This window comes from Hyaena hyaena, unplaced genomic scaffold, assembly GCF_003009895.1.
Source record: "Hyaena hyaena isolate Hyena2069 unplaced genomic scaffold, ASM300989v1 scaffold_17, whole genome shotgun sequence".
In the NCBI taxonomy this organism is placed as follows: Eukaryota; Metazoa; Chordata; class Mammalia; order Carnivora; family Hyaenidae; genus Hyaena; species Hyaena hyaena.
The window spans coordinates 5,475,470-5,619,648 of NW_024080648.1; the positions used below are offsets into that span (position 1 = coordinate 5,475,470).

Below are 144,179 nucleotides of genomic sequence, written 5' to 3' on the forward strand. Positions count from 1 at the left end.
CTGTGCTAAGCAGTATGCCTAAGGATAAGTAGCATTTATATGACATGGAATCAGGAAGCAGGAAGGTTAAAGTCTTAAGAGAATTCACAAATAGTTGCCTTTCTCTGTTAGGCATGCTTCTATTTAGGTAGTCACTTTTTAAGTTTATTTATTTATTTTGAGAGAGAGAGAGAGAGACAGAGTGACCAGGAGAAGGCCAGAGAGAGAAGGAGAGCGAGAATCCCAAGCAGGATCCATGCTGCCAGCACAGAACCTGACTTGGGGCTCGGTCTCATGAACCATGAGATCATGACCTGAGCTGAAATCAAGTGCTGGACACTTAACTGACTGAGCCACCCAGGTTCCCTTAGGTAGTCACTCTATACTCACACAGAAAGGAAATGGTAGGAGACAAACAGAATGACAACTAGACTACTTGGATTTTCTAAATATATTGTTCTGGAAACTTATATGAGACTATTATACCAATAATGATGGGAATCTTTAATTTCTTTAAAAAAAATATTTGGGGAGGGGATCACATGAGTGGGGGACAGGGGCAGAAGGAAAGAGGGACTCTTAAGCGAGTTTCACACTCAGCACAGAGCCTGACACGGAGCTCGATCCTATGACCCTGGGATCATGACCTGAGCTGGAATCAAGAGTCAGATGCTCAACCAACTGAGCCACCCAGGTGCTACGGGAATCTCTAATAATTTCGGTGCATTAAGTAGCCCACAGCATGGTTTCAAATATGTCTTTAGATTCGCACAGTACTGCTTTGTCATCATCAGAGCTGGTGCTGTTACCACCTGCTCCCATTTAAAGACAAGAAAACTGAAGCTCAAAGAACTTAGGTACATTGGGAATTCCTAGCAAGTGAGCTGCAGATCTGTGATTCAGATTTAAACCTTCTGACCTCTAGTCCAGTGTCCTTCACTTTCTGCCACATAAAAAAGCAGCCTTGATTTTGATTCTGCATCAGTAAAGTTCCTTTCTACTAGCTCATTGTTCTCCTCGGGCCTTGAGACGCTGCTGACCTCCAACAGAACAGTGGCCAACCCATCTCCCTGGACAAAGGTTTCGGGCAAGGAGCACACCACCCAATCACACATGCTTACTTGCCCAGAGAGGATCATATTACAGGGTCACCTCTGTTCCACTCCCCACTTCCATGTTCATTTATGTACACAGAGAAAACTGTGTTTGGGATTTGCAAAGTCTAGCAGAACTTTTCCCTATTTCATCACTGACAGTTTTTTTTTTTTTTTTAACCCATTGGTATGTCTGTTCTTTACAGCTTGAGTATAAAAGTGTAACTGTGAATGAGTATGAAAAATGTGAGGGTAGAGAACGGTCCAGGCTTGTGTTTCCAGTAGAGGAATATACCCTGATGATGTCACTATATCAGCTCCTTTGTTTATTGAGGAGGGTAGCTGTTTCAAAGAGGAAGAAAGCGAGAGATTGATTTGCATATGAAAGCACAATCTTGAGTTATTTATCTTTGTGTCTTGCCCCTGTTCTTACTCCAGCCCCCAGAAAGGTGCTTCCCCTAAAAGATACGCTATTGTCTGTGTAAATGACTAAGGACCCTAGTGACCACTTGCTCATCCCCTATGTTACTTGTTTCCATTCCTATTCATGGTTTAGGACTTTAAATAGCTTTGAAGAATCCCTCTAGTTTAAAATTAGATATGCCAAATATAGCCATGGAATGGGGTCTCCTCTGAATCTGCTCTGGGGGAGGTGTAAAATTAGTTATACTTAGAAACAGAGCTATTAATAGCTTTATTTGTGGGCCCCTGCGAGGCTCAGTCAGTTATGTTTCCAAATCTTGATTTCAGCTCAGATCATGATCTCACAGTTTGTGGGATCAAGCCCCACATTGGACTCTGTGCTGACAGCATGGAGCCTGCTTGGGATTCTCTGTCTCCCTCTCTCTCTCTGCCCCTACCCCTGCTTGCTCTCTTTCTCTCTCAAAAATAAATAAATAAACATTTTTCAAAAAGAGCCTCATTTTCTTGTAAGGCTCCTGTGCTCATAGAAAATAAAAGGTGTTAAATATTCTCAACCCCATGCCCCCTCTTAAGGGTTTTTGGCACCTTGTGCCTGATTTGGCCTGTGAAATGACAATGGCGGTTTACAGGTGTGGTGCTGCTAGAAGGGGCTCTGCAGTGTGGACAGAGGACACTAGTGTGCAGTGTGGACAGAAGACACTAGTGTGTAAGAAGCCAGAAAGCCAGCTGCCTGCATCCTTCCAGCCAACATTCATTCCAGTTTCCTGTGACTTTTCCAGAATCCTGACTCCTCCAGTGAGAAGGCCCCTGGAGCAGCGCTTCCCAAAGTATAATCTGCACTATGACAAAGGCTGCTCTTGAACTGTCAAGACTTCGGTTTTCTCACCCATAAAACATGGACAATGGGACTCAATAAGGTTAAGTGAGGATTAAATGAAATAACACCTGGGCTGTCCTCCTGGGAATATAGGTTCTCTTTGCCATCCCCTCTTGTCTTCTCAATGGCCAGAAGATACAACAAATCCCCGAGTCCCTGTAATATCTTTCTACCCTCTTTTCTACCTACGTGGCTTCTTGGCTTCAAAATCCCCTTCAAGACCCACCTCATCTGTGAAACTTCTCTGCAATGTCTGCCTACTCTTGTGAGCTTCTCAGGTTTCTTCCAGCAGAGTGGTCTTGATTGGGCCAACATTCAGAACAGGCATGTGGGCTCCTGCGTGTCCTTAGGTGAGTTGCTTTGCATGGGCAGAGAAGCAGAGGGGATCCTTGAGTAGAAAAATTTAGGTGCTATGACACCTTCGGGGACAAGAAAGAAATGGTGCCAATAGTGTATATATTGGTGGGGAGGGGCAGCCTAATACCTTTGGAAAGAGGCAGCATCCTCCCCATATCCATATTTCCACAGGGAACCAGGCTGACTCTAATATAGTGAAGGATGGAGGAATACAGCTCATATGGGCAGCGTTGGGAGGGCAGATTTGGGGACACAGGAACACAGGCTCTGGGCAGGCAGCCTTTCCCCAGCAAAGCCCAGTGAGAAAACAGCAAGCCCAGAACTGTTCATAGACATGAAAGATGTCCCCAGAGGGCTCTGAGAACTACCTGGGGAGATTTTGAGAGGATTTTTTATAGACAGAAGGAATGATGAGACAGTAGAATTTATGACTCACTCATACTCACCAGCTGATTATGCTTCTAGGTAATGCAGACCCTCCCACTGCATAATGTCAACTTCCCAGGTAGCGGAGTAGATCCTGCACAGCAATGTGGGTGCTTCCTGTTCAATATGGATTGCCTAATATAGCATTTAGTGTCTGGAACTCCTTTGCCTGCCAGACTTTGAGCTACTTAGAGTTGCTTGAGATTCAGAGTAAGAAGGAAGGAAGAGAACAACTTACTATTTATTGGGACTTCATCTTTATCAACAGATCCTGTTCAGCAATTCTATCCCCAAAGCCCAACCTCCATGGCCTAGGCCATGTTTTTTTATTTACTTCCTGAGATATTTAATGATCACAAAGGATTTCTGCAGAAATGAGTTGATTCATAATTGTGTTGAGAAACACCCTGAAATAATTTCATGGCTGTACTGCATTGAGGAGAGGGTGTTAACTTGTCTCAGCCTAACTAAACAGAACTGAAACTGTGATCAAGGATTATTCATTTTAGCCATATTTGCACTTGGCTCCTTTTTTAAAATAATGTATATATTTTAAAAATTATATATATATATATATATATATATATATATATATATATATATATATTGGGATAGCAATTCAGGGAAAGGGACAGAGAGGGAGGGAAAAGAGAAAGAGAGAGAATCTTAAGCAGGCTCCACACTCAGCTCAAAGCCCAACATGGGGCTTGATCCCATGACCCTGGGATCATGACATGAGCTGAAATCAAGAATCGGAGGATCAATGGACTGAGGCACCCAGGCGCCCCTGTACTTGGCTGTTTTCAGAATTAACAAAATCTTGGGGCATCTGGGTGGCTCATTTGGTTAAGTTTCTGACTTTGGCTCAGGTCATGATCTCATGTTCCGTGAGTTCCAGCCCCACATTGGGCCCTGTGCTGGCAGCTCAGAGCCTAGAGCCTGCTTCGGATTCTGTGTCTCCCTCTCTCTCTGCACCCCCCTCTTTTTCTCTCAAAAATAGATAAAACATTAAAAATAAAAATAAGTAAAAAAGAGAACTGACACGTTCTAGAGTTACTGAAACCATTACTGCTAACATAAGAGATAAAGGACCTTAATTCACAGAAATTCAGAATGATGCCTTGAATGTCTTTTTGTTTCTTTGTTTTGTTTTTTTCCATAGGATGCTCAAGGGCCAAGCCACCATTTTCTGAGTTAAGTCACTGAATTGTGGGTTATCCAGCTGCCTCTTTGAGGTCCTTGATGGCCAAGGGGTCAGCTGTGATAGCTGGTTGAGCCTTCGGCCTGGTGTCTGTCATTACACAGCCTTTGCCGATGGCTTGGAGAGCTTGCCTTTTGGCCATAAAGAGTGAGCAGTGTCTACTCCGCAGTGGCGGGATGTGCTCCCAGGATAGATGACTACCTGACAAGTGTCCACTCCAGTTCCCAAGCAAATGGCTGGCAATGCACTTCCTTCCTATTCAGCACAGGAGAGGCTGTCCCTTCCTTCTCTCTCCCAAGGTGATTACTATTGCTCCCCCTAACCCACAGCTTACCTAACTCTTCACCAAATCTTATAAATGCAAATGACAGGGACGATGATAAGGCCGTGGGGACAGTACTCATTGCCTGTAGTGTTGTCACCTTCTGTCACCCAGGTGCATGGCCTGGCTTTCATTCAATGCCCCATGTTCCTGGCACACGAAGAACCTCAGTGTGGTCTGGTGGGGTGTGCTGGCTTCCTGCTTGTGTCGGTGCTGTGCTGGCAAGATATTTCCACTGCCCGGGAGGCAGCCAATGCCTGCCAGCTGAGGCTTGAGATGCCCTTTTGTTTCTTACCACTTGGCCCTGGAAACAGTTGTCTTCTGACAGGCTTATCGTACAGTGTGTTTTCATCGCTCTGTACTTCTTGCCAGAGAAATAATAGTGACCTGTTCTTTCCTGGTCTTTCTGTTTGCAGGAGTGCCCATGAGAGGTTTGCAGGGGACAATCAATAAATATTTGTTGAGTGAATTGGATAAATGGAACAGCTTCTGGATCACTTACCCACTTATAAAAATTCTTCATGTGGCCATGAGTCTGACTTAAAGAAACACTACACTGAAAGTGAACTTCAATGCCTAGAAATCTTTCTTTATTTGTTGTTGCCCCAATGCAGTGGATGGATGACCGGATGGTTGCTCGGGATGGAGCCATGTGGCAGAGCACTTCTGGGTCAGGGGATGTGGAGGAAGTTGATAGGTAACATTTCTTTTCAACAGCTGCCATGTGCTAGGCACTGAACAAGGCACATTAAATGCCTTATTTCACTTTATCTTCACATCAGCCTCTTAAGGAGAAAATATTGTCTTGCTTCAGTGATAAGGAAACTGAAGCTCAGAAAGAGGAAGTCACCTGCTTGAGCACATAGGTAGTAAAGGACAGAACCAAAGTTAGGAGTTATGTCAACTCCTATACACTATAATCTCTGGGGTGCCTGGGTGATCAGTTGGTTAAGCATCTGACTCCTAATCCCAGCTCAGGTCATGATCTCTCAGTTCTTGAGATCAAGCCCCACATTGGGCTTTGTGCTTACAGAGCAGAGCCTGCTTGGGATTTTCTCTCTTCTCTCTCCTTTCTCTCTACTCTTCCCCTGCTTGCACACAAAGAGAGAGAGAATCTTAAGCAGGCTCCACACTCACTTTGGAGCCGGATGTAGGGCTTGATCCCACGACCGTGTGATCCCATGATTTGACCTGAACTCAAATCAAGAATCTGCTGTTCCCACTGTCCCACAGCTGGGTGGCTACCACATTCAGGGGGACATCAGGGCAAACCAGATTTTGGGATGCATCACTCTGGGCTCTTCAGAGAAAGATTCAAGTCACAATACACAGAAAGCCTCATATTTGCATAGCACTTGAACATTTAGAGGATGATTCTACATCCACTATTTCGTTTGCCTCTCACAGTAATTTAGTCTGTCATTAGCAACACGTCACCAATGAGAAAGAGAGATAGGAAGAGACAGAGAAAGTTTGATGTCACACTTAGGGTAACTGATTATGAATCTAGAACTCTTTTCATTGGGTTTCAGAGAAAACAAGCACTCTTATAAAATATAGTTCACCCTTGAACAAGACAGGTTTGAATTGTGTGGGTCCATTTCTATGCAGATTTTTAGAAGTAAATATATTGGGAAAATTTTTGGAGGTCTGAGATGATTTGAAAAAACTCAGATGAACTGCATAGCTTAGAAATACTGAAAAAATTAAGAGAAATTTAAGGTATTATTAGAAGAATATAGTATATTATACATATACAAAATTTGTGTTAATCAACTGTTTATGTCATCGGTAAGGCTTCTGGTCAACAGTAGGCTGTTATTACTACTTAAAGTTTTGGAGGAGTCGGAAGTTACACAGACACCTTCACCTGTGTGGAGGGTGGCTGCCCCTAATACCCCCGTTGTTCAAGGGTTGACTATATTGTGAAAAAAGTTCAAAACAGGCTTAATTTTACTTTTTTAAAGCTTTTTATTTTTTTTAAATTTATTTATGCATTTTATGTTTAGAGAGATAGAGCATGCAAGCAGGGGAGGGGGCAGAGGGAGAGAGAGAGTCCCAAGTAGGCGCCACCCTGTCAGCACAGAGCCTGAAGTAGGGGCTTGATCTCACAACCCTGGAATCAAGACCTGAGCTGAAATCAAGAGTCTGACACTCAACTGACTGGGCCACCCAGGTGCCCCCAGGTTTAATTTTAAGTACAAAATACTAGGCTAAAGCTTCTTAAGCCAGGAATTATATATGCTTTACCTCTGTGTCCCCAGCACCTAGCCTGGTGCGGGGCTTATTGCAGGTAATCAACACATACTGAACGAATCAAGGTCATTGGTAATTATGATGCATCTGTCTATGAAGCAATGAGCCTCACAGTCCTTGCTTCAGACTCATTCCTTTACCATAGCTGAGTGTCACCTTCATGTTCAGTGCAGCAGTTAGTAACTAGAGAAGTGGCTTTAAAATGTCTTAGTAGGGACGCCTGGGTGGCTCAGTTAGTTGAACATCCAACTTAAGCTCAGTTCATGATCTTGTGGTTAGTGATGTTCGAGCCCCATGTCAGGCTCTGTGCTCACAGCTCAGAGCCTGGAGCCTGCTTCAGATTCTGTGTCTCCCTCTCTTTCTGCCCTTCCTTGCTCATGCTCTGTCTCTCTCTGTCTCTCAATAATAAATAAGCATTAAAATTAAAAAATTGTCTTAGTGGTAGCACTCTCTTTTTCAAAGAAAATCTTAGGCAGAATCTTGACATGGTAAAAGGTTTTTAACAAATGGTATACTGGACAATTTATATCTTCAGCATTTGATGGAAAATCCTTCTGTGGGAAACTCCTGCAAGGTGTCTTTGTTCTCCTGGGTTTCCAAGGTGCACAGTCTGAAAATCTCTAAAAGAAATGAGTAGATTGACCAGGATACTGATCATTTCCTGACTGTGCCAAATATAAGTCCCTATGGGGGGAGAAGGATGAGGAACAGAACACCTTCTGAGGTGAGGGGAAAGCAGCAGGTGCCCTCCTTCCAGATTTCAGAGTCACATACATTGTGGATGGAAAGAGTTTGGGGAACACGCGGTCAGAACTCAGGGCTGAGTGACAGATATCCTGTATATTAGTTAGGACTCATAGATGCAAACAACAGAGTCCACCTGGGCTAGTTTAAGCACTGAGAGTTTTATTAAAGTGTATGCTTAGCTCATAGAATCATTGAGAGCTCTGCTGAAATCCTTTAGTGTAGGGAGCACTTCCGGGAACAACTCCCTAAACCACACTGCAGAACTGGACTGCCAAGAAGCCTGTTGCCTCCGCCCGGTGTGATGATGCTCATTCTAGAATTACATTGCCCTTGGTATGACTAGGGAGTCACCAAAACAGAAGCCAAATCCAAGGAGCATGCCTCTCTGTCCTGATGCACATCAGAAAAATTAAAGTCTTGTCCTCAGCCTTTCTTTCTACTTAATTCAATTTGCAAATGAAGATGAATACAAGTGCAATTTAATGGTCAAGCCTATATCACATGCAGAATCTTTACTACTAGGGCATCTGAGAAATCTAACAAGCACAGGAGGGTTGGGATGGATGTTGAGCGAATCCCCAGTAATGCTGCAGGCCACCACTCTGGTACTCAAGGTGCACACACATCTTCCCCTTTCTTCCATTTCCAAACAATGACAGCAACGACAGATGTTCCTGCCCAACCAAAGACATTAGGTTGGATCTAATGAAATTGCTTTTTGATTTTAATTTTTTGATCTAGAAATAGCAAACCCATGTGGTTTAATAATAACTAGATCAGGTACGATCAATCATGTACACATGTTTACCCTCTTCCCGAAAGTCTTCTTGGTCAGGGCATCCACCTCTGAGTAATACTTTTCTTCCCTTTAGTTCAGTCACAATCCAGTCACTGTCCTCTAGCCTATGCAATAACTTATAAAGTCATCACAACCCCACAGGAGAAGAAAAAGAGAGGGAGAAAAGAAATGAGAGAGAGGGACAGAGAGAGGGAGATGAGCAAAGGAGGCAGAAAGAGAAAGAGAAAAAAATGAAAGAAAATATGGGCAGCTATTACAATTCTCTTTTCTACAAGTAGCCAACCAAAGTTATAGTTGGTATTTATAATTTCCCTTCCTCTACTACCAATTCCTTAACAAAGCCAGTACTTCACAGGTCAAGATTCTTCACTGTAGGATGCCCCAAACTGTTATTCCTGGGGACAGTAGCCCATGATGATCTTGACTGTACAGGGTTGCTACAGACTTAATTCTTTGTTACCATAGGTATGACCATATTAGGAGGTGCCCCAGAGAATCCCTTGCATTCCAGACATATTCATCCCTGTCCCTAATGTGTAAAAATACACTTTTTTCCATCTTGATCACCAAGATCAGTCACCCTGGCTACAAAATGGTCACTTTTTAAATTTGTTTTGGCTTACTGTTTTGGTGGCACTGAGAACCCAAAGTAGCTAGATGGCAGTCTCAACTTCCACTTCAGTGGCACAATTATTGTGCCCTCTGGTAAATTATGAGCTCCAAAGCTGAAAAGCCCAAAGTCTGAGGAGCAGGAAGCAGATATTTCACAAATGGGTCATCAGATGTAGGAGTGAGAGATATTTTGCTGCTTAGTTCCTGTGGCCATGCACTCCGGCCATGGGAGAAACATCACCATTTATTTGTTGTTGATTTGGAACATATTTCATGTCCCAAAACCTTGCTAGCCATTGTTTCCAATCAGCACTTGTAACTGGGCCTTAGTGAGCCATTCCCCCATTCTATGAGGTCATCTCTTTTCTGGATGAAGGGCATACAGTAAGACCTGTGAATCCTGTGACCATGAGGATGGGGCCTTACTTCTTTTCCCATGAAATAACTTTCTTTCACAGAAGCAATACTGTGTGGGATACAACGAAGATGAATAAGGCATTGAGAAAGTCCATAGGGAATATTGAGTAAGCCCATAGGTTCAGAAGCATAGCAGACAGGGAAGACAAATTCATGTCTAGAACATGCATATATTACAGTGAGCACAAATTCTGTTTAACACTCCAACAAGTAAACTCCCCACATTATTTCTCTACTCCTAAATATGGAATGGAGAAGTTGCTGATTACAGCTACAGAAGCTCAAGGCAGCCTTGCATACACTTTATGATTGGGAGACACACTGTCTTAGTGGGGCCTCGAATAGATGGACTGATAATTCTGTTCTTGTCCTCAGCCAACCCTTCTTGTATTCCCTTATGATTTTTCTAACCATCACCACTTTCCCCAAACTCCCAACTAAGCCCTTTCCTTCTCATTCTCAGAAGATGACCTTTCTTCCTTCTTCAGGAAAGATGCTGAAACTCTTAGGCCAGAACTCCCACATGTCAAGTAGCCCTGGGCTGCTTGTCTTCAAGGTTCAGAGAAGTAGGAGGCTCAACATTCCACCCAAATTCTTAATTCCCTTGTCTTTCACATTCTTACTCCATCAACTATCCACTTTGGGATTGTCGCCCTTACCATGTCTCTAGGCTTCTGACTCCCATGTTGTCAATATGCTCAGATTTAACCCATCTTGAGCAAGAGCAATATTCAGGTGTGAAGGCTTCCTTCATATTACATGGCCCTCTAATTAACACCTGACTCCTTCCTTCTGGTTAAAACTTTTCACTTTTTTTTTCATTCCTCTGTCTATAGAATCACGTTTTTGATTCCCCTCTTCTCTGAAACTGCTTAGGCCACAAATTTCAGCCCCACAATGTAGTGGCCAAACTCAGTGGCCACTACCATCCTTACCTCATTTGCTCTCTCTGTGGTGGCTGACAGTATTGACTTTTCCCTTCTCTTTCCATCCGTCACTTCCCTGACTCCTTAGCTATCTGGTTTTCCTCTTGTTTCTTTCAATCCAAGTAGCTTTTCTTCTAATTACCCACCTCTTAAATGTGTTTGTGTTCCTCAGGATTGCCACTCTCAGCCCTTTTCTCTTCTTCCTCTTTGCAGTCCTGAAGCAATCTCCATTCACTCCAGAGTTGTTCTGTTGTTGTTGTTTTAACGGTCCCTTCATGTTAATGACTCTCAAGTCAATGCTTTTGGCACTGACTTCATTCATGAAGCTCAGATCACATATCTAATTCCCTATGAATCATCTCCATAGGCATCCCAACCTTAACAAGGCTCAAACTGAAATCGTCTCCCTTAAATCTGCTTCCTACCTGACTAATGACCAATAATGTTGTCAGAGGAAGCAAAGCACAGGCTGGAGGACACAGTCTAGGGGACATAGGCGTGAGGACACAGGACTGATAGAAGAATTTAAGACAAAGAACACTTCTAGACGAGCAGGAAGCCTAGGCCACAGCTGAGTGGTGAGAATCTGGGACAAAGGCAGAGACCTCAGGCCTACAGCATTGCTTGCTGATTTAATGGACCGAAGGGGCAGGAGCCAGTAGGTCATCTGGCAGAATGAGGTGTGGAGTGCCTGGGGAGGAGCTGGCACTGTGCAGTGCTCACATCAGTGCAGGATTAACTAGCCCCAAGCTTCTGATAAGATTCAATGGTGGAAACACCAACAACTCAGGATATTGGTCCCTCCTTACTGAAACTTTCTAAGAGGGACTAAGCCAATGGAAAGAGCTTTGAAACTCAGCAGGTGCTAGAGTTGTTTTCCGCATGAGAACCTTGAATCTTGCATTTCTTGCAAGATCCTTTAGCACTGAATATTGTGCCAGCCACACTGAAGGGCCTTGATAAATAATATCTGGAAGGAGCTGTGTGTGTTTCATCCTTAACACCTGCTTTCTATCATCTCTGTTCTTTTCACTGAGCCAATAACATTTGCCATCAGAACTGGGGAATGGGTGGGAGTGGGAACTTGGTAAGAAGGAGGAGAAAAGAAGAGAAAATATGCTATTACATGCTTGTGAATGTCTCTTCTGTAAACGTATTTGAAAGATACGGATTTTTATTGGAAAACAAAAATGGGAAAGCACACATGTTCTAGTGTTTTCTTTATAGTGCTAGTTCCGTACAACAGGCAAATTCATCATAGAAAGTTCCAGCACCTCCACCCAGAGTCAGGTTATCAGCCCATGATCCTGTGAATGGAGTCAGCCATACTCACAGGGAAGTTACTGCCTCTTGAATCACCTTGTCACCATTTGAATGGGGCATCTGCCTCCATGGAGCACAGATGGCATTTGCCCCTACATCGACAGCATGGAATTTCATCTCACTCATTCCCTATTACTTTGTTGGCTTTATTTTATCACAGCCCACTTTTGTCCTGCCCAAAGCAATCTGCATAATTCTGTCAAAGGTAAGATAGGTTTCTGATTTTTATCTCTAAATTGTGAAAGGAGAGTTGGCATTAAAGAGCTGTAAATCCTTCCTTTAAATGTGTGTTAAATGCACAGCAAGGAGAGAAGTGATTTCACCTTCTAAATTATGGGGCAATGGACTTAAACAATATGACTTATGGGAGAATGGTGTAAAGTGAGTTGCAAATTAATTGCATAGCTAAGAAATAACTTCTCTCTTATCTTCTCTGTAGTCTATTTCCTTCCTCCAAACCTTGCCCCTGGTGAGTGGTCTATGCTTCTGTCCCCATCCGTGATGGTGGCTGGGCTGCTTCCAGGGAATCGTGGTAATGGAGCTGATACCCTGTATAAATCATGTCATGGGCATCGTGTGTCTTGCCCCAAAACGTTTGGCTGCTCAGGGTCTTCATGACCCTCTACCACTCCTGGGATGGGGCAACCTTAAAGGGAACCCAAATGGAACCCTATGCCAGGAGAGCCACCTTGTGACACAATCTAAGCCTTAAGCCTGAAGAGAACAAGCCCTTCTGTGTAATTACCTTGCCTGGGCAGAGGTTAAGAAAAAATTGGGGGGAAGAAAAAAATCTTCCAGCCTTCTGAAGTCACACTATGTAATTCTAACCTAATTTACTCGGGTTTCTACCTGTGAAATCTCTTCAGTTAAGCAAGCATTTTTTTTTTTTTTTAAATCTCTACTATGTGCCAGACCATAGGCAAAGAGCTAGGGACACAAAGCCTCAGCGTTTTTAGGGAAAGAAAGCAGATTTGTAACTAAGAAATCATGACACTATTTACCGATTATCAGTATCATTGTAAGACCAGTAAACAAGAGAGAGGGCTAGTTTGGCAGGTACCAGAGAGGCAGTGGCATTTAAAGGATGAATGAATAAAATTCTTAAGCAAACAGTGGGGGCGGGGTGTCCTTTAAAGAAAGGCAATAACAGAACAAAGTATCTGTGCTCAAGGAGTTTGCCATCTGTAGTGGGACACATACACACACATATGTGTGCACATTCACAGAGACAAGTTATTATTCCAAAGAGCAGAAAATGGCCCTCAGCTAGGAGTAAACTTTGACAGAGGGCTGAGCAGTGGATGTAAATGATAAGTAGACTTCAGGGAGAAGGGAGAAGGATAGCCACTCTTCCATGCACGCTTGCCAGGAGCCCTGCATTCTCTTGGAGTCTGTCCCTTGTACTCCAGGTAGCACAGATCTGAACACCCCCTTACCATCAATAAGAGAGCCTATGCCAAGGGCAAAGGAAAGTCACACCAGGAAGGGTGCCCCACCCCCACAACAGCCCCCTTCTCTCCAACTTTCAGAGACCTGCCCTGCTCTCATACCTCCCTTGGCTTTTGCTGGCTGGCTGTGTTGCTCATGCTCATTAAATGTCTCCTTTGAAATGTCAAGAAGACACAAAATTCCAAATCATAAGCAGGGACTCTGGAGTAAAACTGACAAGTAATGCTGTCTGTGTATATACCAATGCAGTTTCCTAAGAGTAGGACTCTTTATTGAAAGCCTGAAGTAACTGTAAGAAAACTAAGGCAGCCCCTGGAGTTTATGGATTGGGATCAGACCAGTATTATCAACCATCAAATGTTTATTGTGCACCATGGGCATACAAGGGACAACTGTCTCTCTAGGAGATTGTAAGTAGGTTCAGGATGAAGATGTTAACTACATAAAAATGTAAATAGCAATATAAGTGTAAACTGATGCTGTAGATGAAATGTTTGTATCTCCTTCAAATTCACATGTTGCAATCTATTCCCTCAGTGTGATGGAATTTGCAGTGGGGCCTTTGGAAGATGATTCGTTCATGAGGGAAGAGCCCTACAGAATAGGATTCGTGTCCTTATTAGTGTCCCAGAGAGCTGCCTTGCCCTTCTCCATGTGAGGATATATGGAGAACATCACCATCTATGAACCAGGAAGTGGACGTTCACCAGACTCTGCATCTGCTGGTTTCTTTTAATCTTGGACTTAACCTCCAGAACTGTGAGAAATAAATTTCTGTCATTTGTAAGCCACCCAATCTAGGGTATTTTGTTATAGCAGCCCAAAGGAACCAAGACAGCTGAGATCTCCCAAGGTGATGTGTGATTAAGTATCGTATGAGTGGTAGATTCTCTGAAATGGAAGAAGGAAGCCTTGGATTACCCTGTTTTTAGATCCATCATTGTATGAATCTGACATAAGTGCTTTGAGGTCAGAATTTAATCATACAAACTGTTTTTTTTTCTTTCCCTCTGATTGCATTAACATCAGAAAGTAATTCAAAAGAGCAACAGTTATGTGGATTAGTTATCTGCAATAATAGCTATGTTATATTATATTGCATCTTATAAGGTGGGACACACGTTGAGGTTATTGACTAGTAAATTTATGGAATATATTGAATCTTCTTTACTTATAAACAGGTTATGTGCTCAAGATCATTTTTTAATCTTATTTTATTATGGTAAGAAAACTTAACACATTTTAAGTGTACAATGATGTACAGCAGATTTCTGTATTCATCTGTATTCATTTCCCTCAACTGAAACTTTGTGCCCCTTGATTAGGAATCTCCATTTCTCCTTCTGCAGCAGCCCCTGCAAACCACCAGTCCACTTTGACTTAAACGCATCCTTACATCTAGTTGTTTGCAAGGTCAGAGTGTCTCCAGATAAGAAACATTTTCTCACCATTCTTACCATTCTTCCTTCTATATTTGTTTCATTAGAGATTCTGTCTCGTCTTACTAGAACCTTCAACACTGGTAATATTTCTGGTTATGTCAGAAATGATAGGGTTTCTACTATTTGGAAAATCCCTAAAAAGCAGTAAGTCTTCCACTCTCCACTGACAGAGGTCAACAGGAGACTAAGTCTTAGAGCCACACTAGGCTTTCCCAAATGTCTGCAACTTTATATATGAGACTCAAAGGCACGAAGGGAAGACACAGCTCCAGGGCTTATTTGTAGGTATTGAAGATGCCTTCTGAGCTCAGGAATGAAGACCTTGTCTCCCTAGGGCTTCTATCCCAGCAATTTTGGGGCCTGGGGTACCCACTTGTCCTACGTTTTAATACTTGGATCTTTACCAGCAATACTTGCCTGGAGTTCAGTAGGACTAATGTCACTAAGGTGTCTCCTAGTTTACCCTAAGAAGCCCCAGCCTCCCAGGTCACCCCTATCTCCCATCCTCTAATCCCTATAGACTCTGTATACCCACTGTTCTATCCGCATCTCTTTCCCAGTCCTAATTCCTGAACATCTCCTGCTATGTTTCTGCCATTCCTGGTCCATCATCAGCAACATCCCACATATCTTAATCTCTTATCTTTGCCTGAATCTTCCCTGAGGATAATGCAGTCCCCCAAAGGGCGACTGTTATTCTCCACTGGGCCTGGAGGAGAGCTACACGTTCTCCATGAATTTTATTTCCCCACTTTCCTGAACCCAGATGCCACCTTAACAGATTATACCACTCAGTACGCTTCATTGTTGCTGCCATGTAGGAAGGGACACTCCCCATGGTTTCTTCAAGATCTTATCTCTTAATTTGCAATCACTCTCTCTCTCATTTCTCTCTTGTCTTAATGTTTAGTGACTTCAGGAGTCTCCTTAGGTGGTCTTTCCGATGCCCTAGCCTCTCAGTTCCTTGACCTCCTCTCCTCCAGTGCTTTTGTCCTCTGCTTACTTCTGTGACTCATTCCCCTATCATAAGCCACACCTGGTCATCACCAATAAACGTGAGTTCTCTGTGTTTTGGGTTCATGCATCTCAGTCTCAGGCCACCACCTTGTATCTGCCCAACTCAGTCTCTCTAGCAGCCCGATTCCAAGAGTTCACAGCCCCCTGGAACCTCTAATCACCTTATCTTACCATTTGTTCACTGCTCTGCACCTCCTTGGTGTCTTCTTTTCCTTGCTTATCCACTTATGTACCAAGGTTAATCATTACTAATCATGACCTTGCAAAAACCCTCCACTCCCTTGGCCTCTCTTACAAAGTACTGGTTTGAGAAAACCACAACCCTGAGCACACCTGCTCTTCACCTACCCCACATCTGCACCTGTGCAATCCAGCAGGGCTGGGGAAGCCCTCAGTCCCATTGGCCTCACATTAAAGTCATGACTACAGTCCTCAGGGTGGCCTTCAATGCTGTTGGGGAGATAGATTACAGTACACATCCATGTACTTTCCCAGGATCTTAGACAATTAGCTCATGATTTATCTTCTCTCCTCAACCCTCTTGTGTCATCCCCACTCAGCTGATGACCTTGCTTCTATTGCCTGAGAAAACTGTAGCAGTCAAAGAGATGACTACTGACTCCACCACCCCATCCAGCTTCTCCACATCTGCCCTTTGTCCCCTGTCTTCCCATTTTCACAGATGCTCCCATCTGAAGATGACCCCTTAGAGGGTGGACTAGCTCTTATGGCCCACTGAGGTCTCAAGATCATTATTCTAGAACTTTTCCCCTCTCTCTTTCACATCACCATTTCTCTCTCTTAAAAAACTAAAGTCTTCTTTTAACTACTTTGCAGCAGAATTCCTTGCAAGAAGTATCTATACTTACTGTAACCAATCTCTCCCTGGCCCATTCTCTAACTCTCTCTATATGGGCTTTCTTGCCCACAATTCATCAGAAGGGGCTCTCACTGAGGTCACATCACTGAGGCTGACAGTGGTCAGTGATGCTTCTCACCTCAGTGACGATCCACTGCATGGATGCAGCTGATCACACCCTCCTTCAGGGAGCAATCTCCTCAGTCAGCTTCTGGTACCCACACACTCTTGCCTTTCTTCCGAAGTCACCAGATGCTCCTTCTCACTCTCCTGTCCTTTCCAGGCTCCTCCTTTTCTTCCTGACACTGGTTCACTTCCTGTCCCTCTTTATCCACATTCCCTCCCTTGGTGATCTTACGAAGTATCCAAGTTTTAAATAGTATCTACATATCCAGAACTCCCAGTTTTGTAAACCTATCCCAAACCTTGTTCTGGGACTTCAAACTCAAAACAAAACAAAACAAAACAAAACAAAAAAACAACTGCCCCCTCTTAGCACCTCCACTTGGTACTTGAGCTCTTGATCTTTCTGTCAAGCCAGCTTTGTCCTATGCTCCCTAATTTCAGTTGGTAGCAATCCAATTTTTCTCCTTGCTCAGACCTCAAAACTTCAAGTTTTTACTCAAATTATGCCTTCCCACGGGACCTACCTTGATAATGTTTTTCAAAATTGTATGTCATTGACCCCTTGCTCATCCCACTGTTCTATTTTATTTCCATAGCCCTTAACTCCTTTAACATACTCTATAATTTAGATATTTATCATGTCAATTGTTTATTATCTGTCTCCCCACTCTCACCTCACTTCTGCCTAAATTATAACCCTCTTGAGGGCAGGGCTTTTTTTTTTTTTTTCCAGGCTGTTTATTGAAGTATCTTGTGCGTCTAGAATACTGCCTGGACTATACTGTGTGCCCAGTGCAGTGTTGTATTTGTTGAATGAATGAAAATGAGCAAATTAAGTCAGAATGGCCTAAGCCAATGGAAGAGAATAAAATAACCTCACATGATCACTGATGTTGTCTGTTGGTAGCACACAGAGTGACATGATGTTGTCAGGTATGACATTTTGTCCATGAAAGTTTGAATGCTGAAGCTTGCAAGTAGAGAAGCTTCTCTGATTCCTTCACTGATTCAGTGATAAGGGGAAGGCTTAGCTCTCTTACTTTACATTCATTGAAAATAATGGAGATGTGTTCTTGAGCCTTGCACCACTTACAGGCATTTATGAGACTATTACTGTACACTGAGTAGGGTGCTGAGCACTAGGCTATGGGTTTATTGCTCTACCACTAGCCCGGGGGCAATTGATGCTGGTTGCTACCACCCTCTCTGCCCTTCCCAGGTATAGAATCCATGGCTATTATGATAGTCTATGAGAAGTGGGCTAAAGATCTACCTCAACCTCATGGGTTAGTAAGGAAAGAACAAAGTGGAGCCAGTCTGCCACCTCCCACACATGTTGTTTATGGTCTGTTTCAGGCTGCAGCTCTGAGCCAGTAACTGAACCCGTTCTGGTGGTCTGAACATGGGACCTTTGGAGAACCTCAGGTAAATGATTTACCTCTGTCTGATTGTGACTCCTCTCAGCCACTCCTCTGGGTTTGGCTGTGGTGATGGATGGAAATGATGCGCTCAAACAGGTGACCTGGCTAAATGAACCCACAGAATTCTTCAAGTTAGGTAAGTTAGGTTACAATTACCCTTTTAATAAAATCCAGAACACACAAAGTCAGTCTTCTGGGGGCAAGAGAATCAACTGATATTCCTAGCACTGTCCACTGTGGACAGGAAGTTGGGTGTTGGGCACTCCCAGCTAGGGGCCCCACTTTGCTTGAGAAACAGGCAGCCAGTACAGAGAGGCTACAGCAGCCAAGCGGAGGGGGAGATGACAGTGCCAGCCAGTGCCTACAATCAATTCATCAGCTGAGACATGTACAATGGGACCAGCAAAGAAAGTGAGGAGGTGGGAGGGGGCAGAGAGGGACTGGATATCTGGCACACTACTTCCTATTCTCTGACCCCAGTTTCTCAAACTAGTTTTCGGACTATCTGCAAAAGTATTACTTGGAGGGGTGCCTGGGGGGCTCAGTCAATTAAGCGTCCGACTCTTGGTTTCGTCTCCGGTCATGATCTCATAGTTTCGTGGGTTTGAGCCCCGCGTTGGTCTCCACACTGACAGTGCAGAACCTGCCTGGGATTTTCTCTCTCTCTCTCTCTCTCTCTCTCTCTCTCTTTCTCTCTCTCTCTCTCTGCCACTCCCTCACTCTTGCTGATCTGTCTCTCTCAAAATAAATAAATAAACTTAAAAAAAAAAAAAAGTATTACTTCAAGGTTGTGTTAAAGATGTAGAATCCTGAGCCTTAGGTTCTGACTTGGTATGAAGTCTGTATTTATGCAAGCTCCCTGGGTGATCCTGTCCTGGGTGAAGTTTGAGAACCCTTGTTTGGGTGATGGTCTACCCTTCTTCCCCTGAAGGCTGCCTTGGTGGGCTCATCACAACGTTGGGCATTGGCTGCATTCCAAGGGATAGCTTCCAGATCTGTCCTTGGCAGCTTTCAGCCCACCTGCAGGGCCCCAAACCACCTAAACTCGGGGCATCTGAAGCAAAATTCCTCATCCATTTCTCCCAACATGACTTCCTTTCCTGACATGCTCATTCCTTTTCCTCCACAACCTGGCTCACAAACTCTGAAATATTCTCAAATCCTTCTTGCCCTTTACTCTTCTCTCCACCTAACCAGTTCCCACATAGGGTAGGTTATACCTTCACTGTGTCCCTTGCCTATATGGAATTCATCCCTTTCCATTTCCCATAGCCAAGTTTAGGGTCTCTCTCTCTCTTTGCCTCAATAGAGGGATGCAGGACTTGCCATGCTATAGCTGGGCAGGTTCTGGGAAAACTGGGATGAGTTGGTCACCCTATGCCTGGATTACCACTGCAAGGGGGCAGTCACCCTCTGCCTCCACAGTCTCTCCACACATCACCCCTGCACTGAATTCCTCCATGCGTGATTGCTCCTGACCCCCAAATCTTCAACCTTTAAGTACATAAATTGCTTTCTAATTAGTTTAGATGAATTACTGTGCCATTCAAAGTTCCCAAGAATCTGGCTCTACCTGCGTTACTAGTGTCTTCTTTCCCTATACATAACCTTTATTCAGCAGGGCTACTTCCCATGGAAGATATCACTTCTGAGCCTTTGTTTATGTTGTTTTCTGGCTCCAGTCCTTTTTTTGCCCATTCTCACCCTTTTGAAATCTTACTGATCATTTAATTCCCAGCTCAAATGCCTCCACCCCCAGGACACCACACATCTGATCAGCTAGCCAGAAGCAATGTCTCTCCTCTGAGCTCTCATCACAACTCCCTAACACCACCCCAGTGGCATTTGTCACACACTGCCTTGATATATACCTACTTGTTATCTATCTTTTTCTCCGACTTGATACTAAGTCTCTCAATACAGGGACCTTCCATATTCATTTCTTACCCTTTGAAGCTCACCAAACTTTGTATATGGTAGATGATTAGAAAGCATGCATTCAGGTTGGAGGACAAATAGACAACATTTCATTATACTTTATCAGGCTGGAAATGTTGGCTCATAAAGGGGGAAGGAATCAAGGTCACACATCACTGGGGGCATGGCCTTGCTACTAGGAATACATGTCAAGTTCACTGTGACTTATAGGATACACAAATGCCAACATTTATTGAGCATGTACTCTGTTTCAGGTGCTTCACATGCACTAAATCATTTAGCCTCAGAGCAATACAATGAGATAGTCCAGGGGCACCTGGAGACAGACTGACTGGGTTTCAAACTCAGCTCTACCACGTACAGGATGGTGTCCTTGGGAAAGTCACTTGACCTGTGTACCTCAGTTTCCTGATTTGTAAAATTGGAGTTAAAATAGTAGCTAATTCAGTGGGCTGTTGCAAGGACTATTATATTTCATAGACTCCAATATGTCACCCATTGTAAGATGCATCATTACTTTATGTACCATGAACAGAAGAAAAACATCTGTCGATTAAACTCTGAACATCATAGATTGTTAGATGTGACCTGTTTTAGATGTTAAAATGTGGGAAAACATGTGTCTTAAAATCAGTGAAATGGGTAAATAATTTAAATGAATGATGATACTGTTACAGGCTGCACTGTGTCCCCCAACCAAAATTCCTATGTTGAAATTGTAACCCCCAGTACTTCAGAATGGGACTATATCTGGAGATAAGGTCTTTCCAGATGTGACTGAGTGAAATTAGTCATATAAGAGGGCCCTAATCTAATTGGTCTCCTTATAAGAAGAGGAGATTAGAGGGTGCTGGTGGCTCAGTTGGTTAAGCGTCCAACTTTGGCTTAGGTCACGATCTCAGGATTTGTGAGTTTGAGCCCCTCTTTGGGCTCTGTGCTGACAGCATGGAGCCTGATTCAGATCCTCTGCCCCCCCACCTCCCCTTCCCCTCCACATGCTCACTTGCTCTCTCTCTCTCAAAAAAAAAAAAAAAAACATTTAAAAAAATAAAGAAGAGGAGATTAGGACACAGCCACACACACAGGTAAAACCATGTGAAGATACAAGGAGGTAGCAACCATCTGCAAGCCAAGGAGAGAGGCCTCCAAAGAAACCAATTCTGAGGACACCTTGATACTGGACTTTTTGCCTCCAGAATGGTGAGGAAACACAGTTCTTTAATTTAAGCCACCCAGGCTGTGGCACTTTGTTATGGCAGCCCCAGCAAACTAATGCATACCCCTCAATAAAGCTTTCTAAGACCACAGGACAAGAAACCGAGATATGGAACAGTCCTATTCTAGCAGGAGACCTTCCAGCCAAACCTCAGTGGGCCCCTTGTATCCAATTAACCCAGTATCAGCTCAAACCTTTCCTTCCACTTGGGTTTCAATTCACCGAGAACTCAACTGTTCACTTGGGACATAAGAGTTATATGTGAACAAGCACCATCAGCAACTGACTTCTTCTTCTTCTTCTTCTTCTTCTTCTTCTTCTTCTTCTTCTTATTATTATTATTATTATTATTTACTTCCATTTATAAGGGCACAAGGGGAAAGTGTGAGTTTTTGAGTATCAACATTAGCAGGGTCCTGACTAAAATACATGGCCATGCTTAGCTCAGACCATCTTTAGCAAAACTGACAGTGGGTACTTGACATTAAAGAGGTTTATAACAGCAGATTGTCTAGATTAGTTAGATCTTCAAGTAGGACTGACACCCCTTCTCATCTTTTTTTTTCTACAGTGGTTTGACATTTGTGCTTAATATGAAGAAAGATCGTTAAGACTGCAATGTGGCTGCTAAGAGGCTTCAGCTCATGTTTGCTAATCTCCTGTATGGTGAAACACTGGCACCCAGACAGACCCTCATTCACATCAGAACAAAGCGCTAGTTATGTGTGTTGAAATTCCTTGGAGAAAATGTCTTGCAGGCTGTTGGGTTGTGCATGAATGCTGGAAATACTTCCCCAAGTGTTGCTCAATGTCCTGGGAAGGCAGTCTGCTGGCATCTGGACGCTCACCCTGGAGAGGGGTTGCAGTGCTCTGGGGCACGCGGGTCTGGTGAGGACAGAAGGAGCATGGGTGGATGGGTGGGCGGAGATTGGGTTGGATGTTTTCTCTGTAATCATCCCAGACCTGGTTGGAGCCAGCTCCAGACTGCCCACTTTCTTGGTCTATTGAGAATATCTCAAGCCAGCCTTGTCACCAAAGTTGCCACCTCCCCTGCTTGGGACCAGATTTTCCTGTTTTTGTTTTTGTTTTTAAGTCATACGTCTTATTACTTGGGTTTCCTCAGCTTTGACGTAGAGAAGTAAGGACGTAGAGGAATGGAGGAAAGTTTTTGATTAGCATCAAAGGTATGGAATGGTTAGGTGGGAAGTCTATGGGTGTAAGATGGAAACTAAATTAATCGTGGGTCCTGTTGTTTGGAGGTAATGCCAACAGACGGGACTGAGTTGGTGACCATAGGGGAAAGAGAAGGCAGATGTGGTAATGGGGTGATAGTAATAAGTGAACGCCATGAGAAGAGGGAGGAGAATGGTACTAAGCTAGAGTAGGGCTTCTTGTTTTGGCCCCGGGACCAGCAGTATCAGTAACACCTGGGTTGAAAATGCCAACTCTTTGCCCCACTGCAGAATCAGGAGCTATGGGAGTGGGGCCTAGCCATCTGTGTTTCAACAAGACCTCTTGGTGATCCTGATCCATGCTAAAATTTAGTAGGATCACATCTGGAATGAGGGCCAGACAGTCCTGGTAACACTGGATTGGGGGAGGATAGGGGAGGGAAGGAAGTACTCCAGAAAAAGGAAAAGTGATGAGGATTGCCAGAATGAAAGAAGAATGTGAGTCAAGATTGTAGCAGTTCAAGGTTGTCTGGATTCGCAGTACATGCCTACCACTGACATCATGCAGAAGTTTTAAGGAGAGTCTCAGCTAACAGGGGTAAAAGAGCAAAGATGGGTGCAAATTACTCTCAGAAATTAGAAAAAGGGAATTGCCTTGCTGAGATTCACCTGAAGATCCTGGAAGGGTTCATTTTTTTCTCTCTTCACCCTAGTCTGGTATAGGTTGAATATGGCCCTTAAAGGATATGTTCATGTCCTAACCCTTAGAACCTGCGAATGTGACCTTATTTGAAAACAAGGTCTTTGCAGATGTAATCAAATTAAGAATCTCAAGATAACACCACCCTGAATTATTCAGGTGAGCCCTAAATCTAATGGTATTATCTTTATAAGACATAGAAGAGGAGACAGACACTCAGAGATGGGGATGAGAAGACCGGGGTAGAGAATGTTCTTGGCCATAAGCCCAAGAACACCTGGGGCCACTGCGAAGAAGCAACGGAGGATTCTCCTTTAGAGCCTTGAGAGGGACCCTCACCCGGCTGACACCTTGATTTCGGACTTCTGCCTTTCAGAACTGTGAGATAATACATTTCTGTTGTTTTCAGCCACCAAGTTTGTGTAACTTATTATGGCAACTCTAAGAAATAAATACACCCAGCTTAAGGGGAAAAGTCATGGGATTTGGAGTCAAAAGAACTTGTTTTAAATTTTTAAAAACTGTATGCCCTTGGATTGGGTATAAACTGTCTGGATCATGGCGGCCTCCACCTGGCTTGTATCACTCATTACTTGGCCTGCCCGTGTCTTGTGAGCATTTGAATTTTCATCCTGTGGGCTAGATGCTTTCTCAGATCTTCTCCATATTTGACACCCTAGTATTCTAGTGAAGCTGGGAGTGGTTGGGTTGATAATCTAAATATTTAAGAGTATTTGGAGAGAATGCAATCTACTGTTCTTCGAATAGCTTGGTTGATTCACCAGAGAGGATGAAGGAAACTTCCTCCTAAAGTGTATCATAATGCCTTTCAGAACTGGGCATTCAGTGATGTTTTTATGAAAAACTGAAAGGGAATGCCTCCTGGCTGGGTTTCAGTCATTTCTTCCAGAGGATGGGAGGGTGTGACTTTGGAAAATTAGTGTCAGGTGACTGTGGATGAGAAGGGCGTTCCTGCAGCACAGAAGAAATAAACACAGAACTGCCATGAAGATGTTGTATCATCAGGTCACCATTACCCATATGTGAGACATGTGAGGTTGTTTGGATTTGCCCTCATATTCCCCACCCCACAAAAAAGACAAAACCGGAAGTCAGTTTTTCCCAGAGGCTGTGTATTTTTCAAGGAGATCTCTAGCATTAGCTACTCCAGCAGGCAGTTACATATTAGCTGCACCAGTGCTAGCCCCATCCACAGGGAATTATTTCTGGAGTACCAGAAAACACTCCAGCCAAATAGCACTTGGTGGCCAACAAGGTCCCAAGCTATGCTTCTGGTGCCGGCTGGCCTCGGGCTTCTGCTGTGCTGGGTTTTCCATCAACAGTGCCTGTCTCTTCTGTGGTGTGTCAGTGAGAGAGACTGCGGAGCAGATGCCTTGTGTGTCAGTGTTCCTCTTTGGCTTTGCAGTTGGGGCGAGAAGACATGGCTCCAAGTGGATCAGTGAGGGACAAAATTGGTCTTTGGTGACCTCTCTTCCTCCATAGCCCGAAACCTCATTTCTGTTTCAGTGTGCTTCTGTGATAAAACTCAGATCTCACACTTTCTTCTTCTCCTACTTCCCTCCTCCCTCCTCTTCCTTCCCTTCTTCTTCTCATCCTCCTCCTCTCTACCACCTCCTCCTCCTTCTTCTCTATGAGAGCACAGCTGTCCTTTGCCTCAACCCTTTAAAGTTTGGATCTGTTAATGAACAAAAGCCCTAATAGCTATTAGCATCCTACCACTTCCAGGTAAGACATTTGCATTTTATTCACTTTCTTGAGCCTGATGGTGAGGGTTTCACAGCCATGGTTGACTGGGCTGTGGGGGAGTGTCCCTTGGAAGCCCTTGAATCACAAGACAATAATGACTGCTGACTGCACCTGCAGACTCAACAGCCCCAAGGCCAATATAGAAAGTGAACTTACTTATTTGGGTGCCCAGAGGTTTTCGGTTTCACCTCAGAAGTCAGTCCCAGGGAAAGAAATGTTTGTTCAAGTTTATACTGAAGAAGGCCTCTCTCAGACAGCAGGCAGGACAATTGGTATAGGGGAAGCTGAGAGAGCCAGGGGCTGGCTCAGCCACCAACCAGTCATGTGATCCTGGGCCCTTCCCTTAACTCTTCTGAGTTGCTTTCCTCACCTATAAAATTCAGTGGCAAAGCAGGTGGAATTGAGTCAGTGTGTGACCAGAAAAATCGATAGAAATCCAACTCACAGCTCACAACCAACCACCTGAATCTGACCCTCCACGGAGGGAGGGGGACATCTCCATTTCTGATAAGCACCACTCTGATCTAAAGGATCAGTGGTGTGGGAAATAGACGCAGATGATTTCTCAGTGGCCTTCTCAGCCTTTTTCTCCTGTGACATTCTCCAGGAGGGTACTAGGGCAAAGGCTACGGCAAGGGCCCAGGAGGCCGAATGCCTAAGTTCAAATCCTGCCTCTGTGATTTACCAGTAGGGTGACCTTGACAATGATGCCTTCTATGCCTCTATTTTCTCATCTCACCATGTGATGGGCATAATAAAGATATCAATCATGTAGGCTTATCGATAAATAAATGTCAAATGAGCAAAGGCTTTAGAATGGCGCCTGACACATAGGAAGGGTTCAGGAATATGTTAGTTGTGTTAAAACCATGAAGGACAGAGTGGAGAAAGGCATCTGATGGATCTTAAGAACTCAGCTCAGTGTTTTCTCCCTTCTCTGGAGTTCTGAACCAGGGGGCTCAGGCCCTTACTTATGCTTTCTTGACCATCCTTGGCTTACTGATGACATGGCATTGTTTTGACTTTGTTCATGTATGAGTCCAAATGCCCAGTAGATTCTGTGTCTCAAAGCAGGGCAGGGGCTTGTTTGTCTTTTTACCCTTTGTGCAGAGCAGAGTTGGCAAACTACAGAGCCCGAGTCAACACTGGCTGAGCCAAATCGATCTCTTGGCCTCTCTCACTCCCCACTTCCCTCTGTCTGTCTGTCTCCTCTTGTCTCTGAGTCCACCTCCCTGGATTGGAATGCCACAGTGCTCTGACTGAGACATAAAAGCTGGCCTACAATGAAGATGTACAATTTTTTTCTCCATCCACTTTCTTTGGTGGAAGATGTGTACCGGGAGGGGTTACAGCATCAGAGGAAGAGCTGCATTTCTTCACTTGCTCTGAGACAAGCAAGCGTTTTTAGAAGCAGGGGTGGGGACCCAGCTCCAGGCCCGCAACCTCACTCCCACAGGGCACTGTCACTGACCAGTAGCTACAACAGCAGTATTGTTTTGTTTTACATCCTAACTCTGGTGCCATCCATCTGTTCAGCATGTGTCAGGTCAGAGTCAGTTCAGGTGGCCTAGAGGTTGACCAAACTGCCAGGGGGAGAGGGGGCCAGGCTGTGGCAGATCTGTGGCAGAAACTTCTCAGAGACCAGCTCAGGCGAAGAGATGAGACTGTTCCTGGTCCCTGACCTGCCTCCAGCTCTCTTGGACCTGTGGACTCTGAGCTTCTCTGTGCTACAGCAGCAAGGATGACAACAGTGAAAGAGAACCCAGCAGAAGTTGTATCACCTTTTATGACCCAGGTTTGGCAGTCACATAGTCATTTACTCTGCAATCACAATCCCACCTATGGTCAAAGGGAGGGAACATAGCTCCACCTCTTGATAGGGGAGTATAAAAGTTGCCCAACAAGAAGAGAAGAGTGCAATGGGATCTATTGCTGCAGTCACATTTTAGTTAGGATTTTCCAGAGAAACAGAACTAATCAGTCATTATGTATATATATACATGCACATACACACGTATATACACATACATGTATATGTATGTAGGTCATTAAAGAATTGGCCATGTGATTATGGATGCTGAGAAGCCCCAAGATCTGCAGTCAGCAGCTGAAGACCCAGGAGGACCAATTGTATAAGTTCTAGTCCAGGGACAAGAAAAGACTGATGTCTCAGCTCAACCGGCAGGCAAAATTCTTTATTTTTCAAGCTTTTTTGTTCTATTCAGGCTTTCAATGGACAAGGTCCACCCACACTGGGAGGGCAACCTGCTTTACTTAGTCTACTGATTCAAATGTTAATCTCATCCAGGCCAACCCTCACAGATGCCCTCAGATACAGGCAAGCATGTGCCCAAATATAAAGGAACCCCACAGCCTCGTCAAGCTGACACATAAAATTGACCCTCCCAAGCCATCTCTGAAAAAGACCACAGCCACATTCTCAGAACACTGGAGGACCACCGTTTCGGGCCCCCAGGCAGACTCAGCCTTATGGCTCCTCTGAGGGGTGTTGTTGCTGGCAGATGTGGGAACAGGATTCAGGCAAAGACACTTCCTCTTCAGGTTCCCCATTCCTTTCTTGATCAGGCCTTGTAAGTACAGGAGCCCAGAGATGAGACAGATGACATAGGGGAGTAACAAAATTGCCATTTCAGAGGGAAGTCAAGATGCTGTGGGTCACTTGGGCCTTTAGCGACCAGGCCAGCTTATAGGCTGGGTTACGCGGGGCATGCTGGTAGTGAGGGAAAGAGCAAGGGCACCTGGTGGTGGTGTTAGGGTGAGACCAGGACTGAGGTCTGGCGGGGCCGCTGAAGGACGTTCTCCCTTCTTGTCATCTTTTTTTTTTTTTTTTTACAAATAGTTTATTGTCAAATTGGTTTCCATATAACACCCAATGCTCATCCCCACAAGTGTCCTCCTCCATGCCCATCTCCCCCTACCCCCCCCCCATCCATTAGTCCTCAGTTTTTGTCAGCATTCAACCCTTCTTGTCATCTTTATCCTTCCTCCTTGCCCCAGCTTGGGCTCTGGGGCTTAACAATAACAACAAGCCAGCATAGACCAGAATAAGCAGTCAAATAAAGGAATTAGGTATATTATTGAATTAGTATGTTAGTATAGGGTTAGTGTGCAACATACATGCAAAACATCTAAGAGCAGGAGATTATCAGTTTCAAAGCCTAAGTGAAGCCATCGAGATAGAGAGATTAAATAATGTGGTGTGGTCACACAGTCAGTGAATGATGTAGATTGGAGTCAATGTCTGTTTGACTCCAATCGTTCATTCCACCATACACTCATGGCACTCTGTCAGATTCCCTCTAACTGGGAGGCATGGTAAAGGATGAGGAAGTGAGGCTGATATGAGGAAGCAGCAACAAGAAGGAAGTCGGGGAAACAGATATCAGACTTCCCAGGGGTCCCTGGGTGGCTCAGCCGGTTGAGTATCCAACTTTAGCTCAGGTCACATTCTCGTGGTTTGTGTGTTCAGCCCTGCAGCATCAGGCTTGCAGCCATCAGCACAGGGCCCACTTTGGATCCTCTGTCCCCCTCTCTCTGCTCCTCCCCTGCTTGCACTCTCCCAAAAATAAAAAAAATTTAAAAAAGAAATCAAACTTCCTTCCTGCATTTCTTAGTGGATGTTCACCTTTAAGGGACAAGCAGTTCAGGGAAGCTGCTCGATTCTAGGCATATCAGTGGATTTGGGCAGGAGGTGGTCTTGCAGAGAAAATGGGGGGTGGTTGTGCTGGATGAGAAAAGGTAAGGTCATGGCCAAGGATGGTCAACCTGCATAGGCCCAGGAATCACAGCATAGCAGCAGGCATTTTCTCTCTCTTGCTCTCAATTTTGGGGCCCCCTGAGAAAATGTTTTATTGATTATAAAATAATATTCTGGGAGAAGGCCAGATAGAGTGGATGGTGAAGAGAAACAGGAAACAGAAACTCTGCTCTGGCTCGGTCATGACTAGCTGGTGTTCTAGGAAAGTCACCTGACTTCTTGGGGCCCCTGGTGAGTAGTTGGTCTCCAGACTTTCTTCAGACTTCACTCAGCTCCGAGGTATGTGGCTCTCCTCCAGCACTGTGCCCAGTATGAAATCAGCCCTCAAACATGCTGAATTATTGAATATATTGGGCTGAATTTGCAGTTGCTGCATGGCAAAGTCAAGGCTCTCTTCTGTGACGTGGCTGAGCAATCCGCCCCCCATCTCCTCTTCCAGGTGAACTTAACAGCACTTTCCCTGTGTACCTTGGCCCCAGGGTGTGGGTTTACCCTTGGGCAGTTCACACCAGAGTTCTGACGATCTGTATATCTCTCAGGTAGCTCTGACTTCTAAGTCGCTTTTGTGTAACTTCCTGAGGCCAAGTCCTCCCTACATGGCTGCATTAGAAGGTTCTCCCTCTGGCTTTCCCTTTGTTCCAGATCCCAATGCCACTGTGGGAATGCACACAATGAATCATGGGAAGGAGCCTACCAGGATGTTCTGGGTGTTATGAAGAGGCCCCAGTGGGGACTGAAGGATGCTCATACCATCTCATATACTCAAGGTTTAGTCAGGTTGCTGTCTACTCCTTGCTCTGGCTCTTCTTGACCTTGTCAACCACTCCCTTCCTCTTCCAGACCCACCTCCAGGCACTCCTGCATTAGGTTTATGCCTCTCTTCATCAAGCATCTGGCTGTAGGGCTCCCTCATCCTTAGAGACTGTGACTCCCCTGATAAGCTTCCCCTCTGCTCCTCACTCCAGTCCAGTCAGCCCTTGAGGGTGTTGGAGGTGGGAGAACTGGGGGGCATAGCTAACAGCAGGTGAGTCATCTTCCCAGGTTGATGTGGGGAGAAGAGAATGAGTGGATGCGCTGGTAGGAAAAAACTGACATTCAAGTGAAGAGTACAGCTGAATCAAGCATTAGTCACTGAGCCCAGGGGAGAAAGATGCCTTCTCTGAGAGGGACCATGTGTGTATGAGGGCATTGGTGCCTATTTGGGTGGGGAGAAGGGGTCTGGGAGAACAACGGGACCTACCACCTCAGGGGACCATTTACTGACTGTTGTCTGAGAGTAAACTGTGGGTCATTCAGTCGCATCAGGGAGGGTCTACTATGTGGACAACCCTGGGTTTTTTGTCTCACAGTTGGTGTACAGTAGTGTTGCCTTTGGAAAGAGGTTAACTTTTGCAGCCAGGGGGAGTGGTATTAGACCTCATGGTAGAAGGTGCATCTACTTTTCTGGAACATTTTTCATAAAAGCATGGCTACCCACTGTGTCTAAATGGTCAAAGACCAATCTGCAGGTCAGAGGGACACCAATTTGTCTGGTTCAGTCCTTGAAGATCTGTGAACCCACAGCCTCTCCATTTGTTATCTGAGGACAGGAGGGTATAGTCACGATGGACTGAGGTCTCAATCCTGTGAGAACATTAGTTAAGGTAGTATTAATCTCTTCCATTGAAATTCCCTCTTGCTGCTTTTGCAATACACTTGGTATCTCACCTCATTATCTCTCTTTTCTCCAGACTGGCTCTCTCAATCTATCATTGACCATCCACATTTCTGTCACATGTGCCATCTCTCTCTGTTCTCTGAGGTCACAGATGCTGGAGTCTCCTTGTTCAGTAAATTCACTGAGTGCTCTTACATCCACTTCCCCACATCAGTCCTGCTCCCCTGACCTTCCCCGTCTTTTCCTCTGCAGCCTACTGTTGTCACACAGCTTTGGGCCTTATAACATCACATAGGATCACCTAGTTGCCGATCGGCAGCTGGCGCTTTTCTCCCCACAACTCCCTACTCTTCCTGCGATGACGAGAGGATGGACTTGGGTCTGAACTGCTATACCCAGATCCTTTGGGATTTTCATATGTGGCAGTGAATGCTACCTGTGCACCAAAAATCCATTTCCTCTTGTTGGGAACATGGCTGGCCTACATTTACCAGTCTCTTACATGTTTAACAGTAGCATATCTCTGAGTGCTAGGCAATGGAAAGTGAACAAAATGACCAACACTTCAAGAAGAGCAGCAACTATGAGCAGACAGCAACAAGGCTTAGAAGATGTCATCAGTGGGAATGAAAGGTGCCTGGGTCCTGAATTACTGTGAGGAGGAAAGCCACCCACCAATGAGATTGGACTTCCATCCATCTCAGCAACAAGTTAGCTTGTACTGTGTTTGAAAATATTTGGGTTTATGTATTATCACAGCCACCCTAGCCTAACAAAACCCACTTAAGTCTAAAGTCCTCTAGCAAATTTTTAAAGTTCTCCATGCATTGCCCCTTCCCCTATCTGGCTTCATGTCCCACTGCTCCCTTATCTGCCTCCCCATTCTGATCATCTTGGTCCCTGTTCGCCCTGAGCCTTCCTGCTCTGTGGCTGTTGTTCTTCCTGCCCGCTGCCTCCTTTCCTTCGCTTATCTCAATCTCACTCTTCCAGGAAGAGCCTCAAAATATCTGACACCCATCTCTCCCTTCCCTGAATTAGATGGTCAGTAATTGCTACCTATATGCTAGTTTTCTCTTCCTCCTCACGGGCAAGAAGTATGTCTGTGTCTATTCTCAATGCTGAGTATAAAGTAGGAGTTAAATCCTTTTTTTGTTTTTGGTGACTTGATTGTAGTTTAGGGGTCCTCAGACTTTATTCCTTGCCATGAATAACACGGAGCATGTTCTTTAACAAATCATTTGTTCATTCCATGAAAGATTTACAAGGTAGAAGTCTTTTTGTAATTACTGCCTATGTTGTTATAAAGAAAGCTACAGGGAACAATGTGAAGAAGTAACTGACTTCAACATGAATGTCAGAATATGAGATTCTTGTTAGATCATGTTTCTGTCCTGGTTAGTCCCTGAGGTTGCTGATGTATTTTCACTTTCCCCCTAATCTTTTGTTCCCTGTCATCTTTTACCTCCAACACTGAACCTCAAGGCTGAACACAATTAGTGATGGACAGAGCAGGACCCTTAGAACAGAGAGGAAGGGCTCCCACTTGACTTTGAGTTTCACAACGGATTCTCTTCGTTTTTTTATCAGGACAATATTCTTGAAAGTCAGGCTTTGTAGAGAGAGGGACATTTTTTCTAAATCCCCAATATTTCCCTTTGACACGATAGGAACCAAGATGTACTCTGCCTCTATCAAAGAGTAGTGGAGAGAGCACGTACCCCTTTAACCTTTCCCAATCCATTGCCTAGAATGGGAGAGTTCGGGGGAAAAGGTAGTCCTTGCCAATGAGGATGATAAAGTGAAATGCCACTATCTTCTGGCTCTCCAGAATGTGGGTTGGAATGTGGGTCTTGGAACAGTATGCCCAGACTTCCCACTCTAAGAGAGGGAAGATGTTAAGTTGAGAGGGAGGCCCAGCAGAAAGGGACTTTTGCTCCATTTCTTGTTGGGACCCCTCAAACTGTACTTTCCCCATTGTCATGGAGATGCTAGAATGGCATTTCCACTATGTAGGGATCTTGGTTCACTGAGCTTATGAACCTAAGACAGTGCCTGGAACATAGTAGGTGCTCAATAACATAGGGGTGACTATATCAGCACAAAGTTGATTGGGATGCTGTCTCTGGGCAGAGCTCCGCCCATGTGGCTGGGAGGTATCCAAGAGATACGGATGAGTAGATGGGGATGGCTGGTGAGCTTATGGGGGGTGTTACCACAATGTAGGCTGGAAAGAAGCCCTTTCGACTGGAGGGGCAATAGTGTCCTCAGCCACTGTCAGGGGAACACTCAGCACTGGTGAGAGCTGGGCGGGGCTGAGTCAGCACGGCAATGCTGGCTTGGCTGACCTAGAACTTTCATAGCTCTTTGCCACAGTCTTGGCAGCGGCAGGCCAAATGGGGCACCATGCCCCATAGGGCAGAGTAGCATTGGGGCACCACAGGCATCAGAGGCCACCTCTTCAACCACAAGGACCCAGAAACTCCCCCAAATACTACTTAGAGGCCACTACGGGGAAGTGGATGGAACGGGGCAGAACTCTGAGATTTACCTTGAAAAAGATTGTTCTAAACTGAAAAGACTCACATGTTGCCAACCAGCATCTGAGTTTCCTTTCTACTCTTTAAATTGGGGCTGGCACTGGCCACCACTTCACAAGGGGTTGCTGTGAGAATTACATAAGTAGTAAGTCAAGAGTATTTGGAATCTGGCAGGTTGTAATCAATGTCCTGGCTGTGACTCATTGTTCCCTAGAGATGTGGCACTCCTGGGGACAACCAGGTCAGTTTTGAAGAATGTTACCTTTATTTTGCACATCAGAGTGTTGTGTGAAAAAAAAAAAAACTTTTTTTGCTACCATAACACTTAATGACAACACATGAGTAGGGATTTGTGGTTTACAAAGCACTTTCAAATATTGCCCCTTGAATCCTCTCAACAATGCCACAGCGGGGAAGATCATTTCTATTCTTACTTTACAGGGCTAGAAACTAAAAGCTCAGTGAGTTTGACAGGCTCACCCAAGGTCATGCTTCTAGCAAATGCTGGAGGCAATCCTGAAATCCAGGACTTCTGACTCCAAATCCCCTTCTCTTTCAACACCATCACTCCTGTAAATGGGCCCCATGCCACCAGAGAGGGCAGGACTGTTCACCTACTTCTAGGGTCATGAGACTTCCCTCCTACAAGGAGGCTTTTGTTTAGTAGGACAGGGGTGCTGAGAGAGGAACGGGATTACAGAGGGCCCCACACATGTGGGGGTGAAAGAACAGATTCTGTGGCTAACTCCATAGGCTCTGGGCTCGTTTGTACAACAGTCCTGCCTAGATGCGACATGTGTTTCAATGATCCTGAGTCTTCTCAAGGGTTCCCACCAGCTCTGTGTGGCAACTGAGCCATCTGCAATCTTACAGGCTTAGAAACAGAGGGGCCAGGTGGCCTTCCAAGGTCATACAGAATCAGAGGTGACTCAGCTAATAAGGAACCCCCAGCATCAAAAAGTGGAAGTGGCCGGTGGAGGTGGTCAATGTGACGAACAAGGAACGTGAAGTCAGACACACATGGGGATGCTGCCCAGATAAAAGAAGGGCTTTTGCTTCTGAGTTAAGATCTTTCTGGTGAAAAACAACAGAAGCTCAGTTCAAATTCATTTTAAGACTCAATAGGGGTTATTCAATTGAATTTTTTAAAAAATGTGTATTACCTAAAATGGCAGGCGTGGGGGAGGAGGGTTCAGGGGTGTCTCACAGAATCCAGGCCAGGTGGGACCTGGATCCAAGGGCTGGAAGATCCTCTGCCCGAGCAGTGTGGTCTTCAGATCAGGGCTGCCTCTCCCTCTCTCTGCGTGGATGGGCTGGCATTCTCCAGCCCCCTGACTGTCTCTATGGCTAACTGCTCCTGTTTGCAATTCCAGATTCCCAGTACAGGGGACTTGATCTGCCAGGGCTGGGGGTCTCCACACTCACTGTGGTGGGACTGGCTCTGGATGTTCTAAAATGTACACACGCCTTCACTGGGCCTGGTCTTCAGACAACAGAGAAGTGGTCAGACGCAGGCCAGGCCTTTGGGCCACGATGCAGAAAAAATGTTCACAATGTAGAAGAGGGTTCATATATTCTGCCTTGTATTTTTTTTTTTTTAAATTTCAGAAGGACTAAGTTTTTCTTTCCCTTTCAGCCTTTTCCTCGCAATCTTCCCTGAGGACAGCTCTCACCCCAGGCATAGTGGTGGCGGCTTTATGTAAAAGGCAAAAGTCATTTTTTGATGGAGCCACCTACCTAGTGCTCTAAAGTGTCCAATTTCCTCCATGTGTCAAAAAGCCATTCCTTTGCATCCATTAAGGAGAGGCTTGGGCATGGGACAAAAGATGAGACCAGCAAGTGACAGAGCCCCTCGGCCTCCAGACAGTTAGAACTCTGTGGTTTGTATTCTTTGCCTCCTCTGAGCCCATTTTTCTCATTTGGTAGAGGTAAGCCCTGTTGACCTCACAGGTTCTCCTCCTGGGGTTCACCTGCTGAAGGAAGCAAGTCAGAAAGGTGGGGCCCCACTTCATGTGACATCTCGGCCGGTTGGGAGTTTTACTTTTCCAGTGTGGCTGGTTTCTGGTATGCAAGAAAAATTTGAGGGTTTGTTTCTTTCCAATTTCAAGGCCCCCAGTTTTAACTTAGGGAATAAAAAAGTAGTAACCCTAATTAGAGCTCATTTAACAGGGAAGTTATAAGACCGAGCATTTATGCATGGCTTTGAGAGGACTTTTCCTAGAAGGAGTGTAAGCCAGGTGTTTCTCAGGCCTGACCAGCCTGATGTGGGTGTGAGAGATGTTCAGTAAAGCCTCTGTCTTGAGCTGGGGTTGGGATTGCCTCATAGCTCCTTCTATGAGCACATTCTTGTGCTCACAGCCTCTCTGCTTCTTTGCACCCCAGTCACTGTGTCAACTTGTGTCTCCCCTTCTGGCCATTGCCAGTGGAGTCTTCCTCCTCTGCACTAAGGCCATCCTCTGACCTGGTCCCTGCTGTTATCAGCTTCAGCACAGGGAGGACACAAAGGGGAACATCCTCCTTCCTGTGTCTAACAGTCTATTATTCAGATCCAAAATGGGACAAGGTCCAAAATACCTACCATTTCACTCAGTACTCCTAGTGATTCTCCTCTTTGAATAAACTCAGCCTTTGCATTAATTATACTTTTCCCTCGTAAAAAAGTTACTTAGAAAGAAAATAAGGATGATGTTTCTGATATTTTGCCAAACATTTATGTCATCACATGGAAGGTGGTTACAGAGATTGCCCTTGCTGAGTACATTTTGGTGCCACCATCATAAACAAGGCCAGGTCAAGGTCAGATGCAGCAACTGCCTGACCCAAAGCATGCATTTTCTCTGTTCAGTCATTTATTTCTGGTGTCACTATAGTCAAGAGAGAATCTGCCCCAGAAGCCTTTTGGACAGTGCGGGAAGCTAATAGGGAAACACGAAGGTGGGATTTAGGATTGTCCCACCACTCCAGATGACCTGATTTGCCCAACAGTGTTTTTATCACAGCCTCTATCGTGTTAGGTAGCTGTAGAAGTGACAAAACAAACAAACAAACAAACAAACAAAACTAGCCATTTCCTAACACTCCTGTATTCTGTAGAAATTACCCCAAGCTGGCCCCACATGAACCACTGAGGTACACAATTGGAGGAACATATGCACAGAGAACGGTGGCCCTGATTTACCCAAGAACAGCGACATCCAGAAAATAGGAGTTAAGCAAATCCTTCCCTCCCTGATGCTTATACCAGGGGAGGGCAAAGCAATCAGCATTTAGGTACCTAGCATGGGGCTAGGAATCTTCTGTGTGTTATTGAATTCCTTTCAGGCCTTTCTGGTGAACTAGGTTTCGTTTCCATCGTAGCACTGAAGACCTCAAGGCTCACACCTGTGAAAAAGTAGCCAGGTTTTCCTGGCACCAAAGATTGCCATGGGCTCTTCCATCAAGCCCCCCCGCCATCACCAGAGGTGAACCTCCCTCACTAAGGTTTGATAAACCTCCAGGGCTCCAGGGAGGGTTGGAGAGCCTCAAAAACATCATGAAATGAATGAAGTTTGTATTTGGCTCCTCACAGCAACTTTCTCCCCACCTGACAGCCAGCAACCAGTGCCTTTCCCAGTCTTTCCGCGTCTCCTCCCAAACCCACCGGGCTGCAGTCAGCTACTCCCTGAGAGCCAAAAAGGTGAATCTTTTCGGTAGGACCCTCAAAGAACAAAAAGTGTCAGATCTCAAATGAGCCTCTCCTCGAGGAATTTCAGGCTCCAAGACAGGCAGTGTCCATATATCCCTTAATAACAGCCCCGCCCCTTCTCTAAAGCCAACAGGAAACTCTCTGAAAAGCTACACACGTATATGGCACTGCTCCCCCATAACTGAATGACCCTGGTCCAAGGTCCAATGCTGAAGCCTGAGGCTTTTAGATCAGCCCTTCTAATTTGTTTTTTGCATGAAACTAGGCTCTTCAGTTTCATTTTCACAGTGCAATGTTGCCTTGTGTCTCTCTCACAACCCATAAATTCATTGTAGCCATTAGAAGCCATGCCGAATAAATAGTGATCTATGAGAGAACCATTGCCTTCCAAATCGGGGACAAAGCAATGTCCCAGGTATCACTTCTTTATGTGACACTGTTCTGAACTGTCGGTCAATACAATTAGACAACAGAATGAAGAAAAGTAACATAAATATTTTAAAAGAGGAAAAAATATTATTTATAGATGATCTGATCACATGGTTGAAAATTAGATAAAATAAAATTATTGGAAATAACGAATTCAAGAAGGTGGTCAGACTTTTTTATGAGGCAAAATCAATGTCCTTAGAGAAAATAATTTTTTTTCTAATTTTCCATTAGAAAATAACATGTAACAGATCCCATTCACAAAAGCAACCACAACAATAAAATAAGATAAAAATGAAATACCTTGAAAAAACTTTAAAAATAAGCATAAGAGAGATGAAGAAAGTAGTAAAACCCAGCCAAGAGACATAAAAGAATGCCTGAATAAATAATGAGCTGTCTTGTTCTCAGATGGGCAACTTAATTTTGTTTGATTTCTAAATATTTGAGCACTTTCCAGATATTCTGATATTGATTTCTAGTTTAATTGCATTGTAGACAGCAAGCATAATTTGTATGATTTCAATTTCCTTAAATTTGTTAAGGTTTAATTCATGGCATAGAAAGGGTCTATGGGAATGTTCTTTGCGCATTTGAAAATTATGTGCATCCTGTTCTTCTTGGATAGAATATTCTATAAATGTTCATTAGATCAAATTGTTCAAGTTGTCTATAGCTTTGCTGATTTTCTGTCTACCTGTTCTATCAATTATTGAAAGAGGACTATTGAAATCTCCAACTATAATTGTGGTTCTGTCTATTTCTCCTTTCAATGCTGTCACTTTTTCCCTTGTATATTTTGAAGCTGTATTGTTTGGTGCGTTCATTCAAGGAGATAAAACAATCCTACGTAAGAATGTGTCTAGCAACAGAGCTTCAAACATACATAACTTCTGGGTGACTTGAACTCTATGCTTAAGTAATGTCCCTGTTTATCTCTATGAATATTCTTTATTCTGAAATCTACTTTCTGGAAAAGTCTTTATTGTACCTTAATTTTTGAAAGATATTTTTGCTAAATAAAGAATTTTAGGTTAATAATTTGAAATTAACAGCTTCAAGTTGATATTTGAAGATGTCCCTTTAGTATCTTTGGTGCTTGCATAGTTTCTTATGAAAAGTCTTCCGTAATTCTTATTTTTGTTCTTTTTTATATGATGTGTCTTTTTTCTCTGTTTACCTTCATAATTTTCTTTTTTATGTAAGCTGACATTTGGTCAACTGTTTTTGCAATTTTGTAAGAAAATAAAGCTGACTCTTGGCTTCACTCTTTATATCAACATCATCTCTAGATAGATAAAAGGTTAAATGGGGAAAAAAACATGGAACTATAAAAACCCTAGAAGAAAATATAGATAAATATTTTTTAAATTTTGGGGTGGGAAAAATATTTATGAGCATTCTATAAAATTCAGAAATAATAGCATTAAAAAATTTTAATCTGTTGGGCTTTAAACTTCTATAAGCCAATATAAAAAAAAATGGCCAATAAACAAGATGATAAATTGAGGACAACATACAGCAAATTTTGTCACTTACATGACAAACAAAAGATTTATTTATATATTACAGGTTAACAATATCCATATCAATTAAGAAAATATGAACAGTGAAATAAAAAATAGAATATATGAAGAGGCAATCCAAGAAATAAAAAGAAAGCAAATAAACCTTTGAAAAAGTGTTTGTTTTTCTTATAGAGAATGCTAATAAAATATATGCCTTTTTTTTTTAACTCTATCAGATTGGCAAAGATTAAACAATAACACGGTACTCAATGTTGAAGAGGGTTTAGGAAAACAGACTCTCACAGGTAACTTTTGTGAGTTTTTAAACTGATAAAATCTTTCTGAAGGGCCAGTTGGCAAAATGAATAAAAATGTAAAAATCTGCACATCTCCTTTTGACCCAACATGTTGAGAGGCAGCACAAAGCAGGGATTAAGCATGTGGGATTTAGCATAACACTATGCGGATTCTAATCCTGGTTCTGTCCCATACCTGCTGTGTGATACGATTTATATAATCTCTCTATTTTACTGTTATTGTCTGTCAGTTGAAGATATTAAGATCATCATGGGGATTTAATAAATTAATATCTATGAAGCAATTAAAATGATGAATGGCACATGCTTAATTTACATCAATATGAGTGTTTACTATTAATATATTAGTATTCATGAAAATCCTCCTTGAAATCCTTGGGCCATTCAAGCAAAAACCACCTCGTAAGATTTTTTTTTCTATTGACCATCAGATAATAGCTTAAATTAGTTGTACCTGTGGGTCCTAAATTATAAGTGAGGTGATGCAACTTTGTACTAGTTTAGCAGTTTGAATTTCGGTGCAAAGTTTTATGAATTTTATCAGTGCACTTGACATTTTGAGGATTGATGGTTTACTTGTATCTCAGCCCACAAATGCCTGGGCACTTTCCTTAAGAGCCATGATTAACCTTCTTAATGCCCAGTTCCATCGCAAAAGAAAAAAAACATCTGGTCTTGCCACAGGGCCAACCCAGGGTGACAGGCCATAACCTCCACTGTGTGCCGTCACTGTTACACCTGCTGAAATAGACTGATGAAATTGCTGTACCTCTGTACCTCTTCTGAATGATGGAGACACAAGACGCTTTAGGGACTTGCAGGTAAGGACCATGTGATTAGATAAAAGGAATTTGTCCTTGGAAGCACTTTTGAAACTAAGAAATTCTTTTTTTTTCTTTCTACCACTGAAACATCCAACAATTCCACTTTTAGGAATTATCTGAAGGTGATAATAACAAGTGCCCAAAGATGCTCATGGGAGAAAAACAACTCAAGTGTTCATTTAATGGCCAGTTGTTTAAATAAACCATGGTTCATCTATAACACAAATGCACAGCCATTACAAATTTTGTTGTGGATCTGTATTGAGCACTAGGGAAAGACTCCCATATCATTGGATAGATTACATTGGTTGCATGTATAGTAAGAACATTCACTTATTTTCTTTATGGAATATATATTATATGTTATTAAAATATTAAATTATATTATTATATTTTTAAAATATTAAAATATTATACTTTTTGTTTGCTTATTATCTGTTGCCCTTACTAACATAAGATCAGGGAATTCAAGTTTACGGCTATGCTGAGAATCTTGTAGACATTCAGAAATGCTTGTTGAAAGAACAAATGAGTAAATGAATTCTCCTTCTGTATGTTTTGTATCTCTATTTCTGTATGTATATGTGTTAGAGAGAAACGTTTGGAAAGATAGTTCATCCAAAGGCCGGCAGTGGTTGGCCCCATGTGATGGATGCTGTCTCTCCCTCCTCCCCAACTCCTTCCTCCCAAGCTACATATCCATAAACACAAAATGATATATGAATACATTCTCAGGGTATAAACTCCCAACAATATGGAAAAAATGATACAGATAAAAAGAAAAATTTCCTTTTCATTCTGTCTTCCTCCCATCTCACTAAATCCTGCCTTTATTCCCAGAGATCACCCTTATCAGTTTTGTGTGTCTGTTTCCAGACTTGCCCAAACATACACACACATATGGACAGAAACAGTTTTATTGGTGTGTACTTTTTAAACAAAAGGGAACTAGTCTGTATACACTGTTCTGCGATTTGCTTTTTCATTTAACAGTGTATATTGAAGCGTTTTCCACATCACTACATAGGATTCTTCCTTGTTCTTTTTTAGATGCTATGCAACAATCTATAATAGGCATGTGTTACCTAGTATGGCTGGCTTTTTGGGTCACTCCTCCGCTGATGGGCTTTTAGGTTGGGTCCACCCTTTTGCTGTCTCGAACTACAGGGTTGCAATGAGATAGCAAATTTGGGTGCCTTTGTAACCACTGTGTGTTTTCTTGGGATAAATGTTTTGAAATGAATTTTCCAGATGAAAGAATGTACATATTTTAAATATTGATAGTTTCTACCGAACTGTCTTTCCCAAAGGTGACACTAACTTGCTCCACCACTAAGATTAAGTATGAATGCCATTTCTCTACTTTCTTGTCAACCTTGAATCATATTACTGATCTTTTAATGTGTTGCTGGTTTGACAGGGAGGAAAATATATCTTTATATTGTTTTAATTTGCATTTCTCTGATAACTGGCAAGATAGAGCTCTTTGAACTATCAGACATTTTTCTTTTATTCTGAGAAATCCATGTTTCTGTTCTTTGTTCATTTTCTTCTTGGGTTGCTTGTCTTTTAGTCCAAGATTTATAAGATCTTTAACAACATAGATTCTGGTTATTGATTTTTTGTTATATATTTAAGAACTTCTCTTTTGCCAGATCGGAAAAATAGGTCCCTCTCTCTGTGTTCCTCTAATAGTTTTTATGGTTTTGCCTTTCGTATCCAGCACTCGAATAATATATCTGGTATTTCTTTGTGTTGATGGTGTGAGATAAAGATTTAATTTTAAAAACTCCCAGGTGAATAGCTAGTTGCTCTAACATCATTAACTGAATATACTGTCCTTCTCCCTATCTGGAATGCCACTGTCAAGTGCCAATTGATTATGGCATAATTTTTACTTTAATTTATTATACATGTTTTTATTTTTAAATTGAGTCCAAAAAAGCATGCATTATTTTTTAAATTGGAAAAGGCAGTTATTTTCAACTTGAATATGTACTCACATATAATTTTTAACACCGTGCAAAATTATTAATGGCATATTAATTGAAAAATTCAAGCGATATAACTTAATGCATAATTTAACCTCAATTAGGTAAATACATCTATATCTACCTTGAGGCAGCAGAGAGAAAAGGACTAAAATTCTAACAACTCCGTATTATAGAATTCAGAATGATTTTAATTTTCTCCATGGTGCTTTTATTTTCTGTGTTTTCCAAATTTTAAACAGTAAATACGAATTATTTTCATTCTATGAGAAAAGTTGTTATTTTAGACACACTTAACCATTCACTATAAGTTTTTCCTGGTCCTCAAACTCAGGAATATAGACATCTTGCCTCTGACACCAATTGATCACAGCCAGTAGAAAATCAAAGTGTTGATTTTATAGTTGTCATTTTTCTGAGGCTAATATTTTATTATTTCTTTCAGGTCTTATACTTGCTGTTTTCATTCCCAGGCTTATGCACTTCAGCTAATTTTAAGTTCGACTTACCCTTCAGTACATTTTATTCCCTTGTACCCTTGAAATGTGTTTGTCACCCAAGTGTCACCTAAGACCTAACCAGGCTTGTCTTTACTTTCATTTGCACTGTTTCCTAAACCAGAAAAACAATGAAGTCATGATTTCACCTGAACCATGCTGCCTTCCTAGCATTTCTCATTAGGTAGTAGGAAGGACGGGATGTAATCTTGAAAGAATTATAGCTCAGGAGTCCTAACCTTGGGTATGAATAAACAACTCGGTGACTGATCAGAACCTTCCCGGCTCCAGCAGCTCATGGGAAAACAGCAGCCTTAACGTTGGCAACTTTGTAATCAGCATGCTAGGAGAATACTGGGGTACCAAACATCTGGGCAACATCTCAAACGCAAAGAGGTGGCCAGCAACCTCCCTCTCCCACTAAGGTTCTGCCAGTTTTGAGAAGGAGGCTTTGGTTGCCTTGGGATGCTGACCTGTGGTCCTGGCCCCAGCTCCAGAACTTTCTCACGGTGCACAGGGCCAGGTGGTTGGAGGAGGGAGGGAGGGGCAAGGTGACTGGTAGGGAGGTTCTACTGCATACCAGCCGCCACACTCATGCTTCATTCTCTGAGGGTGCACAGAAGTTCTGTTTGGGATGGTGCAAGCAGTCCTTTGAGAAACTGATAGAAGATGCTGCCTCGGACTGCCTCTTCCCACTTGCAACCAGCCCCAACTTCTTAGGTGTTTGTTAGGATGTGTGTTGTCAAGAGCCAGGTCCTCTCCTGCTGAATCAGGCAACCCATCCATCTCCTTCGCTGGTGCTTGATGAAGGGGTCAGCAAGTTCAGGGTCCACATGGGGACATCCTGTGGGCCAGTGTCTTCAGCAGACAGGTAACACTAGAATTTTTAGCTCAGGAGACCTGAATACTTTTCTCCTTTGTCTTTAGGATGTCCTTTAAATTTAATGCCTTTCTCTCCCAGAGGTTCCGGCAACCGCCTCTGATGGGCTCCAATTTCAGTTTTATTTTTAGCACTTAGTTCCGGGTCTTTTCTCCTTTACAAGGATTGAGTCTCTGTTTTTGTGGGTTGCTTTCTTGTGGAACTATATGAGGAGTGGATATGATATGCATACTCACAACATCTGGTGTTAAAAGAATGTGGGTGAATCTGTCAAGGAAGAGAGACAAGGGATTGGAGAGTCTTCCTGAACATTTACACCATCAGGCACCACATTCAGGGCTTTGCAGCACTGCGTTTGATTCTCCCAAATATCCTTTTAGGTAAAATGTTATAATCTCTGTTTTCCTTGTGGGCATACCAAGATGCACTGAACTTAGATAACTTCTCCTGGGTTGCACAGCTAGTATGGAATACAGGGAGGATTTGCACTAAAGTCCTTCTAGAGCCAAAGCTCCCAACCTCTCCTCTTCACCAGGCAGGCCGCTTGAGATGGAGATGACAATCCCACGGACCTGACATCTAGACTGAGTTATATTCAAATGTGAACCACTTGCGGCACCACCAGACCCCCTTCCCAGCCTTTCACCAGAGCCTGTGGGCCTGAGCCAGAGTCTGGTGTTTAGCATCTATGTGCATTACCCTTGAAGAGAAGGGTCCAGAAGCTTGGCAGCCTTATTCATTTGTCCTCACTCAGCTTTGGGGGGACAATGTACGTGTTCTTCAGACTTTCTGGGTTTTTTTTTTTAATTTTATTTTTGTTTTTTATTTATTTTTGAGACAGAGAGAGACAGAGCACAAGTAGAAGAGGGGCAGAGAGAGAGAGGGAGACAAAATCTGAAAGAGGCTCCAGGCTCTGAGCTGTCAGCACAGAACATGATGCGGGGCTCAAACCCACGAACCGTGAGATCATGACCTGAGCCGAAGTCGGATGCTTAATCAACTGAGCCACCCAGGCACCCCTAGGCTTTCTGGTTTTTAATCACGGTCCCAATTCAGCAGATGGATATGAAGCAATCAAGAATCAGTTAAAGGAAACATCACACCGTTTCTTCAAGCCTAGTGCTGAGTGCTGTTGCTTGGTGAGCCATCCCATTGCTCACGAAGAGTAATGCCATTATGATTTAATTGCTTTTACAGCCTCATGAGATGCCCTTGTAGCAGGAGAAGAGATCTTACTTTTGAAATAGGGTTGGTCTTTTCTAAAGAAGGAGAGCATTATCCTTGGCCTCCCAGAATTGCCACCTTCTTTGTTCCCACTATAAAAATAAATGTGGTCTGTTTGCCCCTCCCTGTAGATCAGGAAATATCAACCTTGAAGTTCTGGGGCAATGGTTAACCTTGCGTCTGGTCCATGCCTTGACAGGATATGATTTGGGCTGCATTACTTACAATGGCCCCAATGTAGGTTTGCTTCTATCAAACCTGGGCCTTCTTTTCAATTCAATTAGTCAGCCAAGGATTGGGATAGAGAGAATTAATAGGAATTGTGGAAACTGAAGTGCAAAAGGCTAGCTTCTCAACCATTGTTTGTCCCTCATACTTGGCCCTTTCCTTCATTCAGGCCTTTTATTCTGGCAAGTCATTCTTTCTGAACCTGAACTCGTGCTGAGACTGCAGGACTATTGTTGTCTTACCAGGAAACAATAGTTCCAAGCATGCTAGATTCCCTGCCTTCACACTGTTTACTTTGTCCGGAATGTGCTTCCTTCCATGTCTTCATATCCAAAAGCCGCCCACCCTCTTCAAGGCTATGTGTAAATATCTTCACCTTCATGAAATCTCCCTTGGGTCTCTCCAGCTGCCAGTTGTAAGATACCAGGGTGGTGGAGAGAGCAACGTTTCCAGGACCAGACCTCCACGGCATACATCTCAGCTATGCCGCTTCCTGGCAGCAGGGCTACGGTAAGATTTCTTAATATGTCTGTGCCTTAGTTTCCCTATCTGTAAAACAGGGATAATACTACCTATCTCATAAATTATTAGGAATATTAAGCGGGCTAATATATATTAAGTGCTTAAAATACTACCCACTATACACTAAGTACTATAGAAGTGTTTGCTAAATTTGACAAATAATATTTCCTCCTCTGAGCTATTAATGGCATTTCAGTGATATCTTCTGTAGCACATACCAGTTTCTACTTTCTTTTCTACAAAGTATCTTCTCTCCTTTCTTAGACTGAAAGTTTCCAGAAATACACTTGTGCCTGATTTCTGCTCTATATCCCTCACCCTACCTTGTACATGGCAGGACCGGCATAAATATCTACAGAGTTTCATGGTGATTGCTGTGGCTCGGTCCTCTTATTACAGATGATGAAACCTATAACCCACAGAGAGCATCATGGTATCATCTTTCCTATGCATAAGGAGTTCGGTTCTTTCTCATCCATCCCCTTGGATAATCTTCTGGAAAATCTACTTCCTCTCAGAGAAAACACATTGGAATGTACATCCTGCCAAGGGCCCATTCATCCCATGGCTGCTGGGAGCTTGGTGTTGCAATGAGGAAGTGTGTCAAGGCCGGCTTCCCAGAAGGCCTGCTTCCTGGTGCCATCACCACCAGATTCAGAAACTTCCGTCAGCTCACGCAGGGATAATCTCTCTGCTCGTGGGGGCCTGGTTCCTTCATGCCCCACTTCCGAGATGTTGTGTAACAGACCAAAACTACAAATCGTCAGTTTTCATCATTGAGAACTAGATCTCCTTCAGAGGTTCTTGAAAGTTCTTGTTGGCAGGTTAGCATGTTCTCTTTCCAATATGGAAATTAATTTGAAAAGCTGGATCAATATCAGAATGTTGCCCAGTGGGTATAGAATTGAATAAAGAAATTAGATGTTCAAGTTACAGGTGGTTAGTGTCCCCATTTTCACCAAGGGGAAGACTGACCAGAAGGGGAAGTGTCCTCTGCTCTCCACAGCACTGGTGGCACACAAACAGCTTCTGACAATTCCTCTATCTCTCTCCAATATTCTTGGCCAGTCATTAAAACCTCCACTGTGGCATTAGTCTCTAATAGCAGATATGTTTCAGTGTCCAACATTACAGTTTATCTTTCCTAAAATAAGCCCTTCTGAGGGAAGACCTTCCTTTTGGGGAGGTACTCTAAGTCACTGGCTAATATTTAGAAAATGCTCTAGCTTCATTAGCAACACATCAAGATTAGTGTTTGGTGTGTAATTTTGGGAGGGAAGATGGGAAACACCCATTCTTGTTAGTCTCAAGTCCTGATGGTGACGTAGCCTAACCTTCATCTCATGTTCCAGAGGCACCCTGTGTGTATATAAGAACTTCAAAATCCTGAATACAGCAGGTGCCTTAATTTCACCAAGAAGACAAATGCTTCCCATTCAACAAATAGTCTCCATCTGTCAAATCTAGTCCTAATATCAAATATCTACCACTAACATCAATAGGCTCTAAGCTAAAGAGGTCATGTCTCTAGCTTTCGCACATGCAATGGCACTTTTCCCAATAAGTGGGAGACATTTGCAGGTATTTAGTGGTGTTCTGGTTTCGTTTGTTTTGTGTCAAATATAACTGAACTCCTTGGGTGATAGTGGAGTTGTGTGAATTGAATATGCCTTGGGTCTAGAGTTTGCCAGTAGGCTGCACTCTCTGTACTACCCTCAGTACTATACTATTGTGATGCCCAAGGCCCCAGGGAAAAGAATGGCATGGTCACAAATGTCTCTCTGCTCTCAGTCAAGTAATCGCTACCACTTCTGTGCTCTCTACACCCTCAGCCATACCAGGTAACTCTCTGAGAATGAGTCCTGAGTTCTCTTAGAGAATTGGCCTCAATAGGAAGCTTCTATTTGAAAGGCAAAAAGAAAGCTTCTGTTTTTTTAGGGGGGGAGGGTTTTCAAAAGAGAAGATCCTAAAGTGTTAGTGATGAAACATGATTTCAGTTGCATTAAAAATTCTGGATGTAGGTTTTGCCTTGGATTTCAGTAAACAAATGAAGAGAGTCTTGAGTGAGGATGGGAACAAGCTTTCAACACAATTCTGAAACCTTTCATTTGGCAGAGAGGAGAATGGGTTATAGAGAAGGGAGGTGCCTTTAAGGTTATGGATCTCCTTAATGACTGAGACAGGGCTTGCTCCTGTTTTTCCAACTAGATCTCATGTAGTGGAAATTACAAATGCTTGCTAGTGTAGTTTGCATTAAGGCACTAACTTCTTGAGCACATTGCAGAAATTTTTCCTGCTTCTATTGGAAAACAGATATGATGCAGTTTCTATAGAAATTTTGGTTTAATCATGTAACAGATATTTCTTGAGAGATTACTGCACACCATGTTCCATATGCCAGTGTGCTCAGCACTAGGGCTAACAATGTGGATAAGACACACAGTTTCTTGCAGCTTACAACAATGGAAAGCACAGAGGCAGGAGTGGCTATGGGCAAAATGGTGAAGGGATCAAAATGAATAAACTCTGTGTTATAATTCTTGGGATGTAATGCACAGTGGGGCAACTGTAATTAGCAACACTGTATTGTGTATTCAAAAGTTACTAACAAAGTAGTCTTAAAAGTTCTCATCACACGGAAAAAATTTGAAACTGAATAATATGGATATTAACCAGACTTACTATGACCACCATGTTGCAACATATATGCATATGAAATCATTATGTTGTATACCTGAAACTAATACAGTTTTAATGTCACATATATCTCATTTGTTTAATGTTTATTTATTTTGAGAGAGAACCCGAGTGGAGGAAGGGCAGAGAGAGAGAGAGAGAGAGAGAGAGAGAGAATCCCAAGTAGGCTCCATGCTGATAGCACAGAGCCCAACGTGGGGCTCAGTCTCAAGAACCATGGGATCGTGACCTGAACCAAAACCAAGAGTATGATGCTTAACTAACTAAGCCACCCAGGTGCCCCGCTATATCTCAGTTTTTAACAAAACTCTCGACAGGTGGGGAGGGGATGGTCAGAGAAGGAGTCTCAGAGGAATTGTTTTCTAAACTCAAATCTGTGGATGAGTAGGAAGGAGCCAGCTGGGGAGGGGGAGGGGGCAGAGAACTCACGTGTTTTCCTAGCACATCTTGCCACAGCAGGTTAGCGTGTGCTGAGTCCTCATGGGGAATGCCCTCCGCAACCTGCTCTGCCCACACTCACTCCCTCTGCCTACCAAACTCTTAGCCATTCTCTCATTCTGGGGGCAGTTCTAGCTCCTTCTGATGTGCTCCCTCACCCAGAACAGGCAAAAGGTCTTTCCTCTGTGTCCCTATAATGTCTTTTATTCTTTATAACTGCAATTATCATATGCTAGAAGTGCATGCTTGTCTGTCTTCACCACTAGATTTCAAACTCTTAGGAAGCAGGGAACCCTCCTATCCACAGGCTTCTATGCACAGTGCTGGGTACAGGGCAGGTACTGAACATATGTTGATACTTAGGTAAGTGACTGGCATCAAGGTTAGCCTAGAGACCTCCTAACATGCTCCCTCAAAAGCATTCAAGCCTCCTTTGTTTCTTCAGATTATATTTGAATGCTTGCATTTGTAAAATCAGTATTACTGAAAAATTTAGGGTGGCCTTTGGAGAGAGTGAGAATGTAAACCTAGTCAGGAGGACAGTCGGTCCCCACCAGTGAGGGTGTGCAGCTGGAGGCAGAGGCTCAGGGCTGAGCTCCAGCTGTGCCCCTCTTCCCGCCCAAGCTGGTGAAGGATGGAAGCCTCAGGCTCCCCAGAGCATGTCTGGAAGGTCACACCCCTGCCTTGGAGAAGCCCAACTACCCCAAGCAGCTTGCCAAGCGGATGGACAGTGAGAACCAACTTCCTCTATACTTCTGATGACTTATCTTGCACTAGATTCTTACTGGGAAAATGAGAAGTTAGAAAAGTCTGGAGCCAGGCAAACATTTGTATATAGAGTGAGAAGAGAAATATGAACCATCTGTGTGGGAGCAAGGAGAATGTACCATGCTGATGTTGGAGGGGCGATGGTGTGATGTTGGCGCCATCTTTGGGACGCGGGACATCTCCTGGGAGCCTCTGCGTTCTTGATCAGACTGTTCTATTAACTATGCTACAAGCATTTTTTAAAACTTGTTTTTAACATTGAACTGGTACAGGGGCACCTGGGTGGCTCAGTTGGTTAAGCATCCAACTTCGCCTCAGGTCATGATCTCGTGGTTCATAAGTTCGAGCCCTCTGTCTGACTCTGCTGACAGCTCAGAGCCTGGAGCCTGCTTTGGATTCTGTGTCTCCCTCTCTCTCGGCCCTCCCCTGCTCACACTCTGTGTCTCTCTCTCAAAAATAAATACTAAACAATTTTTAAAAAATATTTAACTGGTACATTAGAACTCGTTTTACTCATCTAGAAATTTCACTGGCTCCCAAAGGGCCATAGTAACCTGCATTGTCCTTGTCGGAAGGAACCAGTCTTCCCTGCTTATTCATTTCCTACTCGCATGTAAAGAGCTATCATTTCCATTTGAAAAATATCTACATTCACAGCAACCGCCCAGGACATTGATTTTGGTTTAATCATACAAATGATATGATAAACTCCACTGGCAGACAGAGAGTGTCTAAAGCAAGAATTAGCTTAATTGGCTGCCCTTGTTAACATGCTCTCAATTATAATCTGCTTTTGTCCACCACATTTTATCTGTGGTAGAGAGACAGACGTCTCCCCTCCTGGGCCCAGCTCCTATCTGTGCTAGATAATTTTTTATACTGCTCTACCTAGACCCTCAGTCATCTCAGCAAATCTGTTCATTATGATTTTTTTTTTTTAATGGAAAGACCTAGATGCAGCAACTGAGCCTCGGGTTGAAAAGCCTGTGAATGTCAGGTGAATGGTTGTATGAAATATTGCAAGTGCATTTTCTTGCCCAACCACTCTTGGCCTCAATTTCCTCATCTGCCAAATGAAAGCCTTGAAGGAGGCATGTTCCAGAGTTATTTTCAGGCATTTATGGTTTTGAATTTACCTAAGCTTTGAATCATCACTGTTGCAATGGATGAGGTTCTTGCTGAAGGGACTGTAAGTTCCCCAGAGCCCAGAACCCATTCAGGAGGAGGGGAATGCCTGTCCTGACTCATACCTAGGAAACAAGGTTGTGCAGGCTGCCACTTAGATGACACGCCCTGTCGAACCAGGGATGGGGCCATGGGGAGGGACGCCAGAAAGATGCTCCAGCATTTCCTGCACCTGCCCCTCCGAGACTCTCCCCACTCCTGGAGCCCACACCAGGGGGTGGGCTGCCCCTTGCCCCTCTAACCCCCATATCTCTCCCCCTCGTCTCCTTAAGGATGAGCAATCTCACAGTGTGGGTGAGCCAGCTGGGCTGCAGGGCAGAGAATAGTGTGCTCTGAGCAAAGACGAGGTTCCGTAAGGGGAAAATAAGCACAGCCCCTTTCTGGGTATTCCCGTTGTGGAAGCAGTTTACTGCATGCAGTGTCTGGGACACAGATGAGAGACAGAGGAGAGGACTGACTTTGGGAGGATGGGGCATTTCACAGTGAGAGCTGGAATTCCGGAGGGGAAAGTGGGGGCGCCTGGGTGGCTCAGTTGGTTGAGTGTCCATCTTTGGCTCAGGTTGTGATCTCATAGTTTGTGAGTTTGAGCCCCACATCAGGCTTGCTACTGTCACCATGGAGCCTGTTTCAGATCCTCTGTCCCCCCTTTCTCTGCCCTTCCCCCACTTGCGCTCTTTCAAAAATAAAAATAAGCATTTAAAAAAAAGAGGGGGGGGGTGCCTGGGTGGCTTAGTCGGTTAAGCGTCCGACTTTCGCTTAGGTCATGATCTCGCGGTTCGTGGGTTCAAGCCCCGCGTCGGGCTCTGTGCTGACTGCCAGCTCAGAGCCTGGAGCCTGTTTCAGTCTGTGACTCCCTCTCTCTCTGACGCTCCCCTGCTCACACTGTCTCTCTCTCTCCTAGAAATAAATAAAATATTTAAAAAAATAAAAAAAATTAAAAAAAATTAAAAAATAAAAAAAAGAGAGGGGGAAACATAGGTTCTTAATAGTCCTTCTTGCCCTTCCATCATGGTGCATTGGGGATGGGTCAGGGCAAGTGGCTCGCTTACAGTTTGTCTCCCCTGACAGAATGAGCTTCAAGGAAAGCAAGTGGGCTCAGAAGAGAGGTGTGTGAGTGGCTAACGATTCTGGGCTGTGGTTTCCCCTCTACCTGTGGCAGCAGCCAGGAAGCTGAGGAGACCAGGCAGCCTCTGAGAGCCCTGTGCTTACCTGAAACTTACACTGGGCTTAAATAAAGGCATAAATGAGATGATTAAGCAAAAAAGGGGGGACATGTTTAGTGTATTTCCCAAATCCACAGAGGAGGAGACACTTCAATGGCTATTGCTAAAGGTCTCGGTTACTCCACAAAACAAATTAATTCTCAAAAACCCTTAGTAAGTGCCTTCTGTGTGCTTAGAAAATCAACCAAGATGCTTCCAAAAAAGCTTTGCCATGAGTCCTAAAGCATGCGTTCCGGCTCTGCCTGCCTGACCCTACCTCATTAAAATTCCAGATGTCGGAAGGAGGCTATGCTCCATTCCATGATTTAAGGCCCCCTTTGTTAGTTCAAAGCGACCTCGGCTGCCCTAATGCGAAGTGCCAGGTTCATGCCCTTTAGCTGCAGTCCATTGAGAGGGATGCCAGGTGGGCCTGTGTCTCCAGAACACAGTGAGATTTCTTAAGACAAAGCATCCTTTGGAGTAATTGGGCCCCCAAAGTACATGTAAATCCCCAGAAAATGTGCTGGGTTTTATTTCCTACACGGCTTTTAACTTTTATCAAATTCTTAAAAAATAGGAAAGAAAGAGACAAGGAGAGCAATGCCCAGCCCCCTCCCCCGGGTCCACCTGTGACTCAGCTCAGGAGCCAAGGAGGGCCCTTCCTCATTCTGTCTCTGTTCTGTCACTGTTCTCCATACAGCCCACATGTTGCACCCACTTTTCCCAGAGCAGGAAACGGGACCTTCCTGCCCCCTTACATGTGAAGGCTCCCTCTTGGCCGCACAGCTATCCATCGCCAGGCTGGGGGATTCTAGAAGAATAAAGCAGCAGAAGCCTTCAGAGCAATACTTGCCCGCCTTGCACCAAGCACATCCCAGAAGGACCACAAAGGGATGTCCCCAAACAGTCACGCAACCCCACAAGCGTGTATGCACGTTGATCAGCTCAGCTCCTAAGAGCAGAGACTAACTAGGATGAAGCCATTGTGGGGTCTGGAAAAGGGGTGAGGCCCACTCGCCAGGGTGAGGAAGTGAGGATGAGGGCTAGGAAGCTGGCTGTGCCAGAATCTCAATGACAGAAATATCAAGCCCTGTAGGGGACGCGTTGCCTTTCTGCCACCAGTTCCATTCTTTTTCCGATTTTTTGGTAAATTCTAAACCATCGATTTTTTTTTAAACCACTGATGGATATATTTGCTAATTTGCTCATACTATTGCCTTCATCTGACAGGAAGGAACTTGTATTTGGTTACTTGATATTGTTTTAAGATGCCAGACCTGTGGGAGGTGGGGGTGTTTTGACACTGATTAATGGAACATTTTCTTGCTAAAGAGTGGGACTCCTCATTTATTTCTGGACTTTCTCTTTTGTTTACTCACTCCCCACCTCTGGAGACTTTCCTCAGAGACTGAGAGGGCTACTTTGGTGTTTAGAGACAACTAAGCAAGGTGTTTTTTCTTACTGGCTGTGCTGGTTTCTGCCCCCATTCTCAACGGAACCACAAAGGTCTGTGCTACTTCCAAATACCTTGGTGTTGGGATCTGACTGGTTGAAGGAAAAAACAGTGAGTGAAAGAAAGGAAGAGTTCTCTTTGGATATATGCTGGCCTTATTGGATTTAAATTGTGGTTTCGGGGAGCACCTGGGTGGCTCACTCAGTTAAGTGTCCAACTCTTGATTTTGACTCAGGTCATGATCTCAGGGTTGTAAGATCTCAGCTCTGTGTTGGGCTCTGCACTGGTGTGGAGCCTGCTTGGGTGGGACTCTCTCTCTCTCTCTCCCCCCCCGACCTTTCCCCCACTTGCACTCTTGATAGATAGATAGATAGATAGATAGATAGATGATAGATAGATAAAATAGTGATCAGAAAGACTGAGACTTAGGATGGTGCTGAAAATTGAGATGTAGAAACAGTGTGTGAAGCTGGGGCGGGGGGGGCAGTTCTTTCTAGCAATGAGGAGAAGGAGAGAGTCGTTAAGATGGGAGTGACTTTTTTCTAGGGAAGTAAAGGTATTCTTCACCAGTTAGGATGAGGCAAAGATAAATTGGGTGAGACATTTTGTATAAGGTAATGAGTGCTGAATTTGGGGCTAGAGGATTAGATTTTAAATCTCAACTGTGCCATGAACTAGCTTTGTAACCTCTGGGAATAGCCTCCTTGAATCCGTTTGGCATTTATCCAATAGTAATAATAATGTATCAGGATAGTTGTACTTGCAAATACCTGAAAACCCAATTCAAAATGACCTCCATACTGGAGGAAATGGCTTAGCTCATAGCTACTAAAATGTCCATGAGTGGCAAAACCTTCAGGCATGGTTTGATCAGCGTTCCAGATGCATTTCTCTTTGTGTCTCTTGTTTCTGCGTTTCCTCGTTTGCTTTCCTCTTGAGAAAAAAATGGCAGCAACACTTCTAGGCCTCCCAGTTTGCATATCCCAGTGCCCAGAATAAGGTACAGAATCTCTCTTCCACAATCATTGAGCAAAATTATTGGACCTCACTTTGACTGGGCTGACTTACATTATACACTCACTCCTGAACATTGGTTCTAACTGTCTTAGGCCTGACCCATACATCCCTCTCTACACCAACCACCACAGCAAGAGGGCCTGAATTGTTATTTGATTTAGACTGGCTGTTCTAAAGATACTATCCAAACAGCACAATTGCTTCAGGTTGGAGAAGGAGTATGTAGTTGATGTCAACTAAAAGTGGCATTGTCCTCAAAGGATTAAAGACAGAATTAAATCATTCAGCATATATGAACATTCCCAACACCGCCCCAGCACATAGGAGATGCTCTCTCCTTAGTCAAATCTGAATTTGTGGTGAAATGTCCTGTATCAGTTTTCTGTTGCTATATAACAATTTATCACAAACTTAGCAGCTTAAAACAACACCCAAGTATTTATTAGCTGATAGTTCGAAGGGTCAGAAGTCTGGGCATGGAGTGCTTGGTCTGTGCCTGGTGACTGATCATAATACCACAAGACCAAGAGCATTCTCATCTGAAGCTTGGGGTTGCATTCTAAGACCATACAAGTTGTTGACAGATTTATTTCCTCAGGATGACAAGTCTGAGGTCCCTGTGCCCTTGTTGGCTACCAGCAGGGAGCCACTCTCAGCTCCTACTATTACATTTAGGGTTCCCTCCATATTCAAAGCCAGCAATGGAGAAGTTTGCACGAACACTTTTCATGTATCAAATCTCTGGGGTCTCTAGACTAGATTCCATGGGCTCATGTGACTATGCAGGTACCTCAGAAACTGTCCCTTTTGATGAATTCAAAGACAACTGATTAGCAGTCCTACTCACATCTGCAAAATCTCTTTTGCCATGTAACGTAATATAATCAATCACACCAGGGTGCTATCCCTTCATATTCCCAGGCTCTGCCCATACTGGGGGACGATGGGGTGAGAGTCTTGGGAGCCATTTCAGATTCTGCCTACCACTTGCTCTTAAAACAAAGACCCAGTTGTCATAACATGTATTGGTCACAGTGCACAGTGTTATAGAAGCACAATAGATATTTGTTGAACGAATGAATGAATGAGCATGGTTCCCAAGGCTCTTTAGGATTTGGCCCATTCTTATCTCCCACCAGCTAACCCCAAATATACACACACATACACACACACACACACACACACATCTGTCTACACTGCTAGGCCAACACTGCTGGGCCTTCAGACTCAGGCCCCAGGCCTCTTTGATCCTCTAAGACCGGGTCAGGTAGCCTGGGGCAAATGTTCCCATCAGCACCCTTATCACAGCGCTTATTGTAGGGAAGCACATTAGCTCCCACATGACACCAAGAGCAAGGAAAGCAGGAACCTATATATACAGGCTGGTTTGAAATGTGACTGGCCATAAATTATGACACATATTTTTCCAAAGACTCAGACTTCTTTTTTGAGGGGAGGGGAGTGCAAGCAGGGAGATGGGCATAGGGGGAGAGAGACAGAGACAGAGAGAGAATCTCAAGCAGGCTCCACACTCAGCACAGAGCCCAATGCAGGGCTTGATCCCACGACCCTGGGATCATGACCCGAGCTGAAATCAAGAGCTGGATGCTCAACTGACTGAGCCACCCAGGCACCCCCAAAGACTCAGGCTTTTTGTTTTAATAATTTGTTTATTTTTGAGAGAGACAGAGCGTGAGTGGGGAAGGGGCAGAGAGAGAAGGAGACAGAATCTGAAGCAGGCTCCAGGCTCTGAGCTGTCAGCACAGAACACAATGTGGGGCTTGAACCCACAAACTGTGAGATCATGAGCTGAGCTGAAGTCGGACGCTTAACTGACTGAGCCACCCAGGCATCCCAAGACTCAGATTTTTGAACACCAACCACACCTCTCAGTCTAGAGTCCCTTAACACGATGCCAGTCACTTGCCTTTAGATCCTATTTGGCTTCAGAATTCTGTTCTCATTTGCTTCCTCATCAAATGAGAAGAGCTTAAGGAAAATCACATAGTAAACTGCAAAATGCCACACGGCTGGTAGATGCAGGATGCTGTATGGCTGGGAGATGCAGGTTGCAGTAGTAAGGTTTGATATGGAGCAGTGGCACAGGCAAGAGCTCATTTTTCAGCCAGGTTTTAAGTGTACTAAATGAATATATACCTTCCCTTTTACTAAACTACCTGCAGATTTCCCTGCGGCACAGATAGCTAGCTGGTGGGGCGGAAATGAAGAAAGGTATGCATCTTTAGGAAGCAATGTGCCTACTGGTGTTGAGAGCCAGCGTGGAAGGATGAGATTAGCAAGGTTACGACTTAGCAAGAAATCCTGAACTAGACTCTGTTTCAGTCGTTTTGTGAACTTGGACAAGATCCTCAATCTAAGACGTGCTGCTAAGCTCTGGAGAGAAAATTTTTAAAAATATGAAAAGTTCCTGCCTTATGTGGGGTAGAGGTTGAAACAGAAGCAGAAAAATGACATATGTCTTGACATATATTAGAGCAGAGGTGATGAAGCACAGAGGGAGGAGCCGGTGAAGACAGTTGACTTTCATCTTAAATCTGAGTGCAATTTTGCCAGCAGGAGTAGGAGAAGGAGGCATCCAAGTAGTGAAAGCAGCTCTGAGCCAAGGTACAGAGGCACCCAGAGGAAAGGGATGAGGGAAGAGAGTGGCACTGGTGGAGACTTGGCATGGACATGGGTGCTGCTCCAAGAGCCAGGACAGAGTACTGAGGATGGGAGCACAGGAGGGTAATGGAACCATGGAAAGAAGAGCTCTACCCACTCAGCCAAACAAAGGTAGAGCAGAGACACAACTGGTGAAGGAACACAATGGGAGTTGCCGTGGTAACAACACAAGAGTTCTTCAACTGTCCCAGCCTTAGTTATTTCCTCACAGTATCCACTTCCTTGGCATGCTCTCTCCTTGTTGGGGTGACACACCTTCACCTTGGCTAGGTAGAGTCAACAACGTGTCACAAGGAACATCAGGGACCTTTGATGGTGGCTTTGAGTATTTAGAAAATGTCTGTCAGACTGGTTTTCCCAGGACCTCCACTCCGAGGGGAGAGATCTAGAAGTCCTAGCGTTGTGACAATCCTCTGGTGGGAATAAATTAGTTGGCCTCAGTGGGAACACTTTTTAGAAGCTCAGCATCAGACTTCCTATAAAGAGGTCAGGGAGTGGGGCCACACATCAGGAAGACTTGTTTTGACTCACAGTTGTGTTGGTGGGTGCCATCACTACTCCCCTAGGTAGTCTGACTTTATGTGTAAAGGACCTATGAATATTTCTTGCTCTTTGAGAAGAAAGTTTGGGGATGGATATATCATGACCAAAACCATACTTGATTCCTTATCAAGTGAAATGCAAAACCTGCACAAAAATGTATAATGATCATTCCAGCCAAGATCTAAGGGTTTTACAAATCATCTTTGGGTGGAGGGATACACCCTACTCTGTAAAGTACAGACTCTTTATGGCTGTTCATTTCCAACTGACACTCATCAAGCTCCCACGCTGATCCAGTTACTGTATCTGAGGCCTAGGAAAAGCTTTTCCTTTCAATAAGTCAGGGAAATATGACTTAGAAAGGTAAAATAATTCACTTAAGTGTACACAGAGAGCAGAGACAGGGTTTGAACTCACATTTCTAGATTTTAAGTCTAATATGTTTTCTTTCATGAAGTCTTATAGAAATTGAGTCACTCAAGTGATCATGTCATTCATTGCCATCAATAAAGTTGTTTTGTTCATTAAATGCCACAAGCTCTTGATTCATATTTGATTACTCACATAAGATCACTTTCCTTTTTTCTCCTTTGGATAATAGAATACCATTCCTACTTATTACCATCAACTATGTCAGGGCACATGGCTCCCTGGCTAAAGGCTATATTTCCTAACCTCTTTGCAATAAATTGGGAGTGAAAGTGATCTATGCAACTTTTGGAGTTTGCCCTTTTAAAAAACTTATTAGGCAAGCACACACCCACACACACACACACACCCCACACACACACACCCCTCCTACCTTGGGGCCTGCTTCTTCCCTCTAGATCAATAATATTGGTGAGTGGAAGAACTTACTTGAACTCCATGACAGAAACCATATGTTGAAGATAGCAGAGCCATATGCCACCTGTGGACTACTGACCTCTGGACTGCTATGTACGAGTGTATCAGTTGGTTATTGCTGCATAACAGACCATCCCAAAACTTAGTGGTATAAAATAAAATAACAACCATCTTCTATTTCCCGTGGGGAGGTCTGCTAATCTGGAGTGAGTTCATATGATCTTGGTTAGCTAAGCATGTTGCCACATCTGTGACCAGCTAGGAAATCAGCTGTAAATAGGGATGACATGGCTCTTCTCCAGATAGTCTCTTAACCTTCAACAGGCCAGTTCAGGCTTGTTCTCATAGCTAAAGCAGAAAATCGAGAGAGAGAGAGAGAGAGAAAGCACAAAAGGTCTCTTGAGCCCTAGATTTGGAGCTAGCAAACCATTGCTTCCACCATAGTATGTTGGCTAAAACAAATCATACAGCCAACAAGGGTTCATGGGTTTGACAAATAGATTCCATCTCTCAATGAATGGAGCTGCATAGTCCACATTTGATACAAGAATGGGTAGAAAATTGGGGCCAGTTTTGCAATCAGTATACCCCAGTTCAGTATCTGACTGTAAGGGTTCACATGCAAGATATACTCATACCCTGACAAAGATCTCCAGAATCTACATGTCATTATTGCTCTAAGTTTAGGAACTTGTGACCAACATCAGGTTCAAATGTGGCTCTTCTTGATCCAAAGACCTATGAACTAAAAACACAATTTATCTGCCTCCCACACACCTAACATACAATGATGAAACAGGAACAGGAGAAACATTGCCATTTAAAGTGGGGAAAGATTGGAAGGCACCAGTCTTTGGTGATTCTGAAATCCCCTTGTGCACATATTCCCATTTTCCACACTGTGGAGTTGGCAGCACTCATGGTAGTAGCTCATCACTCCACTGTTCTCCATGGCTCTGCCCTCTGGGACACTCTTCCTTTCCCATCACCCTCCTTAGCTGCTTCCGAAGAGGACATAGGATAATGTGCACGTGAAGCACTGGGGACTTGCCTGTGAAGAACTGGGAGCCCAGAAGCCTTTGAAATTTTTGAACAATTTTAATTCAAAACCCTTTGATCCAAGCTCGTGGCACTTTTGCCTTTACAATCCCTTTAAAGTTTTTCATGGGATTGCATTAGATCTGATTGAAATCCCCTCTATTTGATGAATTCTTTCTGAGACATGCCTGGCTCTCTAGACTTACTCTCAGCTACTTTTGGCATTGAGGCTGCAATGGGGTGGCATCTTTCAGGTCCCTAATAGCCCTATTGTCCAGCCGAGAGAGAGTACTAATTACTGCCTTCATTCTTTCCAAGGTCTTGACAAAGGGCCTTATAACCACAGTCTTGATTAGTGGTTTACTCTAAGCTTACATTTTTCTGGCAGTGTCTTGGGTTTGATTTTTTTGCTGGTTTGAGTCATTAAAATGAGCAAGTTTTATTTTCCATCCTATCTTGTTCTGTACCCTCTATACCCCCTCTAAATTCAGCTTGCAAACTGGTCAGTTCTGTCTTTAGCAGCGGACAATTTCAAGTTCTGTCTAGAAATCTCATTGCTTAAATCTAAAATTCATGAGGTACATTTTCTCTCTTCTGAACTACCAAAGGCAATGGTTTCACCAATTGTATTGCACTATTTGATATGGGCCACCATTTTTCCAGACTCCTATAGTTTTCAGGCCTCTGTTTACTGTCTGGCCCTTAAGGCAATGCTACATGTTTTAGGATTTTGTTGGTGCAGGTCCTCAGTTATACATACCAATTGTTGTTTCTATTAGCTATTGCTGTGTGACAACCATTCCAAAACTTAGTTGCCAAAAACAGAAACTATTTTTGAAGCTCATGATTCTGCAGATCAGTAGTTTCAGCTGGGCTCAGCTAAATGGTTCTTCTATTCTTTGCAGGTCTCATTCATTTGTCTGTGGTCAGTTGTGGATTGACCTAGATGGCTCTGCTTCCGGATATTGATCTGACTATTGACTGGGTACTTTGACTCTTCTTCACATGTCTTATCCTCTAGGTTTCTTTCACTTTCCTCCAGCATGTTGGGATTATTTTTATGGTAATGTCAAAGCTCAAGGGCAATCAGCCCAATTGTTCAAGAAAGCAAATAGAAGCATACAAAGCCTCTCAAGGTGTAGGCTTGAAACAGGCATTCTGTCACTTCTGCTGCACTCTGTTGGACAGAGCAAGTCACAAACCTGAACTGTTCAGAGTAAAACTATAAGGCAAAGGACACAGATACAGAGTACCACTAATTGGGGCCATTAACACAGTCAACTCCAGGGATAGAATCTATTGTATTTAAGTTGTCCTCCTTTGTTATAGCAACATAGTTTGTAATCTAATACACTTACTATGTGCCCAGCAGTACATATGTGCTTGTATTTCTAAACTTAAAAGGAAGACACATAGTCCACCAACAAACATAAACCAACCCTCTCAAGCTTGTATTTTCCTCCATTCTGGACTTGGATTTTGGTGGAGAAAAGGATCTTTGCAAACTTATTTTCATTAAGATATACATAAAGTGATTAACCTGCAGCCCTAGGGAAGTGTGGCATGCCAGAGATTCCAAAATAAAAATACAAACAAAAACCATTATCTGGCCATGTGTAGCAACATGGATGGAACTTGAGGGTGTTATGCTGAGCGAAATAAATCAGGCAGAGAAGGAAAGCTACCATATGTTTGCACGTATAGAAGGATTAGGAGAAACTTAATGGAGGACCGTGGGGTTGAAGAAGGGGGGAAATGGGGGGAAGAAGGAGGGAGACAAACCATGAGAAATTCTTGAATGCTGAGAACAAACTGAGAACTAATGGGTGTGGGGAGGAGGGGAAGGGGGGTGATGGGCATGGAGGAGGGCACTTGTGGGGATGAGCACTGGGTGTTATATGGAAACCAACTTGACAATAAACTATTAAAAAAAAAGAAATCATAAGGGAAAATGGGTGATGGGCATTGACAAGGGCACTTGTTGGGATGAGCACTGGATGTTGTATGTATTTATTTGACAATAACTTATATTTTTAAAAAAAGAAAAAAAAATTATAGTTCCTGTTGATGATATCATTGTTTTCTTTTAATTGTTTAATGCTTATTTATTTTTGAGAGAGACAGAGCAGGGAAGGGGCAGAGAGAGACAGAGATAACAGAATCTGAAGAAGGCTCCAGGCTCTGAGCTATTAGCACAGAGCCCTACGTGGGTCTCGAACTCACAAACCATGAGATAATGACCTGAGCTGAAGTCGAATGCTTAACCGGCTGAGCCACCCAGGTGCCCTGATATTATTTTTAAAAGCATTAATTTGTCTTCAGAAGATCCTCAAATGAGCTTTCCACTCAAAGCCAAGTGAAGGTGCTCTAATAAGCCTTCAATGGAGAAAATTTAAAACACTAAATATTTTTAGAAAAAGTTCACTGATGCCTCTGCTTTCGGCTGAATTGTGTCCCCCCTGCATCCTTCAAATTGATACACTGAATGAAGTCTCAACCCCCAATAACTGAGGATGTGACTTTCTTTGAAGAAAGGTATTTAAAGAGGTAATTAAGTTAAGATGTGGACATTACAGTGGTCTCTAATCTAGTATGACTGATGTCCTTGTAAGAAGAGGAGATTAGGGCCCAGACATACAGAGGGAAGACCATGTGAAGGTACAGAAAGAAGATGGCCATCTACAAGCCCAGGAGAGACCCCAGAAGAAACCAGTTTTGCCAACACTTTGATCTCAGAGTTCCAGCCTCCAGAATTGTGAAGAATTTCACAATTTGTTTAAGCCATTCAGTCAGTGGTACTTCGTTACGGCAGCCCCAGAAAATAACTACTACACTCTCTAAGATTTTGATGAATCTGGGTTCTTTTTTTGGCTAGACTAGCTCACTTTGGGTGTATACCAGTTTCCCTGTCCAAGTAGATACCAAAGCTTGCTAAAATTAATAACAAAATTTTATTGGGCACTTACTATTTGCCAAGCACTGTGCCAAGTACTGTGTTTATGTGCATTTTCTCCTTTTGTCCTCAAAATAAAGATAAGCACTAGATTATGCCTGTGGTTTTAGATGAGGAAACTGAGGCTTACATGACTAAGGGGTCCAGAGTCTCCCAACTGGCAGAACTGGATTTCACCCCTCTTAGCTGGGAAAGGTCTAGGCTTTGAAGTCAGATGGATTTGAGGTCAAATCCGTGTTCTGCAAATTACTATGATGCTTGAGTAGTTCACTTAGCTATGCTGAGCCTTAGTGTCCACATCTTAAAAATGGTCATAATAATGCACAGGTCATTGTGATAGTTGAATGATAAAACTCATGCCTACTAAAATGTTTTAAGGAGCCTAGCATAATTCCTTTTACATATCAAGGGCTCCATGAATGTTAGCCTTTGTATTTTAAGACAACATCAGGCCCAGTTGCCCTGTAAGCATCTCTAATCCAGCCAGTCTGTGTGTCAGGGCCAGAGGTCAAGGCTGTTTCCTGCATTACATTTTTCCAGTTCCTTGTCCCATCTGCTCTTACATTCCCTCAAAGGATATGACCTTTACCCATGACTTCACATTGTAGATTGGGAGGTCACAATAGGTCTCACGCACACTGAGAAGCTCAAAATTCAATACAAACCATTGCACAAAGAAATTTAAAGGCCACCATGTATGTCTTCTGGACAAATGGTTGAACCCAGATGCACAATAAAAAGGTTGTTATGTGAAAAGCAGGTTACCTTCGAAGCTATGATGTGGAAGGAGTTGCTTTCATTCAATGAGGTTTTATTGATCATGAGTGTGAGGATGACATCGTGCTGAGCACATCAGGGAAGGTAAACTCTGAAGATCCACAGCACCAAACCCAATGTGATAAATGTGGGTCAATGTGCCTTTAAAAGGGTGAAACGTGCTGAGAGTTTAGGGGAGGGAGAAGTAATTCTGGGTTTGGAAAAGGACAAAGCTCCTGTAGAGAGGATGACATTCAGGTCAGACTTGAAGAGGGAGAGAGGAGAGAGGTAGCTTTTCATCCAGGTACATCTCCCCTCAGCATGGCTGAATGTTAAAGCACATGGTCTATGTTTAACTGATGGTGTAGATGAGCGGAATTCTAACTATTTGTAAGGAAGTACAGTTTGCAGCTAATTACAAATACACTCCAAACACTTGGCAGGAAGAGTGTATTCTAGGGGCAATTGTTTGAAGGACAAGCAGTACTTCAGTTCTTTTGGCTATTTTAAGATCTTTCTTGGGATTAGGTCACATGAACAGAGTGGGGCTCCCAGATGATATTGACAGGCCACTGACTGAATAGTTTTCATGAGGGTGCATGCGGGTGATGGACAGACATTGTGTCCCATGGATGCTTCAAGGCTGCCTGTCAGTGGAGTACCGTGACCTGCTTGGTTAGGGCTCATAGGCCTCTATGGTCCAAGGCTGCCCTTCTCTTGTCTGGAGAAGCCACCAGCTTTTCCTTTCGGTGTTGATTCCTAAAAAACTCAGAGTCAAATTAGTGGCTGCCTTGTGACAAGCATATGCATCATTACAGAATGCAGTCTTTAAAGTCTTATTCTTGGCTCCATTCAAAAATCCCCATCCTTGTTTTTAATCCTCTTTTGGGTTTTTGCCTTCTTGTTCCAGCTTTCACATCCTGTGAGTGCTGTTGATCTTTTCTGGAAGGAGGTGTGGTTGAGCCACACAGTCCCTGCTTTTCCTTCAAGCCTAAGATCTTCCACACATAAGGTTTCCTTTGCCTAGAAAGCTCTTTCTTTCCTTTCCCCTTTCCTCTTTTCACTTTTCCACTTTTTTCCCTTGACATCCCCGAAACGCTGACCTCATCTATATCTGTTTCCACATCACTTCCTCTGTGTCTGAGTGGCCCTTCCTTGCGAGTTCCCATAGCACACAGGGCTCCTCATGCTGTGCTCCTACTCTCTGCGCAATGGCCACTCCCTCATCTGTATCCCTGGCGAGACCATTCACTTTGTGGAGGGCGAGAATGTATCTCTCTTCAAATTGCCTCCCTGGGACCTAGTATTTTGCCTGGCACATATTAGACATGCAGCAAGCATTCATTATATGGATGAGAGAAGTTATTTTTCTGCCCCTCAGTTTTCTGATATGCCAAGAAGACCCTAGTCATCATGCAGGATTGCTGTGAGCACTGGAGAGAATGATGTATGTAATATCCCCAGGACGGAGCCCACCAAATATGGAGGTATCTATTCCATCGCCTGCAACCCCGCACTCTGTAAGTGATTAATTTCTTAGCACAGAATTCGTTATGAGCCATATCCTTCCTGGAAGCAGTGCACAGTTTGTCTCCAGAAAGAAGAGATACAGATACAGAGAAAGTGATGAGGGAGGCTTCCTGTTGAAGTAGAGCACTGAGGAAGCAATGCTCCTTCAAAGGAGTTAGGACTTCAGACAAGAGTCAGTCTCACAGAGTGGTGGTAGAGGTGTGCTGGGGGTAGGATCCCATCCTAGAGCCAGGAAGCAGCCCCAACTCCACCTTTCCAGCTCACTACTCTGATTTTCATGATGTAGCCTTGGCCAATGCAACAGGTTTGAAGCTCATCATTAGGGGACCTCTGGTGAGCATTTTCTGGGGGTTGCATATTTTCCATGCATTTATTTCATATTTGTGGTCCACAATCTAACATATTTCCCTGCCCCGATGCCTGTTAAACATGATTCTCTAAGCCATTTCTCAGCCAAGAATACAGTGTATAGTATCTGTTTTGTCCCCAAACACCTTTTTCCCCCTGTGGTTCTCAGAGCAACAGAGCATCAGGGAACCCAGAGACCATCTCCGTGCATACACATCTCTTAAAACACTGCATGGTGGATGAGAGAAATGTTACTTCTTTACTCATGGGAGCCATGATTCCTTCCATAAATGTGTCTGAACTCTTACTGAGTGTCAGACATTGAAAACAGAGGTACCCAAGGATGGGTAGTTTGGTCCATTATCCCCCAGTCAGCAAGGGATCTACAGGAGTTGTTTTAGGAGGTGGCTGCAGCCCTTTTAGGGCCTTCATATTCTGTTACTTCTCTCTGGCTCTATCACGTCCCCACAAACAAATGATTCTGTGGTTCACTATGCCACTAAAGCTTCAAAACACATCTGTCTATTGAGAACTACTATAGGGGCCCTGCTGGAAAATTCTGGAGCTACAGCTTGAGGACCTGGGAAGAGGAAGTATGCAATGCCAGTCTCTGGAGAGGATGGGGGAAGATCCTTTCTGAGATCTTCCTCCATTTCAAAGGCTCACCCTCCCCATAGGCCAGTAGAAATCAGGATGATGGGATTAGCCACTGCATGTCTTCCGCCATCTTTGCCTTCCTGCCTCCTTTTAATACAATGGAGATCTGAATATTTAAATATGGCAATTTAAAATGCTAGTTCAAGTCAAAAACATACTATTTTAATACAGCCCTAGCTCAGGGTTGTGGACAAAGCAAAGCATTAATAAATAAATACATGTTGTTCACTTGGATGTAAGTCCTTGATCCCTGGAGCAAATGTAAGGAGAACTGGGATCCTCATGTGTTTCTTGTTTTATATGAAACAGAGAGGCTCTGAGCAGCAAATCTTAGAACAATGAACAATCTCTCCTGTGGTCAATGTGAACACGAAAAGAGCATTGGGAGGTTGTGCTTATGGTTCTTATGGTGTCCAAGATCTGAGTTTTCTGTATTGAAAAGGAGAACAGGCAGACACCAAGAAATTATATGACCAATTCACTGCCAAAGATCACCTGAACAAGCATAGTACTGGCTGGAAAGCTCTTGCTCCATTTATTGAAACAATAGTTCCTCAGGACACTATAGAATTTCACTAATAACTGGCTGAATATATGTTTAAGCCCAGTAATAATGGCTAGCAAACTAAGAGGTACTTACACTTAATTATACCTCTAGCGTGTAGGTTGGCACAGAGGGAGATCTTAATTACCAATGTGTTATGCCCCTGCTTTACATATAACAAATGACTTTAATGTGGCTATTCATGTTATAGTTTAAACATCTTGGTAATTAGAAAGCGGAAAATAGGTATAGCAGAGGGAGCTGTCATCTCCTGAACTCTATATGTGACCTTTCATGCTCTGTTCCTCTGAAACTCTCTGCTGAAGGAGGCAGCCTTGAGCCAGAGGACCACATAGCACAGAATTCCCTGGGCATAGGATGAGGCTAGGGAGAAAGCTACTGACAGAATTATATCCACTTATCTAACAAATCTTTACTGAGTCCCCACCACCTGCTGGGCCCTGTTCTAATCACATGGGATGTCAGCTAACAAAACAGAGTCAGATCCTGCTTCTGTAGAGCTTACATTTGAAGCTGGTTCAGTTATGGGATCCAAAGAGTTGACCCCTGGCTCAGAGGGGGTCACCAGTAGGGGTCTGCCATTGGCTCTGTCCTCTCCAGTGTTTCTTTCAACAGCTTGGTTGAGGACTTATAGGCATGTGATGAATTCTGTTGTCTTCTGACATGATTTCTCCTCCTTCTCACAATATTGCAAGGCAGGTATTATCATCATTTTCTTGTTAGAGTACAGAAGGCTGTAACGTACTCAGATCGCACATCCAAGTTGGCTCCCCTCCCTCTGAAGACACAAAGCTGAAGATGGCATAATTAATACTGGATGAGAGAATGAGGATGCCAGAAGTCTTTATTATCTGAATAAATGAGCTCAAACTACCAGTTTGCTTTGGGGGTGTACTATAAAGTGGTAAGAAACACCATTTAGAGATTTGAATTCACTTGGCACTATTTTTGATGCATTATCTACTACTGTGATTGCTTCCTGGAGTTTATGAGATTTCTGCTTTTCCCTGGAACTCTGGAGGACGTTGTCATTTAAATGCAAGATTAATAAATTTAATAGCCAAGTTTAAGGAGTAAGGGAAGTTAGTGCTAATGTTACTCTTGGGCAGTAGCTGCCATGGCTAAAGTGATTTAGGGGCTGAAGTCTATTCCAGCTATCTCTTGCTATGAAGGAAACCAACCCCAAACCCAATGATGTGAAAAAACAACTGTTTCATTATACTCACAGATTCAGAGAGTCAGGAATTTGAGCAAGGCATGTCAGAAACAATTTATCTCTACTCCATAATGTGTAGGGCCTCATCTGGTAGGACTGGGATGGCTGGGGGTGACTCAGATTTCTGGGGACCTGAAGCATCTGGAGGTTTCTTCACTCACATGTCTACTGTCTGGGCAGGGAGGCCCTAAAGGCTGGGCCCAGCTGGAAGTATCTCTTAGAGATTTTCCATGTGGTTTGGGCTTCCTCACAGAATGGCAGGTGAAGATCGTTGGATTTCTTATATGGCAGCTTGAAGCTCCAAGATCAAATTCTAGCAAACAAGGTGAAAGGTACATGGTATCACTTTGCCATATTCTATTGGTCAAAGCAGGTGTCACAGTCCTGCCTGGATAGAGTCCATCTTAGGATAAAAGATACGTCAATAAATTTGTGACCATATTTTAAAACCATCACATCCCCCCAAACTATATCGTCCCTGTGGGTTTTTTGGCTCATTCACTCTGCCAGAGTAACTTCCAATTTGTAGAAGAAACAACTGGGGAGCAGGGATGTGACTGCTGCATTCAGGTTTTTGAATGACGGTCACATGCAAGAGAGAGCAGATTTAACCCACAAGACTTCAAGCATAGAAGTAAGAACCAGTGAGCAAGTGTCAGAAGAGAACTTATCAATATGTAGGAACAACAGTCAGTGGCTGGCCTGGCTGGTGAGGTAGCAAATTCTCTGATTTTTACACTATTGATTAAACAAAATTCAGGAATGTTCTAGAAGAACTTCAGACATCTTTCTGGGAAGCTGGATTAGAATATTTCTTTAGGAAAGCAAGGGCTATAGGTGACTGCAGGTCAGGAGCATCACCACAGATACGGGGAATGATGAATAATAGTGCAAGACTTCCATTCTCTTTTTCCAAATCACTTCCTGAGTCCAGGACTCTAAGGATATTAGGAAGGGTTGATGGTCCCTCCCCTTCGATATTCCTCTCCTATATCACGGCTGATGAGAAATTAGTTTTTTTAATGTTTTTATTTATTTTTGACAGAGAAAGCATGAATGGGGGAGGGGCAGAGAGATCAGGGGACAGAGAATTGGAAGCAGACTCCTAGTTGACAGCAGTGATCCCAATGTGGGCTCGAACTCACTAACTATGAGATCATGACCTGAGCCAAAGTCGGACACTCAACAGACTGAGCCAGCCAGGTGCCCCTAGAAATTAATTTTTTAAATGTAAGCCTTTGTTCCTTATTAAAACATAATACCCTGGGAAAGGTGAGAGCCAAAGCTCTTTCGGGTAATTTATAATTTCACATGAACATGTTTCAAGTCCTATTCTGTGAAAATAGTGTGACAAGAAAAGGCAGGGCAATGAGTATCTGAGAAAGATGGAGGGGAAATGCAAAAGGAGAGAACGGAAGGGGTGAGGGGGGTTGGGAGATGCACAAAGATCTGGAAGAACTGAAGGCTTTGGGGGCAGCCCAAAGCTGGACGCTATTTTCTTCAGCTGAATTTAAATGGAGGAGAGGGGCGCCTGGGTGGCTCAGTGGGTTAAGCGTCTGACTTCAGCTCAGGTCATGATCCCACAGTTTGTGAGTTAGAGCCCCTCATCGGGCTCTGGGCTGACAACTCAGAGCCTGGAGCCTGCTTCAGATTCTGTTTCTCCTTCTATCTGCCCCTCCCCTGCTTATGCTCTGTCTGTCTCTCTCAATAAATAAATAAATAAACTAATTAATTAATTAAAAAAATAAATAAATCATTAAAAAATTTAAATGGAGGAGAAACCAGTTTTCTGAGCAAACTGGTAGACAATAGGTACCCTATTCACTTGAGAAACACAACAATGAGCTTAGCCCAGAGACCATAGACCCCTCTTGCCGGGCTTGGAGCAGTGCAGGAGGTTCACCACCTCTTCTTTATTCCTGTCCCCACCCTCTGCTAGAACAGGGACCAGAGGCCTAGCTACCTTCTGAGAAGTCATGCCGGTCTCCACACAGAGTCAAAATGCCAGCCCTCAATCATAGCAAGAGCAATCCCAGGGGCAGATAGAAATGGTGTAGGAGGCAGATACAATCTTGAGGGGAAACACTTCAGGTTGTGCACATTTGATCTGGTCATTTAAAAATGACCAAGTCTTTCGGAGGGCAAGGGATAGCAGAAGTTCACACGGAGGCTATAAAATTTACGGCAGAAGCAGAGCATCTGATACAGGGAAGAATAAGTCACCCATGGACTCCTACACCTTCCCTCACCCGGCACTACCCACACACTTCAAAGAATTTCTAAACACAGAGGGAACATTTAATGTTTCAACCTCTGTGGAGGACCTTGACTTGCACTTCTGCATTTTCCTTCCCTCCCACAGCCCAGAGTGCACCCGGCAAAACCAGCTGTCAGGAAAGCATTTGATGCCAGCCATTTGCATCTTAATGTGATGCAAAGACAATGGGCTGCCTCCCTCAGCATATTTCAATTTTAAGGCTAATTTCCAAGGGTAGAGTGAAAGACCGGGGTAGATGCTCGGGAAGGGGCTGTGGCCACAGGAAGTTGAACAGGTAGCCCCCACTTGCACTTCCTGGTACCAGAGAGGCCCCGGGGCTCCACTATTGGTTCTGGGAAGTTGAGGCTTTGGTCTGGATGCTGCCTTTCTGGGGAGTATCTAGAGAGTGGAAGTCCAGGCTGGGGTCCAGGCTGAGCTGATTATGTCGCTCTATCTCAGCTTTCTTCCTGTGGCCCATAGAGGAGCCGGCTCACTGGGGCCGCCAGCCTCAGGGAGCTAAGTGTGCAGTCTCCCTCCCAGCTGCAGGAATTTTAACTGGTTTGTAAATAGACAACCACCCCAAGGCCAAGGGAGAAATCTTCCAATGGAAACTCTGCATGGTCATTGTATTATAGATCCATGGAGATTCACGGAGAGTGAAAAGTCCCAAGTAACACCGGGTGCTGTTTATTTTCACCAGCATATAAAAAACAGAGCCCCGAGTCTGTCGTGCACCACCAAAAAGCAGCTCTACAGGATCACAGACACATCAGCGGCCCCTAAGGCCCCATAAGGCCATTTTCCTAGCAGTGCACATTCTCCAGTCATAGATGTCACAGCGCTGTTCTAGCGGAGACTGAATGATGCAGTACCAGCCCATTATCAAAAGACAGAAAATGAATTCACTACACAAGATTGTTTTGTCCTTCCTTCCTTCCTTTTTTCCTTCCTTCCTTTCCTTCCTTCTTTCCTTTTTCCCCTCCTTCCCTTTCTTCCTTCCTTCCTTTCTCTTCTCTCTTTCTTCTCCCTCCCTTCTTCCTCTTTTCTTCCTTCCTTCCTTCCTTCCTTCCTTCCTTCCTTCCTTCCTTCCTTCCTTCCTTCTTTCTTTCTTTCTTTTCTTCTTTCTTTCTTACCAGTGACTGATTGGGATCTTGACTGTGAGAAGCTTTTAAAAGCTCACAGGCACAGTAGTTACAATGTAATGCTCAACAAATCCATTTTAAAGGGATAGTTTGATAGAGGTAGGGGGAAAGGATCAGTGGCTCTAAAGAGTCATTTAGTATAGATCTTGTCCAGGGAAAGGAAAAGTTTTGGAACTCAATATGAATAAATATTTGAATATGACTCAGGAGAGAAGGCCTTTTCTTAATACATGAATTTGAGCTGTGTGAAACCAGCAGCAATAAGCAGGACTTATCATCCTACCAATGGACGATAAACAAGAATGAAAGTTGGAAACAAGATCACACGTTAGGAACCAACTCAAACAGCCAATATCCCACCCAGTCAGGTAATAGCTCTCTATTGGTCCACATGCATCGGAATTCAAACTGGCTATACAGGGTGCAACTGAGAAATTCTGGAAGGGCATATTCATGTGGGCTTGGACTGCTCTGACATGTAGAAAAAAATAAAAATAAAATTTCTTACTCATTCTTGGACAGAGACTCAGAGACTCAGATTTGCATCAGCTAATCATAAACTGTGTTAGCAGACAATTTTTCTCTTAAGATTTGTCATAAATGTTTTGCATAAAAAGAAAATAGGACCACAAATCCAGCCTGAGTTCAGAAGAACTTTTAGTGTGTCTGTAATCTCAGTATTTTGGCTGTGCACTCTGGATATAGAAACCTCTAGGACCTTAAATTTTTCTTTCGTTATAGTAACTGGAGAAAAGATGGGCTGCTCTGACAGGGAGTAGCTGTGTTTGGCTTCCAAAGGAGGGCGGCACCAGGGCTAAACGTTTATAAGAATCACACTTGTCACTGGAAAATTTCCTCGACTCAATGGTAGCTTACCAGGTGAATTATCCCAGAGGTCATAAAACAGAGGGGCTCATACCAAACTAATATGCTTGAAACAGTTTCTGAATTCTTTTAAATACACAGGTAGAAGCAAGAGAGGACAGATAATTGGGGTGCCTGGGTGGCTCAGTCAGTTAAGTGCCTGACTTCAGCTCAGGTCATGATGTTACAGCTCATGGGTTTGAGCCCCACGTCGGGCTCTGTGCAGACAGCTCAGAGCCTGGAGCTTTGGATTCTGTGTCTCCCTCTGTCTGCTCCTCCCCCGCTTGCTCACTCTCTTTCTCTCTCTCTCTGTCTCAAAAATGAATAAACACTAAAAAATTAAAAAAAAAAAAAAAGAGAGAGAGAGGACAAATAGGTAAGATAGGGTGTGGGGAGCGGGGGGTGGGGGGGCTTGGACGAACTCCATTACCTGATCCTTAGTTACACAATATTCATATTTCCTCTCTCTCTCTCTCTCTCTCTCTCTCTGCCTCATCAGCCTGCCCAGCTGATAATGAGAGATGCAGATGAGAGATGAGGTTTAAGCAGCAGGGTTCAGCCGGAAGGTGTCTAAAGCCAACACAAGTTTGCGTGATATCAGGAGACACAGGCCAAGTCCCTTGACCAAGAGCTATAGTTTGTCAATTAGCTTAATGAGCAGCTAAGGATTTTATCTTCATTTCTTAGGCAACAGGTACATGATGCCAGAGGGGGTATCACTACTGGGTGGTAAGTTTAAGGTCACACAAATATTGAATGCCTCATATTTCTCATGGATACTTAGAGGTTTATGAATATTTGTTGTCTCTTGGTCCTTCTGGCCTTTTCTATCTATGTTCACCAATACATGCTTTACTAACTTTACCCATGCCTAACCTGTCTCACAGGTTACTAACTCACTATCTATGTCTCATGAGCTACTTGGTATTCCTCATCCATATCTCTTGTATCTTATGAGTTCTGTTCATTTTATGGTTTTTTCTTTTACAACAGAATCGAATATCCTCAAATAACACAGCAAATACACATTACAGTGTTGATACGTTGATTCCTTTAAGTTTCAGAGGTATTTATTTATTCATTCATCCTTTCCTCCATCCACCCATGAATGCATCAGGTATTTGTCAAACACTTAGTAATTGCCATGCAAGGGTCTAGGCAGTGGGAATGTGAGGATGAAGATGACACGGTCTACCCTGAAAGAGATGACAGGTTAGTACTAAAGTGACACATAAAAACAAATACCATCATGAAGTGACATGGGTTTTGTAATAAACCTTTATGTAGAGCATTGTGGAACAGAAGAACCACATGGTCAAGTGTACAGGGTGTGCGGGTGGGAGAGAAGAGTGACATGACTTCTTAGAAGATGTGGTTCTGGGACTGAGTCTTGAGAGGAATAGGCTTCCCAGGCAGTAGGGGAGAGGAAGGGCCCTGCACACAGGGGAGCAGTGTGAGCACAGCCGTGGGGCCTCTGGAGGACATGCCAACGTGTCGTGGGCCAGGAAAGGGGGCAGATGGAGGAGGCCGGATCAGGGGGTACCAGGAGTTCCTTTTTTTTTTTTAAGTTTATTTTTCCTCCAAAATTTATTTGTTTTGAGAGAGAGAAGAGGGGGGGATGAGCAGGGGAAGGGCAGAGAGAGAGAGGGAGATAGAGAATCCCAGGCTCCACACTGTCAGAGCAATGTGGGGCTCAAACCCATGAACAGTGAGATCATGACCTGAGCTGAAGTCAAGAGCGGAATGCTTAACCCTCTGAGCCACTCAGGTGCCCTCCTACCCCACTTTTAAGGATACCTTAAGGGGTACTTAGGTGGCTCAGTCAGTTAAACGTCCGATTTCAGCTCAGGTCATGATCTCATGGTTCGTGGGTTCGAGCCCCAAGTCGGGCTCTGTGCTGACAGCTAGCTCAGAGCCTGGAACCTGTCTTTGGATTCTGTGTCTCCCTCTCTCTCTGACCCTCCCCTGCTCATGCGGTCTCTATCTCTCTCTCAAAAATAAATAAAAACATTTTTTAAAATTTTAAAAAAGGATACCTTGAATTCTAAAAGAATGTGAGAATAGTCCATTCCTTTAACTATTTGATCCCAAACTCTTCACAGAGTGAGGGTAAATTCCTACTTGGTCTATAAGTTCTATGATTTATTATTTGGCATGTCTTAACTTCTCAGAACCCCTTCTTCCTCAGCTGTGACATGGAAATAATAATCCCATTCTCAAAAGGGTTTTGTGGGGATTGGGAGATTATTGGTAGAAGTGCTAGTCCAATGTCTATGCATATAGAAAGCCTCCAATCAATGGTATTGATCATTAATATAGTCCTCATGGTGATGACCCAACTCCCCAAAGGGTTGAGTGAGATATAATAGAGTTTCGATTTATCAGACACCATGATCATTTATGGAATGCCTAGTGACATTCAGAGAAACATTCAGATTGTAGCACGTGTCCCCATTAGAACAAAAGGATCTTACAATTGTTCTCTGTAAATAATAATGATGATAATGTCCTGCGATATCATTACTCTGTCCAAAGTGTAGGAAGATATAATCTGTTTAATTTTATGACATTTGAGACAGCAGGGAAATTTGAAACCTACATATTTCTAAATTAACATCATGTCGTACTAGAAATGAGTATCTCAAAAAGATTGCTTGCAACAAGGTGTTGCAGAAAAATGTTGTGAGGTTGTAACTGCCAGGGTTGGGTCAAGGCTGGGGAGGCCGGGCCTTGTCTTTGTTTGGGGCTGACAGAAAGACAATGGGAAATGTCTGGAGATGATTTGTGCTACCAGTATCTTCAAAAATGAGATGATGGAGGGGAAAATATTTCCTGGGGCAGGGCTGGTACTGCGAGGAAATGATGATTCAGTTCATCGCGTTGACCCGTGTGGTGCTTTGTTTCAAATTGTGCCGGGCAGTTCCTTCAGCCTCAGGAAGAGAAATAACTTGTCAATAAATTATAGCGGATGTGGGGAAATCACTCCCAGGGTGAGGTCTGGGACTGAATGAGTCCTGTGAGGTCAGTGCCCACAAAGGCAGCTGCCAAAATTTACATTTTTCTGTTTGCCCTCTGGTTCTGAGTGGATATAAATCCACATAATGCGGCCATGGAGCCCCCTGTCTGCCGGCCTTGTGGGGAGGGGGGTGGCGGTGGGAGGGTTTGGGGGGAGGGGAATGTATGACAAATGCAAGCTCCAGCTTATAATTACCCGGCTGCTCTTGGCATCTTTTCTAGATTTCTGGAATCTCCCAGGAAATGTCAGTGCCCTCATTACAAATAATTAATTTAGACTTAATGCCCCAACCACACTGAGAGCAAAAATACTGAAATCGATGGAGATGTATTTTTAATTATAAAAACTATACGTATGTATAGTTGTAAAAATTTTTTTAAAGTATTTAAGTGTAGACAAAACCCACCTAAATCCAATTTCCCAGAGGTAACTGCTCATAATTTGATGTGTATTCTTTTTGAAGCTTTTATTATGCATAAAGCATAGTGTCAAAGGCTCTGAAATCAGACTGTTTAGATTCAAATCTATCTGTCACTCAATAGCCATGTTACCTTAGACAAACTCCACAACCTTTCTGCACCTTAGTTTTGCCATCCTTAAAGTGGGGATAATAATGGTATCTGCCTCATAGATAGGCCTGAGAGTTAAGTAGATTTGTACACACACACAATTTATGCCTGACATTTAATAAGTACTCAATAAGTGTTTGCAAAAATGGGGTTGTACTGAAGGTGATCTTGAAAGAAAAAAAATCCTTAGGGCATTTGTTTCTAAGGGGCAATAAAGTAGAAAAGTGTGCTAGTTTGTTTGGCCAGGATGAGTTGGACTCTAAGCTCTCCTGAGCTTCTTTCTCTTCCCCAGTAAATATAACTACCTTAAGAACAGGCTATGAGGTCAGGCAAGAATCAGAAAGCAGACCTTCTACTTACTAGTGTTATGATAATAGCACATTACCTAACTTCTCTGAGCCTCAGTGTCTTTGCCTCTAAAATAATCAATAGTTTTATTTCAAGGATTATGTGAGTCATATATATGAATTTTTCCTCCTGGCTCAGAGTCAGCACTTGGAAGTGATCGCTATGTTAGCATGAAGCAAAGAGCTTGATGCTTCTTTTTCTCATGTCTCCAACAGGGATGTAGAGTACAGGGCTGGCACCATTTCCTGAGGAGAGGAGGCGGACAGAGACTTGACTTTGGTCATGCTGGGGATGGCTGATTCACACCCAGTCATTGTCTATGACCTTTGGCAATCCATCTTTCTTATGTTGGAATAGAGTTTTCCAGCTGGCAGAGCACTTTCGAATGCATTCAATACCCTATAAAGCAGGAGGAAGCCATATCACAGCATTAGACAAGCATTGGTTTCCAGATACCAAAACTGGGACTCAGAGAGCACAAAGTACTTGGCCAAGGTCACCTAGCACAACTCAGAGTCAGAATTGGTCCTATCCTATAACGGGCTTATTCCTCCAGGTCCCCAACAAGACCAACTGGAGGCCAGCGTGTAGCGTGTAAGGTGCGATAAACTGCACAGATAAGGGCTTTGGGGCCAGGATCTGGCTCAGAGTAGCCCCAACAAACAGGTCACCATTATTATCAAAGCGTCTTTGGGTATCATTTACCTGTCTTCTACCTCCACCCCCATGACTCAATCTGCATTTGTTTTTCTGGGCCTGGTACAGCTGATGAAGCTAATAATACTGACCTAAAATGACTATAAAAGCCCAGACAAAAAAAATTTTTTTTCCCTACCCAAGATGATCTATATTTAGGGAAGTGTGGCTCTTCTCCTTCTATATCCCTTTCATATATTTTGAGTCAGGAGTGATTCTGCTTGAGAAACATGGTCAGGACAATTTCGTCTCTAACTGCACTGGGAGGAAGAGGATAATGGAAATTTTAATGAAGACGCCAACGCAATGAGAATAGGAATCAGTTCTTTTGCAATAGGAAGCAGCTACTTTGCTCAACAGGCATCAAAACCTTTAGTTTGTGTTCATGAAAATTATGATCATCTCCGGCTCCGCTGAGATTTAACCAAAGGGGAAAAAAAAGAATTCAAAAAGTTCAGATGCAGTTCACTCAGAAGTTTGTCTCCAGAACTTCGAGAACATTCCAGTTTTTCAAAAGGGCACACAAATAAAGAGGCTGGATTCTGGTACAAAAGAACACAGATTCTCTAGATCATAAGGACCATGTGAGACAATGTGTTGCTTAGTTGTCTGTGCTTTTGTATCTCCTATGAAACAGCAGAATTAGCTATACCATGCTGGCCCCATCATGCTCAGCCTTGGGGTCTGTGCCATGAATGTGCCAATGATGTGCCCTGCACTTGTAAATGGCGGATACTAGCTGTGGGAGGGGGGAGGTAGACATTGGAGGTGTGTGGCATGCATTGGGCGATGGAAGGACCAAACTCCATCAATCACAATGCCTGAGCCTGCCTGGTGAACCAAATACTAGAGGCCCAGGTCAGAGGTGCACAGTTACAAAGCCTTTGCCATTGAGTAGTAGGAGAAGCTATGGTGTCTGTAGACCAGCCAGCCTTCCATGGAAAAGAGAATGGAATACAGGTTCATAGAAGTGCTGCCATTACAGCTCCTCATATTATGTGTGGCAGACACTGCCAATGTCCAACTGTGTAGAAAAAACACACTGTGCTCCTTTTCTCACTCACACAGACGAACACTTCTGTGACCAGATATATGAGTTTTCCATAACAAGCAATTCTGAAACTGCCTGGAATTAGCAAAGACCCCACAGGTTAAGAACTGAGTTCCACAAGACTGCTCCCCAACTCAGACACCAATTGCATAGCAGGTCCCCAGGTTACCCACAACTTCTGCCTGACTTCTACAAGTGGAAGGTTCCCATGACCCCCTCCTGGGTTAAATCACTTGCTAGAATGGTTTACAGTACTTGAGGAAATCCTTACTTAATGTTTTATGCTTTATTATATGATAAAGAATATAATAATATATATATAATATATATATATATATATAATAAAGAATATAGCAAAGAATACAAATGAACAGCCAGATAAAGCAGTACATAGGGTGGAGTCTGGGAGGGTCCTGAGTGCAGGTGCTTCTGTCCTCATGGAGTTGGGGTGCACCACCCTCCCAACACCCAGATGCATTCATCAAACACATCTCAACATCAAACACATTTGGAAGCTCTCCAAGCTATGTACTCATGGGATTTTTATGGAGACTCCATCATGTAGGCATGAATGATTATTAAGCCATTTTCCAGCCCCCCTCTCATCTCCAGAAGATGGGAGGCAGGGCTGAAAGTTCCAAGCTTCTAATGATGCCTTGGTCTTTTTAGTGACGAGATCTCATCTAGGAGCTCAAAAAGAGTTGCCTCTCTTTGAACAAAAACACTCCTCTCACCCAGGAAATTCTAAGGGATTTAAGAGCTCTGTATCAGACACTTCTATCACTTGGGGAATCATAAGGTTTTAGGCACTCCATGTCAGGAAGCAGGGTCAAAGACTAAATATTAGCAGCAACCAGAGGTGTACATGTATATATATAATTACTATTTCATACCAACCCAATTCAATTTCCATTCTCTCACCCTTTGTTGCTCAGAGAACTACAGTTTTGTTCCAGGAGGAGGAACAGCCCAGGCAATTTACACTCATAGCTTCCCTTGCTGTTAGCAATGACCATATGACAAACCAAAGTTCTGACCAATGAGAGTAGGTAGTCATCTGATTTGGTACCTCTCCATGGTTTTTTGCAAGAACCTCCACAATTTTTTCCATTGCTATACCCCTGGAATTGCCTTTGCAACTCTTTCTCAAGAGGCAGAGACTATTTCTCCACCTCTTGATTCTGAGCTTGGTCTGTGACTTGCTTTGGCAAGTGTACAATAGCCAACACGATGCAAACCAAAACAGAAATGCAATTGCACAATGGAGCTTGCCGTCTCTTGCTACCCTTGGAAACCCAAGACTGCCATGAAAAGACACCCTTCTTTCCATAATTAAGCATGTGGGGAACAGCAGCAGCAACCACAACATGTGTCTACCTAATGTTTTCATACTGATGAAAGTGCACTTAATCTCTCCCCAAAAAGGGAAGACTCAAAGTCTCAACGGTTAGTGCCTCCACCTCCGGATAATGTTTATTCCTTGTCTAGCACAGGCACAATCCCATCTAGATATCCAGTAGCCTGGAGACTAAAGAAATAGTTGGGGGTGGGAGTTGTAAATGCACACACACACACACACACACACACACACACACAATGCACATCCAACAAAGGAAGAACATATAGGCAGCTACTGTAGTCAATTTCTGCAGCGAGTAAGGAGCAGGAACAGAGGGTGTGTCGGTGCCTAGTAGAAGCGCCAGAGATGCCAGCCAGGTGTGATGGGGCCATATGGACATGGTTACATCTATGGAGGCCTGGAACAAAGAAAGGAGAAAAGAAGGGCTGAACAGACTATACAGAAGAACATTTGAGACCATCCAGTGCTTCTGGAAATACCAGAGTGCTCTTTGTAGGAGTCTGGGTTCCTGCATTTTATGGAAGATAACACTTACAGATAAGATAAATGAAAGTACATGTTAATGATATAAAATGACAGTCATCTGACACCCCCCTTTAATGTCCAGTTACTCAATGCACAAATACCTACCCAAATCCCCACATAATATAAGATTAAGGATGTCCTAGGTCTATAAGAAGAACCAAGACAAGGGGTGCCTGGGTGGGTCAGTCAGTTAAGCATCTGACTTTGGCTCAGGTCATGATGTCACGGTTTGTGAGTTCAAGCCCTGGGTCAGGCTCTGTGCTGCAGCTCAGAGCTTGGAGCTTGTTTCGGATTCTGTGTCTCCCTCTCTCTCTGCCCCTCCTCCGCTTGCACTCTGTCTCTCTCTCTCTCTCTCTCAAAAATAAGTAAACATTTAAAAAAATTTTTTTAAAAAAATGAAGAAGAACCAAGACAAGGAAAGAAAGGGAAAATGGAGGAAGGCAGGGAAGGAGGAAAGGAGGGTAGACTGATCTTGGGTGCATTTCTCTGGAAGAGACCACTGATCATCGTGGTGTCCAATGGCCTACACAGTGTTCTCAGAGGGAACAAGAGCTTCGAAGGCCCAGAGAAGTTAAATGCCTTGCTCTAAGTCACACAGGTAGTGAGTAGCACGGCATCCTTCAGCATACCACACCAGGGCAAGCTAAAATGGAGTAACTTGTAGGAAACAATATTCATGCTGGTTTTCCCCTTGTACTTTTCATTCTCCTTGCAGCCAAAGAAAAGAGCTACTGTCTATTTTTTATTAAGTCATTTGATGTCCTTGTGCCTTTAGTAGGCAAACTTCCCCCAACCAGTCTGTTTCTCAGCTGAACTTTTCTGCCTAATAATAAGGAAAAGAAGTAGTTTCTGTTATAATAGTATCTTATGTGCTGTGTAATAGAAAGGGTACATAACTGTAAGTCAGAACCCTGAATCTTTCTTTCAGCTCCATCGGTGAGGATGGAGGGGTTCTGAGCAAGTCACTTCATCCCTGTGGGCTCCTGTTGTTTCATGTGTAAAATGAAGGGCTTGGCCTAGTTCGGTGGTTCTGGTTGCTTCTTGGATCTCTAAGAGTACGTGGTAGAACCCAAGGAGAAGACAAGGAGGGAGTCTTAACGGGCAAGACTTGAGTTGCCCCATTCCACCTCAGTTTTATATCTTGGGGTTCCTAAGCTAAAAGAAAATCATCTAGAGAATTGCCCAGGAGCCAATAATCTGTGTTTCCAAGCCGTTTGGTTGGTGGTTCTAAAGATAGCTCCATGCCCACTTGCCTCAAGTGAGTAAAATTTTGGATGGACTAAAAATAAAGAATGCTGGTTGGATTTCCAGATTTTTTTCAGAATGGCACAGAGAGAGTAGACTGAGAAAAATACTTTGTGAGTAGGGAATTGTTTCACTTTTCTGCCAAGATTTATTACATAAGCACGTTTTGTCCTTAGAAGCACCAAACCTATTGTGAACATTATCTCACTGTATGTACATCTGCCTTGAGGACATACACTGAAAGATCCATATAGATTGGGGCCACAACATGTCCAACCTGGAACTTTCTAAAAAAGGTCAGTGGACAAGACAAAAGAGTTCCATGTTCCTTGTTTCTTCCTCTAGAATCTTAGCTATATTAGGAATTCATAGATATTATGATGATGAAGACAATTACACTACAAATTAACATTTAAAGAGAATTTCGAGGCAAGTGAATATATCCACCTTTAATCCTGAGCAGCTGCTAAATGGTCTGTTAATAGAAGAACCATAAGAAAACAGAGGTTCTCAAATTTTGTTGCTTAATACTGAAGAAAAATTGTTGCAGCTGCTCAGACTTTTAGCTAACTAAGTAAAAACAGCGATACAGGGACACAAAATAAAATTTAAGGAATGATGTATGGGAATCAAGATAATTGGAATTTTGTTTGTTTACAGATGAGCAAATTGGAAGCTACCATTAGGACTGTCTTTAAGCAAATGAAGATCTTTTGTGAGTTAAAACCATCCTGATCATTTCCTGTATTACTAAAAGGAGGAGGAAAGGGACTTTAATAGAAAAGATCTTGATTTGTTAACAGAAGTGAATTACGATTTTTTTTTGGTAATAAAACACTGAAGCGGCCAAAATAAGGTCACCCTTAGATCTCTTGCCATCCGGCCATCTGTCTTGGACATTTGCCTATTGAAAGGCAAACGGTTGGGAAAAAAGGGATTTTTTTAATCTTTATATCTGTATATGGAGCATGTATAGAAATGTGAGCTGGTGGAACTATTATTAGTATATCACATCTCTAAAATGTTTGATGCTTTTAAAAATCTTTTTCTTCTACATGATTTCATCTGGGGTGTGTGGGGACAGGTTCAGAGGCGGTATCTCCACTGTGCAGGGAAAAGAGCTGAATCACGCATGGGGCCTTTAGAAAAAACAGCAACAAAGAGGTGAAGAGCCTTATCCATGGCCTCATGGAAGTGAGTGACAAGGTCAGGACCAGCCCCATTCCTCATTTGGAGTTATCCTTGTGGCCCCACATTGTGAGAGAGCAGTAAGCAGGCAGTAACTCAGGGGAGGCAGGGGGTTGAATTTTGAAATCTAGAAAGGAACAGGGTGAGGTGGAGGAGGGGCAACGTCTGGTGAAGATTGGTTGGCGACCCAGAGGTCTTTTTTTTTTTTAAGTTTATTTATTTAAATAGGGCTCAAACCCAAGAACTGTGAGACCATGACCTGAGCTGAAACCAAGAGCCGGAGGCTCAACCAACTGAACCACGCAGGCGCCCCATGGATCCAGAGGTCTTTAGGATGGCGGTTGTTACCTCAGAGAATCAACAGCCTTTGGGACCTGGCCCTCATCTATTATCAGGTCCACAGACCTGGAAAGCTTCACTGAACAAAAAGTCACACCAGCAGTTTACTTGCTTATAACAAGAGCGACCCCTTGTCCCAATGCTTGGAATGCTCATGTCCACACAGGGCTGATGAATATGTGTGCAAGGGTAGACGCTGGGGACAAATGACCGGGGCCACCAGGCTGGGAAGGAGACCTGGGCTCGACCAGGTTGCAAATCCATGTAAAACTCCTGTGAAGATGTTTAGCCATCTGCTGAGGCCCTCAAAACTATTTTCTTCCCTGAGGCTCAAACCACGTAGTACTGCTGCGTATGTGCCCATATACCATTCCTAGATCAAGGTGTGTGGTCACTGAAATAATTATAAGGTGTTTGGTGACCACAGAATTGGATGAAGCATGGAGGAACATTTCACAGAAAACTGTATAAAATAGATCTACATCCTGGTGATTAGCTCTCCCAGCATCCTTCAGATACCATATCCCTCCCCCCATCCAGCTGAATGGACTAGACAATTCTGCCCTTGAAAGTACATATTTTAATGCAGACCATACTACCCTCTTACATCCAATGGCCTATTCTTTAAGCACATTAACGTTATTCTGATTTCTTTTCGGGATATTCGGTGATCGTATTGGTGCCATACTCAATTTTAAGGGGACTATAAGTGACGGCAAGGTGTCTGAGGACTTGCCAAATCAAGTCTTGCAGACAAACAACAATAACTGACTCCGTGTCCCTCAACATCTGATCTTCTTGATCTTCTTGTTAATTTTCCTTCAAACAAGGCAAGAGCCACGTTGCTCCTCTCCCACCCACCTCCTTATTCTCCAGTAACAAATTTCTCCCAGTGGCTTAAGGACCCAAGAGGGCAGCTGCTGTAGGACACAGTGATATCTTCTCTTCTCTCCCTTCCTACTCACGGCTCACTTGCTTTGACCGTGCTTTGACCTTGACATGACTACTTTGGGCCTCACTATCCCATCTGCAGAAGGGGGTCTTAGACATGAGAATCTCAAAAATCTTTGCCAACTCTAGATTTGCTGAAGGATTCTCTCAGAAAAAAAGAATCCAAAATGAAGTAGATTGGCATTGGCTTGTTTCTGTTCTTCCTCTTTATTCTATAGCTGCCGAGTCATTTTCTAGGTATTTGAAATGGAGTGAAAAGGTTTCCCATGGGTTTAATTTCAGTTACTCTCTGTGTAATTTTTATTATGAACTTACCCAGGGATCAGTCTCTGTAACTATCCCCCAGGCATAAGTGTCCTTTTAATTCTCAGGAGCTTGGCATCCCACCTACAGTACTCTAATTAAAAACGTGCATTTTGAGAAAAATTTGAAGTTACATCCTTGTACAGTGGAAGAAAGGATCTCTTTAAACTCCTCACAGACATGAGAATGAATCTCACTATTATGAAAAGGTTTTCTTTCTTTTTTTATGTTTATTTATTTATTTTCAGAGAGAGAGAGAACAAGCGGGGAGGGGCAGAGAGAGAAGAGGAGAGAGAATCCCAAGCAGGCCCTGTGCTTTCAGTGCAGATGTGGGGCTCAAACTCATGAACCATTAGATCATGAGATCATGACCTTAGCCAAAATCAATAGTCAGACACTTAACTGTCTGAGCCACCCAGGCACCCCAGAAAGAGATTTTCTATTTACCATGTCAGAATCCACCCCGCACTTTAGAGCTCTTTGGAGTATTATCCCCATGGGTTCTAAATACTGACCTGCATCTATCATCTGTTAGATCCTTCATGAAGGGGCTCAAGTCAGTAAACACCTCCTGAAGAGGTGTTTGTGTCTGACCCAAGTCATCAAGGACCCAAAGGCAGTATATTGTAGATGCTCGGGCTCAGGCTCTGGGGGAGTCAGATGTGATTTAGGTCCAGGTCTCAGAGTGTCCTAACTCCATGACCTCTCTGAGTTTCAGTGTCCTCTTCTACAAAACAGATGGTACCCGCTGCATGGAGTTTTAATGAGAATCAGTGGGGGTAATGCATGCAAACCAAGCACAAAGTCTAGCCCCTAATAAGTTTTTAATCAGTGATATCTACTATAAAATTTAAAAAAGGGAAGATGGCAGATTCAACAATTCAACAGGCATTAACCAAGTGTCTTTATTGTTCCAGGCACTGAATTGTGACTCTGGATGTGTGCTGATAAACAAAGCAGGTAGAGTGGCTGTTCTCACGGGATTTGCAATCTGGTGGGAGCTACAGTCTGTATAAAATAAACAAACCTATAAATATACAATGACATGCCATGGTAGGTGCTGTGAAAGAAATAAACTGGTGCCTTAAAGCACTATGGAAGATAATGTGGGTAGAACCATGTGGACTTTCAAGAGAAGAAAAGAGGTTCACAGCATCAGAATTACCGGGTTTTGTGGGGTGAGGCGATTGGGCAGTCTTCACAGGAGGGAAGAGCCCAGGAAAGCGAAATACACTTATTAGAAGAAAGCTGATTTTTGTTCCCTTATTGACTCACACCATTGTATTTATTTATTTCTTCTTTTTGGAGAGAGAGAGAGAGAGAGAGTAAGCAGAGGAAGAGCAGAAGGAGAAGGAGAAAGAATCCCAAGCAGGCTCCACACTGTCAGTGCAGAGCCCCACACTGGCTCAATCCCACAACCATGAGATGAAGACCTGAGACAAAATCAGGAGTCATATGCTTCATCAACTGAGCCACTCAGGTGGCTCTGACTCACAACATTTAAAAGTTTGGGCATTTATCAAAAATTATCCAGCCCAAATCTTATACATATGGGTAAACTGAGGTATGGGAAGTAAATTGCCTCTAGTCATAAAGCTAGTTAATGAAAGAACAGGATTTTCCTGGGATCTTTTTATCACTGACTCTTACTTCTTCTTAAATATATCAGAACATCCAGGATTTTGTAAAATGATGCTAAAAGTAGTACCTCCATACCTTCTTCTTCCATCACTAATAAAAGTCCCTTTATCTTGATGTTTTTTGGGGAAAGGGGATGCATGGCTGAGACCCTCTGAGAATCCTGCAAACATGTTTTTTATGTCAATGTTTTTGTAAAAAATTCCAGTGTAGTTAACATACAGTGTTATATTAGTTTCAGGTGTACAATATAGTGATTCACCAGTTCCATATATTACTCAGTGCTCATTAAGATAAGTGTACACTTAATCCCCTTCACCTAGTTCATCTATCACCCCACCCACCTCCCGTCTGGTAACAATCTGTTTGTTCTCTGTTGTTAAGAGTCTGTTTCTTTGGTTTGTCTCTCTTTTTTTCCCTTTGTCCATTTGTTTTGCTTCTTAAATTCCACATATGAATGAAATCATATGGTATTTGTTTTTCTCTCACTGGCTTATTTCACTTAGCGTTATATTCTCTAGATCCAACCATGTTGTTGCAAATGGTAAGATTTCATTATTTTTTAATGGCTGAATAATATTCCATTATATATATATATATATGTATTCCATTATATAAATAAAATACTACTTCTTCATCCATTCAACTATCAATGAACACTTCAATTGTTTCCATAGTTTGGCTATTGTAAATAATGCTGTTATAAACATAGGGGTTCATGTATCCCTTTGGTGTTTTCATATTCTTTGGGTAAATACCCAGTAGTGTTATTACTGGATTATAGGGTAGTTGTATTTTTAATTTTTCGAGGAACCTTCACACTGTTTTCCAGAGTGGCTGCAACAGGTTGCATCCCCACCAACAGTGTATGAGGCTTCCTTTTGCTCTACATCCTTACCAACACTTGTTGTTTCTTGAGTTTTTGATTTTAACCATTCTGACAGTTGTGAAGTAATATCTCAGTGTAGTTTTGATTTATATTTCCCTGATAATGAGAGATATTGAACATTATTTCATGTGTCTGTTGGCCATCTCTATGTCTTCTCTGGAGAAATGTCTGTTCATGTCTTCTGCCCATTTTTTAATTGTATTATTTGTGGGGGTTTTTTTTTTGGTGTTGAGTTGTATAAATTCTTTATATATTTTTGATGCTAACCTTTTATCAGATATGTCATTGGCAAATATCCTCTCTCAGTCAGTAGGTTGTCTTTTAGTTTTGTTGGTTGTTTCCTTTGAGAATCCTGCTAATCTTAAACTATTTAAACTTGGGTACTCGCCTACTTCTCCCATCAATACCCAGTTCCCTTTTAAGTGCTCCTCTCTTTGGCAGTTGGGCTATGTTGGAATCATGTTCTCCTGAAATTCCAAGGGTAACGGCTCTAAAGCCCAGAGCTTGAGTCTGGCTGTGTAGGTCTAGGGACACCACCAGCTAAACTCCCCTATCCTATTTTCCACACTACAATGGGACACTGTGCTAACTTCCATGCGTGCCATCCCACCCCAAGTCTGAAAGGGTTCGCATCATGAAGGTAGAGACAAGCTGCTTTCATCACCACCCAGATGTGAGACAGAAATATGTAAGATTCCAGCCAGCCATGAGTTTCCCCTAAGAGAAACTTTATGGGCTTAGATGGATCTAGGTTTGAATCCAGCTCTGCCACTTATTAGCCATGTAACTTTGGACAAGCTACTTATCTCTGATATACTCAGTTTCTGTTTGGACCTAACTTTCAGCATTGTTGTGAGCCAATCGAATAGATACATAAGATAGTACATGGCACATGGCATGTAGTAAGTACATGTTCCCTTTTTTTATTTGATAAGCATGTAATAGGCACTACTCTAAAGGCTTTACAAGTGTTAACTCAGTCCTCCCAGTGAAGAAGAATGCACTGTTGACAGTGGGGGTTGGGAAGTTCCACATGGCATTGGGCTGCACCATAAGGCCTTTGGAAATAGAAAGAGCTTATCCTGCCTAAAAACAATCCACTCTGTCTTTCAAGCAGGAACCAGGGTGTTTTCCTAGACTCCTAGGTAGTAGATGTTCCCCATTCTGTGATGATTAATAATACAGATAATTTCGCTATATACGCCTGCTGGCCACTTACTCTCTAGCATCATCTCTTGCTTTACTTTCTTGACCCATTTCTTTACAGTAGGCCTACATTTGGCTCAGGTCAGTCACATGAATTTACTTGTAGTTCCTGGAGATCCCACTATCTTCACACTTTTCTTCTTTGCCACTCTTCATATGTTTGCCTGGCAACAGCCTTTTAGATCTCATTCCAGTCACTATTTCTGCTTGGCCTTCCCTGACCTCTCTCCTGTGGGTGCCTCTGTACTCTGTCCATGGCTAGACTGTAGAGTTTTGTAAGGGCAAGGACTGTGTCTTACTTAACTTTGTACCTCTAGCATCTAGTCCATTGTTCCATAGTAAGGAAGGAAGGCTGAAGGAAGGAAGAAAAAAGAGAGGGATAAGGAAGGAGGAAAATAGAAAAGGAAGGACGGGAAGGAAAAAGGAAAGGAGAAGAGAAAGAGGGAAGGATAAAATGAAGAAAGGAAGGAAGGAGGAAGGGAGGGAGGGAGAGAAGAAGGAAGGGAGGAAGACATCATCAAGTAATTAACCAGTGGTATCATTAAGGCAACTTTTCTCACTGCTGGTCATTGTTGCTTGCTCTCACTGTCCCTGCCAGGTGGAAATTGGAGATGTGCAAAGGGCAAATGCCAGACTCAAAATGGTTGTCATGTCTTGACATGGTCATTTTTCAGGTATTAGAAGGTAAATCCTCTCCTCTAACATACGCCTTGTCTTCTCTTATTCTCTTGAAAAATAAATAAGACAGGACATTCCCAGAGCACAAGACAGGACTGATGAGCTTAGAGATCAGGACCAATGGCCAGTTCCACTAGCTTGGAGCACCCTGGCTCACTCTTTCATTTAAAAGAGGCAGGAGCAGCAGGGAAGAATGGGTCATGGTCTCTGAAGGAAAAATGTACCAGGCAGGGCTTCTTAGAGTACACGTCACTATGACCTGGGATCCATGTTTTCCTGTACCACCATTAAATGTATCTGTTTTCCATTCCTGAGGTCACTTGCTTGGCATCCAACATCCCCTCACTAAGCTGGAGAGACCAATGGAGAGTAGTAGGGATGAAGTGAGGATATGAGTACACTGAGAGCAGAGAGCTTTCACTCATTCATTGATATATTCATTCATTCATTTATCTATGCACCCATCCATCCATTCTATAAATGTTCCTTTGATGACTAATGTGTGTTGGACATACACTGATGACAAAGGCTTTGCTGATGAGAAGTTCAAAGTTTCTCCCCACCTCTGTGTTTCAAGTTCTTATCTATTGATGAGACATTTAGATACTTTGAGGGTCATAGGTTCCCCATGACTGCAATTCATATTTCAATGAATCCTCCTCTCCCTAAAAATAAGCAAATCTACACAATTTTGCATGTTAGTTCAAGAGACTCAGACACAAAGAAGACCATTCATGAATACCAGGTTAAAAAACCTTTGGACTACAATATTTCTCTGGTGTCTTCCTACCCCAAATTCACTTCTTGATTCTATAATAGAGCTGCCCCAACAGAGACTCCTTTTAAACATGCTACTTTCTAACATTAAACAAAGGTTTCAGTCTTTAACTGAGGCAGGCACTCTGTTTGAAGGCTAAGCAAGGGAACCAACTGGGGAGGAGGATGATGGAGGAGGAGGAAGAGCAAGTACCATGGTCTGCACAGCTCATCCCCTTTTGCACTCACTCCAGCTTTTGGGTTGGCAGGGGGAACAAGAAGTCCTATGTCTGTAGCCCATGTGGCTTAACAGGGAGTTGACTTGGCTGCTGATCCTTCTCCGACTGTCATAGCTCAGTTCCTAATACCTAGGGTTCTGCCTCAGGGATTCAGGTTTTGCTATTCCCAGTTTTATCAAACTTCCCTGGGTTGTTTGTCTTCCCGCCCAGACCTGTTATTCTCCTTGGTATACCACTATTCATCCAGTTCTCAGACTTCAGCTAAAGGCACCCACAGCCTGGCCTCATCATCCCTTCAGGGACTGATCTCCTGGCTGCAGGCCAGCAGAAGTCCCTACACTCTTTTTTTTTTAATTTTTTTTTATGTTTTATTTATTTCTGAGAGAGACAGACAGCATTAGCAGGGGAGGGTCAGAGAGAGAGGGAGATACAGAATCTGAAACAGGCTCCAGACTCTGAGCCAGCTGTCAGCACAGAGCCTGATGCAGGGCTCAAACCCACAAACTGTGAGATCATGACCTGAGCCGAAGTTGGATGCTTAACCGACTGAGCCACCCAGGTACCCCAGAAGTCCCTACACTCTTGATGCCAATTGCTAATGCTGGCTATTTGAGTGTCAGGCATCCCAACATGTACCCCATTCATGCTTCTCTATCTGAAATGTCCCCCTCTGTCATGCCATCCCTGATACACCCTGTCTCCTGCCATCTCCATCTAGAACCCTTGCTAGTCAAATAGTAAATGAAGGATGGAGGAGACAGGACAGAATAGGACCGGATTGAGGCACCTACGGGAGGAAATTTAGGGAGGCCATTGTTCTCAGTGACCCTTGATCTTGAATAACCCAGAGAGGGAGTTCCTCCTTAAATTTTGTACCCTAAACACTTCTCTTGCCACAATCTTGATGAGGTCTTCTAAACCTAGAATAGACTTAAGGCATTCTCTAGACTAGAGTTTTTAATTCCTGGAAGGAAATATTATTTAATTATATATGTGAAATTCTGATGCCAGGAGGGGAAATTCACTGGGAAGAGGAAAACACTTTTTACCAAGTGCAGCAGGGTTCATGGCTGGTGATTAATCTCTTTGTAGAAAATGGCAATTTTAACAGTGACGTGAATAATCACAACTTTTCTTTCCACAGTAGTTTAGAATTTCCTGCTATAATAATTCAGGCCATAATACTTCATTCAAGGAAGGAGAAGTGTCAGCACACTATTCGTTTTCTCTGCATTGACCCATTTGTTTCCTCATAACCTTGATCTGAATCTGCCACCATGCTGGTATACAGTGGCGATTCATGTTGGATATTGACGGAAGCTCTAAAGGGCATCACCAGGAAGGACCTCCACACAAAGAATGATTCCTCAACTAGGTGACAGCTCAATGAGCGAGCAATTCAGTCATGAGTCTCTTGAGCTATGAGGTCCCCTGCTCTTGGATGTTCAAGCCCAGGATCTATGGAAAGGAAAAGTCCCTGGACTAAAGATTAGGTCTCTTGGGTCCCAATCACAGTCCTGTTGCCTAACTTTGCTCAACTTCTTGACTTCTCTGGGCTTTAATTTCCTCATCTGTATAAAGAGAAGACTGGCTAAGTGCTAGACCAACAAAGACAGCTTTGGCTTGAAAATGCTATAGTGCTACTTGGTGTGAATCTCAGGGTTTTAAGCTATTCTTAAGAGTTCTTGGAACTCTTTCCTTTCTTTGTTCTCTGAAAGACTTAGACAACAGCTGTGTGTGTGTTGGGTGGGTGGGGGGTCTAGGTTCATGCCCACATTCACATTCTGGTTTGCCAAGGTGGTTGATAAATGTGGAAATGACTCTGCTACACTTTCATCTCTTGACCTGGACTTAAAGTCTTTCCTTTGCTCCCTCAGGGCATCTTCAGGACGTTCTCACCAGCTTCTCCTCCGCTGAGCTGCCAACTCATGCCTCCCTAAAGGAGGCCTCTTAACCAGCCCACCAGCACCATCTCCTTCCCACTGAGCTTTCTGACTCATAGCTGCAGGGTAGCGTGTAGCACCCTCAGACAAGAATACATCTTGCAAACTGCATTGGGGGCTGCTTCTCTGGACTGCACCTTCTGGATACCAGAACCAAGATGACAACTGGGGTTGAATTCTTCACAGATTAGAGAGCATCTAATTATACCTGGAAGAGTTTTTAGTTCAGAGGGTTTTAAAAATATGTATATATTTTATATGTATGTATGTATACATATTTCATAATAGTCAAACATGACTAATACTTGCTGTATTGTTTCAGTTCTGTCAGTGAAATTGGTTCACTCATATCTGACTGTCTAAAAATCATTATGATTCTAGACTTTGAAGAACAGATTAAGAATAAAGTCTGACACTTTTCTCTGAACGTGATTTTTCTAAAGACTTTTAGAAAACAACAAAGTAAGATAGGACTGGGTAGCAAATAGGTTTTCTCACATCTACCAATACCAATCAATTTAGGGCAGCTTCCTGTGGCTATGTTGGAAAGGATCATGAGACAGTAACTTGGTAGGAAGAAGCACCTAATGGATAAGCAAAGTCTTCTCTAATTAAGGAGGGAGCTGGGCAACATGTGTGCCATTTCTGTGCCATTGGGTGACATCTTTCCTGCTGCTGCTCACCTCATCCTTCTGTTTGAAATCAGGGGGCAAGGCATGATGCTCAATGAACATAAGTATTATCCATGATGGAGGAATGCCACACAAAGCATGATCATTTCAGTGATGAACATCAGATTAGGGAATAAGTCAATATGGTCTTAATTCTGGAGCCTCACCTCCACATCAACATACTTGGTGAATCCAGTTGGAACTGAAGTCATCTTAGTGGGGGATTAAAAAATTCAATTGGGACTTCCTAATAATGACAAGGAAGTTAACAGAGAGGGAAGGTGAGATCCCATACCGTTTGCTATACAATTATGATGCTAATAGCTGTAGATGTTGCAAGTAACAGATAAGCTCTTGTAGGATCCTAATACTCACTGCCATTTACTCCTTACTAAGAAAATGGCAAGCCCTTAGCCAGCCAGCCATTCACTACAGTGAATCTCCCTGGCTAATTCTGTGTGTGCCCTATTTAGATTTAGTTATCTTGGATTACCAGCCCTCTCCCTCTTTACCTCCCAGGACTTTCCCCCCATGTCTCTTTATGCTAGAATGGGCTCTTCCTTCCATAAGGGCCTGGAGCATCCCAAATGGTGAAAGCTCTGTTTCTCCATCTGCTCTTACTTTGGACTTTAAAGAAAGAGTCATCAGTTATATCCCTTATAGCGCTTGATATCTGTCTTTTTAATCGAAAGCTGTTTGAAATTGAAAGAGGTTTCTTTCTCTTCTGATACAGGAAAATATCTCCTTTCCATCCACCCCTCCATCTCCTCCAAATCTTGGGGCTCTTTCAACCTTGTACATCAGGGTGCTTTGCTTTCTGTCTTTCTGCTCTGATCCCTGAGTGACTGGCTGATGGTGTGGCTCTCGGAGAGATTTCACTGGGTGAGAGAAAGACCATAGTTTAAGCTGAATAGGGACCAACAAAGAATTATAAAATTTATAGATTCAATGGCATTTTCAGGGGGGTCAACACCAAGTGTGCTGCTCTCTCCAGCACAGCAGTGACATGTTCAACTGTTCCACTGTAGGGAAAACTGAAGCCATCACGGTTCTCGTGGTCTCACTTCCATGGAAAAAGTGGGGTGGGAGCCTGAGTAGAGGTGACAAGTTGCTCTGCCTGGGGAGGATAATCCCCAGTTTTGACCTGTCTCTTAATTGGACTTGTTTCAGGCTTTAAGAAATGGATGCATGCTCACAGGAGGAAGTAAGAAAGAACAGGAATATGTTTCAACAAGCCTCATGGAAAACTGAACGCTCGTTGAATATTCAATGCATTTCTAACAAAGTGGAACTCCCATGCCCACTCAGACTTTGCTGTTCAGTGACGTTTGTCAGCCAGCAGTGCACTGTCTCTGAGGCAGTGGCACCCGCACCAGGGAATTAATGTAATTCCCCATAGTTACTCTCCTCCTTTTGTTTTCCCATTGCACTGTGTTTTCTCTGAAATGCATCCTCTCGCCTTTCACCACATTGCTCAGGGGTGTCACAGAAGCAGCAGCTGAAACTTCTTCTGGGTCGTGTCTGGTGTATGATGCTGTAGGAACCCAAAGGCTAGTATTTTCTAGCTTTAACCCTTCCTAAGAATATTTGCTTGCTATTTTCTTCTTATTCTCCTCTTTGTCATTGTTCCCTGCTTTGGTGTATTGAATACCTGTTCCCTTTTAGTTTGGATTGGTCAGTCCTCTCTCCTATATACTGAATTGATTAGTCAAGAAATGAAGGTAACATCATCTATGATCTCTGTTACTGAACACCGTTCTGAGTGCATTAGGGGTTAAACTGCATAAAACATGGGCCTCACTTCCACTGTCTCCCCTTCCATGAGCTTTGCACCTGTGAAATAACAGGGAGAGATGTATTTCAGAATATTTTCAAATGCTTGGCACATTTTAGATGTTGCACAACACATACTTGATGGACAAAATAAATGAATGCTTGATCACGTGGTTACACACACAGGGGCTATGGGAGTCCAGACAAGGTATGATGATATAGGCTGGAGAAGACAGGGAGGGCTCCCCTAAAAGGCAGGACAGAGAAGTACTGAAAGGTGTGTTAGGATCTACCTAGGCAGACTTGAAGCGGGGCAGGAGTAATGAGCTAAATGGGAGCCCTCAGTTTTCTGGATGAAAGCTGCTTCTTTGAGTTAGCTATTATGGTGATGACTGCTACTGTCATTATGGGTAAATTTGCTCTAAATAGAAATCTATAATGATCTCAATGAGCACTAAAGAGCGGCTTAGTCATCACGGCCACCAAATGTCGTCACATACATTAAGTGCACCTATGTGTCCAGAAATGTCCCAGCCACCCTGCTAAGTGCACAGCCTCTGGTTAGCTCCCATCATATAGGCTTGAGGATTTGAAAACAGACATGCAAAGGAAACAATCTGACCTTAGAATAAAAGGATAATTTACTCTCTACATCTTTCTAAATTGGATTTTTGCTATTACATATCAGAGAGACTTTTAGATATGAACTGACATTTCATTCATTTAACAATGATATAATATTAAACCGATGGGCATAAAGCAGGGAGAAGAGGGAGGCAAAATTAATAAGTAATTATGATTATTTATCTAATTATAATTATGCTGTGTGCACAAAGGAACAGGGTACTAAGGAGCATAAAACAAGAGACCTGACCTAGTTTGGGGCCAAGAAGGTTTCTTTTAAGTACTTGATTATATAGAAGGATGAGAAAGAGCTGGGCAAATAGTTGGGTGAGGATGATCTGGGATTAAACTGGGAAAAGACCCTCTTTTCCCAAGCCTGGAAGTGCATATTTTGCCAAGTTAGAACTTACTAAACAAACTCTTTCGGCTGTTTTTGACCCTCAAGAGGTTGGCTAAGCAGATGGTACTGTGACCACAGCAGCTGCTCCTGATGTGAGGGGCAAAACACAACTCAGTATCTCCATGCCCCACCTTATGCTTTGGCTTTGACTTTTGGAGTTATGTTGAGTAGAGAGCACAGACGCTCACAGACACACACAGTGCATGGCAGTAGGTATTCACGTCTTCTCCATAGCTGTGTTTTTAACCTTTGCATCCTCAAGCTTTTGAGTCTGCCTGAACATTCCATGCACCGACTTACCTCATAGCAACCTCATCTCTTGCCTCTCTAGCACCCCAAGCTCCCAGGTACCCCTATTCTTTCTTTCCAAGCAGCTTCATGATAAGTTTCTCCCTCCACCCTTTAGAGCACTGACTTTTCAACACATAGAGACTGAGATCTTTGATGCTTCTGCTTCACTCTATAATATGTGATGAAGCTAATAGAGCCAACACTGACAGTGTTCTCAGAGCTGGGGGCCTGACCATGAACAGAGAAGTTTTGGTAGCAGCCATCTTGAACTTGAACTTGAACTTCAGAAGAACTGAGAAACCAAAAGGTCTGAAATGTATTTATAACTGGCTTTCTGAGATGAAGGTTGCTTCTTAACTGGCTCCGTGCCAGCATTTACTGGCTCCATTCTGAGGGTGTCAAGCTGTCGCCGACACAGTCTAGAACTGCAGCAGGGGGCAAGTAGTGAGTGGGAGTCAGGGAAATTTTGTCACAGTTGCTCTCTCAGGCTTAGGTCCCTTACCACTTCCTTGAGGAAGCCTTCTTTGGCTCTCTCAGGTCAGAGTGAGTTCTTTCCCCTCTGTCCTCGCCATACAGCTGTTATTGTACCGCAGTCTACACCGGTGTGCCCGCTTTACATTCATGAGGAGCCACATCTAATTCGCTCCCTTATCTCCACAGCCCAGAATGGTGCCTGGCATAATAGTAGCTTCTCAATGAACTTTGCAAAATGCACAAGGAACTCCTTCTTTGACGCTGAGCAAAATATGAAAAAGATGAAATCCCTTCTGAGTGGTCATCTGATGGCATAGTGATCCCAGACCTAACTGATAGGGCCAGCGGGGATGGGGGCTCCTGAGTGGACGGGGGAGCCCCAGCAAGGAACAGCTGCAGCTGGCCCCGGAGGGGGAACCAGGAGATTGGCATCCTGACTACAGCCCTCCCACAGTGCCTAGTCAGCAAGGGAAAGAGCAATGGAAGGCTCCGGAATCTATGTCGCAGCACCTCAGGGACACCTGCCTTGTAGCCTACCCTTCTTTACACAGTGACAGGGTCGCTCCTTTAGACTTTGCCCTGCTCTTCACCTGTTTGGGCTGTGAGGATCAGCATTATGGACATTACAACGATTGACCATCCCCAGGCTTTTCACTTGGCTCACCCATCTGTGAGCTCCATCTTTAGGAGCTCTCCCCCCTCCTTTCTATGTCTGCAGCACCCTGAGGGGGTGGGTGTCCCTCGCTGTGTTCTCCCCACACTACCCTGGGTAGCCATTGCTCCTCCATTAGGCTGCGAGCTCCATGGGACAGGAAGCACGAGTCCTGAGTCTTGGTGCCTGTCACACATGCCCAATAGATGGTCATTGAAAGAATGGGTAGATGGCTTGTGAATCCTTCCTTCCTCATGTCAGACCTGAGTGTGTTGGGCCAGGTGCAACACGGCGCAGGTCACAACCTCTGACAGTCACAAAGAGAGGCGGGTAGGGTCAGAAAAGAGAGAATTTCACCTTCTCTTTCAACTCTCAGGGGAAAGGGATAAATATAACTCCTAGATGTTTGCACTGTCACCCTGCCCAGGGGAAAAGCTAGGAGGGCTTCATTTCTCTGTAAGACTTCAAGAGGTTTTCCTGCTCCAGAATTTTGTGTTGCCAAGACACTTAGCTTGTCAGACAGTACTCTTCACCCAAAAGCTTTCTCAGGTACCTCAGGAGACAGAGATGCCAGAGAAAACTCAAGGGGCGCCCCAGCCACAGATTGTTGGCGCTGTAGGTGTGTAGATTCCCCAGAGAGTGGGCAAAGGTCCGGGGGCAAGTCGGCAAGTCATGGAGGCAGCACACAGGGCTGGGGTGAGGCAGCTCAGAATTCAGCCTCAGCCCAACCCTCACCCATAATTGAAGAAAGGAAGCCCTCTCCTTCTGCCCTTCCTCCTTTTAGTCCAGTGGAGATTAACAAGGTTTGATATGACTCACTCTGTGAGTCAGACAGGGGAGGAAAAACAAGCCCATCAAAGTCTAACTTTCAGATGTGTAAGGATTTAGCAGTCTGATCTGTGACCAAAATTGTTGATTTGGAGAACTGGAAAGAAAACTACAAAGTTCTCTCTCCTTTCATTGTCCAAGGGCTGTGCCCCCTATGGACTGGCTGAGCCAAGGCCCAGCTGGGAGGAAGGAGAACCCAGAGAACTGCTCAGAACAGGAAGTATCAGGGAGGAAGATGACCGTCTGAGACACGGAACTAAGGTGTGAAGTCTATCTGCTGTTTTTCTGGGATCTCCTTCCCATCCCCCTCCCCTTTTCTTTGCTCTTCAATAATAATAATAATAATAATAATAATAATGTCCATTTCCAGGTTTACATTCTTGACTTCTGCCTCCCTCGTTTTGTGGTTCTCAAACCTGGTCTCTTCTGGAGAGACCAAGACCTGTTGAAACCTGGTCCTACACCCAGGGCCTGGGCATCTAGAGTTTTCCAAGCTCTCCAGGCGATTCTAATGTGCAACCAAGCTTATGCATCATTTCCCTCATCGAATGCATAAATTCTCCATGGGAATTTGCATGTTAGTGTTTTATCTGTAATAGTCAAATGACATGCTGTGTCCCAAATTTAAAATTTCATGCTTTAGGGAGATATTTGCATGAGCTGTGAAGCCTTCTGAAGTTGACTGCATCAGATATCAGATAAATGAGTTATGGTTGATTTAGGGTGCTTTAGGTATAAAAGCAGAGTGAAGGGCACAGGGCAGCAAACTCATTTTATAGCTTTCTTCTCTTAATTATCAATTTTCCTCTCTGGTTCTTCTTCCCTAACTACCAAACACCAGGAAGCCAGACCCTATTCTAACTGGTCCCTCCTCCCTTCCCTGAACACTCCCTCGACATTCCACTGCTTGCTGTCCCTGAAGCCCCTAAGGAAGTCTTGGTGGGATATTACACCAAGGACTCCAACCTCATGATCCAGAAAGTTCCTTCCAAACCGTCCACTCTGCAGGGCACCAGCTGTTCAAGGGCCTGTAGTCCTAGAGCAGCAGCAAAGGTAGGGAATGCTGCCGGGTGGCATCCTGATCCCTCGGGTTGGGGGTCAAGCAGCAGTTCCCAGGCCTTTTGGTCTCCAGTCTCCTTTATGGTCTTCAAAAGCATTGAGGGCCCCAGAGAGCTTTTGGTTATGCGGGTTATGTCTATTGATATGGACATTATTAGAAATTAAAACAGAAATTTTAAAAATATATATAATAATTTACTTAAAAATAACAATAGCAAACCCATTCCAGGTTAGCATGGATGATATGTTTTATGAAAAACAGCTTTAAAAAAAAAACATGTAGTGAGAAGAGTTGCATTGTTCTACTTGCTGCGAATCTTTTATGTCTGTCTTAATAGAAGACTGAGGGTTCTCATGGCTTCTAGATTCAACCTGTTTTGATTCACACATTATGCAGCCGCCTCTGGCAAATGATACTGGAAACTGATGAAAGAATCAGAATAGAAAAGGCAAACAATGTCTTCATAGTATGAAAATTGTTTAGACCTAGTAGAGTCCCCACAAGGGTCTCAGGGACCTCCAAGGGTATTTGAGTCACACTTAGAGGACTGCTGGTGTAGATAAGCATCTGTGGTCAAGAGAGGAAGTGCTGGGTGGTGATTAAACAGCGTTCTGGGCCAGGAATATAACCTGGTGCCTGAGTGCAGATCTCAGAGGACTTGCAACATGAAAGAAAATAAGGTAAAAACTGATTTGAACGAATACAAGTTACAGTGGCTAATGTCACGTATATGCCTTTCTTGTCAATTTTCACATTTCTGTGCAGCATGCTCTATTTCAAGTCAACTTGGGTGCAAAGCCAGTTTGTTGCTCACATGGCATGTTGAACAGGATGACGCTGAGGACACAGGGCTGTGACAGGTGTTCTGGAACACCTGGCTACGTGAACAGAGGTAAACAATTTAGGTTTCGGTTTCCATTTCTGTAAAAGTTGGCTTCCAAAAACCTTGTCTAGTTTCAACATCCTATGGTTGTCTGTCTACAGCTTTTTCAAAAGGTTGGGGAGGTCACAGCATTCTTGAAAACATTCCAGCTGAATTAAGGAAGTAAATCCTTAGCTGGGTGATAGAAAAATAAAAAGGAAATAAAATGGAACACTTTCTGAACTCTGGAAGGCAGGTAACTTTTAAAACACTGTGAAACAGAGGTGGCTTAGTTGGTTAAGCATCTGACTTCAGCTCAGGTCATGATCTCATGATCTTGTGGTTTGTGGGTTCAAGCCCTGCATCAGGCTCTGTGCTGATAGCTGAGCCTGGATCCTGCTTCATATCTCTGTCCCTTTCTTTCTGCTCCTTCCCAACTCACGCTCTGTCTCTGTCTCTGTCTCTCTCTCTCAAAAATAAACATTAAAAAAATTTTTTTAAATAAAAAAATAAAACACCGTGAAACATTTATAAAATGCAGAAATTATCAAGAAGATGGTAAAATTGACCATTGCATATGTCTGGTATATTTCCTCTGAACATACTTTTCCAGATCATACTATACAAAGAATGTAATGTTTTGATTCTTTTAGGTAAACATTTTTACTAAGCATTTATGTAAATTCTTAATCATTCCCATTTAAATGAATAAAATTCCACTGTATGGTTCCATTATATTTTACTTAATCCTTTTATTTTTCGATATTCAAGAAGTTGAATTAGGGTTATGAATTATGGGTAATTTTTTAAATGTTTATTATTTCTGCGAGAGATAGAAAAAGAGAGAGAGAGAATGTGAGGAGAGGAGGTACAGAAAGAGAGGAGGACAGAGGATTCAAATGGGTTCTGTGCTGACAGCTGAGTGCCCGACAGAAGGCTCTAACCCACTAACTGTGAGATCATGACCTCAGCCTAAATTGGGTTCTTAACTGACTGAGATACCCAGGAGCCCCAAGGATGATATTGTTTCTATTTCATTTTACTTTCTGATTTTCTCTAGAGTGGTTCAATGTTATTCTTGGTATAAAAAACAATTTTATCATTATTTTTCAAAGTTTATTTATTTATTGTGAGAAAGAGAGCAAGGGAGGGGCAGAGAAAGGGGAGGAGAGAGAGAAGAGAGAGAGAGAGAGAGAGAGAGAGAATTCCAAGCAGGCTCCTCACTGTCAGCCCAGAGCCCATCACAGGGCTCAGTCTCACGAACTGTAATATTATGACCTGAGCTGAAATCAAGATTCAGATCATCACCAACTGTGCCCTCCAAAATATATTTAAGGCAAGGATACATACTTTTTGAAGAGTGGGAAGAATATTGGTTGCCCGTAACAAGAAATCACATTCTTTGAATAATCTCAATGCTAATTTTTCTGGGCTGTCATCAGAATCTCTGACTTCCCAGGCCTGCAGTCCCAAAGGGGTGGCTAGAATCTCGCATGTGACTATCAGCTGTCTGATCCTACCTGCAGTGACTCATGCTGCGTTCAGGAAAGATCTCATTCTCACTCAGATATTAGCTTGCCATTTCAATGCACACAACCCCCAACGTGCAGCAATGTCACTGGAATTGACATTTCCTGTTTTGGTTTGTTTTTCCACCCCTCACAGTTCCAGGAAGGTATCAAGGAAATCACTCGTTGCCTCGTCCTATAGCACCTATGAACAGGGCCCTGTAAAAAACAGCCAAATCCCAAAGGAGCCAGGGAAGGCCAGAGACCTGGCCCCTCTTCCCCATTTGTCCCTGTGTCAGAAGACTGTCCTATCTGCCTCTCGGAGACAGTGAGGATGAGCTGAGCTGCTGAAAAGTGAAAGCATTACAGAACTAAATGTCCTACCTGATGGAGATTTGTTTGTTAATGTGGAAAACAGCGTCAACACCAGAGGGGTGTCTGAATAAAGTGCCCACGGCCACATTCAGTCCACGGGCACTCCCTTCTAGCATGCCTGTTTCTTCAGTCCCTCTTCCCTTTCCAGGATGTGTGCAACCCTGTAACTGTCTTAGTGGAACTTACATACTCTCATGGAACTGGGTCTCTCCAGTGGAGTGAGAAAATGCCCTATGTTTTCTGAGGCTGCCATAAGTCCGTACCATGAACTGGGTGGCTTCCAACAGCAGAAACATATTGCCTCACAGTTTTGGAGGCCAGAAGTCCAAAATCGAGGTGTGTGCATGGCCACACCTGTCCCGCTTACAAAACGTGCTAGGGAAGCATGTGCCCCAGGCTCCTGGTGACCATGGCATCCTTCCTGGGAGGTGTCCTTTCCTCCCTGCACCTCTCACTCAGACATCCCTCTGTTCATGACTGTCATGTCCAAAGTCCCCCTTCTTAGAAGGGTCCCTCAGATTAGACTATTAGATTATTGTCCATCCCAATCACCTCATTTTAACTTGATTAACTCTGTAAAGACCCAGTTTCCAGATAAGGCCGCCTTCTGAGGTACTGGGGTGCAGGACTTCCACATATCTTTATGGGGGCACAGTTGGGCCCGTAACAACACACAGACCGCGGCAAGCAGAGATGGAGCTCAGAGCTGCCACCATGGCTTCCTCAGACCCACGATCCCTCAGAGGAATTACGAGGTCAGGGATGAGTGGTGCTCTCTGGACACAGATCTTCCCCCACAGTGATATCAACGTGCAGTGGTAGGTTTGACTCTAAATCAAGAGCATTTCTCAGGCAAGAATTTTACTGGATTTTGCAAGCGTGGCCTGCAGAAAGGGGCTGCGGGCCGAGCATGTTATCCCTCACAGAGACTGAAACAGCAGGCTGAGGTTTGATCTCTGAGTCCTAGGAAAGGCAGTGCTGGTGGGGTACAAGCCTGTGGTTGCACCCACAGCCAGGGAGCCATCCCCAGGCAGGCCATTCTCCCTTGCAGGGCTCCAGGCCTCATGGAAACAGCCTGCCTGGGTCAGGGCTGTGCCTTCCAGCTCTCTGTGACTCCGTGAAATGATGACAGGACTCTCGGCTGGACGTGGATGACACAGGACCTCAGCCCTTACCGTGCTTCTGACCAGCTGGTTGGTGAACACGGCATCACATTTCTGGCATCTATTTCAGTCTAAGTGGGTATAACTAGTGACCGAAGGGCACTTATCATTGGATTAAAGTAACATTTCTGTGTGACTGGAAAGCCCTCATTTGACATTCTGCTCTGATGTGATTACCACAGACCTATTGCTTCCTTTAGACCAGGACTATCTCAAGAAAAAATTACTCTAATTCTTTACTGTATTTTTCTAGGTTAAAAGTATTTCACACTTGGGGCACCTGGGTGGCTCAGTCAGTTAAGTGTCCGACTTCGGCTCAGGTCATGATCTCAGGGTCATGGGTTCGAGCCCCGCGTCGGGCTCTGTGCTGACAGCTTAGAGCCTGGAGTCTGTTTCAGACTCTGTGTCTCCGTCTCTCTCTGACCCTCCCCTGCTCATGCTGTCTCTCTCTCTCTCTCTCAGAAATAAATGAAAACATTAAAAAAAAAATAAGTAATTCGCACTCGGTGTAGAAAATGTGAGAGGTGTACTATTCCTTATTGTCACCAGCATTACCTTCCACAGATGGTAACAAATGTGGGTGGCATAAAATAACACAGGGAAGGGAATCTGCTATTCACTGATGCCTCCTGTGTGCCTGGGCGCGTACTAGGAAAGAATGAATGTTCCTGGGCCTCAGACTTCCACACCCTCTGCAGCCTGGGGACCTTCTACCTGCTCTCTGATGAGGAAAGGGCCTAAGGAGAGTTTGGCGACTGGCCTGCCTCTACACACTGCAGTCTTTCAAACCCTGGTTCTAAGCTCATCTCTTCTTAGAACTCTTCCCTGGAAGGGGCGTCTAGGAGGCTCAGTCATTTAAGTGTCTGGCTCCTGGTTTTGGCTCATGTCATGATCTCACAGTTCATGAGTTCCAGCCCCACATTGGACTCTGTGCTGACAGCGTGGAGCCTGCTTGGGATTCTCTCTGTACCTTTCTCTGCCCCGCCCCTGCTTGCTCTCCCTGCCTCTCTCTCTCTCTCTCTCTCTCTCAAAATAAATAAATAAACTTCTAAAAAAAATAATAAATAAATAAAAACAAAACTCTTCTCTAGTAAAGTTTAGCCAAGGGTTTACCTTTCCAGGGGTTCCTCTGCCTTCATAGGCACCATTTCTACATGCCTGGTATACAATTTAAATGGGTTTTTTAATGGCTATTATATTTATTCATGACCCCTCCTGAACTGAAAATTTTCAAGTGTGGGGATATAGCGTTTACTTTACCGTGCTATGAATATAGGAAGGTGATAAAATCAATGTTAAAAAAACCAAACAGCTGACTCCTCAGGAGGTGTTTATCTTGGAACTTGCATGTCAGATTTCTCTGCATTGGATGTGAGGGTTTGGAGCCATTAAATGGGTTAATTTCTTGACCTCTCCCTGCTCATGGATTTCCCCAATAACAGATTGGACTTGCCAAACTCTGGGAAAGAAAGTTCTACTCCATAATGAAGCTATGGTCAATGGGGGGTGTGTGTGTGTGTATGTGTGTGTGTGTGTGTATGTGTGTGTGTGTGTGGCATGCGAGCTCTTCTTTTATATAAATATAAATATTTATATAATTGGGAGTATTTTATGTATATATATATATATAATTGGGAGTATTTTCATTGTGTTCCAAAGGGACGGGTAAGTGAGGGTGCAGCTCCTCTTTGGCAGAAATCTGGGCGTTCTGAAGTGAGGTGAGCTTCCCCTTGCTTCCCTGGCACATCTCTTCACCTGGCATGCAGGGGGCATTAGCTCAGGAATGCTTCCGGGTTAACAGGGAGTTCCTTGTAGGCAGGGGCTGCCCCCATTTCATCTCTGTTCTCAGTAACTGGGAAGTGTCTGGCACACAACAGGTGTTCAATAAATGTTTGGTGAATAAATGAGTGAGTTGGGTTGGTGTTTGTTTGTTTTTTAACTTCTTGTGAAGTATTGTCCACAGGCCCAAGATTGTCTATTTTATGACACGTCCCCCGCCTTTGATATCATCCACTGGGCCTGTGTTCCTTTGCTTGACTAGTTGAACCATCAGACATGCCCACTATGTGGGATTTAGATCCAGAAAAAAAGCACAGAGCACTTCTCTAAAGAAAGTGGGATCTCATTTTCTCAGTTATTTTGGCATGAAGTTCCGTTGAAGTCTAATTAAGTAGGTGTTAATGTGTTAATGTGTATCTGTTGAATGAATTGATGTATAATTGCAGAGTTATCCATCAGGGGCTCCTGCTTAAAATTTTACAGTTTAAGGCTTGCGGTCATTTAATAAAAGGTCAGAGTACAAAGCAACAGATGAATGTCTCCTCCCCACATCCTTCCCTCAGTCCATATCCAAAGAAGAATGTGAATAATTACAAATGTTTCCCCACCCATATCCCCATTATTTCTCCACATTTCTCTGTCCCACCCACTCCCAGTCAGACACAAATCAAAGAACTAGAATTTGCAAACTCTTCAAGGCCTCATTTATTTCCCATCTGTTTCTTGGATATGTCTGAACCCCTTAGACTCTTACAAAAGTCTGCTTCTCTACCCAAGAGGTGAGTGACAACCTCAGATAAGGCAATTGTGACTTTCCTTTTTCATGCAGCATCTGTCCCATGACTGGATACAGTTGATTTACCTGTAGTAAAAGGGACAGTAACCAGAAAAGAGGATTACAGTACATTCAGAGGCAATCAAGGGAGGAAAATAAACCAAGTGCCAAGAGGGTATTGAATAACAGAGCTATCCACAGGAGTAGAATAAGCTTAGAGAGAGAGAGAGAGAGAGAGAGAGAGAGAGACAGAGAGACAGAGAGACAGAGAGACAGAGAGACAGAGAGACAGAGAGATTGAGAGAGAAAATACACACACAAATTTACTAGCACAATCCCTGTACTTTGTAAGTCTGGAACTTCATCAGATGCTGATAATTGATTCTCTATTTTAAGTAATTTAACAGGTAGACGCAGTTTAATGGGTTTTGTTTATAATTTTGCTCAGCAAGTCCCTGAAAGGCTTTTTTATTGACAAAGTCATTCTTTCTAAAGCAACCTAAGCTATGAAAAATGCATTTTCTTAATTCCTTCTATTACATATGAATCAGAGTGTGGGTGTATGGGGGTATAGGGGGGATTTGTATAAAGCCACAGGAAATAGGGAATTGCTTTGAACATAAATTGTACTTGAAAATCTGGGGAAGACATTATCTTTTTGTATTAAATAAATGTGTGTTTGTCATACAATATAGGAACATTTTTTTGCATGAATTTGAAAGATGACCATAAGACATCGAGTTGTTACCTTAGTGGCAGCTGCCTCAGGTCAACAGATATCCCCTTCCTTCCCTCTCCTAGGGGTTCCCTTCGGTAGCGGGCCTCTAGGCAAAGAGCTGGACAAGAAGCCTCTGCCTTATGTATTAGTACATGGTCAAGAGACTAATTTTTCAATCCTCACCTTCTGTAGTTACCACTTCTACTGTGGAATTTCTTTCTTTTTTTTAAGTTTATTTATTTTGAGAGAGACTGAGACAGTGCACAAAGGGGAGGGGCAGAGAGAGAGGGAGAAAGAGAATCCCAAGCAAGCTCTGTACTGTCAGTGCAGAGCCCAATGTGGGGCTCCAACGCATGAAACTGCGAGATCATGACCTGAGCTGAAACCAAGAGTTGGATGCTTAATCATCTGAGCCACCCCAGGCACCCCATTGCTGTGGAATTTCAAAGGGATCCTTTCTTGGGTCCTGCCTCTCTTCTGGCCAACTCTCTAAGCCCGTGATTCTGCTGGTCACCAAGAAAAGCTGATCTCACAAAGCAATAAAATCAAATGTGTATAACATGATTCATTTCTCTTTCTACTTTCTAATTTTTATACCACTCCCCAAAGGATTGCATTCTTTGTAATGGCTCATGGGTGGTGGGTCTGAGAAATTACCATTGCCCAGCTTGAGATGAGCTAGAGAAATCAGAGACCAGATCCTAAGCAAGCGGTAGTAGGAGGCAGGAAAAGATCAAAATTTAACTTGTAGTATCTTTGTGAAAAATTCATAAAAAGGGTAAACTAAAACTGCTTTGAAAGTTTGGGTATGATTTGTACCATATGAATGTAGACAAGTGGGAAGTTTCCTTTCCCCACTTCTGCCTTAGTAAAGACCATGTAAAATGAAAACTCAGCCTTTAATTTTGAGGCAGAATGACTTGTTGAAAAGAAGTCAGCTTTGGAGCTAGACAGATCTGAGTTCAAATCCTGCCATACTAGTTCACATACTAGCCATGACCAGGGCAAAGTTACTTAGTCTCTCTGATAACTGTATTCTCATCTATAAAGCAGGGATAACATATTATCTTTAGATAAAGGGTTAAAACAAGTATTTGTAAAAACTGTCTGACACATATTCATCAATGTACTTTGTATCAGTCATCTATTTCTGTGTAACAAATTACCCAAAACATAGTGGCTAAGCATTCATTGTATTCTGGATTTTATGGGTCAGGAATCTGGGTGCTCTGGCCCAGGGCCTCCCCAAGGTTGCAATGAAAATATTGGCCAGAGCTGCAGTCTTATCTGAAGGCTCAAGCGAGGGAAGATCTGCTTTTAAGCTCATTCATGTGTTGTTGGCAGGCCTGGGTTTCTCACCAGCTATTGGCTGGAAGCATCATTTCATTGCCATGTGGGCCTCTCTCTATAGGGCAGCTCATAACATGAAAAATAAAAGAGCAAGAGAAGGCATGTGAGATGAAGCCATGGTTATGTTGAATCCTAGTCTTAAAGCTACAGTATTTTTGCAACCTAGTCTTGAAAGTGATAGCTCACTGCCTGTGTCCTACTTTATTTGTTAGAAAGGAGTCACAACATCCAGCCTACACTCAAAGGGAGAGAATTTACACACGAGCATAAATACAAGGAAGAGTGGATCATTAGGGCTTTTAAGAGGCTATCCGAATACACTACCGCACTCAACAGATATTTATTGAGAGTTTACTGTTTTCCAGACCACGTCCCTGTGGTATATGCTTTTTTAGCAGCAGAAGTTGTAATTTTACACAAATTCATGCCTGCCGCCTCTTTTGTAAGCTGCTTGGAAGCAGGTACCATCCATGTCTCATTTTACTTACTTGTATGTTTTATCGCCTAGGCACAATGCCTGGTCAATACTAGACTCTCAGTAAATACCTGGACTGTGTCCTTTTTGCTCTAAGTTACATGTGAAAAAAGCCTGAAAGAGCTTGAATGAGGTCTGAGAGTTAGAAGGCAGTGATGCACCAATGTTAACATCCTGACTTTGATGGTTGTACTGTGGTTTTATAGGGAAATATCTTTGAGTCTAAGAAATACACTACCATTCAGGGTTGACAGGACATCATGTTGAAACCTTACTCAAGTGATTTAGGGGAAAAGATAAATTTGCAACTTATCTGTAAGTCTGAGATTGTCTCAAAAATCAAGCAAGCAAACAAACAGAAAACTAAAACAAAAAGAATGACGCGCATCGATGTGTCTTGAGAGACACAAAGCAATTTACACAAGGCAGGTGGGATGATGTCACCCTCTGCTCCTCCATCTGCTGTTTGCCCCATGTAAAATCATCATCATGTCCTTCCTTTTCTACTGGCAGACTGTTTCTGGGCTTTGTCCCCTCCTTCACTTTCAATATCACCACCTGGTTTAGGTTCTCGCTGCCACGCAACAGAACCGAGGCAATGGCCTCCAAGTTGTCCTTCCTGCCTCCAGGGTCAGCTTCTCTTTCTGCTCCATCCTGCCCTCCCTCCCACACCTAACCTGTCACCCTTACTGCTGAATGAGGGATTTTTCTAAAACCCAGACTTGCCTGTGTCCTGCTTAAATTCCCTAAGTCCTGTCTCCCCTATGGCCAGGGTGCACGGGAGTGGTACAGAGGGAACCAGCTGGGGTGGGCGCTACTTAGCCTGCCTGTGAGGGATGCCAGCACGTGCAATGAGTGAAGCCAGAAGTACATGAAGTCCCATCCCCTTTTACATCTTTTATTCCGCTTATAACCTGCCCTTCCACTTCTTCTGCTCACTCCTTTCCTCAGGTATTGAGCAACACTGACCCGTTTACCTTCCTGGGAACCCACCAGTCCCCTCCTGCCTCCCTGCCTCAGTAATGCTATCCTTTCTTCAGCTTTCTTCTCCTTGAAAGATTTCTGCTCATTCTTTGTGATCCAGCTCAGATGTCACTTCTTCCAAGTAGCCTTCCCTGATCCCCACCACCTACCCCATCAAAGTGAATGATGCCTGCCTTTGTGCTCCAATAACTCTTGGTATAGTCACTCTCATAATAAATGTCATCATTAAGGAATGGTTTGCTTTGTTATATTTGTCCTTCACCAGACTGAGCTCCTTAAGGGCAGAGAGTGTGTCTTAATGAGGTTGTCACCAGCACAGTGCCTGGCACCTTACTGGTATTCAATAAACATTCGTTGAACAATGAAGCTGATGCTATGGGGGTTGAGGGTAGCATGCTATTCGGACCCCCATTGGGCACTTGGTGGGCATTGATGTTAAGACTCTTCCCTCCCGGATGGAAGATTTGGCAACAGCTAGAGATTTGGTGGGTCTGCGACATGCACTGTTATAAGCAAAGTAAGGAAGTTAAAAGTAGAAAATTTTGCTCCCCAACATTGAGGTTTGTTTTCTTTTCTGAGCAGTTCTGAAGCATCAAAAAACAGCACACTCTTTTTATGCTTTTTGCACATGAAGAAAGACTCTGATAAAGTCTGCTCCAGTTCCCCAACCTCCGCAGAGCGAGAGGAGTCTGGCCAGCTGGGGCCTCAGCTGGGCGGCCTGGGTGTGCGCGAGTGGTACAGAGGGAACAAGCTGGGATGGGTGCTACTTAGCCCATGGGGGTGCCAGCATGTGGAATGAGGGAAGCCAGAAGCTGTGAAGGGGGCCAAGGTCTAAAATGCTGATTGGAGAGCCAGGTTCTGACTCAAATCGGATGGGAGTACGGTGAGGTCAAACAGCAGCAGAGTGGAGGGAGGGGTGTCAGTAAGGGTTAGCCTCATAATGCAGCGGGAATAGGCCTGGCGTGTAAGGGCTAGCAGGGGTACAAGAATACAAGGGTGGGTTAGTAGATTTGCCTAAGGATTTGGAGCAAGTCCAATGGCAATGAACCATAAGTAATCAATATGGTCTCTCCTACTATCATAAGTATTTGTTTTCCCTTGTTTTAAAGCCTCTTTGCTTTTCATGGCATTTCAGTTAGCAGAGAGATGAATCTCAAGGGGGGAACCTAATATCATTCCTGGACTAGGGTAATCAAGTATATTAGGAACTAAAGCCCCGCTGAACCGTGCTAAAAACAGGACTGAAAGTAACACCGAAGGCATTGAGTCAGCCGGCGGAGGACCACTGAGAGTCACCACATAGTCAAAGTCAAATTAATTTCAAAGTTGATATAATATAAATGTACGCAATTCAGGTATATCTGTCTTTAGGCTAGCTCAGAAGAAACCAGGGAATGAATCATTCCATTTACCAAAAAAAAAAGATTCACAATAGAAAATTCTTTTATAGAGCAAGCTGCCCACGTGTATTTAAAAAGAGCTGAGAGTTAGAAAAACTGTAATAAACCCCCGAATGACTGGGAGTACATCTATAGAAGTTGATTATACCCATCCCACACGTCCAGGAAAGAGAGGTGAGCCACTCACAAAACCAAACAAGTCAACGATTAAAGCTCACAGAGCTAGAGAAGCCTTGATTTCAAGCTTATGATTCAAAAGTAAGTATAGTTTGACATTTTTTTAAATAAGTCTTCATTTTCTCATTAATTCAATGTCTACCGAGCACCAATTACCTTGTTTGGCACTAAATATATAATTGTTAACAAGATGGAAATAATCCTTACTCCTACCAAATGTTGTTCTAGTAAGAAAAAATACAAATAAACGGACAAGTAATTTAAAAAGCTGTCAGTTGTGATGTGTTGTGCAGGAAACAGCAACTTAGCTGAGACTGTGTGTTGGGGAGGTGGTTTAGAGGAAGGGACGACCTTAGGTGGGGTGGCTGGGAAGGCCTCTATGGGAAGGGTAACATTGGAATGGAAACATGGCTGCTGGTAGAAGGCATCCATGTGATGCATGGGAGAATTCCAGGCACAAGGAATAGGTCAAAGAAAGGCCTGGTGGTTTGAAGAACAGAAAGGTAACAGAAGAAAGTAGGCCAGGAGCTTAATAAGTAAGAAGGTATCCTGAGATGTGTTTGAATCAATAGGCCAAGAGGCTAGTCATGAAGGACATTGGGGTTCACTCTAAAGGGCGATGGGGAGTCATTGAAGAGATTTAAGCAAATGAATGCTATATTTCAATTTAAGAAGGTTACTCTTGATGACCACAATCAACTGGATGTGAGGAGACTATTTGCACACTATACCAGTTATCCAGGCAAGCAATAATGATAACCCAGATCAAGATGGTGGCATTGAACAGGTGGATGAACGTGAGACATGCTATAGAAACTGAATTGACAAAGTCTGCTCTGGGTTAGGGGTGGGCCTGAGGTAAAGGAAAAATCAAGTATGATTTCTAGGCTTCTAAGCTTCTAGATGAGTACCTGGCTGGTGGCATCTCCTGAGATGGGGAAGATGTGTAAGAACTACAGCCTTGGGAAAATCAAGAACTCATATGAGATGTTAGTTGTTTCTGATACATGCAAGTTGAGATGTCAAATAGACAGGTGGTTTAATGCATCTGGAGTTTAAAGGTGAAGTCAGCTCCGAAAAGAAAAGAAAAAATCTATATATATAACCGTGTAGATGGTGGCTGGGCTACTTCAGGGCCAATTCACTTACTCTTCAAATATTTGCACATCTTTCTCAAGACAGAATCTTAGAGGTGACATTTCTTGACTGCATTGTGAATTAGTCTGTTTATTGCTCGCAAGGCCTCTTATCTTAGAAAGTACACATTGGTTAGCAATTACTGATTGTGTTAGAAGTGGCAGGAACTCTAGTTAATGTTATCTCATTTAATCCCTGCAATTGTATGAGGCATAGAGGGCAGATAGGAGTACACTTCAAGGGCAGATTAGGCAGCGGAAGTAAAGAGATGAAGTGGCCTCCCCACAGTCACACAGCTGGTCTATGGCAAAACAGGGAGAGGAGCCCAAGCGTCTAGACTCTAGGATCATGTTCCTGCCTTCGTGACTCCTCTCCTCTCCACAACAGTCTCTTCTCTACCCTCCCTGGAGAGCAATTTCTACAGTACATAATGGTATGATAGCTGTGAGTTGTAACTCACTGCAAGTCACTGAACCCCTCCAAGCATCCATTTCTTCAACTGTTGGTGATGGTTAATTTTATGTGTCAAGTTATTTGGTCAAACATTATTCTAGATGTTCCTGTGAGAGTGTTTTTGAAGTTAGGACTTAAACTGGTCAACTTTGAGTACAACAGCTTCCCTTCTATATGGTGGGTAGGTCTCAATGAATCAGTTGAAGGCCTGAATAGAACCAAGGCCAGATCTCCCCCAAGTGAGAAAAAGCAGCAGACAGCTTGAACTGCAACATCAACTCTTCCTGGGTTCCCAGCCTGTCAGCCTACCTTGTAAACTTTGAACTTGCAAGCCTCCATAACCAGGTGAGCCAACTCTTTAAAATAAATCTCCTTATAGATGACCTATATATCATATATGTATGAGTGTGTCTGTGTGTATACTACTTGGCATTTCTTTTCCCTTTCTTTTAAAACCATAGCTATTTTGACTACTTTTCCTCACATCCTCAGGTTCCTTAACCTGCCCCAGTTTTGGGGTTGGCTAGACAACTCAGGCAGAAAGAAGGAAGCTTTTGAAGGCTCCATGGCCTCACCAGCAAATGCCTTCATGACAAAGAGAGTGCTTTCTCATTTCTGGCTATTTTTCTGTAAAAATGAATATTTTGATTATTTATTATGGAATGATAACCCCCAAACTTAGAGGCTTGAAATAAGCATTTTATCCCCTTTCAGAAGGGTGCTGTGGGTGGATCATTCAGCTCAACAGCAGTTCTTCTGGTCTCCCTTGGGGTCCCTCATACAGTTTCAATCGATAGAAGCTGGGGCTGGAGTCACGGAAGATTTGTCTGAGAGGATGACACAGTTGGGTCTCTCTCCCTCCCTGTGTAGCCTTGGGGCCTCTCCCGTCCGGACGGCACCTCCACATGATCTGGACACGTGGTTTCTCCAACAGCATAGCCAAACATCCTACATGACTCCAGGGTTCCAAAAGTATCAAGAATGAAGCTGCTAGGTACCCTGAAGGCCTACGTCCAGATCTCGTGCAAGGTCACTTCTGTCAAGTTCCATAATTTAGGGTGAGTCGCAGGCCTGGCCCAGATACCATGTGGGAGGATTTACATGAGGGTGTGAACACTGGGAGATGCAGTTCTTTGGGCACCATCTTTGAAAGTTTACCACAACGGGAAAACTTAGAACAGACTTCCTCTCACTCCCAAAACATCCTTGTTATAAAGATTCCTCTTAATGACTCAATGCTTTTCTGATATACTTTAAGGGATTTTTTATCAACACTATGGCAAGACAACTAAGAGATCAAACTGACAATAATATCAATAGTCATAGACTGAGTTAGCCAATTTAGGAAACCAGAGTTCTCAACAAAATATTTTCTCCCTAGCCCAACAGGCTCAACTCCTTGCTTTGACCACTATAGAAACTCTCTTTAGAAGTTTCCACTAGGGTTAGTTTTCTCCCAGGCTTCCATGCCCATGCCACCAGATGATAGCCATGCAAATCCCAGAACTCTTCTTCAAAACTGCATTCCAATCATCCAAAAATAACTGATATTTACTTTTAGACTTTAGGATGGGCCATGCATCCCACTTTCTTAAAAAAAAAAAAAAATCAACACAGCAGTAAGTGAGCAGAAATCTTTTTTTGTCATCATAGGAAATATTTTTAGCTCTTTTAAATCCACAGCAGGAATGTTTTTTGCAAATTTAAGCCTAGCATAATTTTATAATAAGTAACATAGTCACATAGTCATAGTCAAAATTTAGTAGTTTCAAAGGGAATTGACTAAGAAATCTCCCTTCCCCAGCCCTGTCCCCCAAATAGATAGTTTCCCTTTTGTCTTTGTTTTTTTTCCCCAGAGATAGGCTATATTTTTTCTTCCAGGACATTATCTGCACACACAAGCAAATATTCACTCATAGTCTTTTTCCAGTGTTTACACAAATGGAATCACACTCTTCACACTATTCTGCATCTTGCTTTTCTTTTCTTTTCTTTTTTTTTTTTTAATATTTTTTATTTATTTCTAGGAGAGAGAGAGAGACAGCGTGAGCAGGGGAGGGTCAGAGAGAGAGGGAGTCACAGACTCTGAAACAGGCTCCAGGCTCTGAGCTGGCAGTCAGCACAGAGCCCGACGCGGGGCTCGAACCCACGAACCGCGAGATCATGACCTAAGCGAAAGTCGGACGCTTAACCGACTAAGCCACCCAGGCGCCCCTGCATCTTGCTTTTCTTAACAAACAATCTTAAACATTAGTCTATGTCAATATGTAATTTCCTTATTCTTTCTTTTTTGGTAGCTGCATAAGCATTCCATTGTGTGCATATACCGTAATGTACTTAAATAGTTTCCTCTTGACGGGCACTGAATCTCTTTCCAATATTTTGCTATCAACAAGGGTATAATACATAAAACTGTATATGCTCCATTTCACATGTGAACTTATCTGTGGGATAAATTACTGGAGTTGGTTATTTCTGGATGAAAATGAGGTAATTTGTAATTTGGTAGATACTGCCAAGTTGCCACCTAAAGATGTACTGATGTACGTTCTCACCAAAAATGCATGATTTGCCCATTTAGTCCACCCTTGCTAGTTCTTTCTATTATTTAGGCATGATTTTATTTTTAATGTCTCTTATTATGAATGAAATTGGTTACTCATTTTTACGTTCAGGTGCCATCTACATATTCTTTTCTGTGTCTATGTATTTAAATCCTCTTGTTCAATTTCCTTTTGGTTATGTTAGTTTTCTTTTTTTTATTTGCAAGAGTTTGTTATATGAAAGAGTTTTTTATATGTAGGAAGCTAGCCCTCTGACTCTGATACAAGGTACAATTTTTTTCCCCACATAATCATTTGTCTTTTTACTTGAAACAGTTTTGCCAGGCAGATAACTTTATCTTTCTTTTTATATAGTCAAATTCAGTCAAAGCCAGTGTCTGGCTTTCATATTTTTTTTTTCCCAGTAGGCTTCACACCCAGTGTGGAGCCAATGCAGGGCTTGAACTCATGACCCTAGGATCAAGACCTGAGCTGAGATCAAGAGTCAGACACTTAGCTGACTAAGCCACCAAGTCACCCTGCCTTCATACCATTTTTAAAATGATTTCCCACTCTGCAGAGGAAAAATCAATTTGCTTCTTACAGTAATTTTATAATTTCATTTGTTACATTTAAGCCTTTGATTTATATTGAATTTATTTTGGTGCAAAGTTTGAAGCATAGAATAAACTTAATATTTCTTTTCCAAATACATACCCAGTTGTCTTAACATCATTTAATAAATAACTTCTCTTTTCCTCACTGAATTTTTAAAAAAATTTTTAATATTAATTTATTTTTGAGAGAGAGAGAGAGGCAGAATACAAGTGGAAAAGGGGCAGAGAGAGAGGGAGAGATGGAATCGGAAGCAGGCTCCAGGCTCTGAGCTGTTAGCACTAAGCCCGATGTGGGGCTTGAATCCACAAACTGTGAGACAATGACTTGAAACTAAGTCGGACGCTTAACTGACTGAGCCACCCAGGGACCCTTCTCACTGAGTTTTGATGCCATCTTTATGATACTATATCTTCCTATTTGGCATAGATTACATTTTTTGTTGTTGTTTATTTTTTTTTATATTTTCTCAAAAGTGTTTTAATATATTTTTTCTCATAGAGCCTACAAGGTTCTTACTAACTTTACTTCTCAATATTTTTCTTTTCTTGGTCATTGTTACTATTGTAAATGGTTAACTCTTCTCCTATTAGAATTTATTGGCAATCTGATGATCCAATCTTCTCATTTGTGTTGTTTATTTATATAAAGGTTATTGATTTATGCACATAAATTTTACACATATTTCTGGAGGAATGTACTTTCATCCTAATCTTCAGAAAATTGTCATAATTTTCCAAGGAAAATAAGCAGTTCAGAGCAAAATAATTTACCATATGCACCCCAGGAAGCAAGGTATCAGGAGCAAAAACCAGCAGACATAACAGATTACAGGAATAAACTATCAGACTCTTCAGAGGTTGAAATTATTAGATACTATAGGCACTATATTGGAGTGCCTGGGTGGCTCAGTCAGTTAAGCATCAGACTTCAGCTCAGGTCATGATCTCGCGGTCTGTGAGTTTGGGCCTCGCAGGGCAATCTGTACTGACAGCTCAGAGCCTGGAGCCTGTTTTAGATTCTGTGTCCCTCTCTCTCTGCCCCTCCCCTGCTCATGCCCTCTCTCTCTTTCTCAAAAATGAATAAACATTAAAAAAAGAATAGTTTATGCTTAGTACATTTAGAAAAATAGAAGACACGTTTGTACATATCTGGAGGGTTCAGAAGCTACAAAGACTAACCAAGCAGTTTGGAAAATGAGCCAAATAGAACTCCTAAAAAAGAAATGAAAATGTAATAATTACAATGCAACGTGTAATAGATAGATTTAAGAATAAATTAGATTCAGCTAAAGAGAAAACTAGTGAACTGGAAAATAGGTCAGCATAAATTATCCAGAATGCAGGCCAGAAAGACAAAGATGAAAAATAATATGTGACTGGTTAAGAAGTATGAAGGATAGAAAGGAAAAAAGGTAACCTACCTATAATCAGAGTTCCAGAAAAAGAGAAGAGGCAAACTGGGGATTAAGGTCATATTTAAAGAGGAGACTGAAAAATTTCTAAAACCAATGAGAGAGTAAACTGTAGAGTGAAGAATTCCAAATTTCTAAAGTAGGTTAGATATAGTTTTTAAAAGACAAACAAACAAGTGAGATACATCATAGTAAAAATGCAGAAGAGCAATGCAAATAAAAAATATTAAAGGCTTTCAGAGGGGAAAAATGATTGCTCTTGAAGAAACAACAGCTGACAGCTAACTTCTCAAGAGCAACAATAGAAGCTTGTAAACAAGGAACTAATATCTTCAGTGTGGTGAAAGACAGTAACTGCCAATTCAGGATTCTATACAAGATGAAACTATCTTTCACAGATGAGGGCGAAAATAAAGACATTTCCAGAAATGAAGTGGAAAGAGTTTGCCACCAGTCATACTTCTCTAAAGGAAACACGAAAGGAGGAACTTCAGGCTAAAAGAAAGTGATAATAATTGGAAGATCTAAGATGTAAGAAGGAATTAAATGTAGACAAGACACATGAACAGATTTTTTCAGAAGAAATGCAGCCAACACAGGTATGAGAAGATATTTGGTATCATTGAAGATCAGAGAAAAGAAAATCAAGACCAAAATGAGAAAAGATTTTCCATTCATTCCATTGCCAAACTTTAGAAAGTGCCAGACAAAACCAAGTGTTGGGGGAGATGTAAATCGACAGTCTTTATTTTACTTTGCTGATGGCACTGTCAATGAGAAAACTACTTAGCATTATCTCCTAAGTTGAATGTTAACCAATTTATGATCCAGTAATTCATCCTAGGTTTATATTGAAGAGAAATTCTTGCACATTAGCAGGAGACATGGATAGACAATGCTTCTAGCAGCATTATTTAGCAAAAACATGAAAACAATCCCAAATTCCATCAATAGGAGAACAGATAAACCATAAGACAGTCACATAAAAACAGATAGTATGTAGCAGTCAAAACAAATAAACTACAGTAATATACAGTTAATTGGTAAATTAAGTGTTAAAAAACTATATGCAGGATAACATTCTTTTATAAAAGTTAAAAGTAACTGAAATTATATATATATGAAATAATTATATATATGTATATATATATATGGGGTACACATAGATGAAATAAAACTGTCTACAAAGGAAAGTTTGGGAATGATAAACCTGGGGTTGAAGGTGATGGCTACCTTGGGTGAGGGGAGACAGAAGGATGGGATGGGGGAAATTAATGCGGATAGATAAAGCTATAGTCAAGATTCTGCTGTTTGTATTAGAGAGTAGGTTTACAGATGTTAATTATCTTATTTAAAAATAACCAATCAACTAAGTTAAAGAGCGTCATGAAAGGACCAATATTGAGAGAATGCCACGAACCACAGATTGTGTTTAACCCTATTCTGTACGCCTAAGGACCACAAAAAGAAAAGTTAAATTAAAATACAGGCTAAGGGTCAGAGAGTGGAAAGCAAAGTTAGGGTTTTGTAAGGATAGCAACAGAATGCGTGTCTTCCCAACTAGTAGGAAGAAAAGAGCATGATGAAAAGAGAATCAAACAAGAAAATACAACATCCCAAGCAGGAAGGCTATTATGGCAAACGGACAGAAATCCAAACACATCAATAGTTACATGAAGTGTGAAGGAATAAACGCATTAGTTAAAAAAATGAAGATTGTCAGAGTGAATAAAATAAAATGGAGTCACTACTCAGAATTTAAACACTGTGGAAAACAAACCAGATTGTAACAGAAAGGAATGGTCTTTGTAAAAAATAATGAGGAAGGAAACTGTGAAACTGGCGACACATTTTACCTCTAGATTTCACTTTGAAAAGTCCCAACCTATATAAAGTCTCTGCACATCCACCTGCTGCCGCACCCCAGCCCCAGCCCCAGCAATAGTAACAGCTTAATGGGTCTTGACTAACTGCACACACATATGGCAGGGTTGTAAATGAGAAAAATTTGCAACAATCAGACACATTCTTTTCTAAAAAGTTTTTAATGTTAATTAATTTTTGAGAGAGAGAGAAAGCGAGTGCATGAGCAGGGGTGGGGTAGAGAGAGAGGGAGGCACAGAATCTGAAGCAGGCTCCAGGCTCTGAGCTATCAGCACAGAGCCCGACACAGGGCTCAAACCCACGGATTGTGAGATCATGACCGAGCTGAAGTCAGATACTTAACCTGATTGAGCCACTCAGGAGCCCCTCATACACAATCTGAGCAGGGTTGAGTTTGGCATCCTTTGATAAGGAGAGCAAGGGAAGGTGCTGACTTATTTCAGACTATGGGGAAAAACTGTGTGTAGATGCTCAACAACCCAAGCATGAATGTTCAGTATGTGGACAGTTGTATAAGACGGAGCAGGTATATATTGGATGCTCTGGTTACCCTCTGAAGCCCTCTTCAGGATCAAGGCACTTATTCCCCCAGATTCAATGAATGTGGGATGCTGATGCTTAACTGATGGATGCTGCTTAGTCCTTCCCCAAGCCTTGTCCCCTGCAAATGGTTATGCCCCACTCCCTGGGGGTCAAAGTGTAGGCATCAAGGGCCCAGCCCTCTTGCCTGAATCCAGGATCCCTCTGAAGGCCCATTCAATTTTCAGAGCTCTTTGTGGCATCAGCTGAGCCCCCTCTTGCAAGAGAATTGCAGTTCACCTTTCCCCTCTGCCCAATCCAGTTCCCTCACTCTCTTACGTGGGTTGCTAAGAGCATTCCTCCTCTCTGAAGTCTCCAATTGGTGTTATGCAGTTTAATTCCAATGCCAGCCACCTGGAGTTAGCACAGACCCTGACAGATTGAGGCCAAACTCCTCCCCACAACTCCCTCACTGCAAGCCTCCCATGCTGCAGGTCTTGGAGTCTCTAGGCCATCCACACTTCTGACCAGCTGGCCACAAACTCGGGGTTCCCACGACCTCCCCAGTTTTGATCACTCACTAGAATGACTCCCAGAACCCAGGAAGTCACTCTTATTATTACAGTTTCATTATGAAAAATACACATGAGGAGGACCAGCCAAATGAAGAGATGCGTGGGGTTATGTCTGGGAGGGGACACAGAGTTTCTGTGTCCTGTCCACATGAAATCAGTGCATCACCCCCCTGGCACATCACTGTATGATTTATGATGGGTGATTACCAATCAGGAAACTCCACTGAGCTTCAGGTCCAGAGTACTTTTAGGGAGTTTCATTACATTGGCCTGATTGATGAAATCCATTGGGTAGGAAATCATATTGCAGCCCCCCTCTCCTCCCTGGAGGTCTGGCTAGCTCAGAATCCCAGCCTCCTAATCCTGGGACTGGTCTTTCTGGTGAAGCTATCTAGGGGCCCATCCAGAGTCACATTATTAGCATAACAAAGACAGTCCTATCACTCCAGAAATTACAAGAGTTTTTAAAGCTTTGTGCCAGGAATCTGGGGCAAAGACCAGATAAATTTCCATAACAACTCCCTAAAAACACTCCTGCACACAAATCTCTTGTCTTAGACCCCGGTTCCAGAAAACCTGACCTAAGAGAGTTTCTGCCAGGATTGGTTCTAGGAAGTGCAAGTGCTCTTTCAGACCCTGACAGGTTCTATGGAAAGATGGAGAACCCAAGGACTGGGCTGGTCTCCGCCACACAGCCAGGGTTAGTACCTGGGTTACCTGATGTGGTACCTGCTGCTGGGGGCCTGGTGGCAGTGTTCTAGCTTGGGGTCACTTATACACAAAACAGGACCTGGGATAGTCCTGAGTGGTTTAGTTTCAGCTCTAACTATAATGACTAAAGGGAAAGAGTACTGGGCTTTTTCCCTGTCTGTTTATATATGAGGAAAGGGTGGCTCAGTTGGTTAATCATCCGACATCAGTTCAGGTCACCATCTCATGGTTTGTGACTTTGAGCCCTGGGTTGAGCTCTGTGCTGACAGCTCAGAGCCTGGGGCCTGCTTCAGATTCTGTGTCTCCCTCTCTCCCTCTCTCTCTGCCCCTCCCCTGCTTATGCTCTGTCTCTCTTTCTCTCAAGAATAAGTAAACATTAAAAAAATTATATATAAGGAAAAACAGAGAAGCAGGTAGGTAGTTTCTGGTTTCCAACCCCTCTGCCCACACCCCCTTACCCCCCACCTTACTAGCAGCCACTTACCTCAGGGTTTCTGGGAATCCTGCACACTCAGTTTTGGTATGTAAGCATGTTTCCCATGCCTTTCCAGGTCCCACTGAATGTGTATTACTCTTCACCCCAGCTCTCCAAGTCAGACTTCCCTACATTGCCACCTGGGGCACCCAACTCACACTGTACCCCAATGTGCAGACATCTCAGCCTCAACACGTCCAAAAAAGTTAAACCTTCTCCACAGAAATGTCCTTCCCTTTTCTCTACCATCATCTACACAATGATCTCAGCCAGACCCTGGTGTAGCTTTAGTGTCATTCTTGGCTTCTATCTTTCTCTCACCTCCAGTGTCTACCCATCATCCTGACTTGTCAGTTTGACCTCCTGAGTGGTTCTCCCATCTCTGCCACCACGAGCCTTCCTCATCTCTCCCTCTCAGGCCAGAAGAGAACACCTCACGTGTGTGCCTTCCACCACATTTGTCTTCTTAAATCCTTTCTCTGTACAGACTTCAGAGTGATGCACTTAAATTAGGTCCAACAGTTTCCCGTTCACCTTTCTTTTCTCCATTAAAAAGCATTAGAAAATAGTGAGTGCTTTCCCAAAAAGTCAAATAATAAATATATAATAAAGATATATATCATAATATCATCCCCTATGCATATAATAAAAGTATATATATTCCTATATAATAAGAAAAGTCTCTGTAATACTTTCCCTCTTTTCTATCCAGCACCCATCTCCTCTCCTTTCTTCTAAGAACTGCCTTCCCTCCAACTCCCTGAATAAAGTCAGGCCCCCCTCCCAGGAGCTGCCATTTTCTCAGGCCATAGTTCATTGGTTCCCAATGAGAGTTTTGTCCTATACACTCAGGCTCCAAATATCTTATTGACCTCTCTCTATGGCTGGGGGTGTAAGACGTAAAATTTGTTAAATTTGATGGTCGCACATCTTGTTTTGATGAGAAGCTGCTGCAGCCAGTAAGAAGAGAAAGAAACAAGAATGAAGTGACACACACAAAGATAAGCAAAATGGAAAGAAAGAATCCTGTGGTGGTGTTGTAGTTTCTTCACACAAATGGATTATGCCATACACGTTTTCTTCCATTTCTTTTTCGTTTCACAATACATCTTGGAGATCTTTCCATTTCATTTCTCATGAAAGTACTTTGTTCTTCTAATGGCTGCCTGATATATAATAGTCTCAATGTTCCACAGGTTAGTTACCTATTTCTAACCAATATGTACACTGTTACAATCTCTTGCTGTTACGCAGAATGCTATAATAAATGTCCTTGTACAAATATGATTTTTTAGAAGAGAGTCTTAAAAAGGGAATAATTACTCCCACTTTCTCAAACTCCCTAGTATTTCCAAGATAAAATTCATGCTTCTTAAAAGGGCAGTACCATGACCTCCCTTTCTGACCCCTTCCCTATTCTCTAGCAATGCAAATGGCTTGAAACTTCTAGGTTGTGTACCTTCTTTTTCTTACTCTGTGCCTTTCTTTGTTCTTGCTGTACCTGGAATACCCTCTCCACCTCTCTCTGCTTAGTTCATTCCTATTCATTCTTTATCACTCAGTTCAGGTGTCCGTTCCTCCAGGGAACTATTCCACACCACTTTCATCGTTGCATGTGCCACATGGTATCTGATTTATTTATTAATATGCCTGTGCCAGATACTGGATTATGAATTCCTCCAGGTCAGTGCCTTATTGTTTTTAGATCCGAGGTGTTGAGCACAGTGTCTAGAACACAGCATGTGATCAGTTATAATGGAATGAATGAAGGTCTACATTCATGGATTTATCAAGCTCCTACACCCTCATTTAACATGCATGCTTGCTCCTCTTGAAAGGTAATGGATCTAGTAGGTTTCTTTTTCTCTCATGAATAATCACAATACCACAAACACACATATACTTACACACACACATGCACCATAGTGTATAGCTTAATGCATCGTTCTAGTTTTGTATTTTCTTCTGCTTGTCTAGTTAACTGCTGTCGTTAAGGTCTTCATTCTTAAAGAATAGACCATAATAATGGTAACAACAGCTATCATTTATGGTGTCCCTTACTTGTTTGAAGCCCTGGAATAAATGATTTATCAGGTCATCTCCAGACTTTGTGGTTCGGAAGGGTAGGCACTATTTTTCCATCTCACAAATACTGAGAGCAAGAGGTTAATACTTCACCCAGGATCACATAAGAAAGAAAAGAAAAGAAAAGAAAAGAAAAGAAAAGAAAAGAAAAGAAAAGAAAAGAAAAGAGAAGAGAAGAGAAGAGAAGAGAAGAGAAGAGAAGAGAAGAGAAGAGAAGAGAAGAGAAAGAAGGAAGGAAGGAAGGAAGGAAGGAAGGAAGAAAGAGAGAGAGAAAGAAAGAAAGGAAAGAAAGAGAGAGAGAGAGAGAAAGAAAGAAAGAAAGAAAGAAAGAAAGAAAAGAAAGAAAGAAAGAAAGAAAGAAAGAAAGAAAGAAAGAAAGAAAGAAAGAAAGAAAGAAAGAAAGAAAGAAAGAAAGAAAAGGAAGGAAGGAAGGAAGGAAGGAAGGAAGGAAGGAAGGAAGGAAGAAAAAGAAAATCCAGTCCCGGAATCTGAGTCTGTAAAAACTGAAAGTTCATTCTCTTTTCCTAATCAGGCTCTCTCAGAGTGGTTTTAATCCATAAAAGGGGCTATTGACTCAGGCTCCCTGGTGCAAGATCAAGACTCACAAATTTAAACCTACTTGGGAATTGCAAATACACTTTCATTTATTGCTGCTCTCATCAAAGAAGGAGCTTTTACTTAAATATTAAGGTTTGGTAGAAGCATAAATAAAAACAGCTAATGAATATTCTAATTGTTCTTCTGACCCCCTCTTCCATTAACCTGCATTAAATTTTAAGCTGGATCATGTTCCCCAAGTGTTCTCATTACACTTTACATATGTTACTTCTAATTTCAATAATAAGCCATTTCCAACAATAACTACCTATGGTAATATGTTACCCCTAAGAAATGTCTAATTTCAGTATCCGCAAAATACACCCAAAGTCATCCCATGGGATTGCTTGGATTTTTCTTTTCACAATTGAGATTTAATAAGTTGCAATGATGCATTAAACTGCACCCACCTCAAAAGGGATTTTGAAAGTATATGCATCCAAGAAGTATATTTTGAGGCGGCATAAAATAATTTCAATGGTTAGGCATAATGGTTTTGGAGGCAACCAAACATGCCATCTAGTAAGATCTGTGATTTTGAGCAAATTACTTAACTTCTCTGAGTCTCAGTTTCTCTTCTGGAACAATGTGAACTATTTTGTTTGTTAATGTAAGGGCAACTTCTCAGGTTCAGAAAAGGCTACTTTTTGCTATTTGAAATTTAAGTTAAGAATTCATTTATTTATAATGCATATTTGAAAACCTAGCTTCCTTAGTCCTTGAATTTAACTTAAAATTATCATAATTGTATATCCAAATACAAAAAATTTCAGCAATCACTTTATTTTTTTTTTAATTTTTTTTAATGTTTTATTTATTTCTAGGAGAGAGAGAGACAGTGTGAGCAGGGGAGGGTCAGAGAGAGAGGGAGTCACAGACCGAAAAAGGCTCCAGGCTCTGAGCAGACAGTCAGCACAAAGCCAGAAGCGGGGCACAAACCCACGAACCGAAAGATCATGACCTAAGCGAAAGTCGGACGCTTAACCGACTAAGCCACCCAGGCGCCCCATCAGCAATCACTTTAAAGATGGCCTTTGATTAGTGTTTAATCAACTCCAAGTTGAACAGACAAAACTTCTACAATTGGTACCATTTACAACTTAATTAATTAAACACCTTAAACTTTATTTTATAAACTTAATGTTATTTTTTTTTACAAAAACTTAATTTTAATTCTCTGTAAAGCCGTAACTCAAACACACCACTATAAATTTAATATATTGAATCTTCTTTTCTTAGACTTTCAAATGTCTGCCTTTCTAGCCAAAATCTAAGAACTCAATTCTTATAAATTTAGTAAGTATAGTGAATTTCAAGTTATATTAAACATTATAAACACTAAACACACAAAGATTTCAATTTTCTTAAACCTAATATGAAGGTAATAGTACTATGTACTTTTTAATATCATCCTCTCTAAAATCAATTCTAAACCTTCCTGGAGTTAAAAGATTCTTGGCTGCATGAGTCAGAGTCCCAGACAAAGGCAGTAACTGCCCTAAGAGAGTTGAGATTACTCTCTCCAGCAAGTAAAAGACCAATGACTAGAGATCTAAGACCAGGAAAAGAAATCCTGTAGTTTTGTGTACCCAGGACAGCTCTCCCCAACAGACACGTGAATTCATTTCTATGGTTGCAATATTAAAGGATGCAAAGTCCTTACTCCTCAAATAGAGTTGGTTTTACCAATGGCATCTGAGGGCAATGTACACCGCTATCTAATTATTTCATCTACACTTACCCACACTATTTGGGTCTAACTTCTTTCAATAATCTTTATTGTTAATCTCTACAATAATCTCTTTACTGCCTGCTTGAATTCTGCTTTCATTTTTGTTTTTATTTATTTATTTATTTTTTATCTTAGCCATCCTGTTTGATAGGGCACAAGTCCTTTGGTTGGATGCTACATATCTCCCATACTTTTTTCTGGTTCTTTAATCACGACACCAAAGTCATGCTAATATCAATCTGATAATTTCAGCACCTCCTCCATAAGGGCTATAAGCTCAGTGAATGCTAAAAGACTCATCACACTGTCTAGAACATGATGGACCCTAAACAAGCTATTATTATTTGAGGGGTGTTTTGCTACAAAGACTTTTGTCCAGTTGTTGAATTTTAGTTAAAACAGCATATAATGAGTATAATGCTAAATGAATTAAGTCAGTCAGAGAAAGACACATACCATATGATTTCAGTCATATGTGGAATTTAGGAAAAAACAAACAAGTAAAGGGGAGAAAAAAACAAAACAAAGAGAGAGAGAGACAAACCAAGACACAGACTCTTCACTATAGAGAACAAACTGATGGTTACCAGACAGGAGGTGGGTGGGGGGATGGGTGAAATAGGTGATGGGGATTCAGGAGGGCACTTGTGATGATGGGCACTGGGTGATGTATGGAAATACTGAATCACTGAATTGTACACCTGAAACTAATGTAACACTGTATGTTAACTACAGTGGAATTAAAATTAAAAACTTAATAAAAAATGTAATAGAATGACATATAATTGTGGTTGAACAAAATCATATATGATATATCATCCACTTCCTGCCAAAGTCCCCTCAAGCAGTACTAAAAAGATGCTTAAAACAGCATAAGCCTATCAGCACAGCATTTTTTTTTAATTAGAAGAGATAACAGTTTAAGAATCAAGAAAAACAAACAAAAACCTGAATACTAAGCAAGTGTTGGTAAAACCTGAGAAGCAATTCAATTTGCACTGACCATCCCTGAAAAGGCTCAAGAATTGGAAGCAATAGTTTTCTCTAGAAGTTGGAGTGACAGTGGAACGGCAAAGAAAAAAAGGAGGATTAATTAAAATCCTCTTTGAGAAAAACTTAGACCCTTAGATCATCTCCTATTCTATACAGATGGATAAAGGTCTTCTCCCTCCTCCCTCTGTCTCCTGACAGAAGATCAACTGATGATTCTATCAGGAGGTGAAATACAGGGCTGCTGACTGGGAGTATCAGCTACAGTTGAAGGAATGGGTACCTTATGGAAATAGATTAACAAAACTTTAGATACAATGCAATACAAATATTGAGAGCCTGCCTTAGAGGTCTCACCCTCCTACCTTCTCTGGGGAAACGGGTCAACTCAAAAATAGGCCTGGGGTACCTGGGTGGCTCAGTTGGTTAAGCAGCTTACTTCAGCTCAGGTCATGATCTCACTGCTCATGGGTTCGAGCCTGTGCTGACAGCTCAGAGCCTGGAGCCTGCTTTAAAATTCCGTGTCTTCCTCTTTCTCTGCCTCTCCCCCGCTCACACTCTATCTCTCTCAAAAATGAATAAACATTAAAAAAAATTTTTTTAAATAGGTCTAAAGATTCTGACATCTGAGATTGATAACACCCATTCACAAGCATGGAGCTTCCAATCAGCTTTTAGTGCTGAGTGGGCAGCCATTGAAAGAAAGCCTCTAATATTAAATTCAAAGACCAACATAGCAGAAAAAAATTACACAGGCAGAAGAAAATATCAGAAAACTATCATTAATACCTTCACAGGAAAAGCATCTTTTAAACAATCAGAATGAAATTGTTTTTATCACAAAAAAGAATATCATAAAGAACTTGTAGCATGCCTGGGTGGCTCAGTCAGTTGAACGTCCAGCTCTTGATTTTGTCTCTGTTCATGACCTCACATTTCGTGAGATTGAGTCCCATGTCAGTGTGGAGCCTGCTTGGGGTTCTCTCTCTCTGCCCTCCCCCTCTCAAAATAAATATAAACATTAAAAAATAAGATTGTCTCTCTCCCTCTATCTCTCCCCCTTGCTGGTGTGCATGCACACACTCTTTCTCAAGGAAAGAAAAGAAAAGAAAGGAAAGGAAAGGAAAGGAAAGGAAAGGAAAGGAAAGGAAAAAAGAAAAGAACTTATAAAGGTTAAAAATAGGAAAATGTACAACCTAATATAAAGTTTGGAAGATAAAAGTGAAAAAAACCTTGGGATTAGTTCTCATCAAAATAAAGGAATAAACCAGTGAATTGGAAGCAATAGAACTCAAGTAAAAGAGAAGCCATCAGAAAAGACATGAAGGAAATCCCTAAGATGATGCCAAAAACATCCCAACACAACAGTTATGCAGCAGGGTTGGAGGGCAGCCAGTTGAGATTCAAGCAAATCAAATTGCTCCAGAAGAGTTTTTTTTTTCCAGAAACAAAAAATGAAAATTAATGAAATATCAAATGTTCTGAACATATGGTGAGGCAATTTGTACAATTGGGATATAGAGTTGGGGCAAGTTATTTAGAAAGCAAAACACTTGTCACTTCAAGAAAGGTGGGAGTGTCTACAGAAAAGACAAAGCTGTCCAGATATATATACTATAAAACACAACTTTGAAAAGCAAGGTAATATTCTCATTAGAACCCAAGAGAGCTGAACAACTAGAGGCATGGGTGGGTTCTGAAAGGCAGGGTGAGACATGGGTAGCCATGAAAATGACTGGTTTGTTAGGTCTCCAGATCCAGTCACTCATCCTGTGTATTCAGGTAGCATCCCCTCCTCCAACCCAGCTGGTGACAGAGGTGCATCTTCCTGAGAAAATGATCCAGAGGGACTGAACTTTATGTCACCCAAGACAGCCTAGAGGAAGAGTAAGGAGAGGAGCAAAACAAAGGGTCAACCAAAAGTCCCTATACTGAATGGTGAGATACTCAACACCAAGTCCCTCGACCACCCACCTCCCTTGATCAGTTCCCTATTTCACACCAGGTAGGAGATTAGATGTTTCTTCTCTGGACCAACATCCTTGAGAGGAAATACACAGAGATACTGTGCCCAAGAGTAAAGCCCACTAGTTAGCAAGCCACACCCACACAGCATTTGTATGCCTTGTTCCTTTTTTTTAAGTTTATTTATTTATTTTGAGAGAGATAGAGTATGAGCAGGGGAGGGACAGAGAGAGAGAAGGGGAGAGAGAACCCCAAGTAGGCTCTGCACTATAAGCATGGAGCTCGATGTGCAGCTTGAACCCACAAACCGTGAGATCATGACCTGAGCTGAAACCAAGAGTCAGAGGCTTAACTGACTGATCCACCCAGGCACTTCTTTATGCCTTATTCTAATCATGAATCAACAGTTAAGAACAAACCAGACATTTGGTGAAATCTCACACCTGAAAAGAGACCAAAATATTTTAAGCCAGAAAAACAGAACTTGGAATAAAGGAGACAGTATTAAAAGACAGAAACAAACAAACAACAACAACAACAACAACAACAAAACTAGAGAGACTTCAAAGGAATTGAAAAAAAAAGACCCTAAAATATCCATTAAGGAAGATATTTCATCCATTAAAAGGAAAAAATACTATTAAAATTACCATTTCTTCTTATATTAAAAATATGATAGCAAAATTAAAAAGAGAGAAAGAGAAGGTTTGGAAGATAAAGTTGATGAAAACTCCCAGCAAGTAGATTGCAAAGACCAAGAGAGGCAAAAGAAGGGAAAGGAAAAAAGAGTAAACCTGGTCAAACAACTGAATACACAAAGTGCTATAGAAAGGAGAACAGAAAAAAATTGAAACAGAAAAGTATGAAGAAAATAATAAGAGAAGAAATCCAGAACTGAAAATTGCCCATGGAAATAGTTCAGCAGGGTGTTTCATCACAAAACTTCAGAAATTTGCAGATAAAGAGGACCCTAAAATCTTCAAAACAGGAAAAAAGAAAAATAGGTCTTAGCATAGAATAGGGCTTTTCCACAGTAATATTTCTAGCAATGCTAGGGAGCAAAGAAAAAATTTCTTCAAAATTCAGAGAGATACTGATTTCTAAATTAGAATTCTATAGTCAGCCAAGCTATAAGCCAACAACATTTTCAAATATGCAAGGGCTGAAAAAATTGACCTCCCATGCTCTGTTTCTCAGAGAGCTACTGGGGCCATGCGACACTAAAACTAGAGACTGAACCAAAAAAAAAAAAAAAAGAAGACAAGGACCTGAGGCAAAAGATTCAGTGTAGGAAGAGGTGAACTAAAGTCACCGGCTGTCAGCTGTGCCCCGGTCATGGCATAACCATTCCAGAGCAGAACGGTAGAGACGGTTCCTGGAGAAAGGAGCCAGTAGGATTCTTGATGTGCTCTGCATGTAGAAAACACTAAGACTGGGTAGGATTATGCAATTCTGATAATGAGTTCATAAGACCCTATGAAAATCTGAGCTCTTGGTTTTCATTTACTAAACTTTCTATATTCCTATTACGAACCATTAAGTCCAGGAGAAACAAAAGGCTGTAAAAGGAGATAATTCTCATTCAGTAATGAACAAAGGTTACATAGTTAACATGATGTGAGCGAGCATAAATATCTATTCAATCAACAAAAATTGATAGATAGACAGACCTATGTCAGAAAGATAGAAGGAAGTATGAATGTAAGAGCAGTGAGAGCTTCAAGGCCAACAGGGAAATAGGAGAACTTGGTTTCTTCCTTCCATAAAAACAATTCAGGCTTTGACCTCTGGTTAGGATGTAGAAAGCTATAAGAGACCACTACATCAACCTACCAGTGAAACAAGTTGGATAAGCTACTTACATAGTTTTACACGAGAACACACGAGAAGGCTGAGGGAATCTGGACTAAAAACCAGAAAGTGATAAGTGGTAAGATCTTTGGAGGACTGAAGAGGCTCAGGCTTGCTTTCGTTCCTGATGGAGCATCAGGAGACCAAACCCACCATAAACAAGAGGAGGAAAAAGCCAGCTGAACTGTTAACAGTTAATGGTAATGGATGGACTGCTGTCATAGATTTGAAACCTGATGATCCCCAGTTGAAAGCAAGGCAGCAGCTCTGACAGAAACTGCCTTGGAGGCATGTAAGTCTTCCCTAAGGGCAAGGCAGCAGCTGCTGAAGGCTGGGGCTGGGGAATGAGAAACCCACTTTAAATGTAAAGACTCGCAAAGGCTAATAGCAAAAGGCTGAAAAAAGATACCCTGCCAACATGAAACAAAAGAAAGCTGGAGTTGTCATATTAATATCAGATGAAACAGATTTCAGAGCAAAGAATTATTACCCAGGGATTTCAAAAGTCATATTATAATGATTAAGGAGTGAATCTGTCAGGATAATATACCATTCCTAAATGTTTATGGGCTTAATAACAGAGCTTCAGTGCACATGCAGCAAAAACTAACACAATTTCAACTTACAGGAGAACAGACGAGCCCATAACTATAGTCAGAGATTTCAACACCTGTCTCTCAAAAAGTGACAGAACAAGTAGAAAGTCAGTAAGAATAGAAAACATCTGAACAGCAACATTAACCAACTTGACCTAATTGACATTTACAAAACACTCTACTCAACAGCAGAATATGCATTGTGTTCAAATGCACATGGAACCTTTCCCAAGATAGACCTTATTCAGGGCCATAAAATATACCTCAGTAAATGTAAGAGATTTAAACCATCCAGGTCCGTTCTCTAACCACACAATAATTAAATTAGAAATCAATAATGAAAAAGCATCTGGAAACAATCCCTAATTATTTGGAAACAATGACACACCTCAAAATAACCTATACACCAAAAATAAATAAAAAAGGAAATTAGGAGGTATTTTGTAATATATGGAAACACAATATTACAAAATTTGTGGGGTACACCTAAAACAGTGTTTTTGAAAACATTTATAGCTTAAGATGCTTATATTTGAAAAATATAAACTCAGTATTCTGAGCTCCCACCATAAAAAAATAAAACAAGAAGAACAAATTAAGCCCCAAAAAAGAAGGGAAATAATATGCAGAAGTCAATGAGATAGAAAATAGACCATAGAGAAAAACCAACAAAGTAGTTTTGTTTTAAGTTGTACAGTTGATAAACTCATAGCTAGACTAATCAAGAAAAAAAGAGTGAAAATAACCAGTATCAGGAATGAAAAAGAGGATATTTAAAGGCTAGTAAGTAGATATTAGGAATACTTTTATATGAATAATTTCAGTATTTAGATAAAAATAATAAATTTCTTGAAAATCACAGCTTACCAAAGGGATGCTAGAAGAAAGAAAAACTATAAAGAATTCTATACCTGCTAAAGAAATTGGATTTATAATAAAATACCTCCTCAAACACAATGTCTGGACTCAAATGGCTTCACTGGTAACTTCTATCAAACATTTATGGAAGAGATAATTATACAAATTACTTCAGAAATTAAAGGAGATGGGAGAATACTCCACAACACAGTTTAGGAGGCCAGTAGAATCATGATACCAACACCTGTCAAAGCTACTACATGGAATGAAAACCAAAGACCAATTTTATATGAATATAGACACAAAAAATTTTTCAGAATATTAACAGTTAAAATCCAGAATACTTTAAAATAACAATATATCATGGCCCAAGTGTTAGTTTAACATCCTAAAATTAATCAACGTAATTGACTATCAACAGACTAAAATTGAGAAACCATATGATCAACAGAATAAAATTGAGAAACCATATGATCATCTCAATGGATATAGGGAAAAAATTGACAATTCAACACCCATTGTTAAAACAAGTAAACAAATACAGTTCAGTAAACTAGGAATAAAGGGGAACTTCCTCACCTTGATAAAGGGAATCTATAAAGCTCTGCAATTAACATTGTATTTCATGATGAAGGAATATACATAATTGTACCCCTAAAAGCAAGAACAAGGCAAAGTCCTTTCAACATCATAGAAGAAACCCTAACCAGTGAAACAAACCAGGAATAAAAGAAAAAGATATAAAGACTGTAAAAGAAGAAGCAAATCTGTATTTATTGTGACATCAATAGATAATTCCTAAATTTAAAAAAAAAATCGAAAATACTATATTACTGAAAAATACAGATATATATTCAGGGAAAAGTTAAGAAAAGAAGTGATTTAAGACTGGGGAATGTTGGGAGTAATGTACTGCTTTTTGCTTTATATGCTTTGTAGTGTTTTTGATTTCTTAAAAAACTCTATTTTACTTTTATAAAAAACAAATTAAATTAAGAAGAAAAAGGGAAAAAATCATCAGTAAGCATTGAGTACATTTTTTCAACTCCCAACTATTTCTTCAAAGATAATTTCTTTATTTAATTAAGACTTTTCCCCTGACTATTCCCTTAGTAAATTAAAGTGTTGGCTGAGCTTTGCCCTCTTTGAAAACAAAAGCATGTGAAATCCAGAAGTACTTAAAAATGCAAGCACATTTTCATTTATTAATAGACTGCAATCAAGGCTTGAAATAAAAATAAAATGTAAATTTTAGGCATAATTAATGAGCTTTAAAATTGTTTTTCCCATGACAAGAATTATTTTTGGCTCTCAGCCCAAGGGCAAGCATCTATGCTAACACAAAGTTTGTCAATAGTGCCTACATACATATATGAACATATGTTTTCCTGGTTATTTGAATAAATATCTATGTATATGTATATATTTATGCCCATCAGCTAAACATTTGGCAAAATAACAATTTGCTGATATTTATAGTTTTTGCAATTTGTTTTTTTTTTATTTTTTAAAATGTTTATTCATTTTTGAGAGAGAGAGAGACTGCAAGCTGGGGAGGTACAGAGAGAGAGGGAGACACAGAATCCAAAGCAGGCTCCAGACCCTGAGCTGTCAGCACAGAGCCTGACGTAGGGCTCCAACCCATGAACTGTGAGATCATGACCTAAGCCGAAGTCAGATGCTTAACTGGCTGAGCCATCTAGGTGCCCCTGAAGTTTGTTTTAAAAACTTAATCTAACCAGAAAAATTAGACATTGGCTTTACACTCATGCTTTGCACTTACGCACTTTTAGTATCCATCCAGGCTTTCCATTCATTAATGCATGTCAAATGGACAGAGACACTTCAAGCATCTTTCTGGGCAAAGGCATGAAGTTCATTCAATGTCAGGCCAGAGGCAAAAGTCAAGGAAAAAGAAGAAATGACAAATTTTAATTGAGAGACCCCAGACTCCTTGGGTCTACTTGCTCAGTTCCTTTGACCTGCCCGGCTGCTTACATTATGAACCAACCTATTACTACATTCAGTGTACAAAGCCCATGGCCTGTATTTTTTTTTCTTTCTATCTATGTAGATTGAAAAGTTGTTCCCAAATTAATTCATAATTAACATTTTGTATAAGAAGTCAATAGGCAGCAGTTTCTCAATAACTACCCATATTTCAAGTGAAGCTTCCTATTAACAGGGAGAAAAATTATCCTCTTCCCTCCAGGGAAGTGTATCTGAAGCTCACGGACTGTTTCTCAAGAGAAAAAGGCAGAAAAGCAATAAAGCAGAGTAGACACATTTTGGAAGCCCAGCACCCTCTGCAGAGTGTTGATTGGGGTCCAATGGGACCGTGGTGAGTGGAAGATGTGTGGTGTTAAGTCTAACTCGTGCCACTGAAGCAGCACTTTAAAAGATTAAACATGGTGTCCCCTGTGACCCATTTGAAAATGGAGCTCTTCAGCTTGAAGTTCTCCTCCTCAGAGACCACTCAATCTAAAATAGGTCCCCTGTTATTTTGGATCCCAGCACCCTTTTTAGTTCTTCCCTGGAATTCATCACAACCTACGACTATTTACTTTTTTTGGTTTGTCTCCTTCCCTAGAATAGAAGTTCCGTGAGGTCAGAGCCACTGTGTATCTTATCACTTTATATCCAGAGCCTGGTAAAAGTCCTAGCATGCACCAGGCTCTGCCTCATCCAGAAGATGTGATTTATAAAATCTGGCCCAGAAGCTGATTATTGAGAATGTGGTCTTGTATCTGTTGTTGCTTTTTATTCAAGGTATAGACCTATTCTCAAACTTTCAATGAAGGGTTCATAAAGAAACCAATTGCCATAAAAATGCCATGCACAGTGCCTGGCAGGGAATTGATCCCCAAGTTAGCAGTTGTTTGTTTGGTAATCTTGTCTACAGCACTCCAAAAAAGACCCTCTGGGCCTGAAATGATTTGTTCTTAAACACAGAAATTGGAAGCCACAATAGGCAGATGCATACGGCATGTGATTCATGCATTTGGTCATTACTTCGCTGAGGCATTCATTCATTCCATCCTAGCCAATTACTTATTCATATATACATGCCATTTATTTGTTCAATTTGCATTAACCAAATCCTCATAAATGCCTTGTGCTGTTACACAGATGAGACATAAATTGTGCAAGAAGAGGAATATCTGATGGAAACTGGTGTGATGGATTAGAATAGTTCAATAGTCCCCCAGAAAAAGCTTAATGAATAGTCACTCTAAAATATCTTTTCCATGAGTTAAGGTTTCAGTGTGTTGAGTGTTCCAAAACTGAAACCAGCTCTTAAATACTTTATTAGCTATCAGGATTTTTTAGGCTTAAAACATATTATTGATGACACCTGGGCTACCATTCTAATCAGCCCGTTAATAATGAGGAAGGTCTTGGTTTGAGGCATCCCTGCCAGAAAGAGACTTTGAGTGCCTTACATGCAGGATGATAAGCTAAGAGTCAAGGTAAGTAGCACTGGGTGGCTCAGTCAGTTAAGCATCCAACTTCTGATTTTGGCTCAGGTCATGATACCATGGTTCGTGAGTTCAGGCCTCACATCAGTTTCTATGCTGACAGTGCAGAGTCTCCTTGGGATTCTCTCTCTCTCTCTCTCTGTCTCTCTTCCTTTCTCTATCCTCCTTCTCTCTCTCTCTCAAAATAAATAAATAAACTTTAGAAAAAAGAGTCAAGGTAAGTAATACACACTGTTTAAATATTATTTTGAAAGGTCTGCTGAGCTATGAGACAGGGATCTAACTAGAATACTGTTAGTAAACCACTGTAAAAACCAGGGACAACCTCAAGTGATAGAATATTATCACACTGAGGCTTCCAGGAGCAGATAGTAACTGAAATGCCTAATCAGAGGGAAAATGTATTATCTTTCTAAATGGAAAAACTCAAAAGAAATAAATAGTAGCAAGAAGCTTCAAAGCCACAACCATATGGTGCCTCCTCTGGCCACGTAGTTAGAGGATCCACAAAAGCAAGAGGAAGAGAAAGAAGATGGGCAGTGAGGAATAAGGCTCTCCCTGTAGAGTCCAGTTCTCACTTGGGCTGTTAAAGTAAGAAGAACTTGGGGCACCCGGGTGGCTCAGTTGGTTAAGCATCTGACTTCGGCTCAGGACATGATCTCATGGTTCATGAGTTTGAGCCCTGTGTTGGGCTGTGTGCTGACAGCTTGGAGCCTGGAGCCTGCTTCAGATTCTGTGTCTCCCTCGCTCTGTCTCTGACCCTCCCCAGCTTGCTCTCTCTCTCTCTCACACAGACACACAAAAATAAATAAAAACATTTAAAAAAAGTAAGAAGAATTCAAGTCAGTGGCGGTAATTCATAATCATAAAGCAAGTTAAGAGAGTTAAATTTTGAGCAAAGCTGAAGATAGTTGTATACAAACCTAAAGTGAGCTAAGAGTTGAAGATTTTATCTTTGATACTTAAGAGAACATGTAGAAAAGATTAAGAATCTTTATATGAATGATAAGCATTCAAAAATGGCACCTTCAAATATTTATGTAAAAGTATGTACTACAAGATCATAAACTCTTCAATTCAATTTGAGTTCAACAGAGGTAGACAGACGGACACAAGCAGCTGCTACAATAGGTCAGCTATAGTAGTTAACCTAGTAGGCATTGCCCCTGTCCTCATGGTGCTTACCAACCTACCAGAATGGCTAAAACAAAAATAATGACAAAACCAAACTGTGCTGAGGATCAATTATATAGCGCTGGGCGAATGTAAAATGGTGCAGCCACTCTTGAAAATGATCTAGCAGCCTCTCTAAAAACTAAACATCCAATTACCATACAACCCCAAAATTGCCCTCCCGGGCAATTATCCTAGAGAACTGATAACTTATGTTCACATGAAAACCTATACACTAATGTTTATGGCACCTCTGTAGTAGCCCCAAACTGGAAACAACCTAGACATCCTTCAACAGGGGAAGAGTTAAACTGTGGCACACCCGTAACATGGAATACTATTTAGCAATAAAAATGAACCAACTATCAATACGTACAACAATTTGAATGAATCTTCAGAGAAGATTCATGATGCGGCTAGAAAAAAGATGATCCCAAAGGGATATATATACTGCATAATTCCATTTATATAACATTCTATTTTTTTACATTTTAAATTGAAATATATTTGACATATAACATTGTGTAAATTTAAGTTGTATAATATGTTAATATGATACATTTATATATTGTGGTATGACAGTCATAGTGCCTCTATCACATCACATGATTATCATTTCTTTTTTGTAGTAGGAATAATTCAGGTCTAGTTCCTTAACACATTCAACAGTTATATTGCAATGTTGTTGTCTATATTCACTATACTGTGCATTAGATCTCTAGGACTTATTTATCTACTACTTGCAAGTTATATAACATTCTTGAAGTGAAAAATTATAGGTGGAGATAGTGGTTGCAGGGATTAAGGGAGGAAGTGGACATACCTATAAAGGTATACCTATAAAGGGAAACACAAAGGATCCCTAGAGTGGTAGAAATTTCCTGTATCTTGATGGTATCAATGTCAATGGTCTGGAGTGAAATACTGTGATTGTTTGGCAAGCTGTTACCACTGGAGTTGGTGAGGAGAGGTACAAAGATCTCTCTGTATTTCTTATAATTGCATAACTATTACAATTATCTCAAAGTAAAATTTCATAAAAACAGAACAAAAGAAAGCAAAACTGAACAAAAATAACATTTCCAGATAATTAGGAAATTTTATATAGGCAGTCCTCAGAGATATTGTAGTTTTGGTATCAGACCACCACAATAAAGCAAGTCAAATGAAGTTTTTGGTTTCCTAGTGCATATAAAAATTATGCTTCCATCATACTGTAGTCTATTAAGTGTGCAATAGCATTATGAATAAAAAGACAATGTGCATGCCTTCATTCAAAACACTTGATTGCTAAAAAATGCTATCATCTGAACTTTTGGTGAGTCATAATCTTTTTTGCTGGTGGATGTTCCTGCCTCCATGTTGATAGCTGCTGACTGACCAGGGTCATTATTGCTGAAGATGAAGTGGCCATCGCAATTCCTTAAAATAGGACAACAATGAAGCTTGCCACATAGATTGACTCTTTCTCTCACAATTTCTCTGTAGTGTGAGATGCTCTTTGACAGCATTTTACCCACAGTAGAACTTCTTCCAAAATTGGAGTCAATCCTACCAGACCCTGCTGCTGCTTAATCATCTGGCTGTATCTAATGTTCTAAATCCTTTGTTATCATTTCAACAGTCTTCACAGCCTCTTCACCAGGAGCAGATTCCATCTCACAAAACCACATTCTTTGCTCATCCATAAGATACAAGTCCTCATCCGTTCAAGTGTGATCATGAGATTTGCAGCGATTCATTCCCATCTTCAGGTTCCACATCCAATCTTAGTTCTCTTGCTATTTCCACCACATCTGCAACGACGTCCTCCACTGCCATCTAGAACCTCTCAAAGCCATCCATGGGGGTTCGAATCCACTTCTTCCAAACTCTTGTCCACGTTGATATTTTGGCATCTTTCCATGAATCACAAATGTTCTGAATGACACCTCACATGATGAATCCTTACTAGAAAGTTTTCAATCTACTTTGTCCAGATTCATCAGAGGCATCACTATCTATCACAGCTAGAGCCTTACAAAATGGATTTCTTTTTTTTCCCTGAGACCCAAAATCATTTTATTTTAAGCATTTACTAAGTTTGAGTTGTGCTAACTTCTAACACATAGCAATGTATATCCATGTAACTATGCATACATACATATATAAATACATACAAACATAATTCATATCCACAGTAAATAGTTTAAGCTTTAACTATGAAACTCATTTCAATTTGGGTCAAATATTTCATCTTTTACTGTACACCTAATCTGTTCATGAGCATCTTCAATCCATCCGAGTTAAGGAATAAAATCCTGGGGAGGACTGGGATATGATAGTGGGATGATCAGAACTGCCCATAGCCCATACAGGGTGCCTTGGTACAACTTAGAAAAAGGAGCCGCACTGTCTGAGTAGACACAGTCAAACACCAATAAACTTGGCTTGGTGAATGGATCCTGGCAGGATTTAAGCCCTTACAGACTGCAGCCAGGTGTCCTTGTATAGGACACGACCTGCATGTGGGTGGCGGTCCTGGACAGAGCTACTCAGTAGTGGTGTGAGCAGAAAGAGAGGTTCAGGCCACCCTTGTACAGCTTTACTCCTTGCTCCAAAAGGCTGATTTAATTTTTATGGCTGAGTTTGGTCAGATAGGGCGGAGGGGGAGGGGTCCCTTCTTCTTTGAACTACTTCTGCTCATTTAGCTAAAGAGGGGGATCTCCTTGATGGGAGAATATCATTTTCATGTTCAAGTGTGCACATGAACTGGAGGCTAACCAATGTTGATTCTTGATTCCTAAAAATGCTGTCAAGCTGGCTGTAGTGAGCTATGCAATTTCCCTCTTTTACATGTCCTTGGTCTTGAAGTACAAACCATAAGGAAGGCCTGTTCCAAAACTACTAAGATGAATTGACCACTTAGAGTGAGGACTAAAACCATTGCTCTGGGAGCCTCAGCTCAGCCACCTTTGGCCTGGCATAGAGTGGAGGGGCGAAGGAGTGGAGAGAGGAACCAGTGGGCAATATCTGGGCCACATCCTTGCCCTTGGACGGCAGGCCAGAGGACCAGGGCAGTGGACAGCCTCTGTTGGGCACCTTGGCAAGGAAGGCATGCTTGGTCCTACACTCTCAAGGCTGACTACAAGGGCTCCCCAGAATGTATTTCTTAAATAATAAGACTTGAAAGTTGAAATGATGGGGCACTTGGGTAACTCGGTCAGTTAAGCATCTGACTATTTTGGCTCAGGTCATGATCTCATACTCATGGGTTTGAGCCTTGCATTGGGCTCTGTGCTGACAAGCACGGAGCCTGCCTGGGATTCTCTCTCTCCCTCTCACTCTGCTCCTCCCCTGCTCACTCTCTATTTCTCTCTCTAAAAATAAATAAATAAACATTTAAAAAAAGAATTGATTCTTTAAAAAAAGAAGCCAAAATGACTGCTTGACCAATAGGCTATAGAATGGATGTTGTGTTAGCAGGCATGAAAACAACATTACAATAATAATATCACAGATCACTGATCACAGGTCACTCTGACAAATACAATCATTATGAAAAAGTTTAATATATTGCAAGAATTACCAAAACGTGACACAGAGACACAAAATGAGCAAATGCTATTGGAAAAATATTGTGGATAGACTTGATCGATGCAGAGATGCCACAAACTTTTGATTTGGAAAAAAAAATGCAACATTTGTGAAGTACAATGAAATATGATATGCCTGTAGTTCCTATAAATACTTTCAAATGAAATCAGCTCTAAATTCAATTTATCTCTTCTTTCAAATTTTAATGTGCTAGAGCAGATGTTAGAGCTTCAGCTCTACACTGAAATGAGTTGTGACTTCGTTAGCATCTAGCAGGCTCATATGTCCACAGCAGAGTGCTGGGCACTGTATCTGACCCGGGCACTGCTCCTGTCCTCAGGTAGGCTACAGTCCAGATAGATAGGAAGGCTCCAGGTCTGCATTAGGAGAATCAGGAGGAGTCCCCTTTGTCCTTCGGTCCAAACTACCTTCTCCAGTCCAGATTCTCCAGAAAGCCCTCCCTATGTATCAGGGGTTAGCGGACATCCACCCATTAATAACACTGACAGCTGGATTTCCACTTGGCTCTCAACTTTTTGCAACTGTGCACTATCTTTAAATGTGAAGGTCAGTCCCTCCCATTGCACACTTAATCTCCATTAAGAGATACTGAAGTTGGAAGGGTGTTCTCTCTCAAGAGGGATTCTGGGATCTTAAATTCCCACAGGGAGGCCAGAGCAGTAGCACATGAGGGTATTTACACTGCCCACATGAGGGATGTTGTAGGGACACTCAGAAATTATTGGAAAGCTATCTGGGATTTCATATCCAGCAGAAATTATACATTTGAGTTGATGTATCTATACATATTTCCCCATAATTCTGCTTTTAAGTAAAGGCATGAAGTTTTTATCATATTGTCCAGAGTTTGTGGTCCTTAAGCAAAAGAAACATCAATGAGAATCATGCCATTGGATCTTCCTTAATACCTCACTCAGTGGGGTCAAGACTATTTAAGGGCATTCCAAATATCAGGTTCTGACTCTCCCTTCTCCACCACACGCATCTCTGTCTGACGTGTGGATTTGCTTCCAGACCCTTGGTGACACCTGTTTTCACTCTGATGAGGCTTCTTGTCTCTTGGATCTCAGCTAGATTGCTTAGATATTTTCATTTCCACACCCATCAGCTGCTTTTGGCTTCCCTACCATTGACTCCCACCTGGCACCATCTCAATGAAACCCTTGGCTTGCATGCCACAGTGAGGTGATTACTGGACTCTTGGGCTTGTGGTGCCTGGATATGACCTGAGTAACCACAAATGGATTTTTCTGGAAAGATGGCCTTTAAAAATACTGGACTCTTTCCCAGCCAGTAAGTTCTTGTGATTCAGTTGAACATTCCAGCTGCTTCAGTGTCAGCATTTTCTGCTGTCTACCAGGAGCTCTGTGGGTCACTCTCTTGCTTTCTCACTTAACTTTAAAGGCCCTGCTTCCCAAACTGCAAAGGATCAGATACATTAACACCTCTCCCCACTCTAGTTGTCTGCAAACTTTTTGATAATAATATCCTACCAGCAAAGCAATTTTGATCATATGTCCCCAATAAATAAACTGCTATACTAAAATTTTATTATAACAGTATCCAAAAAATGGAAATTTAGGGGCACCTCAGTGGCTCATTAGTTAAGTGTTCGACTTTGACTAAGGTCATGATCTCACGGTTCTTGAGTTCAAGCCCCACATCAGGCTCTGCAGCTCAGATTCTGCATCTCCCTCTCTCTGCCCCTCCCCCACTCACGCTCTGTCTCTGTCTCTCTCTCTCAAAAATAAACATTAAAAAAATTTTTTTAATCGAAATTTAAAAAGGACAGGACAAGGTGAGAGCAAAAATCTTAATACATTCTCCTTCCACCTGATGGATCATTCTGTGTTACACGCTTGGGAGCCCATGGCTCCAACCTGCAAAGCGCAGTGGTCAAGTATAGAATTCTTCTAACCAGGGCAGCAAGCAGGTGCCACATGGATACTTATCTTCACTCCAAAGAATGTTTACAGTAAAAAGAGCTCAGGTGCCCCCCCATGTTGTGAACCCCAGTCTTCTACTGTAAAGTCACCATTAGGATTGCATCCTTTTAAGGACACTATATCTATTCTCATTGTGGTTCTGCATGTTTATCAACAGTATTGTGGGAAAATTATGGAGTTTAAGAATCTGGATACAATTCTTTACCAAAGGGGAACTTAAAAAATAAAGAAAACAGTGGGCTTGCACAATTTTCACAGAAAAGCTAGGACCAGATGGTGGTATTGATGGGGGGGAATCAGAGTGTGATGGCAGAGAGGGAGCTCAAAAGAAGCTCCTGTTCCCAGAGATTTAGCTGGACAATATGAGCTCTCAGTTCATAGTTGCCCCTTAAAGTATGTGAGGCCATGTTAGGGTGTGTTTTTTAAAATATATTTGGATTTCATACATATCTTCTGGGAACCTATTACCCAAAAGTGAGGACTGGTTTTGTTATAATTTTTTAAAATATGAATCTGATTAGCAGCCACAGTATCTCATTGTCGCTATAGCTTGGACTTCTTTTATTATTTGCATGTTGAATATTTTTTCATATGATTTCTTTGTCATTTGCATTTCCTGCTTTATGAATCATCTGTTTATATTCTCTGCTCAACTGTCTGTTGGAGCCTCAGAATTTTTTTCTTGTCAATTTTTGTTGATTGAGGTTTTAGATAATGAGGATATTAAGGGGTGTGTGTGTGTGTGTGTGTGTGTGTGTGTTGTTAACCGGTTGACATGGGCTCCCATGAATTTTCAAGCTAAACAGCTAGTCTGTTTTGGTTTGAGAGACGAATAAAGTCAAACCAAGATAAGCTTTTCAACTCAGCTTCATTTCCAGCAGGAAAGGAAAGCAGGATTTGTAAAGCTGCCGAACAAGGGCAATTTTCATTCTCCCTTGGTTTGAATGAGATTCTTTTCTCTCTCTCATGAAATAGGAACGTCTTTTCTGTTTATTCATACAGTTGTGGTTATCAGCAGTAACAACAAACCTCTATTGAGAAGGCACTGTGGGCCAGAAGCTGAAGCACTTCAAATCGGGACATTAAGGCCAACACAGCAGTCTGATGTAGATGGGGCCCCTCAATTCTGTTTAGAAATACATTTTCAATCATTTTGATGAAAAGGGTGACAGCAGTAGTGAGATCTTCAGAGACTCAACGTGACGCCGCTTGTAAGCTCCATTGTCTTTACTTGATTAAACAGAGCTGGCTCAGAATTATATTCCTGCCTGCCTGGTTCCGGCGTGGTGAACACAGGCAGTGAGCAAGTCATATTGAATTCCCGAGCAAGCTGCAGCCAGCGTGCCCGAAAGCACGCTTCTGTTAGTCTCCTCTGCTTTGCCTGCTACGCTATGTGCAAACCAGAGGATGGAGCGGGAGGACAGGGCCTCCCCAGTAAGGAAAGGCAGGAGGAAGGAACAAAAGAATCCCGAAGGCTGGAAAGACTGGAGGTGGGCCGTGGGAAAGCTGGGGGTCCTGTGGCAGCAACCAGAGCCAGGAGAAGGAATTCGGACTTCAGGCCGGACAGCCAGAGAACGCAGCCTGAGAGGACCGAAGGCTGGAATTTCTCCCAACCCCTCATGTTTCAGTTGAGGAAACAGTCTCTTCGAGGGGAAGTGACCTGCTTCAAATCAGCAGAATGTGTGGGAGAGAGGGGACGTGAACTCATGTCCCCTGAGAACACCATGCTGTCACTCAAATATTGAACCATTTTTCTTGAACCATTTCCTTTTCACATTCTTCTGTGGTTTGAAATGAGCATGTCGAGTTTTAGAGCCAACGAGAACTGCTAAGGACATAGGAGGTTCATGAGGGCATATTTATCATATTTATTGAGTGAAGACATCCTTTCTGTGCTTAAGTAAAGGATTCTAAACCAAGGAGATCCAGGCCCAATTTCTAGGATCTTGGGCAAATTACTTGGCCTCTCTGGGTTTCAGTTGCCTTTTCTGTAAAGTGAGGATGATAATAGTGCTTCAGAGGGCTATTTTGAGGAGTAAGATAATTCACACAAAGTCTCTGGCTCACTAAATGTTGCTCTGTCACCAACCAGATCTTACAGAAAAGAAAATGAAGGCCAGAAGATTAAGCAAATTGGCCCAAAGTAACTCATTCTTTAAGATATAGCTAGGACTAAAATGTGACTCTTGGGATGTTGGGACAGTCCCCTTCCTTCGTCAATATCATCTCCTATTCTGACTTGTTTTTCCAGGGCCCAAGAACGCCATCCATTAGATTCTATATCTTGGATTATTAAAGAAAAATTTTCAATAACCTCAGGTATCTATGAGCTACTGTAACCCAATGTCTGTAGGAAAATATTACAAGGCTTGAGTTATAGTGAACCCTGTCATGTAAGAAAAGACAAAATCCTGTTGACAAAAGACACCATAGAAAACTGGAAGAGGGTATTTGTAAGAAAGACAGATGATAAGGACTGAAGAAATTCAAGACACTGTCTTAGAAGATCTTCCTGTTGCCTCCACCAGGAGCTGTGGGATCTAAACAAAGTGTTTCATCTCCCTGCACCTGGATCCTCCCTGTGTGGGGTTAGGAGTAAGTAATGGCTGAGATGTTACCTGGCTTAAAACCAATTAAAAGAAACCTGGGATTTATCCTGTAAAGATCAGTCAGTACTTTGTGATTTTATTGAGAAGGATCCCTTGGCTCCAGTTTAAGTATAAGGAAAAAAAATTGCTAGCTGTCAACTGGAATAGAAAAGGATCTCATGAAAGTCACTATGTTAGGAGTGTCATAGCTTCCCCCAGCTGCACAGTTAATTGATATTATGTCTACGATTGGGTGAATTTGCTGCTAAAACCAAGTGTTCTTTTTGCAAGTGGCTTCATATCTTTACTCCATATCCTTAATGTTCTCTTCCTCAAATTTGTGTTCAAGAGCAACTATTTTGAAAAGAAACGCACACTGCTATTGTTACTATTGCAATAGAACTTTTGTCATATAAAGGGAAGAGTGCCCCCTAGTGGAAGTAAAATCCAATCACGCAGCCAGACCCACCATTAAAAGCTGTTAGAGGTGTTCATATTTGGGAAATGTTTCCTAAAACCCTCTTCCAACAATCATTCGTGCTGAAAAAAGAATGCATATCGGACTTAAGTTTTTAACAAGGAAATGTGCCTTATTATAAGTATTTTTCAAAAATGGAAACCAGATTCATAATTTGGGGTTGGAATAAAGAGAAGACAAAGTAAAAAAGGATCATGATTTAAGAACACACAAGAGATGTGGCATGAAAAAAGAGGCAAAGGCGAGAACACAGATAAAGAAAGAAAGATGACTGAAAATACATATTATTTCTTGGTATTTTTTTTCCTTAATCTTATTGAACTTTATTTTGAAACAAAATGCTTTAGATGGGGTGGTGTCTTATTCTAGAATAATCTCCATGAAAGACTGTTTTAAGAGGAGCACGTTGTATTACATGAGATGGACGATAACCGCATTCCTAATAATGAAGAAAACACCCAACACAACACCTGATCTAACAGAGAACAGATGTTCTAATTCCCATTTGTATTGTGCTAGAGGGCTTTCAAGAGAAAAAAATTTTGTCAGCGCCAAATGAGAGCTTTGACAAGTGAGTTGAGAAAGACGAATTGATGAATGACAGACATCCAAAGCCTGTGGCTTCATTCTGAGTGATGTCTGTGTCCAGGGAAACCATATTCTCATCAAGGTGCAGTACAGTGGCCTGTCCAGTGACTTCAGGGGCAGATGAATGAGGAGTTTATTTTAATAGTCATGTGTGTAGAGTAATGTGTATTAGAAAAAATAAAAGTGGCATATCAAATCCACAATTTTAAGGATACTGTTTTTAACATGAAACTCAGGTGTATTTTAATGAGTTATTTTAAAGATTAAATATGAAATAAATAATGGAACAGGTGGAAAGGAGGGGTGGCAAAAATCGAGAGTGCTCCAAATCACTGAGGTTCAGAAAACACTGCTACCGGTAATACTATTCAAATATTTCTTCTCCCATCTCTGGAGAGACAATAGACTGATCCCTTCTCCTACCTAATTTGTCTGTCTTGCTTCTTTAGTTTGCCCTGCTCCTGTCTTTATCTGACACATCCCTGCTGCCCTGAATCAATTACAATATTAATGTGCAGGATAGCCCTCCTTCTCTGGCCCTATTTAGCAGTTGTTCCTAAACTGAGGTCCAGCTAAGGAGGCATCTCTAGACCATCCCCAGCAGCTTATGATGAAACAATAGACTCCAAATTGGGCATTCTCCCTGGATCTTCCTGCCCTCTCCACCAGCACGCCCCTCTCTAGTCCTCACCCCAAGAGAAGGGCTAGGTGCCAGTGACATGTCCCCCATCAGTGAGAAAGATGGATTCCTGACCTCAGGACGTGCAGAAAGCAGCTGCTACAATTTTTTTCAATGTTTATTTACCTTTGAAAGAGAGAGCAAGTGAGGTAGGGGCAGGGGGCGGGGGGCGGGGGGGAGGTACAGAGGTTCCCAAGCAGGCACCACATAGACAGCAGGAGCCCAATGTGGGGCTCAAACTCATGAACCTTGAGATCACGACCTGAGTTGAA

At 42.4% G+C, this 144,179-nt stretch overlaps 1 long non-coding RNA gene across 1 annotated transcript; it reads left to right on the forward strand.

Annotated features, from left to right (window-relative positions):
* The first annotated feature begins 44,715 nt into the window (after positions 1-44,715).
* Positions 44,716-90,467, forward strand: LOC120223003. The gene is made up of 3 exons (XR_005526166.1): positions 44,716-44,931; positions 83,609-83,651; positions 89,975-90,467. It is a non-coding gene; the product is annotated as an uncharacterized LOC120223003 (long non-coding RNA).
* Positions 90,468-144,179: the final 53,712 nt, after the last annotated feature.